Source organism: Elephas maximus, chromosome 3, assembly GCF_024166365.1.
Source record: "Elephas maximus indicus isolate mEleMax1 chromosome 3, mEleMax1 primary haplotype, whole genome shotgun sequence".
Lineage (NCBI taxonomy): Eukaryota > Metazoa > Chordata > Mammalia > Proboscidea > Elephantidae > Elephas > Elephas maximus.
The window spans coordinates 212,879,539-213,023,717 of NC_064821.1; the positions used below are offsets into that span (position 1 = coordinate 212,879,539).

The 144,179-nt window shown below is 42.1% G+C and overlaps 1 protein-coding gene across 5 annotated transcripts; it reads right to left on the bottom strand.

The window, feature by feature from the left end:
- Positions 1–17,709: 17,709 nt before the first annotated feature.
- PRRX1 (paired related homeobox 1) lies at positions 17,710–103,210 on the bottom strand. Of its 5 annotated transcripts, none has more exons than XM_049881260.1 (5): positions 101,827–103,207; positions 43,549–43,739; positions 37,126–37,307; positions 33,241–33,312; positions 27,353–27,439 (listed from the first exon to the last, which is right to left on the bottom strand). In XM_049881260.1, the coding sequence occupies exons 1-4, from the start codon at positions 102,065–102,067 to the stop codon at positions 33,258–33,260; spliced, it is 669 nt and encodes a 222-aa protein (XP_049737217.1). In that variant the 5' UTR covers positions 102,068–103,207; the 3' UTR covers positions 27,353–27,439; positions 33,241–33,257. The 5 variants fall into 5 exon arrangements, with proteins under 5 accessions (XP_049737216.1, XP_049737213.1, XP_049737214.1 ...); XM_049881261.1 differs by having other exon boundaries at positions 43,549–43,724; positions 101,827–103,203; XM_049881259.1 differs by lacking the exons at positions 27,353–27,439; positions 33,241–33,312 and adding an exon at positions 17,710–17,907 and having other exon boundaries at positions 101,827–103,210.
- Positions 103,211–144,179: the final 40,969 nt, after the last annotated feature.

The window sequence follows — 144,179 nt, forward strand, 5'->3', positions numbered from 1 at the left end:
CGGCAGTTCGAATCCACCAGGCACTCCTTGGAAACTGTATAGGGCAGTTCTACTCTGTCCTATAGGGTCGTTATGAGTTGGAATTGAGTTGACAGGAGTGGGTTTGGTTTTGGCTTACATTAAATCAAGTTGAAACACCAGATCTGCCTTGGTATACTGCAGAAGAAAGTATTCAAAGACTTAGGGAAATTAGCATGTTAGAGTAGATTTATCAGGTTAGACCCACATACAGAGTGCCCAGAGGACATCTTTTACTGCAAGAGTGAAGAACAAATTTGTGAAGGGAGTTCCAGCATCCTTGAAGACTGCTGTGATTGCTATTTTATGTAAGTCAGATTCGACAGTGGGAAATGGCCCAGCTGAATTAAGATGCCTTAACTACAATAGGGCTGATTGGACCCCATGGTGGTAGGGGCCGAGCTGTGGCACTCAATCAGCAAAGACTAAGTGGGCATAGTTACTGTGATGGAGAGTAGAGTCAAAGCAGCAATCAGGATAGTCTGATTCATATGGACTTATGGCATTGGCTGCTTAGTTATGGTCTCCCTAGGAGTGAAATAGATAAGAAATCTACTAAATATTTGCTTGATCCATACAAGTGAAAGAATTCTAGGTCAAGCGAACAACAGTCAAATTCGAATTGCCAGAATAGAAAGTCATAACCCATCAATCCATTCCCAAACTTGAGCAAGTTTACAGGCCCATGACCCCTTAATGAAGGAGAGGCTGGGTCCCGTTGAGGAAGAACTCCAACACACTGTCAAAAACTTATTCTGTTAATCTTTCTCCCAGACTTCCCTAAAGGAATCTACAGCCTTTTACAATAGTGACTGTTCAATGGGGAAAAGGAAATAATCACACTTTTCTGGGGTTACTGAATACTGGCTCTGAAATGACACTAACTCCAGGAGACCCAAAATGTCACAGTGGCCTACCAGTCTTAGTGGGAGCATATGGAGGTTAGGTTATTAATGGAGTCTTTGCTCATATCCATCTCACAGTAGGTCCAGTGAGTCCCTCAACCTATCCTGTAGTGATTTCCCCAGTTCCAGAATGCATATTTGGAATAGATACACTCAGCAACCAGCAGAACTCCCACAATGAATTCCTGACTTGTGGAGTAAGGGCTATTATGGTAGAAAACCAAGTGGAAGCCATTAGAACTGCCCTTGCCTAGGAAAATAGTAAACCAAAAACAATACCACATTCCTGGAGGGATTGCAGAGATTACTGCCACCATTAAGGACTTCAAGGATGCAGGGGTGGTGATTCCCACCACACTCCCATTCAACACACCTGTCTGACACATGCAAGAAAAAAAAAAATAGATAGATCTTGGAGAATGACAGTGGATTATCGAAAACTTAACCAGGTGGTGACTCTAATTGCAGCTGCTATTCCAGATTGGTTTCATTGCTTGAGCAAATTAATACATCTCCTGGTACCTGGTATGCAACTGTTAATCTGACTAATGCCTTTTTCTCCATACCTGTTTCAAAGGACCACCAGAGGCAGTTTGTCTTCAGTTGGCAAGGCCAGCAATACACCTTCAGCATACTAACTTAAAAGTATATCAACTCTCCAACCCTATGACATGATTTAGTCTGCAGCGACCTTGAACATCTTTCCCTTCCACAAGACATCACACTGGTCTGTTACATTGATGACATTATGCTGATTGGGCTTAGTAAGTAAGAAGTGTCAATGACTCTGGACTTATTGGTAAAACATTTTTGCGATAGAGGGTGGGAAAATAATCCCACAAAAATTCAGGTGCCTTCTACCTCAGTGAAATTTCTAGGAGTCTAGTTGTGTGGGGCATGTTGAGATATTCCTTCCAAAGTGAAGGATAACTTATTGCATCTGGCTCCTCCCACAAATAAAAAGGAGGCCAATGCCTAGTGGGCCTTTTTGAATTTTGGAGGTAACCTATCCCTCATTTGGGTGTGCTACTCCAGCCTATTTATCAAGTGACTCAAAAAGCTGCTATTTTTGAGCATGGCCCAAAACAAGAGAAGGCTCTACAACAGGTTAAGGCTGCCATGCAAGCAGCTTTGCCACTTCAGCCATATGATTTGGCTGCTCCAATGGAGCTTGAAGTGTCAGTGACAGATTGAGACGTCGTTTAGAGTCTTTGACAGGCACCTATTGGTGAATCACAGCTCGGCCCCTTAGGATTTTGAAGCAAAGCCCTTCCATCCTCTGCAGATAACCACTCTTTTTTTTTTTTTTTTTGAGACAGCATTTGGCTTGTAATTGGGCCTTAGTAAAGACTAAACACTTAACCACGGGCCACCAAGTCACCATGCAGCCTGAGCTGCCCATCATGAACTGGATGTTTTCTGAACCACACAGCCATGAAGTTGGACATGCCCAGCAGCACTCCATCATTAAATGGCAGTGGTATATATGAGATCAGGACCTGAAGGCACAAGTAAGTTGCATGAGGAGGTGGCCTAAATACCTATGGCCTCCACTGCTGTCACATTATCTTCCATCTCTAAGTCTGCACCTGTGGCCTCATGGGGAGTTCCTTATGATCAGTTGACTAAGGAAAAGAAAACTCATGCCTGGTTTACAGATGGTTCTGTGCAATATGTAAGCACAACTCAAAAGTGGACAGTGGCAGCACTACAGTCCCTTTCTGGGACCTCCCTGAAGGACAGTGGTGGAGGGAAATTCTCCCAATGGGCAGAACTTCAAGCAGTGCATCTGGTTGTTCACTTTGCTTGGAAGGAGAAATGGCCAGATGCGTGAGATTGTATCCTGATTCATGGACTTTGCCCAATGGTTTGGCTGAATGGTCAGGGGCTTGGATGGAACATGACTGGAAAATTGGTGACAAGGTATTATGGAGAAGAGGTATATGAATAGACATCTGAGTGGGCCAAAGAGGTGAAGATATTTGTGTCTCATGTGAATGGTTACCAGAGGGTGACCTCAGCAGAGGAGGATTTTAACAATCAAGTGGATAGGATGATGAGCTCTGTGGAAAGCAGTCATCCTCTTTTCCCAGCCACTCTCTTCATTGCCCAGTGGGCTCACGAATAAAGTGGCCATGGTTGTAGGGGTGGAGATTATGCATGGGCTCAGCGACATAGACTGGTACTCGCCAAAGCCGACTTGGCTACAGCCACTGCATGTGTACCCAGTCTGTCAGCAGCAGAAACCAACTTTGAATCCCCAATATGGCATCATTCCTTGCGGTGATCAGCCAGGAACCTAGTGGCAGGTTGACTACATTGGACTACTTCCATCATGGAAAGGGCAGAGTTTTGTTCTTCTTGGAATAGACACTTACTATGGATATGGGTTTACTTTCCCTACATGCAATGCTTCTCCTAAAATTACCATCCATGAACTTACAGAATGCCTTATACAATGTCATGGTATCCAACACAGCATGGCCTCAGATCAAGGGACTCACTTCACAGCAAATGAAGTGTGGCAGTGGGACCCATGATCATGGAATTCACTGGTCTTGCCATGTACCCTGTTATCCTGAAGCAGTCGGCTTGATAGAATGATGGAATGGACTTCTAAAGACACAATTACAGTACCAGCTAAGTGGCAATACTTTGCAAGGTCGGGGCATTATTCCCTGTTGTTGTTGTTGGGTGCTGTTGAGTCAATTCCAACTCATAGTGACCCTACAGGACAGAGTAAAACTGCCCCACAGGGCTTCCAATGAGCGGCTGGTGGATTCAAACTGGTAACCTTTTGGTGAGCAACCTGAGCTCTTAACCACTATGAGGCTGTATATGCTGTAAACCAGCTTCCAATATATGCTGCTGTTTCTCACATAGCCAGGATTCATGTGTCCAGGAATCAAGGGATGGAAATGGGAGTGGCACCACTCACTATTACTCCTAGTGACCCACTCACCAAATTTTTGCTTTCTGTCCCCATCACCATATGCTCTGTAGGTCTAGATGTCTTAGTTCCAAAAGGAAGAATACTCCTACCTGGAGACAAAACAGTGATTCCATTGAACTGGAAATTAAGAATACCACCTGGCCACTTTGGGCTCCTATGTCTTTGGATGAACAGGAAAAGAAGGGAGTTACCATATTGGCTGGTGTGATTGCTACTGATTACCAAGAAGAAATCTGATTGATATTACATAATGGAGGTAAAGAAGAGTATGTATGGAATGCAAGTGATCTCTTAGGGCATCTCTTAATAGTATCATGCCCTGAGATTAAAATCAATGGACAACTACAGCAACCCAATTCCAACATCATTACTAATGGCTGTGACCCTTCTGGAATGAAGGTTTAGGTCATCCCACCAGACAACAAACCACAGCCAGCTGAGGTGCTTACTGAGGGCATAGGGAATATGGAATGAGTGGTGGAAGAGAAGGTAGTTCTAAATACCAGTTATGACCACGTGACTGATTGCAGAAACAAGGACTGTAATAGTTATGAGTATTTCTGCCTTGTATGTGTGTTCATTGTATCTTGTTAAGCACAAGTATGACTTTTATAATTATCTTTATTCAGAGATTATGTATGGTTTAAGGAGATGTGTACAGGTGCCAAGTTGACAAGTGGTGGACTGTTTTGGTTAAGGTTGTGTGTCAACTTGGCTGGACCATGATTCTCAGTGATTTGGCAGTATGATGTATTTTGGCAGTTGTATGATGATGTAATCATTTCGATGATGAGATTTGATATAATGTGATCACCTCTCTGATGGAATCTGCTCCGAGTAACCAGTCATTTGAAAGGGAGTTTCTTTGAGGGTGTGGCCTCCATTCAATATACGTGGACCCTCTGGCAAGACTCCCAGGCTTTTGCTTGCTCTGGATCCTGCAGCTGACTCCTGTTCATGTGACTTCTGGTTTTGGGGACTTGAGCTAGCAGCTTACCTGCCGTATTACCTGCTGATCTTGGGATTCGTCAGTCTTCACAGCCTGTGAGCCAAAGCCCTGCTGTCTGACCTGTTGATCTTGGGGTCACCAGCCCCTGTGTCTACGTGAATCACGAGAAGCCTCCAGCCTGACCCGTAGACTGGGGATGTTCTAGCCTCTACAACCATGTGAGCCATTCCTTGTTGTAAATCTCTCTCTCTCTCTCTGTATATACATATATTTATACACTTTGCCTAAGACAGGCACTTAGTACTGGGGGCCTAGTGCTCCGTTCTTGAATGATGTTTCTTCTAACTTCACCAATAGCTGTTGTTGTTGTTAGATGCCACTGAGTCAGTTCCAACTCATAGTGACCCTATGCACAACAGAACAAAACACTGCCTGGTCCTGCAGCATCCTCACAAATACCCAACAATTGTAAGGATGATGCACCAATAGCTAGTGTTTCCTAATTCCCAACAAATAATAATCTTAGGGATATGGGAATAAGAAATTGGAATTTCTGGGAATTCCCAAGAATCCCTCCAGTGATAAGCTATTCTTAAAATACTTTCAACTATCTTTATACTGTTTACCCCTTACTGTGGATATCTAAAAATTGTTTAATAAATAAGAAATATTAACTTTAGATATAGAGGTAAAGCCAACCTGGCACCCTAGACAACCACACCATGCCATCCCTCTGTGGCAAAGACTGGAAAAACTAAGTAAAACAGATACAAACATCAACCCTGGAACTCTAGGCATCAAACAAAGGGATAAAGAACTAGATAAAACCCCAGATGGAAGAAGAAACTGACAGAAAACAGATCAAGGAGAGATACAGAGTGGAAGTCCCCTGCCAACTAACACAACACAACATCATCATTTTGGAAAACAGCCAGCAACAACCCCAGACAGGGAGTATGGAATGGCAACTTCAAGCAGCTCCCAACAGGAAACAGAGCACCCTATAACCAAAAAAGTATGCTTTCCTACCTCTCACCCTTCTGATAACATCAAGAAAACCTCCACCCCAGCAGCCCCCACCACTGGAGTCCACAATATAAGCCACTCCCATTTTGCATTTTTTTCCCCCTCTATTTCTTCCTTTTCTTTCTCCCTAACAATTAGCCCCTTACACCACCTCCCCACCTTCCCAAAGGCCTCCACCACACCACTGTGGCCAGAGAGCCATGAGCCCACCGTCATCCCATGTCCACCCAGCCCCAACCCTCCGACTCCCACCATGCTGCCGTTTTTATTTATTTTCTTTTTCCCCCTTCTCCCTTTTTTTTCTCCCTCTCACCAACCCTGTTACATTACCTTCCCCCACCTCCCACTGAAAGCCACCAGCTCACCACTGCCTCAGGTCCACTCCACTCCCACTCACTGGCTCCCACCACACCACCATTTTTTTCTTTTATTCATTTTTTATTTTTTCTTTCTCTTCTGTCTTTTCTTTCTCTTCTGTCTTTTCTTTCTCCCTCCCACCTAGCGCTGTACATCACCTCCCCACCCTTCCCACCAGCCCCCATATCTGACCTGCCACCACCTGCTGGCTCCAACCATGCAACAGTTTTTTTGGTTTGTTTGTTTTTTACTGGTTTCTTTTACTCCTTTTTTTCTTTTCCTCCTACCTAGCCCCATACAACACACCCTCCCTTCATGCTGAACCCCTGCTGTACTACTAGAGCTAGAGAGCCATCAACCTGCCACTGCCCCAGGTCTGCCCCCACTCACACAGTTCCATCCCCACTGCTCAGCCATTTATTTATTTTTTATTATTTTGTTAACTTCTTTTTTCTTTTTCTTTCTGTTCTTTCTCCCTGCCACCTATCCCCATACACCACCTCACTCCCCTTCCCTCTGCCCCCCAGGTCCAACCCATCCCCACCCAGCCATGTTTCTGTGGCTAGAGCCTCCCTGGTGCTCAGGCCCACTGCCACACCGCTGGGTCTGCACCACCCCACCCCTCCTGATACTCAACCAATTGCTGAAAGGCAGGATGTGAGTCCATACTCCCCATATGATACCCTGCCCATCTGGCAAGAGGCTGTGAACACTCCCACATGCTGGACCAACATCAGGAGGCAGACAGCACCTGCTCAGTCTGCCCTCAGCCACCTCACTAAACCAGTGAATAGGGAAGTGGGCTTGCCATTCCTGCTGCTGCCCTGCCCACCTGGACAAGGTGGTGAAAGCTATCATGCCCACAGACAAGCAAGCAGCAATGCACACCCAGCCTGCCTGCCCTGACATATCAAAACAAAACAAAAAGCAAGATGAAAAAAAAAAATAACATAAAAAAGAAAAGAATACCTCAATGTCTCAGAGACAGCAGACAACATGAAAACATATCAGAAAGTAGGACAAGATGGCTCCAGCAAATGACCAAAACAAACACTCAGATAACCTTCCGGTAGAAGAAAAGGCAGTGGAACTACCTGATATGAAATTCAGAAGACTGGTAGTTAAGGCTTTCCAAGAGATTAAGAATGAGATCAAGGAAAACACAGGCAAAACCAAGCAAAAAATAGACAAAATCATGTAAAACATAGGCCAAACCAACATATACATAGCCAAGATCAAGGAAAACACAGACAAAGCAATAGAAGAATTTGGGAAAATAATGCAAGAACAAAATGTCAAAATAAAAAACAATTAGAAATCACACAAAAACAGCAACTAGAAATCCAAAAGAGAAACAACAAAATTTCAGAAATGGACTACGCAATAGAAAGTTTTAGGAGAAAACTTGAAACAATGGAAGACAGAGTTAGTGAGATTGAAGAAAAATCATGAATGCCGCTTTGTTAAAGGAAAAATCAGAGAAAAGAATGAAGAAAACCTAAGAATTATGTGGAACACAATCAAGAGCAAAAATTTGTGCATCATTGAAGTTCCAGAACAGGGGGAGAAAATGGAAAACACAGAGAAGATTGTTGAAGATTTGCTGACAGAAAACTTCTCAAATATCATGAAAGATGAAAAGCTGACTATCCAAGAAGATCAATGAACCCCATATAGGGTAGATCTTCCAAAAGAAAGTCACCAAGACACATCATAATCATATTACCAAAATCAAAGAAAGAATCCTGAGAGCAGCTTGAGAAAAACGAAAAGTCACTTACAAAGTGAAAACAAAGAGACTGAACTCTGATTACTTGTTAGAAACTATGCAGGCAAGAAAGCAATGGAATGACATACATAAAATCTTGAAGGGAAAAAATTGCCAACCAAGAAAAATATATCCTGCCATACTGTCTCTCAAATATGATGGCAAAATTAGAACATTTCCAGATAAACAGAAATTAAGGGAAGTCACAAAAACCAAATCAAGCATACAAGAAATATTAAAGGGAGTCCTTCAGTTAGAGAGTCAACATCAGACAAGAACCTGAGTCTAGGACACAGGACAGCATTAGCCAGATACCAACCTAGGTATAGAACTCTCAAAAATAGAGCTAAAAGACTTAAAACAGAGACATCAATCTGTAAATGACCACCACGTTAAAACAATAAAAGGAGGAAAAAAACGGTATAGGTATAGAACTTTCAAATGGAGAAGGCAAGGCGATATCAAGGAATAAAAGACTGGTTCAAACTTAAGAAGAGTAAATTTCAAGGTAACCCCAAAGAAAATTAACAAACCTCCTCATCAAAATAAAGAAGAAAAATATGAAGACTCAGTAAACACAAAATCTATAGTAATGAAAGAAAAGAAAATTCACAACAAAAATAACTCAGCACAGGAAAGAGGAACAAAGAAAATGTCAGCACCACATGACAAAGCACAATAATATGGCAGCAATGAGCTCTTCCCCGACCCAGTGTCGCTGAGTCGATTCCGACTCATAGTGACCCTATCGGACAGAGTAGAACTGCCCCACAGAGTTTCCAAGGAGCTCCTGGCAGATTCAAACTGCCAGCCCTTTGGTTAGCAGCCGTAGCACTTAACCACTATGCCACCAGGGTTTACCTATTGACAATGACACTGAATGTAAGTGGCTTAAATGCACCCATAAAGAGATAGAGTGTGGCAGAATGGATTAAAAAAAAAACAAAAACACAGCCCATCAAGAGACATACCTTAGACACGAAGGCACAAATATATTGAAAGTCAAAGGGTGGAAAAAATTATATCAAACAAACAGTAACCACAAAAGAGCAGGACTGGTAATACTAATCTCAGATAAAACAGACTTAAAGGCTGAATCAACCACAAAAGACAAGGAACAACATTGTATAATGATTAAAGGGACAGTCCTCCAAGAAGACATAAGCCTGATAAATGTCTATGCACCCAATGACAGGGCTCCAAAATACGTAAAACAAACTCTGAAAGCACTGAAAAATTTTGATTGTACCTGCCGCCAAGCTGACTCCAACTCATGGCAACCTCATGCCCAACAGAACAAAATGTTGTCTGGTCCTTCGTCATCCTCAGGATCACCAGTATGTTTCAGTCCATTGTCGTGGCTATTGTGTCAGTCCATTTCACAAGGGTCTCCCATATCCTTTTTGGCCCTCTACTTCAACAAACGTGATGACTTCTAGCAACTGATTGCTCCTGATGATGTATTCAAAGCAAGATGAACAATATAGTCTCTCGTGATTCGTAAGTTTTTCATTGGCTGATTTTTGGAAGTAGTCTGGAAGCTCTGCTGAAACCTGTCCACCATGGGTGACCAGGCTGGTATTTGAAATACCAGTGGCATAGCTTCCAGCATAGCTTCCGACACTCAAGCCACCACAGTAAGACAAACTGACAGATGGGTATTAAATTTAGCTTGTATTAAAAAGAACTATATCCTATAACAAATATCTATATCCTATAACAAATATTCAAGCACTGGGAAACATCAGAAAATCCTATTGGATAATATTTTAATAATGTGACATTCAGACCTTCTAACAAGGTTAATAGCAATACATAGAATCACAAGTCAATATTACCAATTTAAGGACTTACTGTGCTTTCAAAACATGTTATTTCTTGAAACATCATTCATAAAACTTGCATCAAATATACCGTGTGATTAAACTTACTAGTATTTATTAAACTTACAAGAATGACTCACCATTAGCAGCATACGGGGCCATGAGCACACACATACATCATGGCAATAGCTGCAAGCAAGTCTGACTGATTAGGCTGTGATTGCTTCTCTCCTATGCACTCCTGTTCTGGTACCAAAAATGCCACCCTTAGCCTTTCACTTCGAAGAGCACAGGCAGCTCAGTAATTAAGCACTTGGCTGCTAACCAAAAGGTGGGTAGTTTGAACCCACCAGCCACTCTGCAGGAGAAAGATGTGGCAATCTGCTTTCATAAATATTTATAGCCTTGAAAACCCTATGGGGCAATTCTACCCTGTCCTTTAGGGTCACTATGAGTCGGAATCAACTCGTTGACCCCAGATTTAACCTTCTACTTCACATGTCACTGTTTCTTGTGATTCCTTTGACTCAGTAATTATAATGTTTATTAAGTTTAATTTCTCATGAGATGTAATACTTTTTCCCATTTTCCCAATTTCTTAACTGATTTTTCTTGGCATTCAGGATTTAGAAAAGGATTAAAAAAAAAAAAAAAGACTGGGGAAGAATATTTCAGCGGAAACACTACCTAGGACAGGCAACAATCTGGGATATGAGCATTTGGGCAAGCAGTTAGGTCAAATTATTGTGTTCCAAGAGAGAAGGGCAACAACTAAATAAGGTTTTTAACAGCACTTCCTCCTTTTTGAAATAAAGAGCACTTTAAACCTTATGTTAGCTAATGGGTGTTCTACGTGGAATTAAAATCTACTATCTTCCCAGGAAGAACTATTATTTAGGAGTTAATTGCTAGCTGCTTGTTTAGTCTTTCTGTGGCTGTCAGATTATTGCGGAGTGGGGGCCTCATAAACAAGAAGCTTCCTAGCATGTCCTCTGCAGACCAAAAGGACATGTGTTTCCCATTTAAACATTTCATTACCCCAACTGAAAACAAATCAGCTGTGTCTTTGAGTTCTTAAGGGGAGAAGGTTGGGATTTATTCCTGGACAAGCCTGAGGAAAACATTACCCTAATGGATGAAATATGTTTGTACTAAAGACTTCTTAAAAGTGTTGAATTAGTCTTTCCCAACTTGATCTCCTATTCCTTGCAAAGAGAGAAAATGCAAAAAAAAAAAAGTCCACCTGGTTTTAGCCTAGCTTTTTCCTTAATGGAGGAGTAAGGGATAAGCCTTGTTTTGGTTTACAAAAGCATCAAAAGGAATAGTTACTGTCTCTAGAGTTGATTTGCACACCTTCAACAATGTGGTCTAGAAGACCAATTCTCTCTTGGCTGTATACATCAATAGAAACCCACTTCCTGTTTTCTAAAGGCAAATTTCTCCATCAATTCAATTTTTCCCAAGAAGGCTGTCACTGATTTCTCAATGCTCAGTGTGGTCAGAAAGAAAATTGGTTCTGGAAAAAGCATTTGACTTTCTGCGTAGAAAATAACCGTCTCCTCCAGACTGCAAGCCCACTGTGGAGGAACGTTAGCTTATTTTATGTTTTGTACCCTCATGGAGCATAGGAAATAGAAGAGAAATTTTCTTTGGCAGACCTGGGGTACGCTTAGTTTAGCACTTAGACAATTTTTAGAGTCCAAGGTGGGCAGCACAACATGAAGCCACTCCTAAAATTTTGTGTCAGGCTCTCAAGCATAATTAGGAAAATTCATCAACGCTAATGATTTTATTCTGAAATCTACATGATAGGATAGCCCAACAAATAGTATGTTATGTATTTTTCCTTTTTCTTAGTTTAATTTTTGCCATTAAAAAGTTCAGAAACTCAAAGAAATTGAGAGCTGGAAAATACCACAATGTACCCAAAGAATTGCACTGTGCTGGATAACCAGAAGCTGGCATCTTGTTTCTGTTGGAGCCAGGCCACTCAAGCACCAGAAATACATCAGAATCATGTTTTTTGGTTTTTTATTAAGTATTTGATAATTACGCTCATACAGATATTTGATTCAAATTTAGAATGAAATGTAGAAGTCACTTTTCCATCACTTAATTAGGTGCGCCTCCATCTGGAGAGAGTATGATATATAGCTCTTCTTGATTTAAGCTTGCTTCTAGAACCATCTTGAATTTGTGTCTCTTAACAGAGAAAATTTTAACAATCATTAAGCTTCAATTCTGTGATTTTATCTAAATTGTCTTCTGGCTTTATTATTCCATAATCGTGGTATCCTTTTTTTAATTTAAAATTTTTGAGCTAAGTAAGACCCTAAGGTTTTCCTTAGAATTGTCATTCTGTAATGTAGAGTGAGGCTTTGCTGACAAGATAGTTCACATTCATGTGAAATATAAACACATTAGCTCTCTCTGGGAAATAACATTCATTTGTATTTGGTACCAACATTCTCATCTCCATTAAGAGGATGAACTTGAATTTCAGGAAACTTTACTGTAAACACGTACATATATTATTTGCCAAGACAAGTATAAATATAATCAAACATAATGTAATAATTATGATATTATAATTATCGTTACTTCTTTTCAGACTCTAGTCTACATCCTTTAGGTCTTGAGGGTTTTTTGGAATATTATATATTTCAGTTATTTGAACTAACCAAACATAACAAGAGTTTGTTCATTGCTTTCCAGCTGGGCCATTATTAACAACTTTTGTTCCTAGATTCTTTTTTTTTTTAATCCTTTATCCCGGAGCCATTTAGGGAGCTTCTGTTTCTACCACTGCAGATTTTATTGGTCAGGCTCCCGTTTGTTCTTAAAGTTCTACAATCAGGATATTTTTTAAATCAACTTTATTGAAGTACAATTTACATACAATAAAATGTACATATTTTGAGTAAACAATTTAGTGGGCTTTGACAAATATATATAGTCATGTAAGCACCACCTCAGTCAAGATACGGAACTGTTCCATTTCCTCAGAAAGACCCCTCAGGACACTTTGCAGCCATTCCTCTCTGTCTACTCTAGGGGAAGGTCCTTTCTTGTCTCTCCTAGCTTCTGGTAGCCACAGGAGTCTCTTGGCATCTCTTGGCTTGTAGGTGTTGTATGCGGGGTGGCCATGAGTCAGAACCAACTTGATGGCAACTGGCAAAAACAACAGTGATCGTTCTTCTCCCTAATAGTGACTTTTTGCCTTGAAATCTACACATCTGTCATTAGTATGGATACACAAAATTTTTTCCCTAGTATTCATTTTTTTTTATTCATTTTATTTAAATTTTCCCATACTTTTATCTTCAAAATTCTGTGTTCTTTTTCTTTATCTCAACAGCATATTTGCAGCATAATTTTTAATTGTACCTGACCATCAACAATTTATTTGGTGTTGGGGTGAGGTGAGGAAAGAGGTACATGCTTTCCTGGAGAGGGCAAGGCTGAATTAGTATCTAGCGATACAGACAGCAGGGGCATGTGGAGCCTGCCCCAGACATCAATTTCCTGATGCGCAGAGAAGGACAAGTCAGCAGTTGTCCTTGGGCATTCATGGTGACTGCTTTTTTCCTCGCCATTCCCCCAATAGTTATCTTTAAGGAGACCCTTTGAAAACTCACCTGAAATGAGGAGAGGTCAGGTTCGGGGAGCAGGTGGAGTAGAGACTACTGTTTGGGATGATGGAAGTTCTTCATAGATGACCACCATCCCTGATGAGAGGGGCATTTCACAGGAAAGAAATAGCAGGGAGAGGGAATTGAAGTAAACACTTCTATCACTAGTTAACTCTGTGCTCTGCTGCTTTGGGGCTGGGCTCTGGGGTTACTAAGGAGGAAGAAATGTGTCAGAACTCTCTTTAGCTACTGTTCTATAGAATTTCCATTGGGCTGGGAAAGAGCTTTTAAGCTTGAGTGCCACTTTTTACCCAAGCCAAAAGAAAAAGAGAGAGAGAGAGAGAGATTGGCTGGTAACCAGTTCTACTCTGCAACACATGGGGTCGCTATGATTAGAAGTAATCAGGCAGCAGGGAAAACATCTTATGTCTAATTCTGAGAAGAGCAGGACAGTCATACACATTCTATATGTTCTCTCTTTTCTATTCTGCATTCTTTTTCCTCCTATTGCTGCCACACTTTTCTCACCTTTGAATCCCTTCTGCTATAATGCTTTGGAAACCACGGTGGCATAGTGGTTAAGATCTACAGCTGCTAACCAAAAGGTTGGCAGTTTGAATCCACCAGGTGCTGCTTGGAAACTCTATAGGGCAGTTCTACTCTGTCCTACAGGGTCACTATGAGTCAGAATCGACTAGATGTCAATTTTTTTTTAATGATGCTGTACAAAGAGCCTATGCCTCCTGACGTACAGCCCAGTACTCTCTCTGTATCAGATTTTTCCTTGATCATGTGGTAGTAAAAGGAAGCCTACTGTATGATACAGGTCCTATGTTAATTCTTTATGTGTATTGTCTCATTTAATTCTCCCAGTTAACCTATGATGTAGATATGACTTTACAGAAGAAGAAAATGAGACTAGTACAGGGTAAGTAACTTGCCCAAGATGGAACTGAAAATAAGCAGCCAAGCAGGAACTGGAATCAAGGCCTATGCTTTTCCTATTACATCATGCTGTCCCCTGAAACTCCCTCTGTCAAGTTCCCATCAATGTTTGCTATTCTGCAGCAGGACTCCCACACCCACACCCATACTTCTCTTTTGCCCCATTCCATACATCAAACCTAAGTCCTATTCCTTTAAGACCAGGCTGTAGTGATAAAGGCTAGTAGTGACCTCAAGGCATCTAGTGTTTTGCTAAAGCAAAGCCTAGTATTACATAAACACACTGCCCAGCCCACATCTCCCCAGCTGAGGTTGTAAGATATGTGTGCCCCTTCTTTATTCCTACATTAAAATGCTTTGAAATATAACAAACTCAGAGAGAAGTACAGACATTAAGATCATGAACTCTCTGTACTCACCATCCAGCTTTGTCAAATGTTAATATCTCACTATATTTGCTTTTTATCTTTTTTAAGAAATAAATTTGGCCCCCAGACACTCTGTTAACCCAGAACTAAAATCATTCCCGAAGACAGCTCTTCAGACAAAGATTGGACTGGACCATAAAACCTAAAATAATACTCATGAAGAGTGTGCTTCTTAGTTCAAGTAGGTGACGAAGACTGAATGGGTAGCTCCTGTCTGGAGGTGGGATGAGAAGGCAGAAAGGGACAGGAGCTGGTTGAATGGACATGGGAAACCTGGAGTGGAAAGGGGTAGTATGCTGTCACATTACAGGGATTGCAACTAGGGTATATAACGATATGTGTATAAATTTTTGTAGGAGAAATTAACTTCAGCTGTAAACTTACACCTAAAAACAATTAAAAAAATTTTAAAAAAACCAAGCTTATATACACTATTATTACTAGCTGTAAACTTAAATTTTATGTGCATATACCTTTTTTAAAAAGTAAATTGCATTCCCTTCCCATTCCATCCAGAAAAAAAAAAAAAGAAATTATTTCAAACACATTTGAAGCACCAAGCATACCCCTCCCAGCCAATCCCCTTCCTCTCTTCAGAAATGTTTTCTTCTGATACTTTTATGCTGAAATTGATTTTAATTACCAGGCATTTTTAAATATTTTTGCTCTGTGCATATGTTTACAAACAATACATGGATATAGCATATACTTTTAAACTTTACGTAAATAGCGACACGTATCCTTTGGCAACTTGCCTCCCCACCATGTTAGGTTTCTCAAAGGTGTCCAAGTGGATATATGTAGCCATGGTTCATTCATTTTTTATTTCTGAATAGTATTCCATTGTATAAATATATCACAGTTTGTTTATTCTCCCGTTGATGGACAGTTCGTTTGTTTCCAATATTTTGTTATTACAAACCATGAAGCAATGAACATTTCTGTTCATGTCTTCCTGTGCACATGTGTGAGTTTCTCTAGCTGTCCAAGATTGCTAGCCTTATTTTACCTCTGCTTAACTGAGTGACACTAAGCAAATAAATATGTCTCTAAGAAATAGTTTTCAGATGCCTTCAATTTGTAGGTGAGCTGGCTATCTTCGTTTTAGGAATGCTGCCCTTTTATAGCTAGAATAACATTTTGAGATATTTCCCAGGCACATCATTAATTTATTGAAAGTGCTATTTAGTGTATTCATTTACTATAACATTCAATTAATTTTTTTAGGTTGTAAACAAAAGGTCACATGATGTCACAAAATTATACATTATATATTCAAATATCCTGATGTGGAAGAACAATTTCTCCTGATCAATGATAGCAATGAGTCTAAGAGTTATGACAGGGATCCTGAAATACTGAAGGGAAGGAAGGAAGGAAAGGAGGGAGGGAGGGAGGAAGGAAGGAAGGAAAGGAGGCAGTAAGGCAGGAAAGAAGGAAGGAAGGGAGGCAGGGAGGCAGGGAGGGAGGAAGAGAATAAGGAAGGAGGAAAGAAGAAAAAAAAGAGGGAGGTGATATGTAAGTTAGGTCAGGCTAAGCTGCAGTAGCAAATAAGCAGTTGCCCAGGGGCAAATTATCCAATAGGCAAAGTAAGCACGGTGCTTACCTTGCTTACCAGATCATCTGTAGTGAAAAATTTCACATTTTTTTCACCACATCAAAGATTCTGCTTCTAGGTATGGCTGGCATCTGTCTCTCTTCCAACCCCACAGCATCTTCCTACAAAATCAAAGCCTTTTTTCAAATTTACAATCCCTGACAGGGTTGGATGACTCAGTAAAAAAGGTAAGCACTTGTGCTTACTTACTGATCTATAGTGAAAATTTTCACATAAGTTTCTCCATGTGAAATTGTTCAATACAGATGATGTGGCAAGCAAAGTTAGCACCATGTTTACCTTGCCTGCTGGGTAATCCACCCCTGCCAGTTGCTGTTGGGTCAACTCTGATTCATGGCGACCTCAGGTGTGTCAGAGTAGAACTGGACTCCATTGGATATTCAATGGCTGAACTTCAGAATTAGCTCGCCAGACATTTCTTTTGAGGCACTTCTGGGTCAACTTGAACTGCCATCCTTTTCATTAGTTTGCAACACCCAGGGACTCCACAGTAACAAAGAGACCTTGTTATGTCATGCCTCAACAGAATAGAACGTTATTTCACTGTCATATGATGGTTCCACTTCAGTGAGGGTTGCAGCTTAGCTTCCCATGGTCATTTTTCAGGGTTCCAGAATGACGGCTACTTTACTATCTTTAAAGTGTAGTTCCCAAAGTTGATTGGAAGTTGTCATGTCAGTCAGCCAGAAGGAAGAAAGATCAAGGAAGAGTGAAAATGGAAGATATTTTCATTAGCCAGAATTGACATTGGCAAATGCTTCTGCTGACGTTCCATTAGCTAGAAATTAGTGAGGGGCCACATCTAGATGCCAAGGATGCTGGGAAATGAGATCTACCTGTGTGCCCAGAAAGTAGAGTAAATAGACTTTGTTGAAATTCTAGCTCTCTTTTCCACAGGAAAGAGAAAAGGATTTGGTATATTTTTAATTGAAGTATTTGCAACAAATATTTGCCAACATTGGTAAGAAGTAGTTATAATCAATTGATCTGGAAAACAATCTACAATCAAAAGCTTCCTCTCTTCTTCTTGCTCTGGAGGACCAAGCTTTGATTTTTGTCTCCTTACATTTCATTTCCTCCTCCTTCTTCTGGTTACAACAGGTCACCATTACTCAATGCACACGGTTTTGGTGAGGTTGTCCCTGGCAAAAGAGCATAGGGTCTTGTGTTAGCCTGGGACCTCCCACCCCCTCACCCACCACCAAAAAAAAACAGCAGAGTCTGAGGTAAAGGCTGGCATGCAGGTAGTTTATTTGGAAAATGATCCCAGGGAGCAGGAATGAGGGACCAAGGAATGGAATAGTTAAAAAGGAAAAACACATGATGCATTATCAAGGTGGCCAGCATCACTGTGAAGGCTGGTGCTAAATAATTATCCGCCTGTAGATGCAAGTGGGGAGCATTTATCCATTGCTTCAGTTGAGATTCTGTCTGCAAGGCTGGTCAAAATATCCTGGGGGCTGTCCAGTGTAGTAGTGACTGGAGCTGGAGGTGGGACAAGAGGAGTTGCATTGGTGCTCAAGCAATATCTGATAGAAGCAGGCACCCAGGTCTGGCTACTCAGGACACCTCCACCCCAGGGCACAGTGACTGGTTCATGGGTGGGCACAAACCAAGTCAGGCCAATACAGTCCCCTCAGATCTTTCTCCCAGAAGTTGAATGGGTACACATCTGTATCTGCCAGTTGTCATTTTCCCTACTACATAGAAAAACCTTACCTGCAGAGGTGAATCCTGGTAAGATGAGATCTCAGCTCCAGTACCTGAGGTTCTCAGAGTTACCCTGATTTCTGTAGCTTTTCCTTTCATTATATGACCTAACTTTTACCCCTATATTAAATTTCCTAATCAAATCACCATAACTTAATCTGAGTTGTGTTTTTGCCGCTTGAAACTAAAGCAAGGTACCTGAAAATATAGATTTTGATAGGTGAAAATGGAGTGTTATTAATTATAGGCCTTAAAATCTAGAACTATATGACTTAAGATAGTTTGGGGAGCAGAGAATAACCCAACCCAAAGCCAGCTTGCCAAGACTCCTAAGGTCATACAATAGCAAACTCTGCCCAACTGCAAAAGGATTTTCCCTTTTTTAAGCAAAGTAAGAAGTTTGAAACATAGCAGGGTATGAGAGGAGCTAGAGAAATGACTGGAAGTCTCCTTTCTCAATCCCTTCCAAACCTCTCCTTCTTCTCCCACTTCCTCACAGGCCTGCATCACATAATAAATACTACGGCTGCTAATCAAAAGTTCGGCCATTCAAATCCATCAGTTGCTCCTTGGAAACCATATCGGGCAGTTCTACTCTGCCCTATAGTGTCACTATGAGTCAGAATCAATTCAACAGCAATGAATTTTTGCACTGTAAATAACAATCTACTGGAATGTTGTCTGAGAGTAGATGATAGGTTACTGCATCACCCTGTCCCAAGGCAGAAGACTCAACAAGGCTTCTGGCGTTGGTTACTAGCTAATGGAGTCTCCACAAATTAAATCAAAATGCAGCTAAGCTAGGTCTTAAAGGAGATGTATGTCACTCCTCCACTGGGATGTTAGAGCAATGCAGCTTTCAAAAGCCCTCCCCCGACCTGGCCATGGAGGACAACGGTGGAAGGGGATTCTGCCAATGGGCACGAGAGGTGGCAGCCAGATCTACTGGCCAAGCAACTAATTTTATTGCCAAGGAAATGAGTCCTCAACACTTCTGGTGTCGAATGCTACAGACTAGTGACCAGTATATATAATTTTCCCTTCTTATTTCCCCAAATGAGAATTTTTATTGTGGTCAGCCTCTCTTCTCCCTTCCCATTCCCATTGCTGTTGAGTTAATTCTGACTCACGGTGACATCCACTAGAGATGGTTAAAATGATCACTTAGCTATAGACTGTACAATTCTACTGATCTGACTGAAAAGTACATGTGCCTCTAAGTTTCTAAATCAGTACTTTATGGAGTAAGTAAATATGTTTTCAGCATCATGTTAGGCAAAGGCATTTTTGAAATTGTATGAATGGGAAGAAGGTGGTGTTTGTGTGTGCTGAGGAGCCAAGCATGGAATGCACTGGACAGGTATTGTTTTCTGTCAGTCCATTATCTCTTCCCTTCTGGTAATAGTATTTCTCCCTCTTGTAGGAGGCTGTCCCTGCTCCACAACCGTTTCCACATGGTACTAGTGAACTGTCAGGTTATTCCACATGAAGCAGTCTGGCCAATCAGAGCACTCTATCCCCCTGACCACAGTGACCCATTCAGGGATGGCCATATAACCTGAACCAGGCCACTCAGAATCCTTCCTTTGGATCTTTCTGCTTAGAGTCAGCATGGAAGATCCCTTGCCTTTGGAAGCATGTGTATCTAAAGCTGCTACTAGTAGTGTTTTCCATGACAAAGTATGAATAATATTGCAAAGAATGAGAATTACAGAACACTTAATTGTGCTCATGTGGAACATATACACAGACCAAGAGGCAGTCATTCAAACAGATCAAGGGGATATCACGTGGTTTAAAATCAGGAAAGGTGTGCTTCAGGGTTGTGTCCTTTTACCATATTTATTCAATCTATATGCTGAGCAGATAATCCAAGAAGCTGGACTCTATGAAGAAGAATGTGGTATCAGGATTGGTAGAAGGCTCATTAACAACCTGCACTATGTAGATGACACAACTTGCTGAAAGTGAAGTGGATTCAAAGTACTTACTGATGAAGATCGAAGACTACAACCTTCAGTATGGATTACACTTCAACATAAAAAAAAAAACAACCCACTGCTGTCGAGTTGATTCCGACTCATAGCAACCCTAAAGAACAGAGTAGAACTGCCCCATAGAGTTTCCAAGAAGTGCCTGGTGGATTTGAACTGCCGACCTCTTGGCCAGCAGCCATAGCACTTAACCACTACGCTACCAGGGTTTCCGCTTCAACATAAAGAAAAGAAAAATCTTCACAACTAGACCAATAAGCAACATCACAATAAATGGAGAAAAGATTGAAGTTGTCAAGGATTTCATTTTACTTGGATCCACAATCAATGCCCATGGAAGCAGCCAGTCAAAAAATCAAATGATGCATTCCACTGGTCAAATCTGCTGCAAAAGAACTTTAAAAATGTTAAAAAGTAAAGATGTCACCCTGAAGACTAAGGTGTGCCTGACCCAAGCCATGGTGTTTTCAATCACCTCATATACATGGGAAAGTTGGATGAAGACTAAGGAATACTGAAGAATTGATGACTTTAAATTATGGTGTTGGCAAAGAATATTGACTATACCATGCAGTGCCAGAAGAACGAACAAGTCTGTCTTGAAAGAAGTACAGCCAGAGTGCTCCTTGGAAGCAAGGATGGCGAGACTTTGTCTCACGTACTTTGGACGTTTTATCAGGAGGGACCAGTCCCTGGAGAAGGACATCATGCTTCATAAGATAGGGGGTCAGCATAAAAGAGGAAGACCCTTAACAAGGCGGATTGACACAGTGGCTGCAACAATGGGCTCAAAGATGGCACCAATTGTGAGGATGGTACAGTACCCGGCAGTGTTTCATTCTGTTGTACATAGGGTCGCCATGAATTGAAATCAACTCGATGGCACTCAACAAGAACAACAGCTCAAAATCTGATCAGCTGGAACAAACTTAGATAAGCAGAGAAAGTAAGAGGCAAATCCCCCGTCCCCCCCAAAAAAACAAACCCACTGCAGTCAAGTCAATTCTGATTCATAGCGATCCTATAGGACAGAGTAGAACTGCCCCATTGGGTTTCCAAGTCTGTAAGTATTTTTCAAAAGCAGACTGCCACATTCTTCTACCTTGTAGAGGCTGGTGGGTTCAAACCACCAACCTTTTGGTTAGCAGCCAGCACTTAACCTCTGAGCCACCAGGGCTCCTTAGGAAGCAAAAAACAGGTGAAAAAAGAGACTTCTTGACGGTTGAGGCCTCCTCGTCAAGCCCCACACCCAGGGTAAGAGTGCGAATGAAGGTCCACGTATTTATGCCCATGTATTTACATATAAATCAAGCTAACGAATGTTACACAAATTATGTTCTTAACAAATATTCAGAATGACCTAAAAAGCCCGGTTTAAATTTAGAGCCCTCAGACTATTCGGAGTTCCTTTCCAGATCTTGGCACTGTGGGGAGGGTTGGGCCCTAGCCCTCAGGCCCCAGCCTGCAAACTTCCCTTCTAACCCCAGTTCCATCCTGCACAAAAGTAAACACACATCTGTCTCTGACAACTCCAGCGCGCACATTCAAGGTCCATCCACACAAGCCCACTCCCACAAACAGCAGCCCCTTGGCCTCTCCTCAAAAGTATGAACAAGGGGAAAGTGGTATAGGTATGCGTGGTATAGTATGAACCCTGAAAGTGGGTCTGGGCTCATTTGGGAAGGGGATCCTGAATCCCAAGTGCCTGGAGTGTGGTCTAGAACAGAGGGAGAAAGGGAAGGGGGGCAGGCACTTATCTATATCATAACTTGCCAAAGTTAGTCTTCTTCCTCTAACACTCTAGTAAACTGCACTCTTGAAAGTCCAGTGGCTTTTTCTTGATCCCCAGTTGGCTGGTCTACTCTACAGTATTTGAGTATATTAAACATTCCCTTCTTTTTGAAAACTTCTCTTTTCTTAACTGCTGGGATAAAAAACAAGCATGATTTTCCTCCAAACTTTCCAGACAGCTCTTTTTAAATTGCCTCTTATAGCCCTGTCCCAAACTGTAGATGTTCTTCAAGGTCCAATCTTCCTCCCTGGACTGAAACTATTTCCAAAAGCCATTTATCAAAATTATTATTTTGAGTCACAATGACACTTTCATTTCAAAGAACAAACTCATTCTTATAGACCTTAAGGTGTTACCTCCTTAAAGATTAATCCCAGATTTATATAAGTGGCCCCTGACTTTACCATGGTCCCATTCTGATGACTCTCTTGTTAAGTGGGTTCTGATGTAAGTTGAGTTATCTCTTTTTTTTCCTCATTATTATTGCCTTCTATTATCAGTATCTTTATAAATCTGATCTTTATTTGTCTTTGGGGGTTGGAAATAGTGCTTATAAACTTACAGATATGATGACATCAGTAAATTAGACATTGCAACATTATATGTAGTACATATTACTAACAATAAGGTGCAAAAAAAAGGACCACCATAAGAGCCAAACCCATTGCCATGGAATCAATTACGACTCATAGCAACCCTACAGGACAGAGTAGAACTGCCCTATAGGGTTTCCAAGGAGCCACTGGTGGATTTGAACTGCTGACTTTTTGGTTGGCAGCTGAGCTTTTAACCACCACACCACCAGGGCTAGTATCTTGAATGCATCGTAAGTTGAGGTTTGAGTGTATCTTCAGTCTTGATCTCGGTACTAAACCTAACTTTCATATCTTCATGCACTGAACATTTATATTTGAGTTTTCAAATTCAATACTACATCTAAATTGAACTGAAACGATCTTCTCCTGAATTGAGGTTACTCCCTTGGTTTTTTGTTTGTTTGGTTGGTTTTTTGTTTGGCTGGTTTGTCAGTTTTTGTTCATTTTGTCCATGATTTTTTCTCTCAGTCTTCAAGTTTCAAAAGTGTTATCTTTGATTCTGTTTACCATGAAATTCTATCACTTTCTCCCCTTGCAAGATGTTTCCTATTCATCCTTTCTTTATTGGTTCTCATTGCAACAAGCTCAATATGATCTCCTGCTTCCAGCTCTTGTTCTGCTCCAGTTTATCTTCATTCTCTTACCAAAATAATCCTGCTGAAGTAGCATTTTTTGAGTGGCATTATTATTATTGTTATTTTCCCGGCTTGAAAACCATCAGTGGATTTCTATGGCCTGAGGAAAAGTCCAAATTCCTTTATCTGATACTTAGGGCCTTGCAAGAGGAAGGCTCATGAATCTCTAATCTTTTCTTCCACTCTGCTTCAAGATAAACTCTCCATCCTGTCCAGGACCCTTCTGCCACAGTTCCTGAAGACAGATTTCTCTTCCCTGTATCCACCAACTCTTCACCAAATCCTTGCTGGTGAGACTCGAGTCCCGGCTCCTCCATGAAATCCTCTCCCTTTCCAGAGTGCAGTGTATTCTTTCTTCCTCTTCTGAATTCCTTCTGCCTGCTCTGTTTGTTTGACACTTGAATTAATTCATTGTCTTAAACTGAATTTGTTCATGCTACACTTGCCTTTTAAAGCAGATTTTAACTTGTGTAGAAACAGAACCCTTGTCTCACAATTTGTTTTATCTGTTTTCCCCATTACCACACACCCAACAATATACTCAATTAAAAAAAAAACTCAATAGGTGCCTAAAAAAAACTTAGTTTGCTACTTCTTTGTTTTAAAATTAAAGGCTGTGCTTTATGTGAATTATTTTTTGTTTTATGGTACCTGGTATTGTGGATGCTAAAGATGTTGGTAAATATCTGCTAAACTCTTTCATGAAATTCCATTCCACACTTACCCATTATACTAATAAATGTTCCCTCTTTTTTCCCACAATTAGATTTGCTTTTGAATAACAAGTTATTTTTCTCTTTTATAGAACATGTCAGACTCTGGGGAAAAAAAAAAACCACTCATGTTTTCACACTTTTCTGAATGTCGTCTCAGATCCTAGCAGATCTGTGTTTTCAAAATTCAGAAAGAGAAGAATCAACACTCAAATATATAACAGAAGACATAGTAGTATCCTTCTTTCTTTTTATTGAAAAGGAATAATTTCTATTCTAGCGCAAATAATGTATATTTTACATCATAAAGCAAGATATAATTTACATATTACATTTCTTATGAGATCTTTATACCCTAAATGTCATTCCCTTTTTTATTCCCTCATCTTTTTTGGTTTGATTGAAACTGCCAAGTACCTTAGGAATCAGCGTCTTGTTGGGGAAGGATTAGGAACGCAGAGAGATTGTTTGCATGTATTCACCTGTTCTCCATATATCGGTGATGGTGAGGAGCAGGGACGTACCTTGAACTTCATGGCCCTGAGGACCTCCTCGACATCTGGTTTAGGGGCCAGAAGACTACTCCTCCAAATCATGTATAAAAATTTGTATCATTAAAAAAATAATAAACAGAAATGAGTGCTTGCACCGCATGTATGTTTCTTGATCAAGTGCTTAGATAATAGAAGCCTGGGGTATGGGATCGCTAGCAATGGAAGCTCCTATGGCTGACCAGTACTGGCTATGCTATGTATGATGCTCCCAGATACCGCCTGGCCAAGCATTGGCCAGTGTCACCTAGCATTTGGGTTATGATGGTTCAGGCTCTTTCTGTTCTCCACTGAAAACGAATGTCAAGATACAAATGTTAAGTGATTTTGTTTCATGTGACCCACTATCTCTCCACCTCCTCTCAGATAGTCTCCCTTCTCCATGTATAATTTCAGTTCCCTGCACTGTAATCCCAGCCCTCTTTTCACAGTTCTCCCCAAGCTCCAAGTCCTACAAATCTACTAATTTCTTGGATTGCACTCACTTCACAAATCAAAGAACGTTTCAGTCTGTTAGGATACACTACTGGCTGGAATTTGATAATCCGCAGTGGCCAGTAAGATAAAAGAATGAGTGTTCAGGAAGTGTTCAGCCAACCTGCATGATCCATTCAGTGAGAAATGTTTTCAAAGTGGGTTAAAAGAAGGAGGAATCAGTTGATGAAATCATCAGATGGGCTTCCTTCTTGTTGTTCTCAGAAGTACTTCTGTAACATTTAGAATACATTTTCAGATTGGTGGCCGTTAGATTTAAAAATACCATTTGTTCAGTCTGATATGCCAAGGGAAATACAAGTTTGCACTGAAAGTGTACCTTAAAACCAAAATTCCTTGCCTGCCGCTCACAATACAAAGTTAGCACATTTGGCCAGAGTCAGAGTAAAGCTTTTTAATCACTAATAATTAAAATTATTAGCACCAAGCTGGTCAGACGAGAATATAAGTGAAAAAAAAAAATGTTTGTTGCATGTGGCTTAAATTACTCTTTGGTCAAATGAAGTGATGTTTGAGAGATCTGGAAATATAAATCTATTTTTCATTTCCAAGTACAAGGTTTTAACTATTTACAGCAAGGTAGCAATTCCTTGCCAGAAAACAAGGCTACCAGGTACCGTATCATTCTGCTAATATTCTACACTGTTACCACCCCTTCCCTCCCATGGCTACAAAGTGCTGGACTTACAGGACATACAGGAAAGAAGGAAGGAGCAAATGAATAGAGCCTCACAACACCCCTGTGAGGTAGGTAAGTATTGTTAAACCCATTTTACAGACAGGCAAACTGAGGCACAGCATGGTAATGCAGTTTGGTCAAGTCCACTTGGGAAGTTTCAAAAGCCCGGCTGGGAACAGAGAGAAAGAAACAAAGAACGATCAGTCCTGGCTCCCAGCCCTAGACACTAAACTATTTCAAAATGTTAAAAAAAAAAAAAAAAAGCCCACAATGGCCTTTTAAATATTTGGAATTTAGACAAACCTTTAAGTATTCCACTTAAACATGTGTCTTTCAATTTCCTGTTGAATGGAGAAAAGGCAAATGGCTAAACGGCTTTCCCTTCTCTCTAAGTGCAATCCCCATGCAATCCCCATGGTAGATGGAAGCATACCATCGTTCCACTGGAGCTTGGGCTCCAAACGAAAGGACTTTTTTTTTTTTTTTTTTTTGATAGCCTCAAATGCTTTCTAATTCATCTAAAGCCATAATGTGAAGATGAGGCCTGTTGTCAAAGAGCTGACCTATCAACTCCTTATGGCCTTAATGAGAATTTTGCGTAGACAAAGAAAAGAAGCAGGGTTCCAAATTAATAAGTCTCATCACTGTGGAAATAAGGACAGCAGTAATAGTGTGGAATTTGCTTTCTGTAGTGTTTGAGAAACTGTAAACTCAAGCTTGAAAGAATATTTTATATATATATAAAATATATAAATATATACAGTATATATATAAGTGTGCATATGACTAGTCTTTACCCAGGGCACCAAAGACACGTAGACAATGCCCTTCTCAGCCCAGTCTTTGTTTCCCTAGAGAAATTTATCTTTATCCCATCCAATAGACTGTGACCACAAATCATTCAAAAGCAACGAATATTTTAAAACTTACAACGGTTGACTGGATGGGGTGAGGGATGGTGGTGATGATGATATTTTAATCTACAGCTTAGAATTTAAATCTAGAGCTTATACCTAGAGCCTAGATCTATAGCTTGGAGTTTAGAATCAGCCAGACACAGCCAATCACATTGGACCAGATAGGCCAGTGACCAGATATTCTACACAATTTTTTTTTTTTTTTTTCCCCAGCAGCTGATTCAAAAACCTTACCATGACCAACAGAGATGGAGACAATGAGAAAGGGAATCATGTCTGGCACAGATTTTTCAGAAAGACTTTGGATTTTCAAAAGCTCCTAGAGCTTGTATGACGAGAATTGGGAAGAAAGACAGGGGAAGCCACTGAGGTTCAAACAGGCCCACGAGTAGACTATAGGCACTTATTCTGAGTATATATATATATATGGCATCTTTGGTTGCTGTGGGTTTTTTTTTTTTAATCTCATACAACCAAGGGGGTGGGTGGGCTGGACCTAACTGAAAAAGCTTGGAGAATATTAAGCAAAGCATGAATGGAAGGAAAACAAAATAAACACACAGAGAAACAAGTGGTGGCGGTATCCCAGAGGGAGGAGGAACATTTGTTAACTAATTTTCGTTTTGCTCCTCTCCTGCTTTTCTCTGCCATGGTCCCAATATTTTAGTTCTGTTTTTTGTTTGTTTTTTCCCAGCAGATGAAGAAATGACAGAGCAGGATAGGTGTCTTATGGTTTTTGATTTCTTCTTAGGCCTGTTTTTTGGTTTTTGTTTTTTTGGTTTTTGTTTATTTTTCCTCAGTTGACTGTTGGCACCTGGTTCCTCTGTAAACTATATTCCTTGGCCTTCAGTCTCAGGTTGGCAATGCTGTTGGCCATGTTGAGGCCCTGTGCAGGGCTATTGTTGGCACATGTGGCAGAATAAGTAGCCATGGCGCTGTAGGGACAAAGGAGAGAGCAGGGAGAAGAACAGGCATTAGTTTCACAAAGCGGAAGTCTGTGGCCCACGATGGAGGCAGGGTCAGGATGGGGCAGGTGGCTTGGACTAGATGTTTCTTTCTCTTTGCTCCCTTTTGGCCCAGCGCTCCATCAGTCTAAGGCACTTGGAGAAGTGCAGCAGTGTTGTAATGGGCTGGGGAAAATGATGGGGGATGGAACCAGGACAGGGAAGGTATTTGCTGTGCTGGACACAGTGAGTAATGATTTATTTCTGAGGTGAAAAGAAATCTGCTTATGTGGAGTAGCAGGTGCTTCATCAGCTGACTAATGGAGTTTCATCTCTCTTCCTGCCTACATGGCCAGCCTGTTGGCACAATGAAGAAGAGGAGTAGGCATCTGAAGATAAATGAAAGAGAATTTTGCCTTCCTCACTCTTACTCATCATTTCTAGGTAGCTGGCCTTCATTCTAACACATTTGAGAGAATCAATAAATACCATATTAAATAGCATGCTTGGAGAACCAGCTAAACAACCCAAGAAAACTTCTCTGTGATTCTTGACTCATGTGGTTGATAGTGCCGAGTATGGCTGAATTAAGATAGTCCCATCCCGACGGCCCTGACTCTATAACCTCTCTTCAAAAGTACTTGTATCTCATGCTGCCTTTTGGGTAAGTTATTTTAAATCTCCTAAATAAACTAACAAAAGCTGCAGTTTCAGGATTCCCGGCCTCACAGGTAATTGCTTCTCACCATCTTTATTGCTTAGAAAAACCTGAAGTTGTTTTTCATTGTCAGAGATTGTAATTAAGACCTAGAAACACCGCTTGCAGAAATTTGTAATTGGCGGTTTTCTGCTAGTTGCATCTAAACATTTGTTTTAAATGAGAAAGAAAAAAAAATTTTTTTTTAGACTTGGATGCAAATTATCCATTACTTATACCAGATGGTTGAAAAGGGATTCATTTTAATGAAATGAAAATGTTTTCTAATTATTTCTTAAAACCAGAAAACCAAACCCACTGCCATTGAGTCGATTCTGACTCATAGTGACCCTATAGAACAGAGTAGAACTGCCCCATAGAGTTCCCAAGGAGCACCTGGCAGACTCAAACTGCTGAACTCTTGGTTAGCAGCCATAGCACTTAACCACTATGCCACCAGGGTTTCCAATTGTTTCTTAAGCTTAGCAAAATCTCTTTCAATTGCAGGGCTGGAATGAGATAGATTTATAAATGGACTAGCACGTGCTTTTCCTTTGCCTGCATTCCAGTGGAATTCTGTCAGCCACACAGGAGTTTGTGGTTCTGAGGATCAGGTGACAAGACCAGGGAAAGAGAAAAAATAAAGCTACTCTACAAATATACAGAATATATCATTAATGCTTATTTGGAACACCACATAGTCAAGACTTCACAGTCAAGACCATGGTCAAAACTCACAATAGTCCATTTCTGCTCAGCTACTAGCAATTAACACAAAATTAAAAAATATATAGTCCTTATCACTAGGTCTTTCCAGAAAAACACATCCTTAATTCAAAATCCTTATAACACTGATACGTGTGTGTGTGTGCATGTAATAAAGAAAGACTTAGAAGGTTACAAAAAGAATCCTAATTTCTTCTATTTCATCTTTGCTTGCTCCACTCATTCGTCATGTCTAGTAGATGATCTTCACCCTCTAGACAACGTAGGTTCTCCTATAACATCTTGTACTTTTCATTTCAGCACTTATTTCATTGTTGATTACTGATAATTTGTTTAATATTTATCTCTTTCCTCAACTATAAACTCCATAAATCAGAGACCACGTCTGCCTTGTTCTCCATTATAGCCTCAGGTAACTCTAACACCATACCTGGCACGTATTTGGTGTCCAAGAAGGTGTCTAATGAATAAATAAATGAGAAATGTCTAGATAGATTATGATTACACTGGGTCCTGCTCAATGTCATCAATCTCTTCCATTCTGAGTAATGATTTCTAAAAAAACAAAATCATCAACATGCTTCAGAGCTACTGCTTATTAAACTTGCTGTTTTAATACAAAAAGCAAAATCAGGAGGGAAATGACTAAAGTAGGGGCCGATGATCCCATATTCTTGGATCGATCAAAAAATATCTTTTCACAATAAAGGGTGTACAAATATCAGTACAGGCTAGACTTTATTATAGAATAGACTATTACTTCTACCACTCTCTACCAAAGGACAGAAGCAGAGGAGTCCCCAGTTAAGGTAGGTTTCAATTAAGATGGGTCAAGTTTTTCACCATGTACCAAGAAAGGTCATTTATTTTCAAAACCTGTATACATATCATCATTTAATTCCTATATGAGTTACATGCTTCCATTTGAGACCTTACCAGGAATGTATACAAATTCATAAAACCTATACTCCAGAAGTTTCTAGGATATACCAAGGACCCAAAGATCAAGGTAGCTAAGAAAAGAGACAACTGGATTTGGGAAATGTATCTAGTTATGGGTTATGATGACATCAATCAAATCAACCTTTCTTAACTAGGCTTCTGTGAGAGAATTAAGGCCCAAAGATAGTACATGATTTGTACCATTTTAAATACACAGGAAAGAAGCCTGAAATGCAAGTTATCTGTATTATTTGCAAAGTACTGAGAATACACTTGAATGGCTCTGAAAACTTCATGCAAAAGCATAAAATGAAAAACTCTCTGATGGTAAATTACAGATTATCATGGAGTATTGTACTTTTAAGTACTTGGACTAATTTTCTGAGGGATATTTTTTCTATCCTTTGAGTTTTGCTCCCCACCCCCCCCCCAATTGGATTCAAAATCCCTTCTTAAATGAGTAAGGGTTCGGTCCATTTCCTTAACAGGCAAAGGGAATCAGAACCTTGGAGGATCATGCTGGTGTACTGAAGATGCCATTAGTGTCTTCTCAAAATGTCTGCTGTAGTAGAGATTTCACTGCTACCTATTATATAACCATTTTTGTCATCTGATATTTTAGTCTGAGGACTCAGCATGGTAACTCATTTCTTGGAAATAGTGAGGCTCTCTCTCTTCATAATGCAGGCCGAATAGTAACATCCAAATCCATGAGCTGAATGTTGACCCACTTTCTATCTCAAAATCAGATTAATGAAAATTAGAATTATATTTTGAGTAGGATATTGGACTGTCACCAGGACATGGCCACTTCATGCTGTCTGATGTTTCCAGAGTGGAGAGCAGCAGCCTTGTCTGATGGTTGCTGTTACGAGGATACCACTGTGTTAGTGAGTCTGTGACAATGCCCTATGGGTAGCAGTCAGATTAGCAGGTGTGAGCATAACAAAGCAACTGATGTTAACAAAAGAGTTTCAGAATTCCCTAGGAGCTCCATGAGTGATAGCATTTTTACTTGGTAAATGTTTAGAAAAGTTATAAAATTTCAAAAATTGATGTAACTTGTTCCAGCTTTTCACAGCCATAAAAGTAGAGTTTAAAAAAAAAAAAAAGGACATTTTCATTAACAGACTCTTAACAAACGTTTAGAACCTATGACACCACAAGCAGGAACTCCAGTGACATGTTGTGCACATAGTAAAGAATTACAAGAGTCCCTTTTCCCTCCAATGCTTTGACATGGGCCTAGATTCTCAACCTGGGCTAGAAGTGCTGTCTAGGCAAGCAGTGAGCAGCCTTTGGACACAGCAGTGCCAAGCAACACTTGTTAGAGGTCATAAAGGACAGAACTAATGAGTGGGTCATCTAAGAGTAGCTTAGTCATGCTATAAAAATGGCGATCGAAGGTGGGAGGACCTTCTCCCTAAAATGACAACAGATGCAAGAGGGCCTTAAGCAGCTGCCAATCTGACAGATTGTCCCTGACCACTTGTTCTCCACGTCATCAAAGCTTCTAAAGCTCTGTCTTTTGGAAAAGAGAGCCCTGAAATGTTCTTTCACAAGGCAGGAAGCGGAGAGGGCAAGTAGCTATTCAACTCATGTTATAGGACCATTCAAACCATGTAAAATGAACACTCCTTCTCCTATGGGAATAAACTTCCTGGGATAAGAAGGTGAGATTGAAGCTAAGTCATTTGTATAGATTAAGCACATGATAACCACCAAAAGCCGGCTTACCAGCACCCTGAGATCCCACCTGTTGGAGTAGCTCTAGGTGAGCACCATCGTATTTCTCTCAGCAGTACACAGACACTGATATGTCCAAGTCCTGAGACTGGGTTTACGGGTTTTGGCTAACACACCTTTTCTAGTTAGCTTTTAAGAACATAAAGTTTTGTCTATTACCAAGAATCTATATAGCCAAATAAAGGGCATTGAGGGATTGGAGATGAGAAAGGAGTGCTTGTATCACATCAGTTCATTCAGCAAGCCTGCACTGGGACTTGCAAGATTGAAATTTTCCCATCTCCATATCTGGAGATTTCTAGCAGATGTAGCTCAGCCAGAGACAGGACGGTGCTAACCACTAGTGGGGTTAGAATTCTGTTTCCACTGGGGACAAATCATTTCTGACCATTTCAACCTTCCCTGAAAAGCTGTCTGTCATGAGGAAGAATGTATTAACCTGACTTCCAAACACCAAGGAAGAATGGGAAATATTACACATGGTATGATTTTAAGGCCAGGAAACGTATGGACATCTGCCCCTCTTCTTTCTAACCACCCAGAGTGTAAAAGTCCTACAAATCACAAGACAATTGGGGATACCTTGGAGAAGAATACCAGGCTCAGTTTTCAACTCTAATTTTGTTTTCCATTTGGCTCTCTTGGACAAATGATGGCGTGCTGTTTAAAATTTTACCCCAATGACAAATCTGTCAGCCCAAGAAGTCTGGGAGTCTTCCTGAAATCCAAGGCTTTCACCAGCTCAGGGTTTTTTAAAGGCTATAGAGCCTGCGGTTCTTTGCATTTCTTGACTCAGCCTGTGATGTGTGGAAATTGAAGGTCGTCTCTTGGTTCATCCTTTGGTCAGAGCAAGAACAATGGAGGTCCATTGTTTTTCCAGGGAAATTTACTTCTAAGGGGGAGATCCCATACACCCTTTTGGAAGTGATTTTGGTGACTTAATCATTTCTAACTTCTGTTTTTAAAATTCAGGATTTGACTTTTTAAATGCAATTTAGCTCTTTAAACTGAACACACATGGACTTCATTTCATTAGTAAGGCTTCAGTTTGCACTGCATATTGTGTTCCTTCTGCTACTTTTAACTTTTCTGATAGAATGTTTTACTATATAAAGCAACTTGCATTTTTTATTGTTTCAAGGGTTTTTGCTTTTTTTTTTTTTATAGGTCTCAAACATCCTGCAGTGTATATAATAGGGAAACTCTTGCTAGCTCCATTTGAGATACAAAGGCTACATAAGAGATCAGTGACTCAACTAGCCTGGGTGCAATGGGAGCCAGGACAAGCACATAGTTCTTCCAACCCCTGCTCTATACTCTACAGTCCCCTGAAGCCTCACTACTCAAAGTATGTACCAAGTGTCAACAGCATCGCCATCACCTGGGAGGGATTTGACATTCAAAATCTCAGGCCCTGCCCCAGACCCACTGAATCAGAGTCTGTGCTGTAACAAGGTCCCAGGTGATTCCTAAGCACAGTCCTCTTTGAGGAACTCTGTTCTGGACTACCCTTAAGTGTAGGGACACATTTTCCTGTAGCTCCAGTTTCCAGTTGTATTTCTCACTCAAGGATCTCACTGCTTACATTTCTAAGACGGCAAATCCCACTTTCTTGAACACACTTACTTCCCACTTAAACCCTACCCCCAACAACCCCCCTCTTCCCCCTCTGACAAGTTACCTTTTCAGTGTCTTCCGTTAGAATCCGTTATGAAGCCCCTCGTGTAAACAACATCTTGGGAGGGACGAGGATCTATTTTTGAAAGTGTGAAAGGGAGAAATGAGCCAAATGCGTTCAGCAGATGTCAGGCAGCACGTGACCACGATCGGATGAGGGGAGGAGGATGGGGAAGGGAAGCCGCGGACAGGGATAGAGATGCCTGCTATGACTTGTCATTAGTTTTTGGTTTTTTTGGCTTTTTTTTTTTTTTTTAAGCCCAGCCCTCCCTCTGGAAATAGCACTGTAGACCAACATTGCAAAGCCCGGATATTCTCTATCTACCTCTCACAGGAGAGAATTTCTCTGGGGAAAGGTTTCTTGGCCACTTCATTTCAAATAACCATTAGAAGTCCAGGGCTAGGTTAACCACTGCTACCCAAGAGGCACAGCACTGCAAGAGGAGTAAGTCTTATAACTCGGGTGCTTGGCTGTGCTTTTATCCCCACGATTTGCCTAAGGAAAATCGTTCTGAGCCAAGCAGTGGGGTCTGTGCCAAAAACAAGCTTTCTTCAACCGACCGTGGGTAGATACAGAAGACACCTGCCAGGACAGTAGTGTTAATTCCTTGCTCCCTCTGGTGACTCAGTTGCCTGCCTAACATTCTCAGTAGTGCTCTGGTAATGATCCAGGTCATGCCGTGCTATAAATAGAGTGAGTCATATGTTCCAGTTTGCCAGTGACAAGCTCAGCTTATGCCTGTTGTCCCCCTGCAATTATTAATGGCATTCCCTTTTCACTCTCAAAGTGCCCCAGTTTGGATGATAAATTATACAGCCACTCTGGATATAAATGACACCCAGAAAAAAAAATGCACTGGCTATTTCCCAGTCCTGGATGCTGACAACATGCTAACGATTGCTTTAGAGCCTTGGTTTGCTCCTCTCTTCTTCAAGGGGAGAGCTGTCAAAGTCAGCAGCCGTCCTCTCTTGCACAGCTGCCTGCTCACTGTGCCTGGGTTGCAAGACCCAGCCACATGGGTCGCCCCGGTGTGATGATGCCCACACACCCCAGAACGTGGACCTCAGCTGAAGGCACGCTTCTCTGATCGGAGAACAGGCCCTGAATCAAAAGGGGATGTTTTGATATTTTTCCAACTGTGTATGTTTTACCACTTTCAGCGCAGTGTAAGGTTTATGGTCATGTGGCCTAATATGTTGAACAGAAGCAGGCACCACAAGCACCGATCCTAATTCTGCCGAAGATTTAAACTTGGGCAAGTGTTCCGTTTCGTCTTCTTTGGAACTGGAGCAAGGACAGGGCTACCGCAGAGCAGTGTTCCAAGGATTAACCAAGAGACAAGCCTTTTAATGAATGTCACATGTGAGATAACTAACTTGACATAATGGCACCAACAGGGAGAACGAGTTACTTTTCTAGAGCACAAAAGGCCTAAAATGTCCTTTACTTCTTGTCACTTGTTTTCCTTTTATATGTCCTTACCAATAGCTGTATTTCCTAGCAAGCTTCAAAACGTGAATGAAATAATAATGCAGTTTGGTTCTAAACATCACAGAAAAATCTCTAAGTAACAGAACAGCTATTTACTGCTTTTAGTAATTAACCAAAATATAAACACTTGAGTCGACATTGGGCCAAAAGCATTATTACAGATTAAATTACTGCTTTAATCCATCAGTCCTCGACTTATATCTGGAGATTACTTTATTCTTCACACAGAACAGGAACGACCAGGTTCTATGATATTATTTTAATTAATTTTTACAAGCTGCATCTAAGAGAGAAACGATATAAAAGTATATACCATGAAATGAGTAAGTACTAGGCTATACGATGTCATGTAAAAAGAGCAAAATACAAAATAATATGTACACTAAGACTCTACCTATAGAAGATATTGAACAAACTAGTTATGTCGGGATCGTGGAAATATGGGTAATTTTTTAAATTTATCTAGTCTTCCTATATAATCTTTTCACTTAAAATAGAATATTTCCCAAAAGGGCACATGGCCATGTTAATACTTGCAGTTAGGTGTTCATATACAGAATACATATGATGCAGACACCAGGACTTGAGCTTCTGATGAGTCCAGCAATCTAATCCAATCATAATCCGGGAGGATTTCAACCCCTCTCTCACGCAGTATTCTGCCCTCAGCCTCTCCCTGGCAAGGACCACATGACCGCCATCTCGACTGTTTACGGCTACTGCGAAAGTTCCTAACTAGGACCCAAGCAGGAAAAGGAGCAATGCTTCCTGGTTGTGACCAAATTCAAACCAGAGACCTGGAAACATCAGGCTTTGAACCACACCCACTTCCCAACCCATTTAGTGGGTCTGCCATTAACTACTAATATTTATAAGAGAAACAAGTCAGCCTTCCAATATCAAAGACTGTGATTTTAGAACGCACCTCACAATGTTCTTAGAGTAAACATATAGTAAACATCCCTGTGGGAAAGGAGTCTAAATTTTAGGTATGAGTCGTCTCTCAAAATCAACAAGGCACAGTGTCTGAGAGCAATGGGGGCCCAGATTAAGACTTTCCTAGGCAAGAGGCCTCTAGGTACTAAGACCAAAGTAATTCTGGCTAATTTCACGTGGGAAGATACAAAAGAAATGTTCAAATGCATTTATGCTGTTTCTCTCAAGGAACTGAGCTGGAACAAAAAGCGCATCGGGAAGGACTTTTGCTTTGATTAGGGTCATCAGCCTTTGAAAGGCATCTGCATTTCACAAGCGCGGCATTTCAAATCAGGAGCTCAACTTCAGCTGGGAGATAATCTATAATCAATCTAAATCACTCCTCAAACCAAAAATTAACTTTAACAATAAAAATGGTAAACAAAAGCATAATAAATGAATTTGTGAATACTTCTGCCTCCACCGAAACTGACCAGCCTGGATGGTCAGCCTTGATCTGGCTTCTCAGAGTACTCAGGTTTATGTTCCGTGAAAGGCACTCTAGGCTAATCACAACGTGTTAGGCACCTGTGTCTGTATGCTCCCTATAGCATTTGGACAGCATAATAAAGGGGGGTCAAAAGCCTCTCCATGAGACTGAAATACACTTTGTTATTTTCTTTGAAAATTTTCACCTTCGTAATATAAAAGCTTAGGTTTGGGTTTTGGAGCGTAACTTTTACATTCTTTTTATACTAAAAAAAAAACACACACGTACAAACTGACCCCCAAAGAGACCTTTAGACAAGTAGATAAGAATTGGCAATAGAATAGGAAGGCATTTTGGATAAGACATCCCCACGTACAAATGAAGAACTATGGCCAGGAAAGTGATCAGAAGGAACTTGGGTTTTCTTTCTTTCTTACTTTCGTTCATTCTTTCATCCTTTCTTTTCCTTTCCTTCCTCCCTCCCTTCTTTCTTTCTTCCTCCTCTCCCTCTCTCTCCCCTTCTTCCTCCCTTTATCCTTTCTTCCTTTTATTAGAAACCAAGTTTACTATGACTTTTGCCTTCAGTACCACACTCAGAGCCTCACAAGTCAAGTTCCCACTTAAGCATAATAACAACAACTCTGTCTTAAGTTGGGATATGGGGTAAAGCTTTGTTCCAGAAAGGTTGCAAGCGGGACACTGGGTACAGCTTAATGATCTTTACTTTCAGATTCTTTCCCATCTTTGAAACCTTTGCAAGAGTTCCTGAGTCCAAAGGAGACGGCTGAGGGCCTGCCCTCTCTCTTCTGCCCCAAACCCTGTTCCTGGGGCAACTAGGAATCTCCTGTGAAATCTGGGGATGTCAGCAAGTTCAATGTCTCTGAAGAGGTTAACCCAGTAAGAAACGTCAGCCAGCTGCACAGGCAGCTTTGAACACGCCCCACGCTGAGAAGCGCGCAAGTGGAGCAAGGGAGAGCGGGCCGGTCATTCACCTGTACGGAGAGGCCGTCCCCCACGAGAGGTAATCGGTGGGTCTCGGAGCAGGACGAGGGACGATGGGCTGCTCCACGGCAGTCACCTCCCCTGAGTAGGATTTAAGGAGGGAAGCGTTTTTATTGGCCAGCATGGCTCTCTCATTCCTGCGGAATTTAGCTCTTCGGTTCTGAAACCACACCTGGAAGATTGCAGGGAGGCGAGAAGGGCAGGTGGAGGGAGAGAAAAAAGAAAAGAAGAAGTTACACGAGTGAAGTTCTGGTTCATTTTACCATATAAGGCTTTCCACGGATGATATCTCATGGGTCCGGAATTTCCCCGAGAACAGCAGAAATATGCCATTATCCTCTCCTAGTGGGCCACGTTGTAGAGCTATTAAGGGTTAAGACTATTGTAACAGGACGATGAAGTACTTCCAATAATCAAGCCTCCAGAGATGGGATCCATGACTGAGCCACGTGATGTGAAAACGTAGGTTATGGACCCTGCTGTAATCAACAATCAAGAAGAAGAAGAAAAATCTCATTAGACTTCGGCCGCAGGTAACAATACCATTTCTAAAAGTTGTTTTTTGTTGTTGTTCAAAATTCTCCAAAACGTGAAAATTTCACCTGCTACTTTTTCATGATAATTATTAGATATTTAAAGAAAATTCCAGATTCCCCCAAAAGTAGATCCTGAGGCAAGTATTTAAGAAGTAAATGGTTAATTTGGGAAGTGTACTGAACATCAGTAGGGGACAGGAGGACTGTAGAGAAGAAAAGGCGGCCACCGAAGGGGCACTATTCGCAGCCCCTACTATTCGCAGCCCCTAGGTGGTGCAAATGTAAGAGCTCGGCTGCTAACTAAAAGTTAGAGGTTCGAGTCCACCCGGAGGTGCTTCAGAAGAAAGGCCTGGTGATCTCCTTCTGAAAAATGAGTACTGAACACCCTGTGGAGCCCAGTTCTACACTGACATAGGTCACCAAGGGTCAGGGTCGACTCTATGGCAACTTTATTTTTTTATTTTTAAACTAAGCCAGCTATCTCTGTGGCCGATTGGAGCTCGCTCCCACAGGGACTCTGAAGACTCATGTAGGTCACATTCTTGGGAGTTAGCCACCCGAAGTTTGAGAAGCTGGGTATTTTGACACCAGCTCCCATCAGTCAGTGCTGTTGACGTTCCAGCGCTCCTGGCATGCTGAATGCAAGCAGCATAGTCCCTGCAGGTCTAGCAAGAACCTTCTGGCTTGGAAATGCAGATGCTAAAGGTTGGAAGTCGGCTGGAGTACCTTCAATTGTAGGGTTTGTGTGAGCAACACTGACAGCATGTGCCGTGGCTAAAAGCAGACCTACCATTTAGTAAGTGCCGGGACAGCTAAGAGCTGATAGGGGCACATTACATGGTTTCCAGTCACCCTGACAATTCCACATATTCGTTTTTTTTATTTATATTTTTAGAGTTGAGCCAACAGAGGTTCCATGAGATTAAGTCATCTGTTCAAGAGCACTCAAGTAAATGGCAGAGATTGTTAACTCCAGAATGCCCAACTCATGATCACACAATCATCTTAAACTGCCGTGAAAGTATTTCATTCATTTACTCATTCAAGACCTGTTTCTGGAGTACCTGCTGGGTCCCAGTCCCTGTGCCAAACCCTGGGAGGACAGAGTAGAAAAAGGCCAATTCTCTCCTTGGTCACTTGCTCACTCTTTCTCATTTTTAGCTTGAGATACAATTATACCAAAACAAAAATAGTGCTTAATTCCATGTGATGAAAATCAATTCACCAGAGGAAATAGAAATAAAAAATTCACATGTGAAATGATAATCAATCATGAACATTACAGTAATGTAAATGGTAAATAAAATAATGAGATATTATCTCCCAACATAGTTAACTTTTTAAAAAATTCTAATAATCAAGGTGCTCATAGGAAGGGGGAGTGTATACTGGCATGTTCCTTGCTGGGCAGTAATTTGGCAAGACGTATAAAGATCCTTTTAAAATGCTCATGACAATTATGCATAAAAAATTCCAAACATTATACAAAAAGTTATATAGTTATAGAATTATACAAGAAGTTAACCATCTTAACATCTGAGTCTTGGGATTTTGGGTGATATGTGTATTCTCTGCCCTTAAACAGCTCATAAACTATTAAAGGAAGGGAAGCATGCGAATTTGAAAACCACAAAACAAGAATTACAGGCACAGTTACAGAAACACAGGACAAGGTGTGGGAGGAGGACATCCTATGGTGTGGAGCAGGGCAGCTGCACAGCGTAGGGGACACGAGTCCCGTGAACTGTTATGTCACCGGTGCTTTGTGGAGTTTTGCAGCATGAAGGCCCTGGGTGGGAATCAGTAAAGCTGGAATCTGGACATCTCGTCCTCGACTTCCCAGCCACCTGCTCTTCTGCTTCTAATGTGCCCTTTACGTTGCTATTGTTGTTCGTTGCCATGAGCTGGCTTCAACTCATGGTGACCTGAAGTAGAACAGAACCAGATGTTGCCAGTTCTATCCCATCCTCATGATCACTGGTACGTCTGAGTCCATTGCTGCAGCCAGTGTGTATGCTGAGCGCCTTCCAGCCTAGCGGCTCATCTTCCAGCACTGTACCGGACAATATTCTGTTGTGGTCCACAGGGCTTTCACGGACTAATTTTCAGAAGTACCTCATCACCAGGCCTTTCTTCCTAACCCATCCTAGTCTGGAAGTCCACTGAAACCTGGTCACCATGGGAGACCCTACTGGTATTTGAAATGTTGGTAGCATCATAGAAACATGTAAGCTACCACACTGTGACAAACTGACAGATAGTTGGTGGATATTGCTATTAGGGTTATCATTTTAAATGCAAATATAATCACATAAGCACCCTGCTTTATACCATCCATGGCTCCCCATCACTCCCAGAATGGAATCAAAACTTCTTACCATGGAACAAAAGGCTCCTCAGGAACTAGCTATTTGTCCACCAATCCAGCCACACTGTGCATCACTCAGACCTCATGACTGGCCCTGTATCATTCCACCTCACACTTGGAACTCATGACAACCTGCAGACTCGGCCTGTATGTGTTAGGCTAGTTCCCTTCATATACTCATGCCAGTGCTGCCTCTGTCTGTAAGTCTTCCTCTCTTTGTCCAGCTGTTAAAACCCATGTGGGTTTCAAGATTCAACTTTAATGTTACCTCCTCTGTAAACTGTTTCAGTGGAAAGAACATGAACTTTAAAGTGTGCCTAACAGAGTTGGATAAAAATACTGTTCCATTACTTTAAAGATTTGTCCTTGGATGAGCTATGTAATTTATCTGATCCTTTGCCTCCCAATCAATAAAATGGAGATAACAACACTCTCAAGTCTGCTTTGAGAGTTGGCACATAAAGAGAGCTCAACCAAAAACCAAATCCAATGCTGTTGAGTCAATTCTGACTCACGGTGACCCTACAGGACAGAGTAGAACTGCTCCATAGGGTTTCCAAGGAGTGACTGGTGGATTCAAACTGCTGACCTTTCAGTTAGCAGCCAAACACTTAACCACTGTGCCACCAGGGTTCCAAAGAGTGCTTACCAACCAAAAAAAAACCAAACCCAGTGCCGTCGAGTTGATTCCGACTGATAGCGATGGTGCTTGGTAAATGTTTATTCTCTCCCTCTTTCTCCAGGCAGGTTCAATCATTCCTTCCTCTGGGCTATCACTAATTCTTGTGCATCCCTTTAGTGTCGGAATTATGTCACCACATTACATGAGCGTGGTTTGTACATCTATATTCTCGGCTCCCAGTCCATAACATCCTTGAGGGAAGGAACTTGTCCATTTGTCCCCAACACCAAAACAGTTCCAAGTATATAATAGGTGCTCAATAAATGTTTGAGGGGAAAAAAGGAGAAGGAAATGAGGGAAGGAGGAAGAAATGAATTTTGCAAGACTCTTCTGGGTGTTATGGGACTTACAAAGATGAATTAGCCATAGCCTCCATCCAAAAGGAGCTTGCTATGTAGCAGGGGAAATTGACCCACAGACAAGATAATACCCATCAGGTTATGGTAAATGCCATGAGTATATAAGCAAAGAAGCCCAGCGTCAGAAGGGACTGGTTTAAACTGGGAAAGAGTAAGACTTCACGAGCGAGGGGGGAGAAACTTCTGTCCCACTCATTTAGGAAAAGGTCACAGCTCTGACAGCCATTAGGACATAGTGCGGGGGGAATGGAGGAAAAGAACATCATTTTAACATATAAGAAAAGCATTTGTCTGTTGCTTGATGGGGGCAAAATAGTCCCCCAACCAAAAATCCCTCTCTCATATTTCTTTTTTTAATTTCCAGCATCAACCAGCCCAGTGTTATCCTCTTCAGGTTTCCTTCTTTAATATTCAAATCTGTGGGGCAAAAGGGTGTTTCCAGGTACATCGGGCCATTGCTCTAAAATTATTCATTACACCACTGCAGGCCAAGCTCTGGGCAAAAGACATAGGGTTTGCAAGAGAAAGGAAGGGATTTAAGTGCAGAAGTAGAGAGCTATGGTAAGTGCCACGGGGGAGAAACGTAGGAAAACTAACCTCACAGTTCTGCTTGGATGGTGGATGGAAGAGCCAGATTGAGTTTTGTTCCTCTGGCTTACGCTGACCTGAGTCCTGAGGGATTGTGAACCAGTAACGTATACACCTTCATCCATTCTTTCTTCTAGCCTGTCCTCTGGTAGCCTCACAGGGCCCAGACAACTTCCCCTTTTGTTACTGACATTTTCCTTCAGTCTCTTGGGTACTGCTTTTAGGTGAGGTCTCTGCCTTCCGGTGCAGAAACACTTGATAATTTCTCCTCAGGCTGCAGGGACCTCTAGGACCCTCTCCCTCAGCCCAACAACTATCTGTCACACTTTGCTGTGCCTCAGGGTGGAGACATGTTTCCAACCCTCAAGGCCTTTCAGTCTAGCTGAGGTCTGTTAGTGAAGAGGGTTATCATTTGCAGAAAGAACGCCCTCAAACTCAGACTAAACATAGCTATACAAACAATAATCTCTTTAAGGAGAAAGACAGATTTGGCCCACCCCTCATCAAAACAGCAGCTGACCACTGCAGCATGGAAGACAACATAGCCCCTGTAATCTGACTTCAGCACAGATTGCAAAGCACTCCTCAAAAATGCATTTAGCCATTCAAAGTTCATTGTAGTGGTTAAAAACATGAGCTCTGGGTCTGCGTATCTGTGTTCAAATTCTAGTTCAGCCGCTTCTGAGCTGTGTGGCTTTGGCAAAATACCTTAACCTCTCTGTGCCTCAGTTTCCTCAGTTGCAAGGTGAAGAACAGTATCCATCTCATCGAATTGTTATATTCAACAGATTAGTTTATATAAAGGACTTACAACACTACTTGGCAAATCAGGGCTCAAGGATTACTAGTTATTGTATTATTATCATTATCATTTTTCCTAACTACAGATTAAATCATTTTCTAACGACACCTGTCTGTCAGTTTGTTGCACTGTGCTGGCTTGTGTGTTGCTGAAAGCTAAGCCACCAGTATTTCAAATACCAGCAGGGTCACTCATGGTGGACAGGTTTCAGTGAAGCTCCCAGACTAAGACAGACTAGGAAGAAAGGTCTGGAGATCTATTTCCAAAAATTAGCCAATGAAACTGTATGGAACACAACACAATATTGTCCTATATAATAATGCAAGGTGAGTGCCCTAGGTTGAAAGGCACTGCACGAAAACCACAATGATGGACTCAAACATGCCGATGATCATGAAGACGGAGCAGGAATGGAGCCAAACCAATGGCAACTAATAACAACATCATTTTATAAATGTCTGGCTTGCAGTTGATGTGCCATAGCATTAATGTTGGAAAAAATTGATATTATCTCTTTACCCAGTTTTCCCTGCCCTTATCCTTCCTCACTTTACAGAGAGGCCGTGAGGATAAATGAAATCATCCCCTGAATCTGCTCTCAAGGCAGTTCCTGAGTACAGAGTCTTTAATGTATTCATGTCTCACTCCCACCGGTGTCTGTCATCGTGTGTCATGAGTGTCTTGAAGATCTTCACGTCCACAAAGGCTGGGAGGAAAGCCAAAGGAGGACAGAGAGTTCATCTCTTTGGCCACCTTAGAGCTTATCTTGAAAGCTGGGGCAGCGAAGTGAAATGCTCAGAGGGATGGTGTTGGTGTCATGAATCTGGGAAGGTGGGAAATGACAGGGAGGAGGAGGGACTGTAGCAAGGACAATCCCATCCTACCTAAAAGCATTCTATTCAATTCTTTAAAATACTTGGCTACCCAAAGAAACAGCTAGAAACTGGATTCTGCTTTCATGCAGCCACTTTTGAGTACCAGCCCAGCCTGAAACCTAAAATTGGGGTTTAGGCGGTCTTCATAGATGTGCCCGTGGGAAGGAGGCTCTGCAGTGCCAGCCTCCCACAGTGTGAATTACCTGCACTCTTGCCTCAGTGAGGTTCACCCTGCGGGCCAGGTCTTCTCTCACAAAAGCATCCGGGTAGTGTGTCCGCTCGAAGACGCGCTCCAGAGCCTGCAGCTGGCTGCTGTTGAACGTGGTCCTGTTCCTCCTCTGCTTTCTCTTCTTCTTCTCTTCTGAGTTCAGCTGGTCATCTGGAATTGAAGAGACTGAGGATAAGGAGCCAAAATCACTTTGGGGATCCAGGTGACCCTTCTTTACTATATACCTACAGTAAGATATTGCTTCATTTCCTCACTCCCGTCTACAGCCAAATGCCACTGTCAGTGGGCAAATGTGGGAACTGGTGTTTGCGAGTTTATATGTCAAGAACTCCTAGAAGTTCTGAGGCTTGCTTTTTCTTCTAAATCTCGGCCCAGACCTGATCTGTCAGAGGGACATTTCACGCATTCTCCTTCAAGCCCGTTTTGTCAAAGAGGGTTAAAGGAAAACCTGGTCCTGCCCATGTTCTCTGAACTTCTCCAGAGATGGGAGAATTATATATTGCTTTTAGTTTATTTTTCTTAGACAATATATATTCATTCATTTAGTTTCATAATCCAAGTAGACCGCCTGTTCCCTGGTTCCTTCTCTCCCAACATATATATGCAGGGACCCAAATTCAGAGTAGGAAAGGCGAAACCATTTGCAAACCAAATTAGAAGGGTTTCTGTCTTACCCCGCACCCTCCTGGAAGCTGTAACTCATGACTGCATTCCTTCAAGGCTCCACGCTGTTGCTAAGGGGGTTTCTGGTCCTCAGCCTAGATCAAGGCTAGTGCCGCAACACCATCTGCCCAAGCTGCCATTAGCCTGGGATTCATTCGCCCTTTGAGGTCCCAAGAACAGGGAGCCACATTGAAAGATCCCTGAAGCTCTTTTACCCAAAAGTGAGTTTGGGGCCTTATTTAGGAACTGTTGGAGAATCACGTCCCCAAGTTTTGCCTATCAAGACCCCTCCTCGGTTTTCCGAGTTCCCTGGAAGCTAATCATGCAGCCTGCCCATGGCAGTTAGGGAATGGTGTACTCCCATCCCACCCCCTCCCATTCCACCCCTGTCAGGAGTGATGGATGTGTGAAGCTGAGCAGAATTCCAGCTGTGCTAACACGGCCATCAAACTATCACCCTGAGGCCCAAGCCGCTGCAGAGCCTGTGCGTCTTTCAGAGATTTACAGCACGGAGCTGTCAGGGTCCATGTCACATGCTCATTCTGGTGAACTGCACTTGTATTTCCAATAGTCAGCTCAGCCCAAAGAAACATACAAGGAGTGAGAGTGAGGGTGGAAGGAAGGAGGCCTTGGCCACTTGCTCACATTCTACAGAGAGTAGTTCTCAGCCTCTTTTTTTGCAGTGTGCGAAGTCTCCTAATCCTGTTTGAGTATAAACACTCAACACGAACACTCAACAAAACTGTGAGCACGAATCATGCTATCCTCCCTTAGCTATAATATTATTCTTATTGCAAACTGAGGGCATGTTCTACATTTGGTGTGAAATCAAGGTGTAAAGAGAGGGGCTCCTAGCCCAGGTCTCTCAAAGGCTGATGAGTGAGGCCTCTAAGTCTTGCTGCCTTGCCAGTGGAGATGCCCTCCTCCACAAGGCTGCCTCACCAGGAATGCCCTTAGAGCTCAGAACAGCGTCGCCACATTTCCTCTGGATACTGAAAGCACCCAGGCATAGAAAGCGCTTGCTGAATTTGTTTTCAGGGAAAAGTGAAACTTCTTGTGTCCTTAGCAAACTGTTCCTGTAGCAGAAAATCAGATGATCTCAACCAAATTTCTCCATCCAAGAAGCTGCTGTCACCCATTCTCTCTGCTTCATGGTAGAGCTGAATTTGATCTCATTTTTCTCATTTGTGGTATCTCAGCTAGGAGCCTGCTTTGATGGCACTTCTGTGACATTCAGTAAAAATGTCAGATCGGTGGCATCTTAAGAATGGAGCCAATTCAGCTTTCATGATTTCTGGGATCTGTCAAGGCCTGGAATATTCTAACCAACATCACCGATTATACCACTGTTCTTGGTAGTTGCCATTAAGTGGGCTCCAACTCGTGGCAATGTTATGTATAACAGAACTCAGTGCTGCCTGGTCCTGTGCCATCTTCATGATCATTGGTATGTTTGAGTCCACTGTTGTGGCTATCATGTCAACCCATCTCATTGAGGGTTTCTCTCATTTTTGCTGACCCTGTATAAGCAAAATTAGTTTACAATAATGTCAATAGTAGAATTCAACATCTAGGAGCAAATACCTTTCAGTAGTTTTCTTGCATTTGTACTCTCATTCCTTTTTAACAATTTGGAGACATTGTTGTTGTCCCCAGTATCGTTCCCAAGTCCTTCTGTCCAGGGTTCTATGTGTCTTGCACATCAAGTCTCTCTAGGCCATCCAAGCCTTTGTGACAGCACCGAGATCTGAATCCCACGCCTCAGTTAGATAGAACTCTGCAAAATCTCCTTAGCTTCCATACCTACCCCAAACTGGGACCAATTACAGAGATCTTAGGCTATTATTTTTCATCACATAAAGGAAATCCCTTATTAAACCGATCCTGTGATTTGTTTTCTTCCTTCGAAGAAAATTCTTTCTCAGCTATAACCACAAATCCTAAATCCTTTATGCTATTTTGTAAGCCTGTTTCTTCTGGTACTGCCAAAGTATGATCAAGACCCAGGATATTTTATGTTTTGTTCTTAGTACCACAACCTGCTACATAATCTCTCAGTAGTTCTCTGAGATCTTCCACTCTTCACTCAAATCCCACTGACTGTCCACCATAAACCACTGACTCCCCTGACGTGGGAGTAAGGGAAATGGAGAATTATCGTTTATGACAGGGAATAAATAGCTATGATGACCTGAAATGACGCCAGCAAAAGTTTCCCAGTGAATGTTCTTGTTGTTTTTAACAAATGAAAACACCAGTCCAGAACATGTTGAAGGTGAGAAAAGACATACAAATAAAAAGGATCTGGGGAGTCTGGATCTGGGAAATGTCCTTCAAAGCACAAGGATAATGGAAAGAGACAATGAGCGGGCAACTGAGACAGCTTGAGCGGCAGCCCTGCGGCCCGTCTGTCTTTGCTCACTAATCACTAGCTGTGAGCTCCCTGCTTTCCTCCAATTTCCTCCAAGAGCACAGGAGAGCAGAAGCCAACACAGGATCTTCAGCAGCACCACCAGAGGAAACGTAAACATTGCAGAGGCTTACAAATGTGGGCCATGTGAAGGACCTGGGACAAATACTTTTATCAGATTCTGTGCTCTGGTTGAATATCGGGATGGGGAGAAAACTGTATTTTTATCATTGCAAGAGGATCATCTTACTCGTAAAAACAGCCTTTACAAAGGTTGATTTTAAAGCATGCTAGCCAAGAATGTTGTCGTTGTTATTGTTAGGTGCTGTTGAGTCGATTTTGGCTCACAGCAGTCCCACATGACAGAGTAGAACTTTGTCATAAGGTTTTCTAGGCTGTTTTTTTTTTTTTTTTTTAATATTTATGGGAGCAGATCACCAGGTTTTACTTCATGGAGCTGCTGGTGGGTTCAAACAGCCAACCTTTCTGTTATGAGCTGAGCATTTAACCATTGGTCCACCAGGGCTCCTTTTTTTATCCAAGGGTACTGATGACCAGTTGAACATCAGGAAGCATCTCATTCTTTGGAATGAGGTTTTACCAACTGAATTGGGTAGGGTTGGGTAGGTTCACCAAGCTGCAGAATACCACAGGGGACGTGGATGTATTCTTATCAAAATCATAATGTTTCAAATCCAAGACAGTTGTGGATTTTATAATTTTTTTGATGATTGAGTCAACTGCAAGTATGACCTATTGCTACTCTTTCTAATAAAAACAAGCAACGTGACCTTATGAACACGTGTATTCTCGCTTAGAACCATGAGTCATTAAATATGAGCACCAAATAAAACTAAAGATACTGTCTAATACGCCCCCTTTATTTTACAGATAAGGTAAATGAAACCTAGAAGATTAAGGCCCCGAAGATTAAGCAAACATTGCTGAACACCGTAATGCAAGTTCATGACTGCGCCACAGCTACAATCTGGGGCTCCTAGTTCCATTCCACTCTTCACTGCAAATGACTATGTAAGAGAGGAAGGAACAAAGAAGCACCAGAGATATAAATAGAAACCACAACCCAGGGAAAATATTTACGGGAAAGATAGGGTTTTCCATACGAGCTATTATAAAGAAGGTCTCAGAAAGGTCCATGTGCATCACCTATTGTCATTCTTACCAGAATAGCTATAAAAAATACGCAACGGTTCTCATCTAGAATAGTGATTTTGATCCAAGTGTTTTGCTTTTTTTTTTTTTCATTGGCCCCCGTAAGTCCTTGCTTCATGAACTAAATATGTGCAGGGTTATTTTAGCACAGTAGTATACCTCCATCAAGGAGCCCTGGTGGTGCAATTAACCACTCAGCTGCTAACAGAAAGGTTGGCCATTCAAACTCACTTAACAACTGCAGGGGAGAAAGCCCTGGCGTTCTGCTTCCCTAAAGATTACAGCCTAGAAAACCCTATGTGGCAGGTCTACTCTGTCACATGGGGTTGCTATGAGTTGAAAGCAGCTCGATGGCGCCCAACAACAACATACCCCCATCTTCTCCCTATAACCATGTCAGTAGTTCTCTTTCATTTTAGGACACAGCTCAGAATCTCCGTTTTCTAAGACACGTCTCAAGTTTTACCCCTCTATAAAACCTTCCTGATGTGAGTCCATCTTTAGCTCTCTGTTTTCTCAATTCCTATAGAGTATATTTTAGTATGGGGCCCCTGGATGGTGCAAATAGTTAAATGTGCTCTGCGGCTAGCCGAAAGGTTGGAGGCTTGAGTTCACCCAGAAGCACCTCAGAAGAAAGTCCTGATAATCTACTTGTGAAAAATGAGTCATTGAAAACACCGTGGAGCACAGTTCCACTCGGACACGGATGAGGCCACACGTGGGGCCACCACGAGTCCAAGTTAACTTGATGGCAACTAGTGTTATTTCAGTATACAAATCAAATGCTTTTTATAAATGATGGTCTAATGCTCTCTATGGAAATATTTTGTCACCTCAATATGTTTAACTATTTCTCTAAAAAGAGATAAGAGCCCCTTGATAAATTAAATGACAATAAAATCTGAAAGAGTTTGAATAGTGGTATGGAATGGAAGCAGCTCTAGAAAGTTAGACCTTCGATGATCTATCCAAAGTTCTCAAGGGCCGAGTAATTTCTGATTCTAATCATTCTTAACAGTGCATAGTGAATAATTAGGTTAGTATGATCTCTTATCTCTGGGTAGTTTTACTTGTAGTGTAAAATATCCTTTCCATGTTTCTTTTGCAAACAGGTTAGTCATGATGTTAGAGGTGGAAGAAGCACCGCAGTTCTGATTCCTTTGTAAATGTGGGAATTAGTCCTTCATTTCTATTCCTTCCTAGAGAAGCAGCTCCAGGATAAATAGATGCTTTAAACAAACAGGAACACACACTAGAAGAAAATCTGTGCTGCTAGAGACACGGTGTTTCCAACGGATCGAGGTGCTAGAACACAGATGAAGCATTTCTGAAGAAAGAAACCCATGAGCACAAGGTAGGATACCCCTGTGCATTCGAACGTGAGTTAAGAGAACGATAGCTCTGCCTTCAGCTCTAGCAGGAAATTCACTCCAGACTTCTCATCTGGCTGCTGAAATTGCCCTGGAAGAAGGGTGGAGAAAACCGTGCGAAGTGCCATCCCCAAATGTGAGGACCAGGTAGTGTGTGGTGATCCGTACTCATTAAGTCCCTCCACTCAAGCTTGGCTGCTAACTAAAAGGTCAGCAGTTCAAATCCACGAGCTGCTCCTTGGGTACCCTGTGGGGCAGCTCTACTATGTCTTATAGGGTCGCCATGAGTTGGCATTGACTCCACAGCAACAGGGTTGGTTTTATGATACTCGCCATGCAAGTTCCAGTCAGCTCCCAAAGTCCCTGACCGGCTTCTGCTTTCCATCCCGGGGGGGTCCTTGGAGATACCCAAATCAATGCTAGGCCAAACATAATTTAAAGGTATAGCAAAAACATATTTTAGGAATAAAATCTGAAGAAAAACGTGTTTGGTATGCCTGAGTCACATCAATTTGGGGAGAAATCTGATGCAAGAAGATAAAACGCCAGCTTCAGTAGCAGAGACCGACCACCACATCAAAGCTTGTCATCTGCCTTTTGGTGGAAACAGGGCAGGCAAGCGGATCTGAAGCGTAGCCTGCCGATCGTTTTATGGGCATTGAAGAATGTTTTCAGAGGAACTTGTATTGCACAACAGCTACTTACGTTAATGGGATTTGTGTGGTTCAGGCCCTGTAACCTTTGGAAAATTGAAGGGAAGTATAATTGCAAAAGCCACTAAAAACTGTTTAGCTTTTATTGCAAGGCCTATGAAAAGCAGTGAAATACAGCTGTGGCATTTATTTGAGTCTCTTTGGTTACACCGAGCTCCAACTGCAATTAGGACGGCATCCTTCTAGTCCTGTTATCATCGGTGAGCCTTGATAAATGGAACACGGTTCACTTAACCAGGATGACCATCCTAGCACCGCCCAAGCTTAGTTCATCGCAGTGACCCAGACCAAGGTGAGCAGCACACCCACACCTTCTCAACAGCAGACCTGGTCTCCTCTGCCATGGAAGCCCAGCAACTGTCGAGAGTGGCCAGGTCTCTGCCAGTACAAACACCCAGCTATGCTGCCATCGTTCCCCTTAGGCTGCGTTACCAGATCCTGAACTTGTATGATGGTCTTCGATGTGTGTATTTTTTCCTTTACTGTCCACATGGCGTAAAGGCATAAAAAAAAAAAAAAAAAAAGGCATAGGCATGGTTTATTTTTAGTCAAGTGTTAGTCTGAACCTTAGTAGATAACATTCAAATGCATTAAATGTAATTTGGGGGAAGACATGTTATTAAAGAATCAAATGCTCTAAAAGGTGTGGAATTGCATTATTTTGAATAGGTCTGACCAAAGAGTCAGTGGCTCTGTGTAAGCCACAATTATTCTTTGTAGACACATATCAAGGTTTAGCTTTCTCAGTATAGCCAATTCTCCTGTGGAACAGAAAACACTGAGGAATTTGAGGTACCGTAATGTGATTTGTACTTCTTTCCGCTTCTTCACTGCAGCTTTCCTTCCCCTATCAATCAATGTATGTTCAGAGCCAAAGATGTGAACACAGTTCCCATCACCTTCTCTGTTTTAATTCTCTCAATAATTTTTCTTAAAGGACTCCTGATTAGAAGCCCCGGGTATACCCAACTTCAAGCAAAGCTTTCTGTGTAATCCTATATTAGAACATTTTGTTGATGCTTTCCGCTGGGCTGGCATTTCCCAGGTAACTGGGAGTCGATTTGAGACTACGGATCCAGAGCGACTGTTTGTGCTTGCATTTAACTGAGGCTCTTATCAATTCTCGGTAAATACAAATTAGTAATCAGACATGAGATACATGTATTCGCATATTTTAGAAATGTTACTGCAGGAGCTGAGTTACTGAACAGACCCCTTCTCTTAGATAAAGGGAAAAATTCTGGCTTCAGACACAGAAACGCTCCCAGATTTCTTGGGTGGACACAGTGGCTGCAACAATGGGCTCAAGCATGGCAACGATCTCAAGGATGGCGCAGGACCGGGCCATCTTTCCTTCTGTTGTGCGTGGGCTTGCTATGAGTTGGAACTGACTCGAGGGCACCTAGCAAGAGCAGATTTCTCTATGGAGAAGTCACTGATTTACTCATTTATTAACCTATTTCAGGATGCCAAAAAAAGTGGAAAATACGAATCTTTGCCCCAGACTCAATCAACCGTCATCGGGCGGGGGCGCAGTGAAGCGGAGTGGAAACTCGACTGGGTTGGGATCAGAAGCACCTGTGTTCTCCTGCAGGCCTTGCCACTCACTAGCTGAGCCTCAGTTTCCAAAATAATAAAACGGGAGGAAGACTGCCTATTCCCAAGGTCATTTGAGGATTAAAGAACAAGGATCTGGCACAAAGAAGGCAACTGGCAAGTGGTGGGCTTTGCTGCTACTGCAGCAGCAGCCAATTTCTCCTCCTCAGAAACTTCTGCTGGTGTTCCTTTTTCCTTCTGTTCCCTGTTTGTGGGTATTTGTCTCTTTGACAAGACTTTTATCAGGGAATAAATGGGGAGAGAGTGAGAAAGCCATTCAGAAGTATTGATATGGCTTTGCCTGGTTTGATGGACAGCATAATTGTGATCTAGGAAGCTGGAAGAAGGAATAAAACCTTTAAAAATCAGCAAAAGCTGAGTCATGGTGGTAGAACGAAAATTGTACAAAGAAATCACACATAGACATTTCTACAAAAAGCACCCTTTGAGACACTTTTCTGCTGTTAGTCAATTCTTGTCTTTCTAACAAGCTTATTTTCCTTTCGAAATGCAAATTTTAAAAAGAAACATTCAGAACACAAGCAGATTTTAGTATTTAAAGACAGATAAGTACTTGGTACCCTTATTAAGTAAGCTCACCAGAAATGAGTTTTTTTAAAGAAAAAAAAGGAGACAGGAGAAAAAAGGAGAGGGCGAAGGACTAAAGTCAGGCTATGCAATTTCAATTATTTCCCGGCCAGTGATCCTCAAGTTGGCTAATTTGGTTGCCACATGTCTAAAAACACAAAAGTTGGGTCATATTACTCAATTTTGCTTGGGGACTTTTTTTAAATGCCTGGGCACTTTGGTAAATTCCAAAGGGATAAAAAGAAACCCAGGAAGGCGAAGTTCTGGGGAAAGGGTGAGCTCTGACAGAGATTTTAAAAGCTTTTTGAACTTGCGATATTCCAGGTGTGTGGTCCCATTGGCAGTGCCTCTTGACTAGGATTACAGAGCTCTAGATGAGGTCTGCGCTCCTGCCTCCTCCTGAGGGTGCTTTTCCTTTGTAGTGAGAGTGGCATCGCTTTGTAAAATACACAGCCACCTGAGCAACCTCCACGTGTATTTTTTTTTTTTTTTTTAGTGATTTATATTTTGTGGAATACTTTGTAATGCCCTAAAGAAAAATCTGGCAAAACAACAGGTTTCTAAAAAATGCCTACTGGAAGTGGACAGCAATGGAGGACATGTACACAATTAACGAGTAAGCACAGCTCCTGGAAGGAAAGGAGTGGTGGAACACGAATCTTCTGCTGATAAAGACACAGACAATTAGGAGGCATTTGAACTCTTGAGCAAGACGCATGACTTGCATATCCTTATAATTAAAAAGATATCTATAGCAGAGAAAGCCACAGGAAACAAAGAAGTAGCTTGTCATCACAAAAGAAAGGAGACAGAGATAATTGTACAGCAGTAGATAGAGTAAGGAAACCCTGGTGGCGTAGTGGTTAAGAGCTACAGCTGCTAACCAAAAGGTCCACAGTTTGAATCCTTGGAAACTCTATGGGGTGGTGCAAATGATTATTAACACACACAGCTATTAACCAAAAGGTTAGAGGCTCAAATCCACTCAGGTGGGGCCCTGGAAGAAAGGCCTGTTGATCTACTTCTGAAAAATCAACCATTGAAAACCCTATGGAGCACAGTTCTACTCTGACACGTATGGGGTCACCAAGAGTTGGAATCAACTTGATGGCAGCTGGTCTTAAAGGAGAAATTAAGGCTCCTCTTGGGCGTTACTCTGGTTTTTGACACTAAATTAATCTGAAGACCAAAATGTGATAAACGACCAATGTAAGAAAACTTGGTGTTTTAAAACACTGTTTAAGGGAAAGAAAATTAAAGTTCTCCCTTAAGAACAAGAAAAGCCAAAATGTAAGCAGTAGTTCAAATTTTGACATTTTTTGAGTGAAGTGCCATATTGTAAGATCCCTGCATTTCACTTTTCCCATTTGTAAAATGGGTTTCTCTCCGATATAAATAAAATATGCATTTAAAATGATACCAAATTTAACAACTAACTAGAACATTTCCATGTATTTTGTTTAAATTTTAGTACAGAGAAATTGCGGGAAGGGCTTTGGATTGGGAATTAGGCAGCTCCTATTCTCATCTGGAAGGGTCACTGCTAAGTCTCTGCTGTTAGGCCTCACTGTCCTTACTGACAAAATTATAGGTTGGGTTAGGTGACTAAGCAAAAAAAAAAAAACACCCAAACTCTCTCAAATGCAGCATTCAGGGATCGTAGAATTGTCTTTTTATATTTTCAATATCTGGCCCAAAAGAAAATTTTCAGCAAGTGTTCATTTAAGGTGATGATCGCATTTTGCCCTTTTTGTTATTGTTGTTGCTGCTATTGGTTTTTGTGTGTTTGGGCTTTTTTGTTTGTTTGTTAGTGTTGTAGAAAACCTTGGGCTGGATGAGGCTGACGTTAATTATCCAGGCCTGGGGAAAGCTTGGGTGATTGATCTATTCCTCCATGCCCATTTGTACTCTCCAAATAGATATCAGTCTAAATCTTTATTTTAAAAGAAATTAGTTCACCTATAACCACAGTGGAAACCCTGGTGGTGTAGTAGTTTAGTCCTATGCCTTTTAACCAAGAGGTTGGCAGTTCAAATCCAACAGCCTCTCCTTGGAAACCCTATGGGGCAGTTCTATGCTGTCCTATAGGGTCGCTATGAGTCAGAATGAACTCAATGGCATTATATATATATAACCACAGTACAGAATAAAAGAAAGCCTGAAAGTTTTCTGAGATGTTATTTTTATCCTCTAAATTTACTAACAAAAAATGAGAATAACTTCAGCCTTTTCATTCTCTACCAGCCTTGCTGCGAACACTGCTTATGTCAGCCGCCTGAGGCTAATCTCCAAACTGCTGCCTCCACCAACAGCCAGGCTTGATCCTGAGCTGCACACCCTCTTGCTAGCACCTGATTCATTCACTTGAACAAATATTTATTGAGCACTTGCTGCATGCCAGGCAAGTAGGTGCTTTGAGGAATGGAGAGAAATATTACATGGAGTCTGCCCTAAGGGGCTTCATAACTGATTTGAGGATAGACATCACCAGCACATGAAAAGCAAAGTAACAGTAGGAAAAAAAGTATCTCAGCAGGCCTGGCGTCCATCAGAGCCCGCAGTGGGCTGGGAAGAGCACAGAGCCACTGAAGCAGGTGATAAGACACCGTCAGCATAGGCTCTGTCTATCAGGCTTGGAGTTCAACAGCCCTGTCTCAATTGCACCCATTCACCCCACTCGAGTTGTGCTGCCGATGGTGACTAACACTTGTCTGTCATTTAGAGTTCTCTATGATCTTGACTCTCTTTGTCTAACAAAACATGCTAGCCCTTGCCCCTATCCACTGACTATATTGATGGCTTTTTCACCCCCAGGCCTCAGTTTACTTGTCAGCTCCTCACAAGGACCTTCTCTGACCACTGACCACAAGTAGCCCTTCTCTCATTATTCTCTGTCCCAGCATCCTAACCATCTGCTTTATAGCACTTACTTTATCTGTAATTATTTATTCTGATTGCCTCACATGCTAGAATGTGAGCTTTGTTTGACTTGTTAACTGCGGTGGCCCAGCATCTGGTAGCAGCGCCTGCCATACTACAGGCATTCTCCTTAGAATGAGTGGATGAACTGCGCTTGGGGAGAATTCTGCACACCCTGGCCAACTCACACTCGGCCCCCGAGGCTGATCGTCCTTGCAGGGATGAGCTTTTGTCAGAAGATCTTGTCATGCAAGCTCTCCTGCTCTGAAGGCTCACCTCATTCTCTGCAGGGCGTGTGAATTTCAGGAGCGGGTGTTATCCAGCCGTCAGGCACCTTCTCTGCAGGGTTTCTCATCTTCAGTTAGACTGCGAGCCTTGAAGGCAGGCACATGAGTGAAGTGTGTGGAACAGAGTCCTGTACGTCTTAGTAACCAAACCAGTTGCTGTTCAGTCGATTTCAAGTTCTGGCAATCCCATGTGTTGCAGAGTAGAACTGTGCTCCATAGGGTTTTCAAGGCTGTGATCTTTCAGAAGCAGATCACCCGGCCTTTCTTCTGAGGATCCTCTGGGTGGATTCCAACCACCAACCTTTTGGTTAGTAGTCGAGCACTTGACCATTTCCACCACCCAGGGGCTCAACATACATCTTAGTTGTGCTCCCTACTAAGTTTGATAGTGATGAAACATAAGGAAATATTGACCAGCTTTGGCCCCAGCAAAGACAAAGAAAATGCAAAAGATGTGTCCCGGTACAGCTATTTCTATGCTCCCCAAAATACGTAAGTTTAGCTCTAGGTTGTATTCCCTTACAGTTAGTCGTTTCCAGTCACTGTGTTTCCTGTTCCCCTTCACTGGCAAAGGGGCCTGGGCAACAGCCTGACTAATTCGTTCTCCAACATACAGGACCATTACTGCCTGTCAACCACACCTAAGCCTTAATTACGTGGTGATTTCCTCTTCAGGGATATGTGACTATTTTAACTAGTAAGGACACTCATGCACTAAGGTCATAGAGAAAAAGGAGTCTAATTTGGACAAAACATCCAAAAATCCACGTGGAATAATCTTATTCCACTGAATCATGTCCTTTGTCGCTGGACAGCCCTAAAGAGCTGTTGTTGGACAGCCCTAATAGGTGATTCTGTCTGCCAGGAGTGGAAACCTGTGAGTAATCTGTGTGTCACTGTGACTCATGTCACAGCCACCACTTCCAAATCTCCACCATCTGCAAGTTGGCAAGAAGAGCTCAGGCTGCTCAGCTCATAACAGGAAGAAGCCACATGGAGAAAAGACCTAATAAAAAGTTTTACTGATGAAAAATAAAGTGATAACTTGAATGATAACCAAGGATAAAGGCAACAACTTTTCAGTTGTATTGTTGGTCACTCTCTGGCATCTGTTTCCAACGTGTCTTCAACGCCAATCCAGACATTCTTCCTTCCAAATCCTAGGGCCCTTTTTAAAGTTTCCCACATTTTAAGAATTTTTCATATTTTAAATTGCTCTTTAAGAAGGGACTTGATAGTCCCATGTTGAACCAGCAGCAAGGACAAACCGGGACAAGCTAATATTTAATTCCACTATATCACCCATCTCTAGTCATTGATAGAGCATTTATTTCTCTGTCCCTCTACAATTTCAATTAAAATGTCCCAGGATTTACTCAGTGGTTAACTTTCTTGGAAATCAGCACTTTTAAAATAAAGCATCTTAGGAGAAAACGTTAAGGTTCTATGGACTCGGGACACTTAAAGGGATTTTAGAAAATCAGATTTTTATAAACATAGTGTTTCCCATAAACCAGTTAAAGAAACTATGCGTTTAGTAACTGATTTGGTGGAGTATCCTAGGGTGCAGTTTTAAAAATTATTATCTAGCCAAAGAGGAAGGACCCCAGTGGTGCAATAGTTTAGCTCTTGGCTGTTAACCAAAAGGTTGGCAGTTCAAACCTACCCAGTGGCTCTACAAGGGTAAGACCTGGCAATCTGCTTCTGTAAAGACTGTAGCCAAGAAAACCCTGTGGGGCAGTTCTATTCCATCACATGGGGTCGCTATGACTCAGAACTGACTCAATGGCACCCAACAACAACAGCCAAAGCGAAGGTTATTTACAAGGAAATCTGCCCCTTTCTTGCTATTCGAATGTGTTCTGTGGACCCCTGCTGGACTACTTCATTTTGTTCTATTTGGTTGATTCTATTCTAAGGTTTTATAGGGGTAGCGGTCGTGTCTTCCTTGATAACATCGTTAAGCCTCTTCCTTAATACAGATCTGTTTGCTTTGGGGGTACACTCCTTGGCTAGAAAGATGATCATAATTCCCTTTCCTAGAGACTTCCACTTTTAGCACCAGCCCTAGGTCTTCCCAAGGCCAAGTGGTATTGAGCCTTTCTGAGCATTAAGCCAATATGGCTACAGATTTATTGCCTCTCCTGGTCACCAAGAGTTATCATATAGCTAACTTCTTGATCTGAAAGAGCCCATTTTTAATATCAAAGCTTACCTTGAGTTAGTCATAGCCCTGGACAAAATTTACACAATAGTGATTTTATACTCTTCCTCACATTTTCAGCAATCTGATATTGGTAAAATGTTTTCCATAGAATTTTTATCAGAAAGACAACTTCATGTAATGAAACTCCAGTGATTAGAAGTCATATAACCTGGGTTCTCACCCTGGGTCTAGCCCTAAAAAGTCATGTGATCTTAAGAATGTCACTTTGCTAACATGGGTTTGCAGTTCTATTGTCAAACAAGGGCATGGTAACAGATCATTTTTAATATCTCTTCTTGATTTAAAATTAAAAATTCCTCTTCAAATACTTGACCAATGGACAAGTCTGTGCCCTCAAAGAGATACATAGTAAATAATATATTTATTTACTGAGTATCTCCGGTCTGGGAATCTGTGAACTTAACGATGGGTTAACTAGATATGACGTAATTCCACGGATGTATATTTTGTAGTCAAATCTTCAGTGCCCTTGATATTTTAAACACATTATTGATGATCTTTGTGGATACCAGGGTTATTTCAATAGTTCATGGATGCTTATTTTCTATTAAATGCTTTCTAAAGAAAACATTTAGGTTTAGCAGGTATTCAAACATTTGAGAAGGGAACAAAGGTGAAAAGCTTTTTTAAGTTCTGAAAATTTTAAATATTTCCAACATTGAAAGACAGGGGCTGAATTTCTGATAAAATGTGTGTTTGTGTGTACGTGTGTGTGTGTGCATCAGCTCGGAGAACTCTCAGATGAAATGGTAACAACAGTGTTATAAACATGAGAGCTAGAAGCATATCCAATTTCCCACAGTGGAAAGGACCAACCTGTTGTATTGTGAACAGTTTACTGTTTGGGCTGTCTGCATAGCCCACTAAAACTGCTGAGAACTATCATCATTACCTAGCCCAATACCACCTATGTCTGGCAACTCACTTTGACATATTAGGTTCTAGGTAGGGGCTCCCAGACAACGACTCATGTGATGCCACTGCCAGCTGGACTAAGCTGCAAATAAAAATTGTATTTTAAATAGATAATTTATATGTTTAAAATTTAAGTAAACTGGCATCAACAAGGCAGAGTCTGTAAGATCCAAGTGAAGTCAATTGCCAAGTTGTGCTGATCAGTGCAATCAAGTACTCCATCAATGGGATCTTAAATGGCTGCATAATGCAGACATGGAGAAAGAAGGAAAGGGCCAAAAAAATGAATGGAGCACATTAAACATCAATCATTAAGGATAGGTATTTTTCTTCCATTAAACTTTAAAAGTTTATACGTTGAGACCATCCCACTAGGACCCAAGTAATATGTGAGCCTTTGGAACCATTCACAGTACTCGTTTCAAAGTCCAGAGCAAAGCCACTAGGTAAGTTTTATGGGTCCCTCCAGAATCACAGTTTCTTGTCAGAGCTGGAAAAATAATGGCACAAAGGATCCAGTAACAACAGAACCCAGGCCTGTTAGTTAGATTGCTAGCTGATGATTCTTCCAAAGGAGAGCATCCAGAAAAACAACTTATTCCCCAGACTTTGAGTGAAAATCTAATATTTAAGATTAAGAAAGGTTTGGTGTGTAGCTTGTTTACAGAAGGAAGGTGAAGGGCGCATATCTGTTGCAGCAACCCTGCTGAGCATTGTATATGTTTCAACCAAGGCTATTTATTGTGAAGGTGGTTTCTGCAACAACACCACCGGTGGGGCTCAGCAGAGGAGACAGGAAGACGTATGTCACTGGATCTCCAAAGCATATCTTACTTCTCAAGGTCCCTTTAAGACTATAGTCCAGTTCAAAAGGCAAGTTTGCGTAAGTCCCATACGATGACTGCAGTGACCAATGGCTAATAAATCAATTACGTCTTGTGTACTCTACTTAACCTTTGGATAGAATGGATACTTGGAGTGTGTTTTTTGTGGTCTCAAGCCAAATGTTAACCACAGCCTAAAGATTTGAAACCTCAGGAAAAAAAACTGGAAGTCCCCACTTTACTCTCAGTGCAGCTGGAGAGAAGAGAATTCCATTAGAAAGAGACCATGTAATTGTGTTCATAATTTCTGAGGATTGCAAGGTGGCATTTATATGGTGCCTTTTTTCCAAAGAGCATAAAACACCTCACATATGTTATTTCATCCATATTACAAATGCCTTATGGTATAATAGAAGGGCAGTTAATACGATTTTAGCAAAAATTATACTAATAATAATTTAATATCATTCAGTGAAACCGAGCAATGTAACATTTACCTAAATAATATGCAAGGGGAACCAATATTTAATAATAATTCAGAATAAAAAAACGGCCACTGAGTGATTCCATTGTTTTTACCTTTAATTGAGATTTTTGTTTTACTCTTCTCGACTCCTCTAAGCCATAATAACTATTCTCCTTTCTTAACTCTAATTGAAGCACCGAGTGCTTGAGTCGCGTCATTTAGCACGTTGTTATTACGCTGTCAGTGTGTGTTCTTTGTTTTCTGTGTATTTTAGTCTCCCCTCCAGACTCAGAGTGAGGGACTGCCGGGTATTGGAAATGACACGAACTGGAAGACAGAGGCCCTGAATTTCAGTTCTGACTCTGTCTCTCGCCGTCTTTGAGCAAATTCATTCTTCCCGAGTTCCGGTTCTTAACTAACAAATGGAAAAAGAAAAAAAGTCCCCAAAACCCTAAAGCCCTTAAACAACTTAAAGGGTTGTTATCAGGCTCAAATAAGATGATTTATCTAGCAACACTGTAAGTTAGCCATTCTTATTACAAACTCTGTGAAGGTAGAGGAAATATGCTTTTCTTATATACTTTTCAGGATCTAAATGTTATGTTGGGCCAGTATGACTTCCAAAGTAAGGACTTAAAATGTCTCTGAGTAACAATTACTGAGTATCTACTGTTTGCCAGAAACTACTGTTAAGGGCTTCCCACGGATTCTTTCAATTAGTCTTTACAGCAACTCTATGAGGCAGTACTATTACTATCTGCATATTGCAGATGAGGAAACCGAGGCACAGAGAGCCAAGAGCAAGGGCACAACGCTGATGCTTGATACCTGGTAGTTTGGTGCCAGAGCCCCAGTTCTGGAATGCTCTGTTCTACTTGACATCATAGAAGCAGTGATCTTGAAAGAATTCTTTGGTGTGGCAGAGGTTATGAAATTTCCTTCCTAAAAACTTTTAAGAAATGGAAAAACTTTCAAGAAGTGGAGAGGAACTTGTGAGAATGTGGTGAGTATAATGTTAATTAACCCAGAAATTGAGATAAATAGACCAACTACTTTATGGGTTACCATCACGATTTTTACAAAAGGTGTTTTCTCTAGAGAAAGACTTCTGGGCCTTTGATTTGGCAAACGTTGAGAACTGAAGTTCCAGTCTGCAAGATATTTCTAGTCTTCTCTCCAATCGACTAGTTACATACCCCTCCCAGCATCGTGGGAGCATAAATCTGATCATGTAGGAGCCCAACGGGAACAAGATAATTGCATAGATCTAGTACCCAGCCATTACGCTCGACATCATAAATCACCCAACTGCCACAACCTCAGCTTTCTGGAATCTCCAACTTGTTTAAAATACTCTGCTCTTGCCATTTATGGGAGAGCCATAGTATACTGTCTTTGCCTTAAGTACTATAAAAATAAAATTAAAAATTCTAGTGCTTGCCCTTCAGAGGGTGCTCCTTTGATAGAAGAATGGGAAATATGAGATAACAAGCCAAAAATCGATTATGTTCTAACGTGAACATGGGACTGCACTTCAGTCTAAGGGACTGAGTAGCAAAAAGTTTATAAACAGATACTGGTGATGGGTGCACAACATGATAAATGTAATTAACGTCACTGAGTCCCACGGGTAAAAAATGTTGAAATGGCAAATGTTTTGTTATACATACGCTCAGCACAAACTTTTTTTTTTTTTAAGTTGGAAAGTTCCTTTTATTTAAATCCCTGGGTGGCACAAATGATTAAGTGCTCAGCTACTAACCAAAAGGTTGGTGGCTCGAATCCACCCAGAGGCACCTGGGAATATAGGCAGGTGATCTGCTTCCTAAAGGTCACAGCCTTAAAAGCCCTCTGGAGCAGCTGTGCTCTACACTATCTGGTTGCCATGAGTTGGAATCAACTCCACAATGGAAACTAAAAACTGAACAGTTACCTTTTCAGTCTTTTTGTGATGGAAATCACATCTGTTGGCAGAAATGTAGGTCTGCTTTTCTCTGCAAGCCCCACAGGAAGGAGCCTGATAAATGTGTACTCCTTGAGCAAAACCAAGCACTTGGCTTGAGCAGAGGTGCAATGATCAGGTGCCCACAAACTAAATTGAGTTCATTCCGAAGGCTTACATGAACCTTTAAACCACAGGACTCGAATTAAGTTACAATGATAACTTAGATTTCCTATCCTGTATTTTCTTTCCATGCATTGGAACATATATTTCTCCAACACCAACTGGCTGGTGGGTATGTAAGATCTGTGGTCCTCACCCCCGCAAGGAGCTCACAGTTTAGTGAAAAGAACAGATACATAAATAACTTCAAAAATGCATTAATTTAAGTAACGTCATGGAGCGGTATACACTGTAACTTTGTTACACAAAAGAGAGATCAACTGTACTTTAATAAAGCCAATTGCCATCATGGTGACCCCATGTGTGCCAGAGTAGAACTGTGTTCCACAGGGTTTCCCATGGCTGTTATTTTTGAAGTAGATCACCAGGCCTTCCTTTCAAGGTGCCTCTGGGTGGACTCGAACCTCTAACCTTTTGGTTAGCAGCCAAGCATGTTAACCTTTTGCACCACCCAGGGACTCCAGAGTCACAGAAAATGAGAAACTATTTGCACTGAATTTGGAAGGAAAAATATTCATTTTGACCAATAATAAAAAAAAAAAAAAATAGAAAAAGACTATTTGCAATGCCCAGAACACAGTTATTAAAGGTGGTATTACTAAATCCTAACAGTAGATTTTCACCTCTTCCATTCCTCACAACAGGACTATGAAGACGCAGGCTGAGAAAAGCAGTCTTCTCAAGAACGCCCAGCTGGTAAGCGGTACAACCATGACTTTCTGGGGTTTCTGCAGCAGAGCATGTAGGAGTGTTAAAGAGACAAGAAAGATGGAGCTGTAGGGCAAGCAGAGTCAGAGGGTGAAGAGCCTCTTACAAAACACGAAGGAGTTTGGACTTCACCCTCTAGGGCAGGGAAGTCAGGAACAGCTTTCAGCTGGGAAATGGATGACAAGGGCAATTTTGCATTTCAGAAAGCATCCTAGTAATTGCATAGAGCTTGGTTTGGGGCTGGATGTGAGACAAACATTGATGCCTTATAGATTCAGAAGGTCAGTACTAATAATATGGCCCTGTCCTGACACTTTTCATGGTCAGGGCTCTCCTTGAGGCCTCTCTGACTCCTCAACTTCCATGGCATGCCGTTTTCTGCCCTGTCTGGGCCCCTCTTTAACGCTTCTTCTTGTTTTCTTTAAATCTATGAAGTGTATGTGTATCCAAGTTACTAAAGAAGCAAAGTATGAATTCAAAAAGTGAGGGTGTGCAATTATTTTAATGCATGGGAGAGCTCAGAAGGACTTTCCAAATGGTCCAAACATATATCCTAACCATCCACTCACCCCTCTGTTAGGAACCTGAACTAACACAATCCCTCTCTACCAACTGGGTATGAATCTACCCTCTAACATTTCACCTGAGAACTACTGGAGCTTTCTGGGCTCCTGGGGAGCCTCCCTTTAAGCAACCCGATTTATGAAAAATCAAGATTTCCAAAAACATAAAATCATAGAAATGTATTTGTTTAAAAAATTGACCATACACTGCTTTTAATCACTAACTCCACTGGTACATTTGAAATGTGATTAAATTTATATGGAAGACCCAGAAATCCATCCATTTGTACTCTGAGGCATACTGGTATTTCTCAGTGTATTTTTGTGTTGCTTTGTTTCATGTTTAAAGATAGTAATCTCAACTCAGTTCCAAGCAAGCTTGCCTCCTTTGAGCCCAAAGGAAACCTCGCTACTCTCCTCTTTGCCATTCTCCAGCCCCTTTTACTATGTTGTTGTTGATAAGTCAACTCTGATATGCAGCCACCCCATAGGACAGAATAGAATTGTCCCATATGGTTTCCTAGGCTGTAACCTTCATGGGAGCAGATAGCCAGGTCTTTTTTCCAGAGGAGCAGCTAGTGGGTTCAAACTACCAGCCTTTTGGTTAGCAGCCGAGTGCTTAACCATTGTACCACCAGGGCGTCTTCCTTTTACTATAACTTTCCCTTTAGTCTTGAGATAGGCAGATCCCTTGAGAACCTCTTTCCCAAGCCTGTTGCCCATAAAACAGTCTTCTGTGAACTGACTAGATAGTTACCTTCTTGCCACTTCTCCGGAGAAGCTGTGTGCACACTGGAGCAGACAAAGAAGTGAGACACATTTACATATGCAAAGAGTCCCATTTATTTCACGGAACCAAACATTTACTGCTCTGAATGGATTTTGTAAAAGAATAAAAATAAAAGGTAAAAAAAAAAAAAAAACCTTATGAACCTTTTCTGGAGAAGGAGAAAAGTATTTTCCACAAGAAAAGTCCTTTCTCTACTAAAATTGGCAGCCAGACTGCCTGAGCGTTTATCTCCTACATAGAGAGTGCTCTGTCAGGCAGGCTGTGACTAACAATAAGCTGAAAAGCACGCCACAGACTTCCACTGTAGTTTATTTGGCAGGGAGGAACGACTCCTCAGCACAAAGTATTTGCAACTGGCATCGGTTAAACAAGAAATTACAACCTTTAAAAGCCCTATTTATCATTAGCTGCAAAAGTGCAGACTTCACCATCAATTACTCTGACAAAGGATTACAGATCGTCAACACCGCACACAGGGTAACAACAGCCTTGGGGCCCAACAGGCCTCGCTGAAGGGAGGGTTAGAAAGTTAACAGCCAGGGGCGCCTGCTCCATAACACCCCTCACCTTCCTCACCCACCCCTCCCTCATCACACTCACCTTCCTCACCCATCCCTCCCTCATCACACTCACCTTCCTCACCCACCCCTCCCTCATCACACTCACCTTCCTCACCCACCCCTTCCTCATCACAGACTGGCTCTCCAGTCTCTAGCACTCTCTTCTCTCCCATCGGGTAGCAGAGGGTGGCAGACAGTCATGAAACAGTTATTTTTCAAAAATTATCCGGCAAAGCAAATCAGCAACAACTTTACTCCAGTTCTGCCCTGAATGCGTCCTGCTGATAAGAATGGAATTTACAAGATTAATCTCTGAAAACTAAAGAAATAATATGGTTTTATTCCTGTGAGCTGCTTCAAGAGGCTAGTCAGAAAAATAATGGATATTTCAACAAGCAAAATCTCCACTGCGATTCTAAGGCCACCTCCCAGACCCTTTCGGAAGAAGCCATTTTGTATTTTGCTGAGGCATTAACCCATCCTTAAATGATTTCACAGAAATGCTTTGTTTTCCAGTCTTTAAATTATTTTTCTTTTTCTCAAGTGGTGAGAATATATATGGTAAGAGACCTCTCTCAAAAAACATAGTTATGTATACCTATTAAGCTTTAACTTCCCAGTGAAGTATGAGGGTAAGTCAAAAAGTATTGCTACACAATCATAAAAACCTTTATTAAGTGAAAATATCAAAATGTGAAACTGTTGTTTCTTGACATACTCACCATCTGGGTCTATAACCTTCTGAAGGTGGGGTTTCCATCTCCCTAACCCTTCCCGGAAGAATTCTGGGCTCTTTGATTTACACCACGTCAGAACATCAGTTTTAGTGTCCTTTAGAGACTCAAATTGTGTTCCTTTTAAATATTCTTTGAGTTTGGGGAACAAAAAGAAGTCTGCAAGGGGCAAGATCAGGGCTGTAGGATGGATAGGATAAGGACTCCCAATGAGATTCTCATAGGACAGCCCTTGCTACCCTCAAAGAATGAGCAGGTGCATTGTTGCAATGGAAAAAAATTCCTCAACGCAAATTTCCTGGCCTTTTTCTCACTAATGCAGTTTTCAGTTTTCTTATCTTAAAATTTCTTCATAACAAGCCCCCATGATTGTCCTGTGTCCTTCAAGAAAATCTATCAGTATTACCCCTTTGTTGCTGTTGACATTAGGTACTGTTGAGTCGGTTCTGACTCATAGTGACCTTGTGTGCCACAGAACAAAACACTGCCCGGTCCTGCGCCGTGCTCACGATTATTGTTATGCTTGAGCCCGTCGTCACAGCCACTGTGTCAGGCCATCTTATTGAGGGTCTTCCTCTTTTCTGCTGCCCTTGTACTTTACCAAGCATGATGTCCTTCTCCAGGGACTGATCCTTCCTGACAACATGCCCAAAGTATGTAAGATGCGGCCCTGCCATCCATGCTTCTAAGGAGCATTCTGTTGTACTTCTTCCAAGACAGATTTGTTCGTTCTTTTGGCAGTCCATGGTATATTCAATATTCTTTGCCAACACCACAGTTCGAAGGTATCAGTTCTTTTTCAATCTTCCTTATTCACTTTTTTTTTTTTTATTCACTGTCCAGCTTTCGCATGCCTGTGAGGCTATTGAAAACACCATGGCTTGTGTCAGACACATCTTAGTCCTCAAGGTGACATTTTTGCTTTTTAACACTTTAAAGAGGTCTCTTGCAGCCGATTTGCTCAATGCATTTCATCTTTTAATTTCTTGACTCCTGCTTCCATGGGTGTTGACTGTGGGTCTAAGTAAAATGAAATCCTTGACAATCTCATTTTTCCCACTTTATCATGATGTTGCTTATTGGTCCAGTAGTGAGGATTTTTGTTTTCTTTATGTTGAGGTGTAATCCAGTCTGAAGGCTGTGGTCTTTGCTCTTCATCAGCAAGTGTTTTGGAATCCCAAAAAACAGTCACCATAACATTTTGAGCAGTCTTCCCTTTCTTGGCTTATCTTTTTTTTTTTTTTTAATTAATTTTTATTGTGCTTTAAGTGGAAGTTTACAAATCAGGTCAGTCTCTCATACAAAAATTTACATACACCTTACTATCCACTCCTAATTGCTCCCCCTCTAATAAGATAGCAAGCACAGTTCTTGCCTCCACTCTGCCTCGTCGTGTCCATTTGGGCAGCTTCTGGCCCCCTCTGCCCTCTCATCTCCCCTCCAGGCAGGAGGTGCCAACATAGTCTCATGTGTCTACTTGATCCAAGAAGCTCGTTCTTCACCAGTATCATTTCCCATCCCATATTCCAGTCCAATCCCTGTCTGAAGAGTAGGCTTTGGGCATGGTTCCAGTCTTGGGCTAACAGAAGGTCTGTAGACCATAGCCTCCAGGGTCCTTCTCGTCCCAGTCTGACCATTAATTTTGGTCTTTTTATGAGAATTTGGGGTCTGCATCCCACTGCTCTTCTGCTCCCTCAGGGGCTCTCTGTTGTGTTCCCTGTCAGGGCAGTCATCGGTTGTGGCTGGGCACCATCTAGTTCTTCTGGTCTCAGGCTGGTGTAGTCCCTGGTTTATGTGGTCCTTTCCGTCTCTTAGGTTCAGAATTACCTTGTGTCTTTGGTGTTCTTCATTCTTCCTTGCTCCAGGTGGGTTGAGACCAATTGATGCATCCTACATGGCCGCTTGCTAGTGTTTAAGACCCGAGACACCACTCTCCAAAGTGGGATGCAGAATGTTTTCTTAATAGATTTTATTATGCCAATTACTTAGATATCCCTTGAAACCATGGTCCTCAAACTCCCGCCCCTGCTATGCTGGTCTTGGCTCATCTTTGAGGTCTTCCCGACCTTCCTTAAAATGCTTGATCCATCTAAAAACTGTTGTGTTATATGGGGCAGCATTCCCATAAACTTGTTGCAAAGCTTCAATGATTTGGGAAGATGTTCACTTGAGTTTTGTTAAAAAAATTGATATTAGCCCTGACCTCAAAATCATTTTTTTCCATGTCACTGAAAGTATCCTTTTTTCAAAGGCACCCTAATAAGACTAAGACAAATATATTACTGAGAGAACTTGTCTGCAGCCATGCACTGATCACAGAGACATGTTTGAACATGTTTTGTTTGGAATTACTGGAACCCTAGTAGCAATACTTTTTGACTTACCCTCATATAAGGTTATCATCAGTATTACTGAAAATGCTTCCAGGTAGGTTAATTTAAATGGTCCCAGAGTTTCTCTCAGAGGCAAAGCTTAAGGTTAATGTTATTATTCTCTTCAATATTTTTGTTTCTTACTGGCTGCATTTGTCTCAGTATATAAATATTAATAATTCATGAGAATGAAGTAAGAAAACAATATTATATGTAAACCACTTATGTAGTGCCTGGCATAGCGTGGTCAATAAATGATAATGGTGGTGGTGGTGACAATGGCACTATGGCAATGATGAGGGATAAAGATGAAGATGATGATGATGGGGAGGGGAAGAGGCAGTATTAAAAGTTATGTTAACAAAGCCTTTTTAAAGATATAAAAGATACATATTTGTAATACATATTTTTTAAAAAAGATGCCAGTTACATATATGCTATATTCTTAATCATATTCAAAAAATTCATTAAAAAAAAAAAGACTGGAAGGAAATAAGTCAAAATGTTAAGAGCAGTCGGCTCTGAATGGGGCAATAATGGATAATTTTTTCCTTACTTTCTTTTCTATACTTCCTTTTAGCTTTCTGTGGTAAAACTGTATTACATTTTTATTAGAAAAAAACAGAAAAAGTGAATACAGGCAAGCGAAAAATCAGAAAGACAATATTACATTGTCATATATCATGATGATTATGAATTTATGAACTATTTTCACTTATAATGTTATAACCTTTCAAGGCAGATAATGATTCTCATTTTACAATAAAGAAACTAGAGTTCCAAGAGAGTAAGTGCTTTGCCCGGTGGAAATCAGTTCAATGTCACAACCAAAACCACGACACAGATGATTGTGTTCACAGCCATATCTTTTCCTGTTACTGTACGTGTAAAATAGAGGCCCATTCGTGTATGAGGTCCCTAATCTCTCCAGATTAGAAACACTTCTTTCACATTCATAAAAACGATCGCAATGCTATCACTTGTAGACATCCTCCTCCAAAAATCGCAGGAGTTTGGATAGCTTTATTTAGCTCTATTAAGTTCAAAGAATGTGCCAGGCAGATTCTCAGTCCAAAAATAATCTCCTTTTATTGGCGCTCTAAATTAACTCATGGAGGAGTGAGCTGAGCTAAATTAAAGCTTTCATACAGCAAGGCCCGGGGATTTTTACTGAGTGGTAAACGGTTTCTCGCTCTGTGAGAACTTTACTGTTTCCTTCCTCTAAGAGAGGCTGTGCTTAGATGCAGAAAAAGTAGCTCCAAGCAGATCTGAGAGAACTCATTTTATTTGACAAAGACTTTTAGTTGAAGCCCCCAGTGAGGAGCATTTAAAACTTTACAGGTTTTCCTAGCTTTTAAAGTGATTTGCATGTAAATAAAGGATATCCATCTCTAGCACAAATGGCAAAATGTACTCTTTGCCTTTTAACTGGAAAATTGGACTCTGTAAGTGTCATTGGGTTATTTTTACTTATAAACCACTTCCAATAGCTTGACGAATCATAACCACATCCTTTCTGGACCCCCGGCTGCAGCTTGTGTTATCTTTTCATAACTACTGGAAGACTGGTACATTCCCCTGAGAGCCGCAAACTAGGGAACAGGCAGTGCTAGGGCGTAACATATGATGCTGAGATTCATGGTGGCCTCTTTTGCTCTAATACAGACATGTCACTGCTACTCACAGCTGATGGTGTGTTTACCACCATTCCTGCAGTGGGGGGTAACACCCACTGAGTTTTCAAATAGCCACAGCCAAGCACGCCTGGCTTTCCCATTGCCATCTGGCCCTGGGATTTTCATGTGTCACTGTCTCCTGCGCTCCTGTCTACCTTGCACCTTCAGCGAGTGACCACTGCAGGTGTGAGGCACGTATTGATCCTCTCTGACTCTCTACTGGTTTTGGACATGCACACCGCTATAGACAGAGGACGCTGAACTAAAGTGCCAAAGCCTTTTATATTGAAGTCTGGAGAAGATTAGGGGTCTGGATGGTTGAGGGGAAAGATGCAAGTTCATCCTTGACACACAAAGAGATGTAAGAAAGAGAGAGAGAAAGGGAGAATGTGTATGGAGATGGGGGAAGAGAGAGCCAGAGAGAGATGTGTTATAGATGTCTTGACTGGAGAAGTGGTTTAAACTAACGAAAGTGGTTTGAACCACTAATAGGACTAGGAGTTGATATTTGTGAATGGAAAAATCCCAAGGCTGGCATATAAAGGTTTTTGGTCCTGACTTTCTGAAGAAGAAAATACTCTCTTCTAGCCATAGTGGAAGATCTTACTCATGTATGTATTCCCAGCAGAAAAGACTGGCCCTTGGATCCCAGGACACTCACTCCTTCTGCTGAGCTTATAAGAACAGATGCATACACTAGCATCAAATGTTTTCTACAAAGGCTTTGGTAAAGGAAAAAAAGAATAACTGATTAATTGTTAAAGTGTGTAGTACTTATATAGCATCTTATGTTGAGTGGCTATAATCATATTGCAACCAGGGAAAGCCATTGGTGGAACATAAAAAAAATAATAACATTGAGTTGATGCCAATTCATGGTGACCCCATGTGTGTAGAGTAGAACTGCATTCCATAGAGTTTTCAAAGCTGTGACCTTTTGGAAGCAGATTGCCAGGCACTTCTGGGTGGGTCAAACTGCCAATCTTTCCATTAGTAGTTGAGCACTTAACCGTTTGCACCACCCAAAGTTTCCAAGGAATGTAACGAGCATTAAGCAGAGTCTCGGGTTCTACACACAGTTCTGTATCTACTTGGCTGACCTTGTGCAAGTCACCCCAGTTTCCTCCTTTTGCAAATTAGGAATTTGGAAGGACACCCTCTCTGGAGCCCTCCAGCCCTGACAAAACCTGCAGTACAGCTATCTCACATGTCCATACTAACGCCAGGTATCCTGCAGATCAGGCCTCCAAAGGCATCCCAGAGAGCCTTCCCCTGCGGCTACCAGCATAGCCAGGTTGCCCAGCATCTCTCCCTGTGCAGTGGACAGTTAGGCTCACCAGCTTCATAATTTATTACACCAAGAGGCTGAATGACCAGTTCCAAGAATCGATGCCTTTAGCCTCCTCTTAATCTCTAAGTCTATTGTTATTCTAACAGCAAAAAATATCCCTAGATATTATCACGCTTTTAATTTTTATCTACAGGAACACTTCAAGCACAGCTGTTACTCATTAGACACTAGTGGCTAAAAGCATTTGGTTGCTACAGGAAAAGGCAAAAAGAAAATCAGTGAAGTTTTATTTACAGTCCACTTTCATTGTGAAATAGTAGAAGTCCCTGAATCAATAAAAAGAAGTGGTTGGTACTAAAAGCATAAATATGCTTTCTGAAAACACCAATAAATACTGCGAGCTTGTTTCCCCGATTTTTAAAACCACTATCCCAGTTTTATCTTGTTTTTCCTATAAGTATGCTTATACTTCTTGTTATGGATTGAATTGTGTCCCCCAAAAATATGTGTTGTAAATCCTAACCCCTATACCTGTGGATATAATCCCTTTTGAGAATAGGGTTTTCTTTGTGCTAATGAGGCCATAGTGTAGGGCGTCCCTTAAACCGATCACTTTTGAGATACAGAAGGAGCAGATTAGACACAGGAACAAGCAAGCACCAATGCCGGAAGGATAGATGCCTTATGTAGATCTCCAAGGAGCTCTGAGAAGAATCCTAGAGAAGCTGAGACAAGGATTCTCCCCCAGAGCAAACAGAGAGCCTTCCCCTCAAGCCGGTACCCCGATTTTGGACTTCTAGCCTCCTAAACTGTGAGAAAATAAATTTCTGTTCTTTAAAATCACTCACTTCACTTGTGGTATTTTTGTCACAGCAGCTCTAAGAAACTAAGACACTTCTCAACCCATCTGACTGGTTTTGGAAGAAGAAGATGCTATTACATAGGAAATGTATGTTTTCTAAACAGGTATGTACATTATGCATGCAGATAGACACACATGCACGCACATACAGAGACTTTCACGTAAACGTTATAAAGAAAATTCTACCCCTAGAAAGGAAACAGCTGTTCTGTGAGACAGCACGCTCCCTATCTTTGAAAATCTTTAAGCAAGACTGAATGCCGTCTGCCAGGAACACCAGAGAAGGAATTTCAACTCCCGGAATAAATTTGATTCGGTTACTTATAAGATCTCTTTCAACTCGGAATTCGATGATTCTGTTAAGTTACTGCTTTTTCCTAAATTCATTTTTAAAAATGGACCTATGCCTTCTACTGAGTTTCGTGTGTTGGCAGGTATGATAACAAACACAAGCTATAAACTGAGGCCTTGTGGTGCTGAATTTTGGAAGCGTTTGTACCTGGGGTTTGGGTATCCTTGCACCTGGAAACCGAAGTATGTGGTAATAAAGTCCTTCACGGCAGCAACTTTCCTCCAAGAAAACCGCAAGGTGCTGTAGAAACCAACACTGTATTTTCTTCATGAACCCTGTGTGGTAAACCGTCCTGGTCCCACTTCTCACAGGCAGAAAATATATGAAAAGCTGGAATCAAATGTGTGTAAATAAGATGAAATTATTGCTCCCAACCATTTTACTTTATGGGCACAAAACTCACCTGAATTTTATACTGTTGTTGTTAGTTGTCTTCGAGTCAATTCTGACTCACGTGGTGACCCCATGTGTCAGGGCGGAACTGCTCCATAGAGTTTTCAAGGCTGTAACATTTCTGAATCAGATCGCCAGGCCTGTCTACTGAGGCACCTCTGAGTAGGTTCAAAACACCAACCTTTCAGCTAGTAGTTGAGTGTTTAACCTTTTGCGCCACCCAGGGACACCGAGCTTTATATGATATAGACTTGTTGTCTTGACACTACATTTTACCTTCCCCAATCAGATCAGATTCTCATGGAAGACATTTCCCTTCCTCCAGTTTCAGCATGTACATTTAGTCGGATTCAAGGTCTGAGTTTCTCATATTTTTATTCAGTTTCCAAAGAAGTTACAAGTAATACATGCCACATCTACCCCATGGCCTCTCCGCCCCTCCCCCCATACTATTCATACTGTCAAACTTCTTATTCCTAAAAGTTGTCATTTTTAGAGTCTGGCTGAGCGAGTTTTACTGAGCAACAGATATTTTCAAATTATTTACAATGGTTAATTGTTGAGTTTAGTAGGGGTGGGGAATAGGGGAAGAGGGGGATCACAGCCCAGCAAGAAAGTCAACTGTTGTTCTTTCCTGGTCCCCTTCATAAGGGAGGCAGTACTGCCGTATCAAATATCCTGTTTCCTGAAAGCCTGCCTCTGAGGTTGGTATGTGCAGGAAATTACATCATACATAGCAGAATTCAGTCACACGGACCCTAAGTGCACCCATATTCCAGCATTTACCCTCTGACCCCATCTCCTTAATCACATTTGCATGCTGTCTCTGCTCTTTATAGCAATATTCAGAACTTTCCTATGGCATTTTCTATTTTGCAAGTCATTTATCAAGGCTAATTCATCTCTTCTCACCCTCATTTCTTTGAGGTAGAGCTCTGTGATTACCAATAATAACACAACCATGGTATTTGGCTTTTCTAAATCTTCTGTCTCCTGAAAGCTCCACAGACATTAACACAACGCATGGCCGTCCCTCGGAAGGGCTCAGGTCACAGGAGGAATGAAGAAGAATGCTATGACTAGCCTCAGGGGAACAAAATTGAAGGTTGGGTTGGAACTGAATCAAGGTGCTGGTGTTAACATGCCCCACTATTTAGGAACATTTCCAGGATCACTTCATGATGAAAAGCAATGAGACTGTTAAAATGTGCCTGGAATATATATAAGATCAGGCTAAAAAAGATCAGGCTAGCTCCTAAAATTTCCCAAGGTACCTCTGGGTCAATGGTTTTCTGCCAAAGGTAAGCCTTTTTGATGATGTAAAAATTCCAGAAGTCCCAGTTTCATAAAAGTTTAAGAAACATGTATGTATGTGTATGAGAGAGGAAGAGTTAATTAGTGTTATGGATTTAATTGTGTCCCTCCCAAAATATGTGTTGAATTCCTGGTCCTTGTACCTGTGGATATGATCTTTGTTTGGAAATAAGGTTTTTATTTTGTTGTGTTATTGAGGTCATACCAGTGTAAGGTTGACCCTAAACCTAATCACTCCTCAGTTCCAGAATGACCAGAATAGGCACCAGACACACACAGGGGAAGACAGACACCAAGGAACCCCAAGGAACGCCGGCAGACACCGGAAACTAACAGAGGCTTACAGAAGGAACTGATCCAGCCAACAGCTTGGTTTGGATGTTCAGCCTCCAGAACTGTGAGAAAATAAATTTCTGTTCTTTAAAGCCACCCACTTGTGGTAATTTTGTTACGGCAGTACTGGGTAATAAAGATAGTTAGTTAGTTGTTTCCTTTTTCTCACTTCCACCAAGGTTCTCTGTTGAACCCATTTCAACCCTCAGTATTTATAGACTATCACTTCTTATCCTGGAAAAAAAATTCTACTTCGAGGACAGATCTAAATCTTAAGTAATAAAATAACTTAATTGCCTGAAATAAAAACAGCTTTAATTCTTTATCAAACAAATTCAGCAACTGAATCACAATGTAAGGTGATTTTTTAAGAAGCCCTGGTGGTGCAGTGGTTAAGCGCTCGGCTGCGAGCTGAAAGGGCAGCTGTTCAAACCCACCAGCTGCTCTGCAGCAGAAAGATGTGACAGTCTGCCTCCATAAAGATTTCAGCCTTGGAAACCCTATGGGCAGTTCTACTCCGTCCTGCGGGGTCGCTATGAGTCAGAATCAACTGGACGGCAACAGGTGGGTAAGGTGATTCTTTAACTAAAGTTAGCAACATTCTAAAAAAACAATTTAAAGTGAACCAAGGAGGAACGTTCCAGCAGACTCAATAACCCCATTTATTGGGACTTTTAGGTTCTTCTCCTGGGCTAAACCATTTAAATTAAGACTTAATTAAAAGTGTGAAAATTATGGGAAAAATAAGAAATTGGACTCTTAACATGTAAGAATTTATGTCTGTTATCAGGAAGGACTTCCTGATCCTGAACAACTGTTAATATAATAAACACACATTCTTTCCTGGAAATGTAGATCTAAATAAACTCTACTGCAATGTTAGACCGTCTAGATAAGAACAACTCCTATATTACGTCGTTTGTTCCTCTCTCAGAGTATCGCTTTCCGCTTGATGCTATACTCATTTGTGTACGTATCAAATCGAGTCTAGATTCTGGATAGACCCACACTCTTAAGTTTCTTGAAGGACGAGGGACTCTGTATCCCTCAGAGTGCTTAGCGTAGTGCCTTGTACACAGTAGGTGTGCCTTCAATGTTCCTTGAATAAATGTAATAAACCAGCCTTAGAGAAGACTCAAAACTCATTGCCATCGAGTTGATTCCAACTCATAGCAACCGTATAGGACAGTGTCAAACTGCCTCATGGGTTTTCCAAAGTTGTAATCTTTACGGAAGCATCTTTCTCCCATGGAGCAGCTGGTAGGTTCAAGCTGCCAACCTTTTGGTTAGCAGCTGAGTGCTTAACCGCTGTGCCACCAGGGCTCGTTCTGGAGAAGACTAGAAAAAAAAAAATACTTCCCCAAAATTCTACATAAAGGACTTATAGTTTCCTGAACCTACTGCTGGAATTCTGTCAACCACCCAGAGCACAAGGGTTAATATTTTCCCACTTCACATTAAATCCTTAGGACCATGATCCTTTGGAAACAATGGTGGCATAACGGTTAAGAGCTATAGCTGCCAACCAAAAGGTTGGCAGTTCAAATCCACCAGGCGCTCCTTGGAAACTCTATGGGGCAGTTCTACTCTGCCCTGTAGGATCATTATGAGTCAGAATCAACTTAACAGCAATGGGCTTATGCTCCTTTGTTTCATTTATTTTCAATATTATCTTTGTCACAACATGCAAGAGTAGGGAAAAAGGAGGAGAAACAGGAGAAAGAAGGAGAAGAGGGGAGGGAAGGGGGAAGGTGGAGAATAGTGGAGAATAAGAGAAAGAAATGGTAGAGAAGGAGGGGGAGAAAAAGAAGAAAAGGGAGGGAAAAGGAGTGGAGGGAAGGGAGGAAGAAAAAAGGAGGGAGGGAAGGAAAAAAATCTCTTCTCAGTGATACCAGAATCCATTTGAGCCGCAATTCTACTTTTTTTTTTTTTTGCCTGTCTGTAGCTCTCTCTGAAACACATACATACAGTATCAAATCTGACCAATTTGCTCTTCAGATCTCTACATGTTTCATCTTTAACTATGACATAATCCAACGTCTGGGCCCCATGCACCCCACACCTCACCCTATATTGCCACCTGGCGTCCAAAAGAAAGAAAAATACCTAAGAAATGAAGACTATTATTTTTTTAACTGATAAATATCAGGTCCTGGAACCATATACTGAAAGCTTTAAAAAAAAAAAAAAAATTACCTGCTTCTTGGCATGGACTTCTGGTCATAAATATTAAAAAGTAAATGTACAACATACCTAAAAACACAGTCTTGTCTCCACTCACATCTTCACAAAATGTATAATGAATGTTCTCAATCTTTTCAGCCCCACAAACCCCCTACCCGCAAAGACTCCATGTTTTAAAAACCTTCTCTATCAAGTAAACTGCATTTTATCGTTTGCATTAAGTAAACTGAAAATCGCCAGTAGGAGGTACCGTCTATCTAGCCTGTGACAGCCAGGAATATCATCCACACATTCATTTGTTCAACTCCTTAATGAGTCCCAACTGTGTTGCAAGAACTGTGCAGGGCTCCACAGAAAGTCACACTAAACTGATATTAATCCAATCAAAATTAAAAATCTTGAGTTTTTTTTGTATGTAAAGAGTAAACATACATGTTGTTATTGTGTGCCATTGAGTCGATTCCAACTCTTAGCGACCCTACAGGACAGAGTAGAACTGCCCCATAGGGAGCCGGCTGCTACATTTTTCTCCTGCAGAACAGGTGGTGGGCTCAAACCACCGACCTGTTGGTTAGCAGCAGAGAACTTAACCATTCACCCACCAGAGCTACTTGTAAACATACACAGGCTTCTTGAAATAATTGAAAATAAGGAAAGATCCCCTATTATACCTCCCCCCCAAAACTGGGGAATCTGAGATTGGCAACTACTAAATTAGGGAAAAGTGTATCAAATAGATTAAGCACAATTCGAATCAATAATTCCTGAAGAAAATGTCTCAAACATCTACTTTTAGCTCAGATTATCTTTCACTCAAGTCTTAAATGTGCTATTGATTGTGTTAATGCATATTGATGATAATAACTTTGTTGTCACAGAACTAAAAACCAAAATATGTGTAGGTAAATAATATGAATTTTACTTGAACGTGAGTTTCAGATGAGTTTCAATAATAAAATCAGTGATTATATAGTGAAGAAATAGGAAGCAAAAGGGAATATCTCAATCAGTGATTCCCAGTCGACAGTCCTCAGAACAATGAGAAAGTTTTCAAGGTTTCACAGTAAAATGGGAAGAAATAAATACAATACAGTAAGTTTTTTTTCATAAGCTAAATGTATCTATTTTATTTTGAGATTATAGTCATTTTATTATTTGGATGCTATAATGTCTCTTCTTTTCTGAAATGATATCATCAGCCGATGGTAGGAGGTTGATTAGCTTACGTGGCTAAATAAGTAAGGATGCTCATTTTTTAAATAAATTTCTACTGGTAAATACATTTCTAAAGTCTGGCTAACCCTGAGTGTGAATATGAAATTATTTTTAAAGGACTAAAACTTGAAACAAGCCTGACTTTATGGTAGGTTTAAGAGCAATCCAATTACTTTTCCAAATGGATTGGTTAAATAAAGGCAAGTTTAAAGAATAGGAAAAAACCGTACCTTAATTTCCTGCCACAAGTATGGCCCGATTCCAGACATATACATTGGCAACATATTACATTTTTCTGACCCACTCTGTGATTTAAGTGTTAATAACTCCATAAGCAATTATTTTATTCCACTTTTGTGTCCACAGTCAAGAGGTTTTTATTTTAACTCCTAAAACCTCTAAGTTAATAGATACAATAATAATAGGAAATTAGAGAAATGTATTTAGTCACACAGCAAGCACATGGGTAGATAGCCTAGACACTTTGGCTACTAAATCACTAGATTAAGCAACGTGTTGTTTCTCCGTAGAAATATTCTTGATGCTTAGCTTTAAGCAAAATCTGTTTTACTCTCCCATCTCTTCTTTTTCTCCCTCTCTTTTTCCCCTTTCACCACATAGCTTTCTGGATTGAGTAGAAGTATTCGGTCACTTGCTCTTTGACCCTAGAGTCTCCTGGGACTCTATATTCACTTTAAGAATGAGTCCCTTTAGTTACCTAAAGTGTCCTCAGACTAAATCGTTTCCAGATGTTTACAAATATTCCAAGGAAATATCCACCCAGTTTTTATGGCTGAGTGATAAAGGACTCCACAATGTCTGCTGAGTTGTAAAATAGGGATCAAGCCCTTATTAGAGATTAACTTCCACTAGGCAAATACCTACTATGTGCCAGGGACAGAGCTAAGTACGTTCAATCATTATCTTATCTAATGCCCACAGAAACCCTATAAGGGAGGTATTACTACCCTCATTTTGAGAAAAAGAAAGTGATACTCAGAGAGTAACTTCACAGAATTTCATGGGAGTGACGGAGCTCAGATGCCACACCACGTCTACGCTCTCAGTCCGTATGTCCGGCTGCTCTCAGTGCACAGCTCTTCTAACTGTTGGCTTCAGACAGAAAAGAAATGAAAGAATTTTCAAAAGGGGTGTGCATTCTTGCACAGCCAAAGAGATTGCTTTTGAGAGGCTAGAGAATGAGGCTGGTAGACCGAGAGCCCTTCTTTAGTTTCGACAAGCACCTCCAATGGACTTTTTCACAGAGTACAATTTCAGGAGATTGCAAGTATAGATGCCAAAATTTTCTCATTATTTAAAAACCAGCTGTCTCATAAGCAGTTCTGAAATTTGCTTGTTTGCTGTTTATATAGTTCTTAACTCACAATATTCTGACTCGTAAAAAAAAAAAAAATTCTAAATGGTCGAGGTGACCTTTATTTAAAACAGTCTTATAACCCATAAAACACTCTTATTATCATGGAAATCATGCGTTTTGTTTAACCATGTAGTACCCTGAAAAGGAGTGACTATTAGTAGGAAAATGTCCCTGGGTAGTGCAGATGGTTTTTTCTCTACCGCTAACCGAAAAGTGCACAGTCCTAACCCACACAGCGGCACCACAGAAGAAATGGACCTGGCGATCTGCTCCCATAAAAATTAAAAAAACAAAAACAAAAACAATTGCTGTCAAGTCGATTCTGACTCATAGCGACCCTATAGGACAGAGTAGAACTGCCCCATAGGGTTTCCAGGGAGCACCTGGTGGATTCGAACTGCTAACCTTTTGGTCAGCAACAGTAGCTTTTAACCACTACACCACCAGGGTTTCCCTCGTAAAGATTACAGCCAAGAAAATCCTATGGAGGTCGCCATGAGTTGGAATTGATGATAATTGGTTTGGTTTTTTATTTTATTAGCAGGAGAACCTAAATGGGTTGGGGGTGGGGAAATGTCCAAATAATTCTTGATTATTCTAAGTAATGGAAAGAACCAAGGTATAACCATTTTACACAGCACCTAAGAAAAGTTAGTTCCAACCCCTAAAACAAAAAATCATCAAAAAGCCTTCTGTACTTATGTTTGAAAAATATATAGTTTCTATGTTTTTATTTTCCCAGCACATGTCTATTTCTACTGAGTTTTGTATAGGTTTAGTTTCCAAATTGGCTTAAAATCAGGAATGATGTATGTCAGAGTTGTATCCTTTCACCATACTTATTTAATCTGTATGCTCAGCAAATAATCCAAGAAGCTGGACTATATGCAAAAGAACGAAGAACATGGCATCAGGATTGGTGGAAGAAGGCTCATTAACAATCTGTGATATGCAAAAGACCCAACCTTGCTTACTGAAAGCTAAGCGGACTTGAAGCACTTACTGATGAAAGTTAGACTACAAAGACTACACCCTTCAGTATGGATTACACCTTAACACAAAGAAAACAAAAATCCTCACAATTGGACTAGTAAGCAACATCGTGATAAACTGAGAAAATATTAAAGCTGTCAAGGATTTCTATTTCACTTGGATCCACAATCAACACCCTTGGAAGCAGCAGTCAAGGAATCAAAGGAAGTATTGCATTGGGCAAATGTGCCGCAAAACACCTCTTTAAAGTGTTAAAAAGCAAAGATGTCACTTTGAGGACTAAGGTACACCTGGCCCAAGCCATGGTATTTTCAACCGCCTCATATGCACGCAAAATCTGCCCGATGAATAAGGAAGACCGAAGAAGAATTGATGCCTTTGAATTATGGTGTTGGCAAACAATGCTGAATATACCGTGGACTGTTAGAAAAACTAACACATCTGTCTTGGAATAAGTACAGCCAGAATGCTCCTTGGAAGCAAGGATGGGGAGACTTCATCTCACATACTTTAGACATGTCATCAGGAGGGACCAGTCCCTGGAGGACACCATGCTTGGTAAAGTAGAAGGTCAGTGAAAGAGAGGAAGACTCTCAGCGAGATAGATTGACACGTGGCTGCAACAATGGGCTCAAACATATTAAGGATCGTGAGGGTGGAGCATGACCAGGCAGTGTTTCATTTTGTTATACATAGAGTCACTATGAGTTGCAACCAACTCGACGGCACCTAACAACAATTTCCAAATGACTTTGGTTTCTCAAAGTGTAGACTCTGATAATGAAGTGAAGTAACTCTGGAGTGTGCAAGTTAGAGTGACGTGTCAATTGTAGATTTTAAAGGAATCCACCAAGTGGGAAATCCATGTGCAGGCAATTAAGAGGTGACGCTGTTTGTTCTGGGAATGTCTCTCATGGAATTGACTACACAAGCTGCTACAGCCGCCTGTCTCCCACCGATGTTAAATGTCATCTATTCAAGCCACCTTGGTTCTCATCAAATAGCTACTCCCTAAGGCTAGAATTTGAATCGGTGTCAGAAATCGCTGACCTTGGCAAGTCACGTTTTCCTATGTCCCCTTCCCCAAGGTACCACAGAACTCTCAGGCTTTTGACCTTGCTGAAAACCACAGGATTATCTGAATGAGACATTCTCTTCCATGCTGCTCACTTCCCTTTCTGCTTTCCCCCTCTCCAGCAGTGCCATAGCTCCTTTGAAAGAAAAGCTGGGTTGTAGGCTGCAGAGCTGCCTACAACCCAGCCTGTTAAGTTTCTGCTCCTCGAAGCCAGCATTTTTTCCAAGCTGCTATTCTCCACTCACCAGACCATATTTTTTAAAAATATCTGGAACACAAACAGAAACTTGTTTTTCTGTACCCTTGACTAAAAGTCTAGCAGTCTTTTTTTTTTTTTAATGTAATGTTGTTTCAGATCATTTTCTGAGTAAGTTTCATGCTGGTGAAAGGTTCCAGATTGACAGCCTCGGAGGCGGAGGGGCTGTGCTTTTAACTATGAGAGGGTGGAGCAATGTCGGCTACTGCCAAGGAAACCCACAGGCCTCACTCTTGAGCCCTGGGAGAGTTCTTGTGAGATTGAACAGGATACGTCCAAGAGAGTACACTCCAGGTCCAGTCAAATGCTGCCTCTTCCATGAAGCCTTTCTTCAAGCATCCCTGCTAGATATGACAAATCTGACCTCTGAAGCCCTAGCAGCTTGTCCCGTCTTATCATACAGACCGCAAACCATCCTACATTGTGCACCTCAAGGCCCCATAATAAAAAATTCAGGCAGGCACTATCATTTCCATTTTCAGGTACCTGATAGAGCCAAACACTGCAAACTTCTGCAGCAGCAAGGAAAGGACTGAAACCTAGATTTCCTGATTCCAAATTCAAAATTCTTTTAGTCTCTGTCTATCAAAACTTTTTAAACTTCCAGGGCTGTATGAAAGCACTTTAATTCCCAAATCATTGTCCCTGTAAATGTGTCTCACAGATTGCTGTAATAAGCCCCCTGGCTTCCAGTCAGCCTTCTGACGGCTGCTGAGTCGTTCACTAGTCAGCCGCCAGTCCAGACCTGAGTCACTCTTTGACAAGACTCACCAAGCCCGAGTGACTCTGCTGGCCTTCCCAGGCTGCAGGCCTTACCCACCTCGCACTGTCCCCTGGGCATCCCAGACTAGGAGCTCTGCATGATTGATGGTCCTAGCCACAATGGGTGTGGACTCACATGTCCCAACACAATTTCCTCTGCTCCTTTTTTCAGCTCATTAACGAAGACATCAGTAGAGGCTCAGAGGAAGGGATAAATCTAATAAAACCACACACACATACAAAAGCCCTGATTAAATTCCCTGTATGAAGAACTTAATAAATTGATTGGCTCTAAATTGTGGCTTTGAAGTCAGGTGGCTGTCATTTTGTTCCAAGGTTCAATTTATATAAAGTCTAGTTTTTCCTTCTATACAGTGAATTTCCTTGTGTGGCTTCCTTAATAAACTGCCAAACTATTTTGAAAAATCCTAAGAAGTGTTGGGAGGTTCAGAATGCTGAGGAAGAGACAGTGAGGCATTTCTTAACTCTCTTCCATGGTGCTATGAGCTGCCCAAAGCCTAAAATATTTGGGGTCCAACGTCTTCATTAAAAGCAAGATGTATCTATTCAAACAGATTCTTCTGATAGTTTTTCAACTAGTGGTTTCTAACAGGTTCAAAATTCCTACAGTCTAGAATCACTTCAAGCTCATAGAAAATTCCATCTGTAAGGAACTACAAGAACAGACCTGATCAAGCCCTTGGGAGATAAAATGTGTGCCCTGGAAAAGAGAGGGCAGACCTGAGAAACAGGCATGTGGAATGAAAAACAGGAGGGACTGGGGTTGCCATTGAAGTTTTGAGCTGGAGTCCCCCAGAGACTGAGATTCCATTGAGTAACAGAGAAAAGAGAAAGGGTAGGTTTGGAAGAACAATGATCTTAGGACTGAACATGTTAAAATTACACTGAATGTAAGTTACGTGGGTCACAATGTTAGATTCATCTTGCCAATTAAATGGTTGGCTCTTTTGGCCTGAAGACATGCCATACACTTCTTTAGCATTATCCGAAGTGCTTGGCATGGTGCCGAACACAACAAATAGTTGTTAGCTGAATGACTGGTCTTAGCTCGTGATTTCAGCTTACCTGGAATGTGATTAATATTTCACTGGTTGGAGAAAAGAGCTGACCTATTTTTGTTCTTCACTCCATTAATGTACATGCACAAAAAGGAGTGGACTCAGGCCTAGGAATTACAAGTAAGTACTGAAGTCATTTCAGTTACACAAGTCTTCACATATCTGAATTGTGGTCTTCAGTCGTGCTGCCTTCTAATGTTCTGCTAAATTACAAAGAGGCTGCTTTCCAGAACATAAGACAAAACCCTTCCTTTCTTGCAAAATCACAGGTGGTACCTGAATTACAGGCTCTAACTTTCAAATAACAAACTCAAAAAATTGCTTCCATTTCACACCCAACCAATCCCTCTCCTCTGTTAACTTCTTCCATTGAGCCCACCGTTAAAAGCCTTGAGATTTTGCAGAAAACCTGGGTATAGAAACTGAGAAAAGGTGAGCTAAGAAAAGTGAGTATCCTAAGTAAGTCCTCCGGGCAAAACACAGACTCCGAAGAGCAATGCCTCCCCTTTCATCTACTAAGCTCAGCTGGTTCTGTTCAGCCTCCTGCACAGATAGCCATAGTAAACACAGCCTGTGTGTGCGCACCACACTGCTCAGCTCCTCACCCACACAGCTGGTTCAAAACACCACCATCTTTCATCCGGACCAGTGAGATAAGCTCCTAAAACTGCTTCTCCTTCCTCGAAAATCCATTCTCTATATACCAGCCTGTCTGGGCTTTAACCGGAAACCCGTTGCCATGAAGTCAACTCCAAATTATGGTGACCCCACGTGTGTCAGAGTAGAACTGGACTCCACAGGGTTTTCAACGACTGCGTTTTTGGAAGTAGATCACCACATCTTTCTTCTGGAGAGTTTCTGGTTGGACCCCAAACTCCAAACTTTCCATTAGCAGCCAAGTACATGAACCGTTTGTACCACCCAGGGACTCCGCTTGTTCTTTACAATATATAAATAGATTAGCACACTCCCCAATTTAAATCTCTCCAATGACTTCCCAATGCCATCGCACTTAGAAGGTAAGCCCAGCTTTTCACTGTGGCCTGTAAGGTCCCTACCACCTGACCCCTACGCGCTTTCCTGAACTCACGCTCTATCAAACTCGCATCACTTGCTATCTTCCCATCACATTGACCTTTTTTCTTTCCTTGGATACACCAAGCTTGTTCCTTGGGCCTTGCTGTCCTCTCTGCCTGGGAGGCTTTTCACAGGGTCAGCTCCTTCTTTTCACTCAAATCCCTGCTCAAATTAGCCTGTTTCCTTTACAGAACTTATTGTTATTCATCCTTGAATTATTGATCTAATTGTTTTATTAATTATTTATTTCTCGGTGAAAATACACACAGTAAAAGTTACACTATTTCAACAATTTCTATATATGCTATTCTGTGACATTAATTATTTGTTTACTTGTTGATTGTTTCTCTTCCCCAGAAGAATGAAGCTGCCTGAGAGGAAGCAATGTTCCTTGAGTTCACTGCTGTTATCTCAAGCATCTAGTGACTGGCACACAGCCCCTAATCAATATGTATTTGTTGAATGTAGGAAAGAATGAGTGAGTGAAGGAGAAAGAGAGTGGAATGGGAGACTATTTTGCAAACATAACAAGCTAACCCTAGGCTTCCCACTTTGTTTTAGCAATGAATCCCAGAAGATGCGGGTATGGGGTATTTAGATTTATTGGCTGTTGGCCCAAACAATGATAATTCAGGACATTATTTCCCACTTGGCTGCTGCCCTATGTGTTTATCTTCCTCAACAGGGAACTAGAGAAGAGGGATGAGTAGATAATTCGGTCACCAAATCCACCACTGCCAGCATTTCTAAGAACCGATGTACTACATCAAAGCTCTAAAAGATGGCGTGAGAGCACATGGGAGGAGCTCCTAACTTAGACATGGGGCACATGTTGGAGAAGGCTGCTCAGAGGAGAGCTTCATCGAGCTCTAAATTTTGCCCAGTACTGTTCCTATACCAGTAAAGTAAAGAAGGCAGGCTACCGCTTTCCTTTTCACCATTGTGCCTCATGACGGTGTCCTCCCAGGATGCAACACTCTGGCCACTTCCCTCATCGCTACCGTTCATCTGCATCATAAATTTACTAGTTGTTTGGAGACTAGCCTGGGAGCCTAGTCACTGTTTATAACATTGCATCTGGACAAATAAATTTCTAGTTCTAAACAACCAAATTAGAAATGACTGAACTTTTTTTATAAAATCTTATTCTTAAATCCGAAGTAATAATAATAATCATTTCCATATCAGGAAAGAACACAACTATAAAAGCAGAAATTTTAGACCTGTCACTTTTTTTTTTTTTTCAGAGTTTTACAATTCACTATTAGACCTGACACAAGTTAGGAGCTTGGTGCCACCTGTGAAGTAAGGTAGCCCCATCTCCACCTGATTTAATCTTCAATAGCCTTGCCAAGAAGACATTGCTGCTATTCTTTTTCATAGGATTAGGGCTCAGAAGGGCTAGGTGGCATGCTCAAGGCCATCCTGTCAGCAAGGGCCGCAGTCAGAATCAACTCCTTGCCCTCAGGTAAACTTCCCGACTCACTCCATTTTCTTCTCGAGTACTATCTTTCAATACAGTTCTTCATTCATATTCCCAGAGCCCCATAATTAGCCTTCTCAACTGTCAATAAGGTGGCCAGTGCCATCAGGGGCTTTCTTTGCAGAGAGGTAATTTCTGAAGGGTTATTTGTACTGGAGGTAGAGGGGCTCTGTGTTTCCATGAGTAAATGCCACAGAAAAACCGTTCAACTCAAGCGTCTGTTTCCAGTTGTCTAGCCATTGGAGGAAAGTGACAGAATAAAGGAATATGATGTACCGAGGCCTCAACACAAGCTCTGGCTCCATCACTAACTACCCCTGTAGCTTTGGGGAAGTCGATAAGTCCCTTTGAGTCTCACAGCTCTATTTGTAAACCGAGGGTGACAATATCTACGACTAAGCATTGCTGTGAACAATTTTAAGGCATAAGTTAACATAAATTATCCAGCACAGTACTTGGGCCATGACGAGTGATCTTAATTTCTTTCTTTTTAGCTCCGTCCTACCATGGAGAGACCCACAGCCAAGGGATGATTTCTGAGCCACGGGGTTAAACACAAAGAAATACGGAGACTAATCCCAAATTCTCCTTGTTTTCCCAGAAAACTCTGTTTTCTCTTTGATACCTTTTCTATCCTCCTGGGTTCATAGGCAGAGGCACATTTTACAGTTGCATTACAGAAGTCAGCGTCACCTGGAGATTCTCTTGCTGTGGAAACATTATCCTGCTGCTCAGAAAGCTACGTTGCAACCAGGAAGCCCAGCTGTGTGTGGTAACTGGTCCCCAAAAGGAAAACTCACTGAGAAGGTGAGTCAGTCAGGACAACTTTCAGGACAATCACAACCCAGACCAGCATCTGCACGGCCTGAAATACGGGATGTTATGCCACTTGGTGAATTACTTCTGACGTACTTAATTATGCAACAGCCAGATTTGCAGGAGCATAACCACATAGCTCCCCTGCGTATGCTGCCAGTGCGCTCCACAAATGATTAAATAGAAAATAAACAACAGCTGACCATGAATTATGAAGTTGTAATTCCACCAAGGGGGCTCCAGTGATGTCATAAACCACTAGAGCAAAGCTCATGTCACCAAAGGGTCCCAGATGGGCTTAGAGGCCTGCAGCTCAGCAGCGGTCTCTGCTGCAGACTACGGCTCCAGGGGTGATTTCCCCTCCCCTCCCGTGTGCCCCTTCCTGCCTCTATAAGGGTCCTCCTTTCTTGTTTCCTGCCTCTGAGCTTTCTAAAAATCACGCCAATCATGCTTTTCTAAACGTACTTCCTTTTTAAGTACTTAAATAATCTCTCATTTAGGAGGTTATTTCCCACCCCCACAGCCTAACCTCCACTTTGGGTAGCAATCTATGAATTACGTATACTTCATTAGAAAAAATTAATTCTGATACTTAGTAGAAAATCTATTTAGGGCAAGAGCCTTGGAGCACGCCTTAAGAAGGGATATTTGAGATATAACTTTAGTATGTGCCGAGCCTGTTGTGTGCCATCGAGTGGATGCTGACTCATGGTAACCCTTTAGGACAGAGTAGAATTGTCCCATAGGGTTTCCAAGGCGTGGCTGGTGGATTCGAACCACGAACTTTTTTGTTGTTGTCGTTTGGCAGCTGAACTCCTAACCGCTGCTCCACCAGGGCTCCTAGTAGGAAGATTGTCAGTGTTTTAGCAACCATCTGAAAGTAAAGCCATTTAAGGAAAGAAGATACAAAAAGCTATAACTTCCTAAATGTCGCACAGTTTCATTTAAAAGCTTACTTACACTTAAAGCTAAAGTTAAATTACAAACATTAGGATTTGCAAGCTAGGTTGTCACATCTTTGAAATGTGCTTTTCTCCTAAAAAAAAAAAAAAAAAAAAGGAACTGAGAAAGCAATCACCTAAAATTAGTCTTAGCGTGGTTACATTTTCCAAGAGTTGCCTTAAACTGCTTCCTCTTTGCTTTATGTAAAGTGCTTAGAACAGTGCCAGGCATCCAGTACACACTGTATTCTTACTACCTCTGGGCTTTTTGGTTCCTCACTTGTTAGTTCATGGATTCTTTTATTCAGTGATGGTGGATCAAGCCACCTGCACTGTGAAAAGCACCATGATGAGTACTTTGAGGTATAAAAAGTCTGCCTGTGTCTTCAAAACTGTATACACCTGGCTGAGGAGGTAAGGCTGACGCTCACAAAGTGTTAAGTAACAATGGAATACACAAGACACAGTGACTGTCACTCAATATCAAATTACTTTGGGAGAAAGTGGCCTACAGCCGTGTTGTCAAACGTCAAGGGATGTAACAATCACCTGGGACATTTAAAATGTGCGTATTTGAAGGAGTCTGGGTTACTGGGATATGGGTGGGGCCTTGGATTCTGCATTTTTCAGAAGCTTTAGTTCATTCTGATGCAGTTACAAGCATCACACTTTGGTATATACAGGACTAGGCTGTAAGCAGTTAGAGAAAGAATCATATCGTTGTTTATTATTTCTCTTTATCCTTTTCCCTAAATCTTTAGAAACAAACTGCATATGGAATATAAACAGCAGAAAAAAGAAATGAAGAAAACAAGATCCAAAAGAAACGTCCTAGATGAAGGACCCCATGCTCCCTAAAGGAGAACAGTAGCCCAGAGTCATCTACCCAGCTGGAGACTCTGCACCATATCATAAAGCCACACACCATTGTCAGCAAACACACACACACACACACACACACACACACACACGTTTCCCTATGTCAGAACGGATGTCCCCAACTGAGCTGTGCTCCTGATCTCTGGCTAACACCTGCAGAGCGTGGTTAGGAGGTGACCTGCCCCTCTCTTGCATAAGGCACAGAAGTTCTGCTCCCTTAGACCACTAGCACGCTAGTCTCGCAATAAACTTGTCCAAGTGCCCCACCCACAGTGACCCATATTCTCCACATGTACTACGGCTCTTAGCCATGCTGGCCTATTACCTAAGAATGCCAGGGAGATATAATTTTTAATTACTTGGCCAAATAAATAAATAAATAAAAGCCCTGGTACTTCATGATATAGAAATGCAGTCTGCATGTCTTCCAGTCTTACCAGATTTCAAAGCAATATATATGAAAGCAGATCACATACCAAACTGGGGACAGGATTTTCATCATACTCAACTGGTTCGGAAATCTAAGTTGGCAAAAGAAGGCAACTTTATGTACAATCACCATTAATGCAGTTCATTTCATTCACATACAAAAAATTAAGTGAACCCCACAGAGGTTAAGTAGCAAGATTGTGCTGTGTTGAAGACATTGTACAACAGAGAGAATTCAGCATGATTGGGCTCCTGGAAACTTACTATGCCAGGTTTGGAATAAGAAGTCTTGATATCTGGTCTGTTGACCATATGTCATATATTCACCATAAAATCCAGTCATTAAATTATAAGAGAAGAATTTATCTTCAGTCACAGTAGAGTCTGTGGTGATGAATGAAGCAAGTGGCTGATGCCATCTAAAGGTTAACCACAAAGATTTATGTTACTGTTTCATACTAAAGAAAGGAAGGGCAGTCCTCAGGGCATGACTATAGTCAGAAACTTCTGAGCAAACTCCTGGCTCTGCCAGAGACTCGGGGTGTTGCTGCGTGAGTGGCACTACAAAATCATAAGGCATGAATTTCTAGCTGTAGGTAGAAAACAAACTTCTACTTAGTCACTGAACAGGTATGGTCCTAATTTCAGTGGCATTAAATGGCTTCCAACATGGCTTGGGAAACCACACTGAATATGTATCCAAGACTGGAGTAAGTCAGCAACGTTGTGGAAGTTGGGAGTAGGAAAAGGGCAAGCATCTATTGAGTGTCTTCATTGGGTAGAGTCAGGAACTGGGCACTTTGCCTACATTATCTCATTATTCCAAACCACCAGGTTGTATGGTAGCTATTAATGTGTAACCTTTACAGATGAAGAAATTGAAGCCCAGAGATTTGTCTAAGGTCAAGCAGAAAGTAAATGGTGGACCCATAATTTAACCCACGGAACTCTGGTTCCGGTGTTAAACTCTTGGAAACTCCTAATATCCCTATCGAAACTAAAGATTGTCACTTTATGATGAAATAAGTCATCAATTTATGTAAGTAACAGGGAAAAAGAAGTCAATAAACCAGCAGTTTGATTATATTAAGTCAGTTAAAATGATTGTCTTCTAAGGCCTACGGGAACACAGCTTGAATTTCCTGGAGTCCAAGGCAGCCTTGAATCTCCAAACCAGAATAAATAAATAAATAATGCAAAACAGAGATTCTCACCAACCTGAGAAAGGAGGATGTTGGAGTAAAGAATAAAAATTCAACTACAGCAGTCCATATATTCTGAGTAAAAATGATCACACCCAGAAAAATCTCCTCTTCCCGGAGGGGAGCTGGAAACAGACCATACCAGCCCAAACACGCAGTGATATTATTTTCTGTTTCTCTTGTCAAAAGGGATTCAGTCTTTGAAATATGTCTGCAGATTTTAGTTTCGTGATTAATGAACTAAACCACGTTTTATGTCTTAAATGCATTGAGGATTCATCCTGTGGTCTTCCCAGATCTTGATGATTAAAGCTGCTGAACAGCACATCTGGTTATGGGCAAAGAGCTCTCTGGGTGGCTCTTTCTTTCCTCCCTTAGAAACAGGCATATGGGGGAACTGTAGAGACGTTTATTGAGCAAGTGTGGTTTCTTGTCTTCAAAAACGGTGATTTCTTTCTCTTCCCCTTCTCGTGAGTAAAAAGACTAATTATTAAGATATATTTTAAAATTTTTATTCAACAAGTGATTTCATATCACTCGTTAACACTTCCCCTAAATAAGATATATGTACTATATCAAATGAATGTTGTAACATCAACTTGTCTGGGAGTGATTTTAAATATACCTTACAATAATAATTCCAATTTTCTCTGTAATTATCACTTGAAGTAATGGGCTGGGATACTGTAGGCTCTCACATCTGGATTAATGCATTATCTTTCATTTTTATCAGTGTTTTTCCCTTTATCAAAACACACTACCATGTGCAAATATGTCCTTATCCTACCTGATCATCCTTCTACAATGTAGGGAAACAAATGTCACCTGTCCTTCTTTTACTACAAAAGCACGTCTGAGTCTTAAAACATTTAATAAAAGGCAATTCAAGATCCAGGGATCCACAATAATAGAAAATTTTCAGTCCCCTACAATATTCTTCTCCCTCACTCATTTTACTGAGCTCTTCCTCACAAAACCACATAAAAATTAAATTCTTGAGCAGTAGTTTTCTAACTGTGGTCTGGGAAAGTCCATTAGGTACTGCGCAGACTTTTCCAAATTTCAAAAAGGAGACATGTGCTCATGTCTAGGGAAGGTTCCCGGCTAGAACAAGAAAAAAAGGAAAGAGAAACTATTCAGGCTGAAGCGTTTTTGCTGCTGGAAACATGTCCACTGGAACTGGAGCTGCTGGGAGGTGACCACAATGCTACAGCCCTCCTAGTCCTCGGGGACCTTTTGTTTGCTGTTTGTGCGTTTGATTTTCCTGAGGAGAGCAAGTGGGGTAAATGTTTCTGTGTTTCTGTTGGGGAAATACAATTTTGGAAATGGGATTAAAAATTCCTCCCTTGATTGAAAAAAAAATTAGAAATCAAGAATGTTAATACAATAGAATCCAATAATGTGTAAAAAAGAAAATAATTTAACACTAAAATATAACTCAGAGTGGTGAAATATGGCTGAATTTACATTGTCATTTAATTATTTACTGTAAAATAATGCATTTTCTAAAATAAGTAGGAATTGCTCGTTAGTGTTGCTCTTATAATTTAAAAAATTGCTTGCAGATAGAGATGGCAAAACAGTAATATCACAATACAAAAAAATTATTTGTTAAATGCAGCTGTGCACTGCACAATATACCAAAAAGTTTTTAAAACTTTAAAGTCTCTAAAGAAACAGCAGCCCTGGTGGTGCAGTGGTTAAAATGCTCAACTGCTTACTGAAAGGACGACAGTTGGAACCCACCAGCCGCTCAGTGGCTCTGCGGGAGAAAGATGTGGCAGTCTGCTTCCGCAAAGATTTACAGCCTTGGAAAACCTATGGGGCACTTCTGCTTTGTCCTATATGGTTCCTGAGTCGGAATCGGCTCGACAGCAGTGAGTTTTGGTTTTTGGTTTAATCTTAAGAAAAAATTGAAAGTGAGGTAACAAGCATAAAATACTTAGGAAATAATTAAGCAGTACTTTGTGGAGGCATTGCTTATTTCTAGAGTAAGCATTGAAAAAAGAGGTTTGTTTGGTCTGGAGTGAAGCAGTAGGGGAAGGTGGTATGATAGGAACAGAATCTTGTAAACTATCCAGGGTAGGTTTCCAAAAAGAGGCATGAAGCAAGGACATTTCAGATACAAGTTAGAGAAGAAGAACTGAGAACAGAGCACCTGGGGAATATACCAACCTAACTAGCGTCCTGGGGAGCAGGAGGGAAGCAGCTGGGATCTGAACCCTGTGTGTTGTTGGAGCAGGGGTGGGAATGCAGACAATAAATGTGATTAAAAAAAAAGAAAAAGAAAAACAGGATAAGTAATTTGGTCTGGATGTAGAAAAAAAATAAAAAGCAATTGTGAGTTCTAAAGAAAAAGAACTTTTTTAAAAAAAGAATTGTTTGTAGAAGAATATACTAGCATTCATCATTCATTCATTCAACAAGTAATCTTTGAGGATCTATTAGAGTAGGCACTGTTCCCGTCACCTGCACACAGAGGGGGACAAGCAGAGATGCAGAGAGACCCAACTGGCTGGTACAGCAGTGCACATGACATATCGTGGAGATTTAAGAAGTGGACAGGTTCAAGTGATTTTAGAAAGTAAATTTGTTGGGACTTGAAGATGGATGGGACAGTGGCGTAAAGGAAGAAGTCAGGATGAGTCTGAAATCTCTGGGTTTTGCAGTTAGATGTTGTTATGCAGGAAAACAAAGAATCAAGGAGCCCCATGGCACAACGGTTAAGCACTGGGCTGCTAACAGAAAGGCTGGCGATTCAAACCCAGCCAGAGGCTCAGCAGAAGTCCTGGTGATCTGCTCCCATAAATATTACCACCTAGAAAACCCTCTAAGGCAGCTCTCCTCTGTCACATGGGGTCACTATGGGGAAAATCAATCGACTGGATAGCACTTAACAAATGAAAGGATAGGACTGGGAGAGGGGAGCTCATTGTTTCCATGTTTTGTCTCTTTTGATGTTGAAGCTCAAATGGAAATGTCAAATAGGTAGTTGCATATACGGATCTACAACTCTAAGGGGGGCCTTGAAACTATAAGGGAGGCATTAGTACGTAGACAGCTACCGAAATGCTACACCCAGATGAGATCCTGGATGCCATCTCCCAGGCACAGGGTATAAAGTGTGCAGGGGAAGGGAGGGGCCTAGTTCCTAGGCTGGATTGAAAGGGGGATCGACTACAGATGGACCTTTCACCCTGCCACTTAATAAGCATTTACTGAGCTCAGCAGCAGTTCAGCAGCTTTCCCAGTGGTCTGACTGCTGCAGTCCAGCCCAGTATTCAGGAAAGCAGGGCTGCTGGAAAATGGAAAAGGACACAATGTACATCATTATTTAACGCCACTTCCCAGTCTAATGACGATATATGTTAATCCCCAGGTGTAAAGTTTAGATTTAATACCTATTTCTACTGGAACCTTTAGCTTCATATAGTTACGAGCAACAGAATGGTAACCATTTCCCCAAACCTCCATCTCCAAGAAGCCTCAAACTGGGCCGTTATGCAATGAATTAGCAGAAAGGAAAAATATATGAAGATACCTCTACCTGAGACGTTAGATGTCATTGAGCTCAACAGCCCTTTCTTTTTTCTGAGGATTCTGAAAACAGCATTTAGGGGTCTCTGTGGCTTCCAGGTCCCAGATTTCTCTGTGTAGATCTTGGACAGCTAGCTGGGACCGAGAAAGTACAAAGAAGAAAAGGATGGTAGACAGGACAAGAGGCTGAAATACTAATTCACCCATGTCTCACCAGCTCTAGCCAATCCCAGAAAGCCTTTGGCAGACCAGCACTGAATTTATGTGCATATGTACAATGGAAATCTGAGAAAATGTGGTTCTCTGTAAGTATCTCAAGTACTGGCTAGGCCTTATACTTTGCCCCTAGTCAAGCTGATTGAATTTAGCATATCCTGGCTCAAATTTTGATTGAGTTGGGCCCCTCGGCCTTTAAGCTGTATATCTGAATCCTCTTTGAAAAGGTTTGGCTTTACCATATACATTTAGAATGCTGGGAAAACACCCATCTGTTTTCATGCTTATTTATAACTATAACACCTTCCAGCGCTGTGAGGTCCTTTAAAATATAATGACATGACTGATGATGAGAAATTAAGTGAATGGGGTGGATGTTCTTACTTTTAGACAAACGTTTGTGGGAAAGCAATTTCCCTTACAGTTCTGGCCTCATGCTTCTGTTTCCAGTGGTCACCCAAGCTCAGATTCTCTTGGAAGGCATGTATAACCACCACCTGAGTTAAGAAGGGGGTCCCTGACAGGTACAAACAGTTAACATGCTTGGCTGCTAACCAAAAGGTGGAGGTTCAAGTCCCTTTAGAGGTGCCTCAAAAGAAAGGCCTGGAAGCCTACTTCTGAAAAACAAGCCATTGAAAACCCTATGGAGCCCAGTTCTGCTCTGACACACGTGGGGTCACCGTGGGTCAGAGTCGACTCTGTGGCAACTGGCTTTATGCTAAAAAGACAAACCATTCGTTCTGCCAGTTTGTTGCTCTCAGTGTCACCTTGCCTTGTTAACCTCCAATGCCAGGGCGTGGTAAGGAGTAAAGTAGGAAATTCCAAGATTTAAGGATGGGGGGGGGGCAGAGGCTAAGAATATATCCTCTTCTGTTGTGTGTGTCTGTGGAAACCCCTGACCATAAAGGGAGAATCAGAGGAGGCCAGGAAGCAGCTTGGGGGATTGGCAAGGGCTTTAGACACCCAAGTAGCAGGCACATACCAGGCTTGGCGCAGCTGTTGTCCTTCCTTTGGGAGAAAGAGGGTTACCCTAATTCCAGGGTCTAACTCTAGAGTGGCTAGTTTTCTGCATCAGCTGAGGACTCCATGCACTCTGAGGATTTCTGTGGCAGTTTTGTAGCATCTCACTAATAACAGCTGGGTCTCTGTCTCACAAATCTGCCCCCTCTTTCTTTAAATACACACAGTTCCAAAGAGTCACACCCATCTCTACAGGGACAGACTCTCCTTCCTCAGGCAATCCGGGCACTGTCACCAGCACCCACTGACCCCAGGGCTGTCTGGTCCCACAGTCCTCCTGCCCCTTCATGCTCGCCCTGGGATCCTGGCCATCCTCACTTCAAGGAGGCAAGGAAGAAGTGGAGGGCAGCCCTCCATCAGCCATCTCCACTTCTCCCTGAACTGCGATGCACATGTGTAGCATATATACACACAGGCCCTCAAGTGTCTTCATGCTCTTGGCATTTCCACCTTCAGTAGGGGGTCTCAGACTACATCTCATGACGGAGTCCAAGGGTTTCTGAGAGCAAGGTGGGTCCCTGTCCCCGCCTGAGAGGAAAGCGCCCCCTTTGGGCAGGAGAAGGTGCGGAACCGCTCGTCTGCTGGGGCTCGAGGGCACGTTTCACCCGCAGAGCCCAGGGCCCCAGCGCCCTTAGAACCTGGCGGAAAGGGCGGGATGGGTGGGGACGTTTGCAGCTTTGCCCCAGCGAAGATCCAAAAGTTAAAACTCTTCGCTGAATTAATTCCTCCTCACTCTGCCGCGCCCTCCTCCCCCCCAAAAAGTGGAAATTCAAAGAGCCTGTCTTTCAGCCCCAGTGAGAGCGAGTACAGTCTCTCATCGGTTGAGAAAATTACCAATGGCTTGCAAATAACCCAGAGACAGCAGACAGTTTTGGAAGCAAAGGACCCAGCCTTACCCTTTCACAGGACGCTATCTTGAGGACTGCAATTAATACACGTTTTTCAAATGTATTCCTCGTTTAGAGCTGAGCGTGGGGAACCAATACTGCTAAATACATATATGTAAGCCCCAGAGTTCTTGGGGATAAGTTCCTCCATGACCGGGTGCAGAGAAGGGGCTGGGACACGCGGCACCAGAGGAAGGGAGGTATTCCTGACGGAGCTCAGGCGCCCATTCCTGTATTTGAAAGCCGAGGAGACAGCAGAATCCTTGAGATTCCGATTGTCCTGAAACTCTTCTGAGAAATCACTTGCTTATGAGATTGATTTGTTCTGACAAGCTTTCTTTTTTCTTTTATAAAATTCCTTTCACTAACCACCATTTGCGCCTCCCACTCCCCAATTCTAAAACGAGCATCGCTCCTTTAATAGGCTTGCCAGCTAGTATTTTTTTCACCAAGAAAAGCGGCTCCAGAGCAAGTGAAAATGTATTTTTTTTCAGTCTATAGTGTATAATTCTTTGTGCGATTAATTCCTGGAGGCCACCGCACTCAAATAGACAAATGACGCCAACACGCTACAAACATCCAGACCACAGTGGAGACTCCCACCCGTGGAAGGAGAGTCCGCCGACCCGGAAACCCCCACGACCTGCTGCCCCTCCGCCGCGTTCTCCGCCACCAATCGCCACACTGACTGATTTAATAAGAAACAGAATTCAGAGAAAAGGGGGTTGCAGCAATGTGTTGGTGTTATTATCACTGTTACCAGGTGGTTGGTTTTTAATCTGATTGCTCACCAAGCTCTTTGATTTTACAAGAATCCAAATACGTGTGGATACATAACAATGCTAACAGATGCATCTTCTTGATTGTTGAGAAGGGAGTTAAAGGACACCAGAGCGGTAGAAGTGGTCCTGGGCCCCCGCAACAAACTAAAACAACGCGACAGGGAGCGCCCTACGGGGTTGCAATGCCTTGGCTCACAGGTAGTTTTGTAAATGTTTGGACACGAAATGGCCACAGGGAGTTGCCCCTTATCCAAATATTTCCTGTGAACCTCTAATCTCTAGCTGCGAGGGATTCTTGGAGAACAGGGTCCTGCTGATTAAGTTTACAAGTGGCATGGAGAATGCTAAGACCCTACTCTTGTTCTTATTTTGGGATGGGGAGGACTTTCCTAACTCTTCCAACCCCTGCAAAAATGAAGAAACAAAACTCAAAGTTTTTCTTCTCTACAAACACACTCTCCCGATTTCTTAAAGCGTGGCCTCCAAAGAGTGAAAAGTAAATATGTATTCCCAGGTGGTTGAAAGTCAGGGGCCAGAGACGCAGGGGAGTCGCCGGCACCGAGAGGCGCGCAGACGTTGACAGTAGCCCTAGACCCGCGGGCCTGGCTCCTCCGCCAAGAGCTTTGGGTGTGCTTCGAGCGCGAGGGGAAGGAGGATGGGGGAGAGGGTAAACAGGGCGGAGGAGAGGAATCGTAAAGAAAACACACCTCTTAAAAATGAAATTCATCTATGAATCCTCCTAGGTGAAAATCTACAGCTGCCATTTAGTGGGAAAAGGCCCCGGAGTTGGCTGCTAGCGGGGAAAGTTGGCCAAAGCCCGGATGCGAACGAATCTCGAAGTGGAGTAAGAAGGCATCGCTGCTTCTGAAGTTGCTGGGCATTTTTTTTTTTTTTTTGCGCGGGGGAGGGTGACATCTCGGTTTAGGGTTGATTTATACACTCCTGTTGTAAAATCTAAAACGAAGCCCCCGAGAAGACGAAAGAACTACTGGGACCATTGTGAACCACCGCTGGCCGCCTGACGCCCAGGCGCTCTGATCTGAGCGAGCCAGGGAAAGGTCCCAGAGCCAGAGCTCTGGTGGCACAGAGGTTGAGTTAACCAAAAGACCTCGAGTTCAATCCACCAGCCGCTCCTCGGAAACTATGGGGAAGTTCTACTCTGTCCTATAGGGTCACTATGAGTGGGAATCCACTCCACCGCGACAAGTTTGAGTTTGACCGCCTAAGGCACGCGAGAGGGTTTCACCCGGGAAATGAGAGATGGGGCCAGTGACGCACCATGTCCTAGGACTGAGGGATCTGGCGCCCCGGGGAGGTTTGGCAGCCTGGAGCCTCCGACTTTACAGGCCTATCTCATTGACTTCTCTAACTCGAAGCTGTCCTTGGCCCTAAAGCGAGCAGGAGTCACTGGACTGTCCATTTCTGCAAAATATTGGAGGCCACCCAGCCTCCTGGCCCTGCATGTAAAATAAGCAGATTCACAGCCTCTTCTCTGGCCTTGACGTTGGACCTTGGGGGCTCAGTGACAGCGCCAGGTCCTGGATTTCACCGCCCTTTCTAAAGAGAAAAAGTTACAGGCTGCCCTGCGATTTTGGCTCTCCTCTTAAGTGGAAATAATTGGGGTATAAATTCAGGGGTGTCAGCACGGGCTCCAAGAGTCCCAGGGTGGTGCCACAGAAAAAAATTCTGGCGCCATCCCTGGTAGAAACGCTGGGACTTTAGGAGAATATTATCCTGGAAGGAGCCCTGGTGGCGCAGTGGTTAAAGAGAGCTGGGCTCTCTAAGAGAAAGGTCGCAGCAATTCGAACCCACGAGCTGCTCTGGGAGAAATTTGTGGCAGTCTGATTCCATAACGATTACAGCCTTGGAAACCCTATGGGGCAGTTCTTTGTCCTGTAGGGTCACTATGAGTCGAAATAGACTCCATGGCAAGGGGTATGGTTTGGTTTTTTACATTATTCTGATGCGAATTCCCAACTGGAGAGCGCCCTGAAGACTGTTCCCGCTCCACTGGGCGTCTCTCTGGCGAAGAAAACTTGTCGAAGCTGGGCTACGCAGAGTGTGGTGGGCGGTTTGGGCGAGCGAGTCCTTCCCGCCGCGTTTACACCTCTGCCTTTGTGACAAATCGATTTCCCGCGCCGCTGTTCTGCGTTTGCGTCCCGCCGCGGCCCGGGGCCCAGCTGCGCCCGGTGTACACTTAGCACTGGCTTGTGAGTGTGTGCGTGTGTGCGTGTGTGCGCGCGTGTCTAATTGACTTTCCGTCTACCTTTTTATGACTACATGTGTTTCCAACAAAAGGTCTTATTAGGACAATCTGGTTTCACTAATTTAGAAGCCGGGAACGTGGAAGGCAGGAGTCTTTTTTTTTTTTTTTTAAGCGCTTGCAGAAGTTCAGATTAAGAAATGACAGCGGGATCCCCAGTCCTTCTCTGAGCTAGTCTGCCTTTTTTATGACCTGTTCCTCCTTCCTCTCCCTGACTACCTCAGTTCCACTCCTCCCCCGCCCGCCCCCCCCCCATTCACACTCCACACTACCCCATTAACCTCTGGAGTGCAAATAGTGTTTTTTTTTAAAAAAAAAAGAAAAAACATAACTTTTCTTTCAAAACTTAAGGTATTTGAACCCAGAAGTTTGATAAATTTACTGGGCTGGAAGAATCAGTAAAAGGGGAAAGAAAATATCCTATAAGGAAAAAACATACAAAAACAAAGTGGAGTGAATATCAACCGAGGAGGTAAACAGTTTCTGGGGATGGAGAGGGGTGTGCAGCTGGAAGTTCTCCCTTTGGACGACTCTTAAGTCTTCTTTGCTAAACTGGGCCCAGGCCATAATTCAAAAATTCTGCAAAATTAAGATCTAATACTAAGGGTGTAGGTGGAGTCTGACTTACCAATTTCAATCAAAAAGGAAATTTCAGAAGAACAAGGATAAAAAATGTTCCTAAATAGATGGAGAAGTAAACAGTCTTTTAAAAGTTCCCCCATAGTGTACCCTTCTGGAGTGGAATCCAAGAGGGCTGCAGGGATCCCCCCAAGCCCTAGCTCAGCTCCTCTGTCCATTGCAGGCAGGAGCCTGTGCTAGCCCTCCTGTGCCCCGAGACTGAGACTCCCCACTTGGCCTAATTGAGTGCGAGCCTCACCAGCCACGACAGGCTAGAGGCACAGCTCGGCCCCACGGGTCCTGACTTTCTAGTATCTCAGGAATCTTCCTTCCTCCTCACCTCTTGGTGGTGGCCCCAGAACTAAGGTCGCTTGCTGTTTATTGCAAGGGACTTATCAGACCTTCCTATTCTTATCCCTAACAACAAATCAGAAGATTAGACCATGGCTGTTTCACCGGGAAGAAAGTCTTCCTGGTGCGTGAGAGAAAGAGGCCGGTCACTTTTCTCTGTCACACCGATCTCCTTCCCGGAGCTGTCTGAAGGCCATCCTTCGGCAGCCCATCCTCTCCCAGACTGGCCCTAGGGGTGGCCAGAGGCTCCCCAGCTTCAGTTGGCTTCCGGGTCCTCTCTCCCTCTGGGTCTCACTACTCCTTTTAACTGTGAGATGTGCTAGAGTTGCGGACTCGGCCGGTTCCCAGAGTCTCATCCCTTTCCATTGAGATGCAGAGTCCCCAACTCCTCTCGCAGCCCTGACTGTGTCCTTGCTGCGCCGGCGGGGGCCACGTGCGCAGCGGCCTGGATCTCGCAGGATCCATCCCCCAGCCCTGGGTGGCCTCTCTGCCACACGCGCGACCTCTGCCTCTCCTCCGGGTCTCTCCTACAGCCGGCCTCCTCGGCCCAGCCTCTCTGCCTGCCCACAACGTGGCCAAAACAAGGTCCGCGCTCCCTTCTGCTTACATCCACTAAGAGCTAAACGACCGGGGTTGTCTGCGATTCTTCAGTCCTGCAACACTCGGCGCCCACTGTGGCCGCCCTGGGCCCTGGGCAGGCTGTGGCCTCGGACCTTGAGCCTGTTTTTCCCACCCCTCAGCCTGTTCTGGGGGTCTCTCCGGCCCCGCCCTCGTCTTCTACCCAGCAGTTTCTTTGGGACTGTTTTCTGCCGAGGGTCCAGCCTCCAGTTCTCCGAGGGGTGACCGACGCTGCGATTCATCATCAGCCTTGGGAAATGAGAACCGCTGGGTGGGCAGAGTTGATGGAGCTGAGTGCTAGGAATATGGGTCGCGGAACACTAGTCTCCCTATCTTTTTATGTTTTAAAATTTCCCTAGTAAAAAGTTTAAAAATGATCGTAGTATTTCGCAGTGCGTTTTGTTAGTGCTCAAGGCTCCTAGCAAACACTCAACTCCAGCTGCCGGAGCGTGCAACAGGAGTAGCCACGCCTGCGCTGATGGCCTAAACAGGACACCTACGCCTCAGAGCGAGCTCTTACCCAGGACTTGAGGTCTGCCGGTCTTCATTCCTCAGAGGTGGCCAACTCTCCCCAGGGAAAGGCCAGGCCTGACCCCCTCAGCCAGCGCCCGTCGCCCTTGGTGTGTGAGTAGGTAGAGTGGATCAGCCCCAGGTCGCTTTTGGCTAAAAACACAGAGAGGCGCCCCAGGCCTGGACCAAGGAAGCAGGGCAGGGAAAGGCACCCTGCTGGAGAAAGGGTTCTGCCCGTGGCCGGTGTTAGCTTGACCCTCCCAGCTCCCACCACTTTGCCCGGGCCCTGTTTTCAGCTGTTTCTGCGTCCGGTTTGTTTTGTATGTCCATTTACTGAGAGTCTGAGATTGACCCTGTGATTTGGAAATAATAGAATCCCGGTGGAGCCCCTAGTTCCACAAGTTCCAAAGCTGAAGACAAAACAGCAGTTAGCAAAGCATGACATGGAAAGCTGTCAGTCTTGGAACTTCCGGACAAGTTCAGACTTACAACCTCCAGGAGAGGAGGGAATGTCTGTATTTATCCTGTCCCAGGTCACCTGAAATGAGCCAGGTGACAGGTCTGTTACAGGCTGGGGGATATATCGGCACAACTGAAGTCATCTTTTAAAGCATGGGTAGTACTGAGAGGCGAGATCGAGACTGTGCTTGGACTTTCCTGGAAGTCTAGGGGCCAGAAGGAGAGCTCTTCCTAATCTGACACCAGGATTCCGCGTTCGTTCGAGCAAGCGCTTCCCCTGCGCACCTACAAAGGTGCGGTATCAGTCGGGGCTGTAGCTCGGGTTTCACCCCTAAAGAACACTCCCTTTGCTTGGGATGAGTCTTCCCAAGTCAGCCAAGCCTTTGGCTCTGCGGAGGTCTCTCGAACCCACTGCAGGTGGAGGCATCAGCCGAGGCCAGAGAGCAGCTCGGGCGGCTCCAGCGCTCTCAAGCGCTCTGCCTTCCTGGCCCTGGCCGGGTGCGCAACCAAAGCCGCCCGACGCGCTCCCTTTGCCCGGTGCCCGCCGCCTGTGTGCCCCAGACCCGGCACACGCGACCTCCCGACCAGACTCCGCATCTTTAACCAGCTGCTTCCCAAACAGGGCGGGCTTCCCGAATTTGCGCCCCTCCAGGGCCAGTTTCCCAGCCCAATCTGTCGCGCAGCGAGCGAGGCGAGAAGGCAGCCGCGTTCGCCCGGGACGGAGAGGGGGTCCTGTTGGCCTCAGTGAAACCATCCGCGGTCGGAGTCCACGACCCTGACCACAGGGCGGCGAAGCGGCGCCTGGAGCCTCCGAGCCTCCCTCCGGCGTCCGCCTCGGCCGAGCCCCGGTCTTCTCCCCCGCCTGCGGCCGGCCTTTCCTCCGGGAACCGTCACCACTATTCCTTGCCCCCCAACTTTCCCCCCTGACCCGGACGGGCTCTCGGGCCTCGGTCCCGGCACACCTCCCCCACCTCCTCGGGCCTGCGCCCCTCACTCACTGTCCTGCTGCGGGGTGTCGCTGCCGCTGGTGAGTCCCGGCGACTCCAGCAGGCTCCGGCCCGCCTCGCCCACGCTGTCGTCCGCCTGCGCCGCCACCATGTCTCCGGCCTCCTCCAGGTCTAGCAGGTGACTGACGGAGAAGTTCTTTTTCGCCTGCAGGGTGTCGAGGTTGCCGGGGCTGTCCAAGCGGCCGCCCAGCGCCGGCTGCCGCTCCAGAACGTGCCCGTAGCTGGAGGTCATGGTCTCCCCCTCCGATCCCACCCACCCCCCTCTTCCCGCTCGAATCAACACTAAACGCTGTGGGCGCGAGGGGGGAGAGGAACCGAGTGGGGAAGAGAGAGGGGGAGTGGAGAGAGAGAGAAGGAGAGAGAGAGAGAAAAGGAGGGGAAGACCAAAAAAAAAAAAAAAAAAGTGGAAAAGAGGGCGGGGGACCCCCTTCCGAAGAGGAGAGCGTTCTGCACCAGCAGCCTCGGCTGTTTTCCTGAGGCCAAGTCCGGCGCGGTCCAAAGAGATAATCCACACCAAAAAAATAGAATTAAGAAGTCACCCTGTGTTCAAGTCAGGAGAAAAAAATCCGTTCCAGCTCTCCAAAGGCGTCCACACGCACACACTAAAAATAATAATAAGGGGGAGAGAGGAGAGGGGAGGCCAGCAGGGCGGGGGAGTTAGGCAAACGGAAGAAGAGAGAAGGGGTGGGAGAGAAGAATCAAAGTGGGTTTTTCTTAAAAAGGTTAAAAAAGTTATTCCCAGGCAAGAGTTCAAGCACCAACAGAAGAAGGCTTGTTCCAGCTTTAAAACATCTTCAAGAAAACGTGTTCCCCCCTTCTGCACTCCTGTGGATTCTCAGGAGTGACTAAGGTTTCAGGAGGAGAGGGTGATGTCTTGCAGATGTATTGGAGAGAAGGATTCTCACTTTACTTTTCGTAAGGAGTAAAAAAAAAAAAAAAATTAGGGCTTCAAGAGTTCGAAAGAGGGTGGTGGTGGGTTTCCCCCTTTCCCTTCTTCTCTCTCCCCCTCTTCTTGCTGAGCTCCTTTTTCCTTCTCAGTTGGATCAAGAAGCTCTCTGGCACTTCAAAAGGCACAAACTGGCATGCAAAAGAGGCTTTGTAGGGAATACAAGAAAATTGGAGACCCCTGGGAGGGCAGATCTCGACTTAATAGGAGCCTGTAATTACGTGGCAAAGCCTTTGTGCAGTGCCTGACGTTTTACAGACCCCTTTTCTCCATCACAATCTCCTTCTTCCTCCTTTCCCTCGGACCAAAAAAACAGTCTGATTAAGAAAACCCCCTTTGCCAACTTCGGAGCCAGAGAGAAAGGGAGAGGGAGGGAGCAAGAGAGCCGAGAGAGGGAGGGGGAGAGAAGAGGGAGGGAGGCGAGAGCAGAGAGCCCCTTTGGATTTTGTAAGTAAAGGTCTAATTATCATTCCCCTGCAATAGTATCACAGGGAGCAAAGACAAACTGAAACCCACAGTCACTTCAAACGGGCTGATTATTTGGCTTCCGCATTAACTCCTCCAGATTTGGTTCAGATTCTGTTGGAAAATCTCATTTGCATGTTTTGATAACAGCTGCGGGGAAACTTGTTGGAAAAAATCCACAGCTATCGCAATCAAAATTTTTTTTTTTTTTTTTTTTTAGCGTTTCCTGCTGTTCTAAAAGTTTCTTTGGGTGGGGGCAGGGGGGGAGCCGAGAGAACGAGTGAGAGGGCAAGCAAGCATTGAAGGTTACGTTTGGCTTTGTAGAGATAGCCTATTAAATAATGTAATGAAGTAAGAGCGATGGGGATGGGAGGCTCTCCCACGCGTTTCCCGCAGACTAAAGGCAAGTTGGGGCGATCCGAGAGGCACGAATCGATTCAAAGCTTTACCGCCAAAAAGAATCCAAAAGGGCAGTAAGAAATTTACATATTTTTTTAGCCGGAGGAAGGACTCTAGGAGAACGCCCTAATTGTTCCCACCCATCCCCAGCCCCTCCACACAGGTATACCCTCCAATTTCCTAGCCTCTGTGGTGCGACCAAAGTCGATGTTCCCCAAGCGACGACGCTAAACGGAGAGGCTCCCACTGCCCAGATGCGGCTTCGGCAGGGGCCTTCGGAGGGCCAGCGGTGGGGCGAGGCTCCAGCGTGGTTGGTGGCTAGTCTTGGTGCAGGGTGTGCGGAGATGAGGGAGGACCCAAAAGACACACAGCTAAATCCACCGACAACGCTCGGTCGTCCGCTCTGCCTATCCCCAACCTGACAAAGGGCAGAGAGGTGCTGAGCGGTATTTTCATGACCTGCTGGAATTTGGTAACAGCTTTAATAGTCTTATTAGAAATGAGTTACTATATGACAAGTAAGTAAAATATTAAGTGCTTATTTGTGGCGTTTTATGTTCTTGAAACAGCCACACTCCTTCACTCCCTGGAGTGCGAGACTTTTTTTTTCCTCCCCCCGTAGCCAAGAGGCTGGAGAGAAAGAAGGGTCCGAGTGTGTGTGAATGGTTTCTGAGCTCCAAAGGGCCATAGTTAGCCCAGAACTTCCAGCCCCGGTCTGGGAAAAGAACATCTGATGCCATCAAAGGGCTGCAGATTGAAACCAGATGTGCGAGCCTCGGTTCTTTCCATGCATTTAATTAAGGAGCCGGGATGGAGACTTTTTCATCATTAGTCCACCCACTCCCCCTCCTCTTTCTACCCCCTCGCCCCCCACCCCGGCCCGCTAGCACCCCGACCGGGAGCACAGAGCCCGGCCAGCGCCTAGCTGTGTGCCTCGCGCGTTGCTCCCTCTCCCCCGCGGTCCTGGCTCTAAGCATTCAACATCTGTCGGCGCCTGGGCCCGGCGAGCGGAACGCGCGTAGGGGGCGGCGGTGCAGCCGGGTGGGCCCGCGCCGAGTCGGGAGTTTGGGGGGGTGCCTGCCGCGGGAAGCTCCACCGCAGCTGGGGCGAAGAGTGCTGCACGTGCCGATGCCACCGGCTCCAGTGGACGCTACTCAAATTGCAGGGATGTTTCCCCCGGGCGCCTGCTGGATGGTCTTAGGTGAAAGGGCCGATTTCTCCCGTTCCCCTGCACCCCCCTCCCCACCCCCCGCCACGCCGCGCGGGGCACTGCCGGGTTTGTCCCGGCTTTCAGTGAGCCTCCTCCAGTCTCCCCAGAGCTGGAGTAGCCCCTCGTCTCTTCCCGCCCCCCACCCCCACTCCCGATTCTCCACCCTCATTTACACAGCTGCATTATAAGATTTCTTTTCATCCCTGACACCTACCGAACTGCCCTTTATGACAAAAGTCTGGAGGAGAGCGGTCAGGGGCTTCTGGAACCCCCTGGACGTGCTGCTTCCGCTGAAGACCCAGCGACCTTCTGACAGCTGGAGGGAGATGGCCCTTCGGAGGAAGTTGCCTTGCCCCGAGTGCAGTCTGCATGGTTGGTGACCAAGAGGTAGCGACAGGGATAAGAGGTCAGAGATGGCCAGAGATGGGCAGCTGGAAGCATGGTCGAACGTCTCCACTTGTATCTTGAGAGGTTCTCCAGGAGGGATCCGGAGCTCCCCTAAAATCACCCTCTGGTCATTCCTGTTAATAAATAGCATCAACAGATCTTACTAGACCAACTAGGATGCGTAAGGGTTCAACGAAAATACTGGACACCAAATATGTTTATATGTATATAATGTACATAATATATAATATGTATTATGTATTTCATCTATATTAATTTCTGCGGGCAGCGTGTTCTCAGCCTGTCCCTTGGACTGCGAGCTCAAACACCGCCGGACTGTGCCTGTCGGGTTCAGCCCCGGCAGCTTTGCTCCTACATCCGGAAAGGCTCAAGGCCCGACAGTCGCGCCTTCTTTAGGAATGGGGGTAACCTTTGAAGACTGCCCAGGACAGAGTGTCCGCAGAGCCCAAAGCTGAAACTCGAGGACAGAGTCCCAGGATTTCCAGGGAAGCGACAGGAACCGGCGTCGGGAACCTGGTCGCTGCCCCAGGGAAAGACGAGGCAGGCGGCAAGGTTCTCTGTCTTAGCGCAGCGAGCTTTCCTCCAAAACCTCCCGAGGCTGCCTGTCGCAGCGCGAAAGGCTGATGGGTCTCTTCACCACCGCTGGGCAGCAGGTCCTTCCCGGGGTATACTGTAGGCTTCATCTGCAAAGGATCAGGCCCCGGCGTTCTCGGGGGCCTAACATCCGCAGTATTAGGGGTGGCGGGGAGGGCTGGGGAGACGCGTTTGGAGAGTCCCTAAGGAAGCAAATCCTCGAGGCAAAGACCCTGCTCGATTTGGTCCTTGTGCATTTTTTTTCTATTAACAATTACAAATGGTTTGGATCCACACGATAATTATGTTTACATTCAACATTTGTAATTTTTTGTGATTCTGGATTGTAATTAAAAATCATAAGAATTTAAGACAGGTCAACGCGTGCGTTCACCCGGTAAACTGCGAAGGTTTCCTCTCAGCGGGCGGGGTGGGGAACGCGCTCCCGAGTCCTCGGAGCAGGCGCAGACTCTGCGCCCAAGGCCCCCAGCGGCGGGCCGAGGAGCCACTTCCTGGCGCTCAGGGGCTACCTAGGCGCCAGGCTCGGCTTGTTGGAGGGGTGGAGCGCGGGGAAAATTGGTGGACCGAAGTTGTCTCGGCTCAGGTTGCAGGAACCAGGAGGGCCAAGCACCTTCAGAAGAAGGACCATCTGGCAAAAAGATGTGGAGAGGAGATTGGGGAGAAGCTGCAGCTAATCTCCCGAGCTGGCTGCAGGCCTGGCCTGGGAGCTCAGAAGGCCCCAGAGGAGAGTGCTCTGCTATAGCCGGTTTTGTCCCTTAATCACCACTTGGCTTTCCCTTTGCAGCTTCCTTTTGGGGAGAGTTGGAAGGCTAGCATTTCTAACTCAAAATTTCTAAGCATATGTAGGCCTTTCCTTGGCTTTGGCTTTGACTTCCACACATCAATCAATATTTATTAAAATTTTGAATCCCTGGATGACATAACTAACCAGAATTCTCTTCCTCTTGACCCTTTCAACACTAAGAGTGGCCTTAGGATTCCTCTATCTGCCCCACTGTCTTTAAAAGAACTCCTAGTTTTGGATCCCCCACCTCCAAGTATGCAGGGGCAAAGCCGGGACTAGCAGAGAACTTGCCAAGAGATCAGACCAAGGTAGGAAGGAAGCTTCGTTCCAAGCCATGCAAGCTTTAGTCCTATTCATAGTTAGGTTTGGTATTGATTATTGTCAGGATTTCCTTGGCATTGGAAGCTGGCAAAACTCTGCTCATCTGGTTAGCAGAATGTCCCCCACCCTAAGCAATTTCCCTTCTGAGGTAGAAGCCAGGAGTTGCATTTTGTGACATGTTAATCAGCTGACATGATAATCACATGGCAGGTCACAGATCCCATGACACATAAACAAGACAATACCACCCTCATGCAAATAACATGCTTGTTGGGAGGGGGGGTGATCATGGCTGACAATCTAGTATGTATTCATTAACAACGAAATAGGGGAAAAAGAATAAAATACAAGATGTGTTTTGCAGAGTTTCCATATTTTAATGTTTCTGAGACAGACTTTATGCCAGACCTGAAAGAAACTTTTCTTTGCTCTTCGAGTTCTGCTTCTTGTAATCATAAATGGCATTTCAGGAACATTCCTCCCCTGCATGGGTGAATGCTCACCACCACCCATCCAGTAGTTCTACTGAATTATTTTGAAATTTTCCAATAATCAAAAAAAGTAGAATGAAACACATATTTCCAGGTAGTGAGATGATAATGGATTCATCCTGTTATAAGCTGAGAGGCCCAGCATATTTGGCTGGGACCTAGTACAGTTTCCCTGGGCCCATCTATTCCTTAAACCAGTGGACACTGACATTTGCATACCCCTGTGCTGTGCCAGCTTTACCTAAAGACACAGTGAGTTTCACAATGGCAAATGCAATGAATACTTCTCAGACCTTACCCTGCTAAATGTCTCTGCTATAATTGACAGTGTTGACTACTCTTTGTTTACATTTCTTCTCCTGTTCCCCTATTTCTCTAACTACTTCTTGGTCTTCAGGGAGTACTCCTTTTCCTCTGCTCACTCCTTAAATATTGATATTCTCTAGCATTCCATCCTTCATCCTCACTGTCCTTCCCAATAAAAAGGTTCTTTTTAGAAGATGTCAAACATTTTCATGGGCTGACAACCACCTGTTTGTCGATGAGCCCGAAATTTAGATCTTAAGCTGTGTCACTTATCATCATTTTGGGCAACCTGGACAAGTAACTTACCTCTCTAAGCCTCAGTTCACACATCTTTCAAATAAGGATGACCATGGTGCCTATCACATGTATTTATGAAGATTAAATGAGGATGATGTGAGCATTTAGCACAGTGCTAGCCTGTAGTAAGCACTGAGAAAACACGACACTTTTCTTCTTGCTGGGCATGAATGGTCACTGAGAAACCTTAAATTCAGCATGCCCAAAACTGAATTCACCATCTTCTCCACATACTACTCTTTCCCTGGCAAGAAACACAGCAAGTACCGCAAATTCCCTTCTCTCTGACACCCCCTCCATCTTGTCCAATGGCTCACTAAGGCCTGCCTGTTTTATCTAGCTAGCACCACTCTGTCACACACACAAAAAAAAAAGCCCGTAAATGCTTGTTGAATTGGAACCAAAGATTAAGTAATATTGGAGCATGTGAATAATCAACAAAATAAATATTAATTACTCGTTTAGTCAAATAAGTTATGGGTAATTTAGTAGCATTACATGTGGGTCTGTAGGTATAATGTGTCCATATTACCTAAGCATAAGAACAATTAGTAGTTAAGGTGTCTTGCCAACTTGAGTGTGGCAGAGGAAATTTGAGTGTGCAGGGGCCATCCCTGCTCTGTTCTGAGGAACTCCAAGCCTTACTCCCCAGAAAGATTCAAATCTACCACAATGGCTATCGTGGGAATTAAGAGAGAAAAGAAGAGAAAAGTGCCTAACCATAGGCAATATTCAACAAATGTTGATTCCTTTCTTCTCTGATTTTCCTTACATTCAGATGGTCCAGGTTATAGGTTACTCTGGGCTACATAGGAAAATAGACTCAGTTCATGCTATCTCCATATTTTAGAAAAATTCTATAAGGATGGGCATACGCATGTGAATAAGAGGCGTAAAACTGGGAATAGTTCCAAGCAAGCAGCAGCACACAGAACTGCCAGGGAAACCGTTGCTGACCCTTCAGTCGTTTGCTGGAAGAGCTCAAGCCTGGTGGATTTTTGTGTCTCACTGTGAGAACTGAGAACCCGTAGGCTCACTGGATTCTTGGCCCTGCATGGACATCTGAGCTGAGGTCTAGGCTGGCTTGCTGCCTCTGCAAGCTCCCAACTCTTGGGCCCTGGAGCTGTTTCTAGGAGCCGAAGTGAGGTATAATCTTACAGGATAGGTACAAAATGCTTTGGACCAGGGTAATTTTGGCTGATTTGAAACCCAGAAGATTCTTCGGCTGACTTTAGTGCTTATTTATAGCTTACCCAGTGGGCACGCCACTTTGGATAACCTTCCATTGCTTGCTGCTTCCACAAATCTGGAGGCAAGTATAGCCCACTTCTCCATCTGCTTTCTTCCCCGAAATCCTTCATATTCTAAATAGGTCACTCTCTTCTCTTCACCCAGCTCTCCACCTTTCCTATACTGCTAGCTCACAGGGAAGCAACTAAGCTGGTTGTGTTTTCCATTGTCTAGTAACACTTGTTAGATTAGGTATGTATTCTTACCCTTCTTTTCTTCTGTTTTCATCTTGTTAAATGTGCCAGCATCTGCCTTACCTCAAATTTTGCTGTACAGTAAATAATAGGGACAGAAAATCAGAGGCATTTTTTTTTCTCATCTGCTTCATGGATCTGCTCTAAGACAATGTGTATGTGGAGAGCTCGGTGTAGAAGGCATGACTGTGTACCAGACATGCTGCAGTTGTCATTGCCTCCAGTTGTCGTCTTTCCTGCCACGCTTGTCTTGCCTCTCATCACTACAGAGAAGAAGGAAGGATTTACACAGTGGAGTTTAGAAATCTGATTTTTAAAAAGTCTGAAATAATGTGTCATTTCAACACTTTTCAGATCATGAACCTATTACTTCAACACTTTGTTAAGCAAGTGTTCACCTCTTTTATACAATATGTACCTTTGCCTTTCACAGACCTGTTACCCAGCTCTGCCTCTAAAGCACCAGACCACAGTCCTCCTCCAAAACACACACATTAAAAGTTTGGGGTTTTTTTTTCCTTTGGCCACTCGTCCTTTTATCCTTTCCTCTTTCCCAAATTGTTCCTTTTAGTCTCTTCTACCCCTTTAAGTCAGAAGTCTGAATTATTTCCTTCAAAATTTGAAGTGTGAGATTTACTGCTCTTTCTAACATTCGTTACTGTTGGGTGTCTTAGTTTCACCATTAAAAATGGAGATCTCAGATGTCAACATATACATTCTATTTTGTACATAAAGTAGGGGTTCCCCACAATCTTTTACCATTAACAGGTATCCTATTATGTCCCATGTTGAGGCTAGTATGATGGAAAGAACACAGGGGTCAGAGGCCTTGGGAGTGTATTCCTTGGCTCCACCTCTCGTAAGCAACCTTGAGCAAGTTAGTTCGTCCCTCGGAGCCTCACTATATGAGCATTAGTATCCCAAAGTACTGCTGAAGAAAATGTAAGATAACATAGGTAAAACCTGACACAGGACCTGGAAAATAATAAATATTCAATAAAAGTTAATTCAGAATTTTTAATTTTACCTGTGATGGAGTAGCTTGTAGTAGCTAGTTGCACCAAGAGCAGTGAGAAAGCCTGAAATGTATTGATTCTTCCTTCCCCCAAATATCAGAGGATTGCCAAGCTACCTACTGCTTGAGCAGCCATGTTCCAGAAAAGGAAGCCCTTTCAGGTGGACCAAACTTTTATTCCTCCTTTATCTTTGAGTTACCTGACCAAGTTTGGCATCGACAAAGGGACTGCAAAGGACAAAGTACTTGCTAAGAAGCAGATAACCCAGCAGAGCTTTAAGCAATTGTGAGGCCCTAGAGGAAGAAAAATTAGAGTTAGATGTTCTGAGATTTCATAAAGAAGGGAGGCAGAGAGAAATGAAACTAACATTCACTCCAGTTTTCCCCTTAAGGTATTTGCCAATTAAGTTGCATAAGATAAAAGCCTAAGAAGCAGAGCATAATGGGATTAAAAAGCAGATCAGAGTTTCTGACAAACTGAACATACCAGGGAGACCAAAATTAAAGTTCATAACCTACCAAGGAGGAGAATCTATAAGAAAACTTCAGGCTGTCTGTTAGGAGACTTAGAAAGCTACACCCTAGGAATGCCAGCAAGTTAGATACAGACTGAACCTTAGAAAGGCTGAGCTCAGTTCCAGACCGAACTGGCCCTTTTTCCTCTCTGCTGTGTTTCAAAACAGCTCGAATCCTCTCTGGAAGAATATAACATCTAGAATCACTAATTTTTCCTACCAAAAGTCACAGCATTCAATAAAAAATAACCAGTCTTAATAAGAAAGAAGACCAAGAGGACACATAACACACAGCGGAATATGGAACAGAAGTAGGTAAAGGTAGTAGACATGGACTTAAAAATAACCATAATTAATATAATCATAGTAATAAGTGATAAAACGGACAGTTTTACCAGAAAACTTGAACCTATAAGAATCAAATAAAATTTCTAGAACTGAAAAAGATAACACCTGAGCTTAATAACACAATTGATGAGTTTAAATAAATAATAGACACAGCAAGAATTAGTGACCTGAAACCAGGTTAGAAGAAAATTCCCAGGTTGGAACTTGGAGAGCAAGAAAGGTGGGAGGTTTAGAAAAAGGAAGATGAGACATATGATACACAGTAACAACCCCTGATACACAGGAAATTGAATTCTCAGGAGAATAAGAACGAGGGGATAGGGAAGAAACAAATTTGAACTAATTAGAGTGAATGAAATTTATCCAAAGCTGACGAAAGATGATTCAAGAAGCTTTATAAACAACAAGGCTAATAACACAAAGAAAAGAAAAACATACTTAAGCATATCATAGTAAAACTGGTGAGAAGCAAAGAAAGAAAATAAAACAACATCAACAAGGAAAATCTTAAAAAAATAGCCAGAGGAAAAAAAAATACATAACCTACAAAGCAACAAAAATAAGACTTACAACTGATGACAGAAACAACAAAAGCCAGAAGACAAAGGAATAACATCTTTAAAATGCTAGTAAGAAATAACTGCCCTCCTGAAATATTTACTAGTGAAAATACCTTTGTTAAAGCAAAATAAAGATAATGCTAGATGAATAAAAACTGAGATAATTTGCTGCCAGTAAACTCACAGTAAAAGCAGTTCTTTAATGATCCAATATCAAAACATAAAAATTCAAGAATAGATAATGTATAAAATAAATTACAAATATGAGGGCAAGTCTGAATAAATATTATTGATTGTAAAAACAACAATAATGTCTTGTGGGGCTATATACATATACATACAGTTAAAATGCAACACCCCCCCTAAAAAAAATGGTGGGGAGAGAGGAATGGAGTGGAAATGCTGTAAAGTCTTTGCATTACGGGGAAGTTGTAAAAGTGCTAATTTATATTATATTCTAATAAGTGACAAATGCATATTGTAATAATAAGGAGGGTCATGAAAAGAAAAGAAAAAATAAAAAAAACTATGTTATAGAAGGAAAATGCAATATTAAAAAAAATACTCGATTAAGAAAAGGCAAGGAATACAGAATGTATGAGATAAATAAAAAATAGTAAGATGGTATATATAAATTCAAATGTATTCATAATATTAAATGTAAATGGTCTAAATAAACCAATTAAAAGGCAAGAATTGTCATACAGTTACATGCTGCTGAAACAGACCGTAGTTAAATATAAAAACAAACAAAATTGAAAGCACAAAGATGGAAAATTCATTTCAAGCAAGTATTATTAGCAAAAAGATACAGATGTTAATACTAGACAAGATAGGCTTAAAATCCAGAAGCTTTTTTTGAGATGTAGAAGGATATTTAATAAGGACAAAAAAATCACTACTACAGTAAGATACAACAATTTAAATTTGTATGCATCTATTTCTAAAAAGACAATGCAGAAAGTGGCTGAACTAAGAAGACAAATGTATATATATCTATAATCACGGGTTCAGTATGTCTCTCAGTAACTGACAGAAAAAGTAAACAAAAAAAATCTTTAAAAAGAGAGATCTGAAAAGCACTTGAACTGATTGACACGTGTAAAATACTGCAGTCAGCAATGACATACTATATACTCCGTCCAAGTGCACATCAGATATTAACCAAAATTGACTGAGGTTTTGAAACGTCTCAAAATTATTCAAAACACAAAAACTGGTTAATTAAGTAATCAAATGGGAAATAAGTGAAATTAAGGTACAAATCAATAAGGAGGTAATAAAAAAACTCAAGAATGTTTCAAAATTCAACTGCCCAATTCCACAAAACCACTGGTCAAAGAAGAAATTCAAGTGGAAATCGGAAACACTTTAGGCTACATGGCAATGAAAACCCTATATATCCAGTATATGAAATGCAGCGAAGGACGTGCTTAAAGGAAATTTTATAGTCTTAAGAATATACTAGGGATAAAGAAAGACTGAAAAAGAACAACCTAAGTATCTATCTCAAAAAAAGTAAATTAGCTGCAGATTAAACCCTAGGAAAGTAGAAAAAAGGAAACACTAAAAAATAAGAGTTAAAATTAATAAAGATTTTAAAAAGTTGAAATAATTTTTTAAATTAATAAAATTAATTTTTAAAAATTAATAATTAAAATGTTAAAAATAAATTTGCTAAAGATTAAACCCTAGGAAAGTAGAAAAAAGAAAACACTAAAAATAAGAGTTAAAATTAATAAAATTTTTAAAAAGGTGCAATAGAGAAAATTAAAACTAACAGCAGAGACTTTGAAAGACTATAAATCAAAACCTTTGGCAAGCCTGAGGAAGAATAAAAAAAGAACAGATCAACAATATTAAGGATTAAAAAAAAAAAAAAGGAAATCACACAGATCTTCTAGATGTTAAATAAATCATAAAAGAGTTTTGTGAACATTTTTATGCCAATAAATTAGAAAATTTCAGAAGAAATGTACTTACTCCTAGAAAAACACAACTTACCAAAATCGTTGTTGGTTGAGACTCATAGTGACCCTATGTAGAGCAGAACAAAACGCCGCCTGGTCCTGCGCCATCCTTACAACCGTCGCTATGTTTGAACGCATTGTTGCAGCCACTGTGTCAATCCATTTCCTTGAGGATCTTCCTCTTTTTTGTTGACCCTCTACTTTACCAAGCACGATGTCCTTCTCCAGGGATTGGTCCCTCCTGATAACATGTCCAAAGTATGTGGGATGAAGTCTCGCGATCCTCACTTCTAAGGAGCATTCGGGCTGTACTTTTTCTAAAACAGATTTGTTCTTCTGGCAGTCCATGGTATGTGCAATGTTCTTCACTAACACTGTGATTCAAAGGCGTCAGTTCTTCTTTGCTCTTCCTTAGTCATTGTCCACAAGGTTTAACTGACCAACTTTTTCAGAAGTAGGTTGCCAGGTCCTTCTTCCTAGTCTGTCTTAGTCCGGAAGCTTTGCTGAAACATGTCCACAATGGGTGACCTTGCTGGTATTTGAAATACCGGTGGCATAGCTTCTAGCATTGCAGCAAAACACAAGCCACCGCAGTACGACAAAATTAACATAAGAATATTTAGAAAATCTAAGAAATTATACATCTTTCAAAGAAATTGAATGTGTAATACAAAGAAATCTTCAGGTCCAGATGGCATTAATGGTCAATTCTCCCAATAACTTAAAGAAGAAATAGTGTCAATATTACAAAAACATTTCCGAAAAATAGAGTGGGAGCAACTTGTTTTACGAGGCCAGCATAATCCTGACAAGAAAACGAAAATGGGACATTACAAGGAAATAAAATCAGAAAAAAGGAAAAACTATGGGTCAATTTCTTACACGAATAAATGCACTGAACTCATAAAGAAATTATTAGCAAAGCAAATCAAGTGGCATATAAAAAGCACAATACTTCAAACCAGGTCGAGTTTATTCCAAGAATACAAGGTTGGTTTAATACTCAAAAATCAATCAGTGTAACTCATCGGTTTAACAGAAAAAAAGGTTCTAAAAAAACGCTTATCTCAATGATGAAGAAAAAGCATTTGATAAAATTCCACATTTATAGTAAAAAAAATAAACTCTTAACAAAGTAGGAATAGAAAGGAATTTCCTCAGTCTGATAAAGGGCATCAGTGAAAAACCTACTGACACATCATACTTAATGATAAATTAGTCAAAGTTCTCCCTCTGAGATTTGGAAGGAGACAAGGATGCCCACTAACACTACCTCTCTTCAACGTTGTTTGAAGACCCAAGCAGCAGAGTAAGAAAGAAGAAAATAAATAAATGAATAAAACCTTATTCATGTGCAAAAGGGAGCCCTGGTGGCACTGTGGTTAAGAGCTCAGCTGCTAACCAGAAGGGCAACAGTTGGAATCCACTAGCAGCTCCTTGGAAACCCTATGGGGCAGTTCTACTCTGTCCTATAGTGTCGCTACAAGTCAGAATCAACTTGACTGCAACGGGTTTGGTTTTTGGTTTTGGGTATGTACAAAGGACATGTCACGTACGCCATCTAAAGCCATGTTAAGACACCTCTTTCCACTCACCGGAACGGTTAAGTGAAATAGGCAGTGATTTGGGGGATTTATAACAATTGGAACACTACACTCATACACTGGGACATTTATACATGGTTGTAAATTGGTACAACTAACTGGAACTCTCGTGCACCGCTGATAGGACCACATCTTTGGGAAACGGGAAGTAGTTTCTAAAGCAAAATACATGCTTATGCTATGACCCGGCCATTCGCTCTCTCTCTATATATATACGTATATAACCTGCTGCTACATGCGACAGTATGGATGAATCTCAAAAAGATAACGGAGAAAGTTGAGTAAAAAATAACAGACTCTAAAGAGTACATTTTATACACTTCATTTATTAAATTAAAAAAAAAAATTCCCTCCATATTCTATTCTACCTCCCAAGCTAAACACATCCCATATTATGTTTCTCACAGAAACTATAATTCAAGGAGGAATTCTTGCCATTCATCCACCCCAGAAAATGTCTACAAAGATGAACAGAACCATGTGAATAGATGCTTCAAACAGAACGCAAATTGGTCTAACAAGTACCAATACTTTCACAAATTGCTGCCTGACATGTAGCAGGGTTTTAGCTATGTTTTGTGTCCCCAATTAAATGATATATTAAGCATATAGCACTGCACACAGACACCTGAAATATATAAGGCATGATAATTTTTACCCAGATACACAGCTGCTCATTCTGACCTCTATGTCATTACACCACTGCAGTGTAATGATAGTAATAATTGCTATACTTTGATAAGTATTTCCTATGTGACAGGTACTGTGCTAAGTGTTTTATATTCATTATCTCATTCAATTTTCACAAAAACTCCATAAGGTAGGTTTGACTTTCTCCTGTTACGGTTAAGGAGATCAATGCCAAGTGACTCAGGCTTGTGCTCTTAACCACCTTGCTAGATGATGTTACATGATTTAAAGGAATTCCAATTCAATGGTCTGAAACTCTAAATGTAAGATTTAGAGTAAATTGAGCCCTGAGCAGCCCTCTGTTTCCCTTCCATTGGATTCTACTTTACCTTTACTTGATCTCTTGAGTCACGTACACTATAGTGGCAATTGAAAAATGAGAAATATCATGAGAAAGAAGACAACATTCATCTCTTTGCTTTTTCCACCAAAGGGATCATACCTAAGAATGAGATCACCATCGGGTTATTTTAGATGACCCTCTCTAGTCTTTGGCTCCTTCTCTCTGAGGATGAATAACATCAACATTTAGACCTACTATCTTTTCTTGGTAGAACACTGGAAAAGAAAGAACTATAAAATGAAGGCTCAGACAGCATAGAAGTCAGAAGATGCTTGTATTTATAATTTTTCTCTTTATTAATTTTTCACCTCCTTCTTGAGAATCTTTGTGTCTATATCCATGAGGGATTTTAGTCTGTAATTTTCCTTTTTTTTTTTTTTTTTTTGTGGTGTTTTGCCTGGCTTTGGTATCAAGGTTGTGTTGGCTTCATAAATGAATTAGGGAATATTCCATTCTTTACTCTGTTCTGGAATAGTTTGAGTAGAATTAGTGTCAACTCTTCTCTGAATGTGTGGTAGGATCTCCAGTGAATCCGTCTGGCCTGGGGCTGTTTATTTTTGGAGGGGTGGATTTTTTTTTTAATAATATCTTCAATTTATTCTTTTGTGTGGGTCTGTTCAGATTTACTGCCTCTATTTGTGTTAGTTTAGGTAGATAGTGTATTTCTACCTAGTGTTTAGGTAGAAATTTGCTCATGTGGAAGCTATACATAGACCAAAAGGCAGCTGTTCAAATAGAGCAAGGGGGTACTGCATGCTTTAAAATCAGGAAAAGTGTGTATCAGGGTTGTATCCTTTCACCATACTTATTCAATCTCTAGGCTGAGCAAATAATCTGAGAAGCTGGCCTATATGAAGAACGTGGCATCAGGAAAGGAAGACGACTCATTAACAACCTGAGATATGCAGATGACACAACGTTGCTTGCTGAAAGCAAAGAGGACTTGAAGCACTTACTGATGAACATCAAAGACTACAGCTTTTGGTATGAATTACACTTCAATATAAGGAAAACAAAAATCCTCACAATTGGACCAATAAGCAACATCACAATAAATGGAGAAAAGATTGAAGTTGTCAAGGATTTCATTTTACTTAGATCCACAATCAACACTGATGGAAACAACAGTCAAGAAATCAAACGATGTATAGCATTGGTCAAATCTCCTGCAAAAGACCTCTTGGAAGTGTTAAGTTAAAAGTCTTAAGAAGTCACTTTGAAGACTACAGTGTACTTGGCCTCGGCCATGGTATTTTCAGTCACCTCATATGCATGCTAAAGATGGACAACGAATAAGGAAGGCCAAAGAAGAGTAGCTGCCTTTGAATTATGGTGTTGGCAAAGAATATTGAATATAAAACAGTCTGCCAGAAGAACAAATCTGTCTTGGAAGAAGTACAGCCAGAATGCTCCTTAGAATGAAGGATGGTAAGACTTTGCCTCAAGTACTTTGGACATGCTTGGTAAGGTAGAGGGTCAGTGTAATAGAGGAAGATCCTCAATGAGATGGATTGACACAGTGGTTGCAACAATCAACTCAAGCACAACAATCGTTGTGAGGATGACACAGGTGGTATTTCGTTTTGCTCTATGTAGGGTCACTATGAGTCAGAAGCAACTGGACAGCACCTAACAACAAAAAGAATTTGTTGAATATATTTTCAAGCTCTGTCACTGAGTGCATATTTATTATTGTTACGTCTTATCGGTCAATTGACCATTTATCATTATATAATGCCCTTCTTTGTCTCTTATAATGGATTTTGACTTAAAGTCTATTTTATCAGGGATTATTATTGCTACTTCTGCTCTCTTTTGGTTCCTGTTTGCTTGAAGTATTTTTTCCATCCTTTGATTTTTGACCTATGTCTTTGCGGCTAAGATGTTTTGCTTGTAGGCAACTTATTGATCGGTCATTTTTTTTTTTTTAATTCATTCTGCCACTCTCAGTTTCTTGACTGGTGCACTAATCCATTACGTTCTGCATGATTATTGATAAGTATGAATTCACTGTTGCCATTTTGTTATGCTTTTTTTTTTGTGGTCTTAACAGTTTCTTTCTTGCACTTAATTTTCTGTGCTGAGTTCTTTTTGTATATGGATTTTCTTTTCACATCCTCCGTTGTTGTTTTCGTGTTTGTTCTTTCTTATTTTCTTCTTCTTTATTTTGATAAGTAGATTTATTAATTTCCCTTGTGGTAACTCTGGAATTTATCTTTATCTTTCTAAGTTTAAAACAGTCCATTATATCTCGATATCATCTTGACTTTCTCTCCATATGGAAGTTCTGTAACTACACCATTTGCTCCCCCTTTTTGTTTTGAAGTTGTCATCATTTACAGCTTAACATCTCTGGTTCCCTGGTGTCAGTTTTGCAGCTTTATTTTACTACAGTCTTTATCTGGGTTGGCATCTGGGTGATGCTGTCATCTGTGTTTATTTCAGGTTGTGGTCTGATGTCACTGGTTCTCTGTCTGAAGGACTCCTTTTAATATTTCTTGTAAGGCTGGTCTGGTGTTTACAAATTACCTCAATTTCTGCTTATCTAGGAATGTCCTAGTTTTGCCACCATTTTTGAAAGACACTTTTGCTGGATATATGATTCTTGGTTGGAAATTCTTTTCTTTCAGGATTTTATATATGTCATCCCATTCCTTTTTTGCCTGTGTAGTTTTTGCTGAGAAATCAGCACTTAGTCTTATTTGTGCCCCCTTTTAAGTGATATTTTAGTTTTCTCAAGTTGCTTTCAGTATTCTTTCTTTGTCTTTGGTTTTGGAAAGTTTGATTATGATATGTCTTGGTGAATTTCTTTTGGTGTCTATCCTGTATGGGGTTCATTGAGCTTCTTGGATGGAAACCTTGTTATCTTTGGGAAATTTTCTGCCTATCTTCGAGAATTCTCTCTGCAATTTTTTCTCCTCCCTTCTTGGAATTCCTAATTATGCATAAATTATTCCTCTTGATAGTATCCCACATAACTCTTTGGCTTTCTTCATTCTTTGTTTCTGATTGTGGTATGTTAAAGTCTCCTACTGTTAATTAGCATTAAGGGCTCTGTCCTCTGTTTCACTGATTTTTTCTTCCATTTTTTCAATCCTACTTCTTTGTCCTTCCATTGATATTTCTGATTTTTTTTTTTGTTGTTGTTGTTAATTTTCTGGATTTCTGGTTGTTTTTTGTATAGTTTCTAGTTGTCTATTTAATTTGTCTTTTTGTTACTGTATTATTTTCCTGAATTCTAGGGTTTTGTCTATAGTTTCCTTGATCTGTTTGAGGGGCCTAAATATGTCTTTTGAATTCCCTATCAGGTAGCTCTATCACTATTTCTTTGTCAGGAAGGTTTCCTGTCCCTTTATTTTGATCACTTGTTCAAGCCATCTTAGCACATTTTTTCATATCATTTGTTATTGTCTGCTGTCTCTGAGGCATTAACGTGTTTATTTATTTATATATTTCTTTACTGATTGTACGTTTGTTTGTTTTGTCCCGATCTGTTTGTTTTGTTTTAATATATCAAGAACTTTGTTTCTTCTTGTGTGATTTTGGTGGTGTCAGTTGACTGAATGTGATTTCCTTTCGCTAGTGGGTATGGAGAGTCATACCCACATGTGAGTCCTCTGTAGTTAGGCTTGTATGTCTTCCCTTACAGGATTAAGTGGAGATGGGACAGCAGGTTCTTTTTCCTGCTATTGGATGACAAGTGTTGGGTGTTCAAGGTTCCTCACAGCCCTTGTGGAACCATGCGGTCTTTCTGGGTTGGTGCTAGCAGTTAGTGTATCTTCTGGAGGTTATAGCAGAACATCTTCATAGCCGCTGTGAGGGAGTGAGGAGCTAGCCAAATGAGTGGGATAGGCCCTCAGTGTATGCCTAAACTGGCATCTCGATAGGTGGTGGGGGGTCCAGGGGTTTCAGTGCATGTGCAGTTGGCCTGAAGGAACTGTCTGGGTGTGAGATGTGTGATGTTGCAGCCAGGTGACTATTGGATGAGGGCTGCTTGTCATTTGGCAGAGGTGCAGATGGTGCCTATCAGAATGTAACAAGCATTGCTGATGAGGTGATGCACTTATCCAGCTGGTCAGCAGGTGTGACTGCAGGGAGTGCTCTCACTGGTTGCTAGGTTGTGGGTGCTGTGGGTGTGCCAGTTGCTGGGTGGTCAGGGTGGGGCTGCGGGGCTCACCAGTCCCTGGGCTGGTGGCACATGAACTCTCTTCACCAGTTGCTAGGTGTCACCCCGTTGTTGAATGCTGCCAATTCTTTGTTTATAATGAAATTCTCCTTTGCCATGTCCACTGGGATGCATATAGTCATCACCATGTTTCTCCACTACCAGGAACCAACCTGCTGTTCTCACACAATGGGAATGATTTGTTATCAAGACTCTGCCTTTAGACTGTGTTGGTGAACTATGTTCTTTCTGGACATAACAGATATCCATTGAAAAATGAATCTGTACTTACCCAGGTCGAAGAAGAATTTCAGCTACTGCACCCTGCTGCAGCAAGAGGACTAATAAAAACCTTGAGCCCATTACTCACGTATGAGAACAAAGGGAGATTTATTGAAGATCACATAAAAAATATAAATACTGAGTCAGACAGCACATGAAGTGAGGATTCCAACATTCTTTGTGGCCCATATTGTTTTTAACAGCATCTGAGGTTAAAGGTCAAGTGGAATTCAACACAATGACCCTTGTAAGTCTTGATTTTCTATATTTGCAGATTCTAACTATTCACCTCTCCACCCAGAACTTCACTTCTCAACAAGATGTCTGACTTCATTGTGCTTTTCATGTCTGGTTATCTCAAATCCTAACCAGAAAAATGTGTGTTTCTTTTAAAAGCCTTCAGGCCTTTCTGCATTATCACTCACTCACTGAACACATGTTAAGTGTCTACTAACCCTGAGGATTAAAAAAAAAAAAAATCTGGCATGCCCACAGTATGTTCACTGTCTAAGAGAGCAGATAAACAAAACCAATATTTTATAAAATGATTTGTCTGACAGGGTTAATGGTTGAACACACTATTTCTCAAATCTAAAACAACAAAAAGGTAATTTTTTTTTATTCCTGTAACTGATATACGCCCCCAGCCCTTCATTCAGCATGGTGAAAACAAAAACTTAAATTCAATAATTAGTGGTATCTCAGACTTCTGGGAATTGAATAGCTTCTTAAAGCTAACTCAGTCTATTTTGGGACGTTACTGCTCAGTGTTTCAGCTTGCTTTTCCTTCCCCTACCGTGTTGTGCTGGCGCTGTCCAGTCGATTGCAACTCATAGTGATCCCATGTGACAGAGTAGAACTGCCCCATAGGGTTTTCTAGGCTGTAATCTCCTGGGGAAAAGATTACAGTCTAGAAAACCTTATGGAACAACACTACTCTGTCACTTGGCATCACTGAGTCAAAATCTACTCAATAGCACCTAACAACAATGATCTTTATGGAACCAGATCACCAGGTCTTTCTCCTGTAGAGCTGTTGGATAAGTTAAAACTGCCAACTTTTCAATTAGCAGTCAAACTTAGCAACCAAATGTTTAACTACTGTGCCACCAGGCCTCTTCCCCTAGATTTCCTCTAAGATGACATCTGGGAGTATATTGAGGGGTTTCAAGTCTCATAGAAGCTGAGTAGAGAGAGCCTTAGATCCACAAATAAAAGGCCTGTAATGACTTTTAGATTCTCTATGACAAGGAGCACAGTGGTTAAGTGCTCGGCTACTAACCGAAATGTTGGTGGCTTGAACCCACCAGCCGTTCCACAGGAGAGAGATGTGGCAGCCTGCTTCTGTAAATATTACAACCTCGAAAACCTTATGGGTAAATTCTACTCTGTCCTACAGGGTTGCTGTGAGTTGGAATCCACTCAATGGCAGTGGTTGACAAGGAGGCTGGTCTAGACCAGTTCCTGGGCTCTCTTTTGCTCCCTTTTCCCTTTCATTGGCGAAATGTGTTTTTTTCTCTTATCTGACCAGGCCCCCTGGTCCTCCCTGGCTCTTACAATTCAATTCTGTCTGGCACTCTATACCCCTCTCAGTCTCAGCCATCCAGTCCTGGGTTCAGCTTCCTTGTGGTGAGCCCTCTCTTCTCTTGCTACAACAACCCCATATAGGTCCACTGTCTCAACTCAATTATCTTCCTTATCCCTGATCAGTCTGCGCCAGGGAGTGTACAGAAACTTCTGGGTCCCTTCAATATTCTAGAGGAGATATGAGCATCTCTGGAGCACTAACAGGATTCTAAGTAAGCCAAGCCTTTTTGTCATTTATTTTGATGTGGAATTGTACCCTTTGAGGCCGTCTCTCTCCACAGCTCCAAATAAGAAGTCAGGAGAAAAGCTCTTGGAGTTGTTGAGGGATGGGGTGAGGAGATTGGTAGTGAGGATGCCTTAGCAAATGAACCTGACTGTTTGCCTCCTTCTATATCTTGTCCTTGCCACCATCCACTAGGCTGGAAGGGGCAGGGTTTCTCTGTTTCCTGTGTGGAAAGGACTTAAGTCTTCTGAATTCTCTCTACTCTTGGGAACTTGATGTTCAGGTTCTTGGTATTTTTAAGGGAGTAAAAAAAAAAAAATAGAAACTTATTTTCTCTCTCCACAATCCTTGGCTTCTAAGAATATTGTCATAAAATGATTCAAAAATCCTACTTTTTGTAGTCAGTAGTCAAATATCAACTACTTTCATTTCCATTCCTATTTGCCATTTCCAGGTGGGTAGATACCTCTGAATAACTAAAGAATTATACACATGGAAATATAAAAAGAGAAAAGTATGTATTTTAATAGTCACTGTATATTACAACATACTTATATTAAGGAACCCTGGTGGTACTATGGTTAAGCACTTGGCTGCTAACCGAAAGGTTGCTGGTTCAAACCCACTCAGCTACTCTGTGGAGAAAGACCTAGCGATCTGCTCTCATTAAGATTATAGGCTAGAAAGCCCTATGGGGCAGCTCTACTCTGTCACATGGAGTCACTGTGAGTTCAGAATCAACTCGACAGCACCTAACAACAGCATAAATATATTACATACTCATACTTTTTCATAATGCAATGTAATATATGCCATTATATAATATTTAAAACATGTTGTCTTCATTTTGAAGCATAATTTATAATGAAAACTCCAAGAAGGATCTATACATAACTTTGTAGATCATTAGGATATAGAAATATTGATTAAAACCAGATAGAGTTTTAATTAAATTTCTAGAATTGGCTGCCACTTGGGAAACTGGAGCAAAAGGTTTAATAGGGTTTCTTGCTGTTATTATCTCTCAACATTTTCACTGATCAAGCACAGATTTCTCTAGCACACTGGCTAAAGTGCAGTGTCTATTCCAATAAGCCATTAAGACTGAAGGAAAACCAGGCAGGGACTATAATGCAATTTATTAATTTGATTAATGGGTAATCTTTGGGGCCTATAAGATAAAGCTGCTTTAGCATTTCCAAATAAATTCAAATCAAATAGCATTACTAACATTGGATACTTTGGAATATACTTTGGGAGCACAAAGAAAAAAGGCCTAGGGGAGTAGGGTTAAAAAAACCCAAAAACCAAACCCAGTGCCCCTGAGTTGATTCCAACTCATAGCGACCCTATAGGACAGAGTAGAACTGCCCCATAGACTTTCCAAGGAGCGCCTGACAGATTCGAGCTGCCGACCCTTTGGTTAGCAGCTGTAGCACTTAACCACTATGCCACCAGGGATTAGGGTTACAGACTGATATTCCAGGTAGGGCCTCGTGATTCATTCAGTCATTGATACCTTGTACATCTCACCCTATGCCCCACTGAGACTATTCTCCCTTTTCCCATGAAACCAATAACCTAACTCTGCTAATCTACAGGTTGCTGAAAGAAGTTTGGCTAAGGAAGTTGTATGGTGAAGCGCTGTTGCATTAAAAAAAGGCAGGTTACAATTCTCAATTCTCTTCAGTGCTAATGATGACACTATTTCAGAAAGAGACATACCATTGACAGGCAGACACTATGCAGCCTAATACTATATCTCAAGTTTGATGATCTCTGTATCTCAAGTTAACAGTGAACTAACCTGTTATTGAGTGTATAGCATTCTGTTAGCAGAAGACAGATAAATCTTAGTCAGAGAATGTTCATTCCATTGGCTTCTGTGATAGGTTGACCAAAGATTAGTTGTACTGGTTGTGGTTATCACAGTCAGGTGCCATTTATTACTACAAATGGCCACCAAAAAGCAGAAATAATTCAGGGTTTCTCTGACAATAAGCCAGTAAAATTAGTCAATGGACTCAAACATGCAAGTAATCGTGAAGATGGAGCAGGATGGGACAACACTTCATATTGCTGTACAGAAGCTTGCCATGAGTCAGAGCCAGCTCAGCAGCAGCTAACAACAACAAATCTCTACCATAATTGCTTCTCCCTGTTTTCTCTGTGCCATCATTCTGAAATTTCTCTTAAGAATATATTGGGATTGTATCCTCTGCCTTTTTTTTTTTTTCCTGAACATTTTATTGTGGTTTGGGTGAAAGTTTACAGAGCAAATTAGTTTCCCGTTCAACAGTTTGTACACATTTTGTTTCATAACATTAGTTGCAATCCCCTCAATGTGGCAGCACTCTACCCCCTTCCTCCCTGGTCCCCCATTTCCATTTGCCCACCTTTCCTGCCCCTTCCTGTCTTCTGAAATTTGTTTTTGGGCAAATGCTGCCCTTTCGGTCTGCTGTTTGACCGTTCTGAGGAGCACATTCGTCATGACTGTTATTGTTCACTTCACAGGCCTGTCTACTGTTTGGCTGAAAGGTGGATCTCTGGGAATGCTTCAGTTCCAGGTTTGAACAGAGTCTAAAGGCCATAGTCTTGAGGGTTCCACCAGTCTCTATCAGACCAGTAAATTTGGTCTTTTTTTAATGAATTTGAGTTTTGTTCTACATTTTTTTCCCACTCTGTCCAGTACCTTCCACCGTGATCCCGCTCAGAGCAGTCAATAGTGGTAACCAGGCACCATCTAGGTCTTCTGGTCGTAGGCTAGTGGAGGCTGTGGTTCATGTGGCCCATTAGTCCTTTGGACTGATTGTTTCCTTGAGACTTTGATTTCCTTCATTTTTCTTTGATCCGTATGGGAAGAGACCAAGGGTTGTATTTTAGATGGCTGCTTTTTAAGACCCCAGTCACTATTCACCGAAGTAGGATGTAGAACATTGTATTTATGGACTATGTTATGACAATTGATCTAGATGTTCACTGAGACTATAGTCTTAAGCCCTCAAGCGCAGTGACTCAGTCCCTCAAGGTGTTTGGTTACGGCTAAGAAGTTTTCATAACTGTGCCCCCTGGGTGCTCTACTATATACATCGATATAATTGCAGTGCATACAAATACTTATGTAGAAATAAAAAAAAAAAAAGAAATAGCCTCTGCCAAATCTACAGATGCTCATGGGTGTACTCCCATACACCATCCTACACCTGTTGAGTTTACATATCTACCTATGTATCCACTTGTAAATTATAGTTTCTTTTTACTGTTATTGCAGGAGTGTGCATGTAATAGTATTTGTCATTGTTGCCTTTTACTCTTGTATACCTTTCAATGTCTTCCTTTGCCTTGGTTATGTTGTACTGACTTACCGGTTTACCCAAGTTAATACATGTCTACTGTCTAGCTAATGATTTTCCCTCCTACCCCCTTGCCAGCCTGGTAACCATCAAAGAATGTTTCTTTCTGTGTATAAACTTTTTCTTGACTTTTTATAATAGTGGTCTCATACAATATTTGTCCTTTTGTGGTTGACTGATTTCAGTCAGCATATTGTCCTTCAGGTTCATCCATGTTGTGAGACGTTTTGCAGATTCATCAATATTCTTTAACCTTGCATGGTATTCCATTGTGTGTATGTAGAACAGTTTGTTTATCAATTCATCGGTTGATGGACATTATTGTGAATAATGCTGCAATGTACATGGGTGTGCATATATCTGTTCATGTCATGGCTCTACTTTTTCTTTCATGATCTTCATAGTTTTAGGTTTTACATTTAGGTCTTTGATCCATCTTGAGTTAGTTTTTGTGTATAGTGTGAGGTATGAATCCTGTTTCATTTTTCTGCAAATGAATATCCAGTTGAGCCAGCACCATTTTTCAAAGAGACTATCTCTTCCCCATTTAATGGGTTTCAGCCCTTTGTCAAAGATCAGCTGTCCACATGGTTTCAGGGGACATCTAACTCAATTGGCATAATAAAATCTATTAAGAAAACATTCTGCATCCCACTTTGAAGAGCGGCATTTGGGGTTTTAAATGCTAGCAAGCAGCCATCTAAGATGCACCAATTGGTCTCAACCCACCTGGATCAAAGAAGAGTGAAGAACACCAAGGACACAAGGCAATTACGAGCCCAAGAGACAGAAAGGGCCACATGAACCAGAGACTACATCATCCTGAGACCAGAAGAGCTAGATGGTGCCTGGCTACAACTGATGGCTGCCCTGACAGGGAACACAACAGAGAACCCCTGGGGGAGCAGGAGAGCAGTGGGATGCAGACCCCAAATTCTCATAAGACCAGACTTAATGGTCTGACTGAGACTAGAAGGACCCCGGTGGTCATGGCCCAGGACAGGAACCATTCCCGAAGCCAACTCTTCAGACAGGGATTGGACTGGACAATGGGTTGGAGAGGGATGCTGGTGAGGAGTGAGTTTCTTGGATCAGGTGGACACTTGAGACTATGTTGGCAACTCCTGCCTGGAGGGGAGGTGAGAGGGTGGAGGGGGTTAGAAGCTGGCGAAATGGACACGAAAAGAGAGAGTGGAGGGAGAGAGTGGGCTGTCTCATCAGGGGGAGAGTAATTGGGAGCGTGTAGCAAGGTGTATATGGGTTTTTGTGTGAGAGACTGACTTGATCTGTAAACTTTCACTTAAAGCACAATAAAAAATGAAAAAAAAAAAAAGATCAGCTGTCCATAGATGCATGGATTTATTTCAGCGTTTTCAATTCTGTTCCATTGGTCTATGTGTCTGTCAACATACCAGTATCAGGCTGTTTTGAGTGCCATTGCTGTAGAGTAGGTTCTCAGATAAGGAAGTGTGAGGCCTCCTACTTTGTACTTCTGTAGTGCTTCGGTTACCCAGTGTTGAAGTTTTCCATAAATTTCTATAAATTTTAGAGATTAGATCCTTGCCAGATACGTCATTGCCAATTTTTTTTCCCCAGTCTGTAGGTTCTCTTTTTACTCTTTTGGTGACACCTTTTGATGAGCGTAAATGTTTAATTTTTAGGAGGTCCCAGTTGTGTAGTTTATATTCTGCTGTTTGTGCATTTTTAGTTATGTTTGGTAGTTCATTTATGCCAATTGACCTATATGTCCCCTGAAACCATGGTCCGCAGACCCCCGTCCCTGCTATTCTGGCCTTCAAAGCTTTTGGTTGTATTCAGGAAACTTCTTTGCTTTTGGTTTAGTCTAATTGTACTGACTGCCCTTGTGTTATGTGTTGCCCTTTCCTTCACCTAAAATAATTTTTTGTCTACTGTCTAGTTAGTGAATATCCCTCTCCCTCCTGCTCATCCTCATAACCATCAGAGAATATTTTCTTCTGTGTTTAAACTTTATCTAGAGTTCTTATAATAGCAGTCTCATACAAAATTTGTCCTTTTGCAACTGACTAATTTCACTCAGCATAGTGTCTTCCAGATTCCTCCCTGTTAAGAAATGTTTCACAGGTTCATCATTGTTCTTAATTGTGTGACTATACTATAATTTATCCACCCATCCATTGACAGGCATCTTGGTTGCTTCCATCTTTTTGAGGAAGCAAAAATTTTGTGAATATATTTCTAGGGGTAATAGTAAGTGTAGTTACTCCTGTTTCAACTCTTGATTCCCGGAACCATGAATCCTGGCTACGGGAGAAACAACACCGTATATTGTCGTAATCGTGTCTGTTTCAGAATGATGGGGAACATAGAAAAACCAGTGAATTCCATAAGCATGGGCTCATTGTGGCACTTCATTTGCTGTGAAGTAAGTTCATTCATCCTAGGTAATGCTGCATGGGGTACCGTGATGGTGGATAAGGCATTCTTTGGGTCCAAGGATGGTGATTTTGGTGGAAGCATAGCATGTATGGAAGGTAAATCTGTATACAGAGTATGTGTCTATCACAGTAAGAACAAAATTCTACCCTTTCTGTGATGGAAGAGGTCCAATGTAATCAACCTGTCACCAGGTTGATGGCTGATCACCTCAAGGAGTGGTGCCATATTAGGGACTCAGTGTTGATCTCTACTGCTGGCAGACTGGGCACTCAGCAGTGGCTGTGGCCAAATTGGTCTTGGTGAGTGAAAGTCCATGTTGCTCAGCCCATGTATAACCTACCTCCCTGCCACCATGGCCTACTTTGTTCATGAGCCCACTGGACAATAACAGGAGTAGCTGGGGAAAGAGAATAACTGATTTCTACAGCACATGTCATCCTATCCTCTTGATTGTTAAAATCCTCCTCTGCTTGTGTCACCCTTTAGTGAGCATTTACATAAGATACAAATATCTTCACTTCTTTGGACCATTCAGAGAGGTATATCCATATATCTCTTCCATGAACTTCCTTGTCACCATTTTCCAATCATGTTCTTTCCAAGGCCCTGACCATCCAGCCAAACCATTGGCCACAGCCCATGAATCAGTATACAATTGCACTTCTGGCCATTTCTCCTTCTAAACAAAGTGAACAACCAGGTGCACTATTTGAAATTCTGTCCATTGGGGACAATTCCCTTCATCACTGTCCTGCAAGGAGGTACCAGAAAGGGGCTATAGTGCTGTTCCTGCATAATGTGCAGAACCATTTATAAACCAGGAACGAGTTTTCTCTTCCTCAGTTAACTGATCATAAGTGACTCCCCATGAGGCCGTAGGTGCAGACTGGGAGATGGAAGGTAATGTGACTAGGAGTGGAGACCATGGGCATTTGGGCCACTTCCTCCCGCAACTTACTTGTGCCTTCAGGTCCTGCTTGGGCCCAGTCTCATATATATCACTTCCATTTAATGATGGAGTGCTGCTGTGCACGTCCAACTTTATCACTCTGTGGGTCAGACAACACCCAGTTCATGATGGGCAGCTCAGGCTGTATGGTGACTTGGTGTCCCATGGTTAAGTGTTCAGTCTCTGCTAAGGCCCAAATACAAGCCAAATGCTGCTTCTCAAAAAAAAAAAGGTAGTTATCTGCAGGTAGTTATCTGCAGAGGATGGCAAGGCTTTGCTTAAACTTCCTAAGGGTTGGCAAGACCAAGATGGTGAAGTAGTCAGACATTTCCTGTGGTCCCTCTTAGAACAAAGGCCCCCCCCAAAAAGTGAATTGATTATATATGACAATATAGGAGCCCTGAACATCAAATACAAAGTTGAGGAGTCAGACTGCATGGCACAGGGAGGGAGAGACAGTTTGGATGCAGCAAGAATATGTCAGACCTGACCTGGATGGCACCCTGCAGGTGAGACTGGCTGGCCTGCAGAGGCTGAGGAAAGCAGTAGCACTTGGGATGCAATTTCCACACCAGTAGAAACCAAGTGCAGAGAGTCTGCTCAAGCTTCCAGTACCAAGGGGAAGTGGTACTCGATCAGCAAAATATAAGTACAAGTGTCTAAACTACCATGTGGGTCAAAAAAACCTTACCCCTTCAGGAAGTACCTCTCTCACATTTACCTGCCCCCTCCTCACTCTGCTCCAGGTCTTGGTTCAGCTTCAGCAATTCCTGCACCTGTTGGGCTGGAAGTAGGACCTGCCACACACCCTGAGCCGTTGTCCCAGCTTTGGAGAGGGAAAGAATTAAGAAACAGGAAAAAATAACCTGCAAGCTCCTCTAAGCCAGAAACTCAGGGCAGGCACAGCCCCTTTGCCTAAGCACAGGTATAAAGGGTTCACGGACTTTGAATGCCTTTCACCCCTGTGAGGACCCATTTCAAAATAGGCCCTCATTAGCACAGTACAAGGGAGTATATACCTGAAGACTGTTTTCAACTGCAACAGCTATAAGAGAGAGTGGCAGATTTGTGACATTTAACACCACCAAGTCCATTAAGCAGCCCTCACCTACTCATCTCAGGGGCTTGAGGACTGGTGACTCCATCCACTCCACCTAGCCACCTGTGACAGGGGTCCAAGAATAAGTGGTCCCTCCCAGTCCTGATAGACAACAGCATTGGGTGCCCAAAGTCCAAATGCAAAACCCACCCACCTACACGCTCTAGGGAACAGGGACAAGCCTTTCAGCCAGACACTCAAGGGCAGCAGTCAGCCTCCTGCCTTGCTCAGTACATGACCCCTACTGCAGCCAGACACCTGTGCCTACTCCAATCACCTCTACCCATCTAGGACTGTAGGTGAGAACCTGCACCACACACTTGGTGACTGACTGCCTGGACACCTGAGCTAAATCCACACAAGAAAAGTAAATGGACTCCTGGGATTACATACTTAGGAACAGCTCTAACCACCTGGTGACAGGGCATGACAGCTTCAAAGACGCCAATAATCAAAGTAGCTCACACGACCAACCAATTTGGGCATGTCAAAACAAAACAAAACAAGAAGCCAGGACACAGTAAGCAAGTTAAATAAATAAATATAATAACTTATTGATGGTTTGGAGACAACGGTCAATATCAAATCACATACAGAGGCAGACCGTGATGGCTTCAGCAAGCTCGCAAAATAAAGAACCAAGAAACTTCCCAGAGGACGAGAATTTCTTGGAATTACTGGAGGTAGAATTCAAAAGGTTAATATACAGAGCTTTTCAAGAGATCAGGAAGGAGACCTGGCAAAATGCCAGATAAGAGAAAGAACACACAGACAAAACAACAGACGAACTTAAGAAGGTTATACAAGAGCATAATGACAAATTAAAAAAGGCTGAAAGGATCCATAGAGAGACAGCAAACAAAAATCAAAAGATAAACAATAAAATTTCAGAATTAGACAATCAATAGTCATAGGAGAATTGAGGCAATGGAAGTCAGAATTAGTGAGATTGAAGATAAAGCATTTGACAACAACATATTTGAGGAAAAATAAGAAAAAACAACTAAAAAAAATGAAGAAACCCTAAGAATCATGTGGGAGTCTATCAAGAGGAAAAACCTACAAGTGAATGGAGTACAAGAACAAGGGGGATAACAGTAAATACAGAGAGAATTGTTGAAGATTTGTTGGCAGAAAACTTCCCTGATATCGTGAAAGATGAGAAGATATCTTTCCAAGATGTTCATAAAACCCCACACAAGGTAGATCTCAAAAGAAAGTCACCAAGACATATTATAATCAAACTTGCCAAAACTAAAGATAGAGAATTTTAAGAGCAGCTACCGATAAATGAAAAGTCTTCTACAAAGGAGAGTCAATAAGACTAAGTTGGGACTACTTTGCTGAAACAAAAAATCAGCTAGATTCCTCTACACCAACAAAAACAACATCGAAGAGGAAATCATCAAATCAATACTATTTACAATAGTCCCCAAGAAGATGAAATAATTAGGAATAAATCTAACCAGAGACATAAAAGACCTATACAAAGAAAACTACAAGGCACCACTGCAAGAAATCAGGAGACCTATGTATGTGGGAAAACGTACCTTGCTCATGGATAGGAAGACTAAACATTGTGAAAATGTCTATTCTACCCAAAGTGATCTATAGATAAAATGCAATTCCGATCGAAATTCCAACAGCATTTTTTAATGAAATGGAGAAACAAATCACCAACTTCATACAGAAAGAGAAGAGACCCCAGATAAGTAAAGCATTATTGAAGAAGAAGAATAAAGTGGGAGGCTTCACACTACCTGATTTTAGAACCTATTATATGGCCACGGTAGTCAAAACAGACTGGTACTGGTACAACAACAGATACATAGACAGAATTGAGAATCCAGAGGTAAATTCATCCACCTTTGAGAAGCTGATATTTGTCAAAGTCCCAAAATCCATTAATTGGGGAAAAGACAGTCTCTTTAACAAATGGTGCTGGCATAACTGGATATCCTATGCAAAAAAATGAAACAAGACCCATACCTCACTCCATGCACAAAAACTAACTCAAAATGGATCAAAGACCTAAATATAAAATCTAAAATGATTAAAACCATGGAAGAAAAAATGGGAACAATGCTAGGAGCCCTGATACATGGCATAAACAGTATACAAAACATAACTAACAATGCACAAACACCAGAAGAGAAACTAGGTACGTGGGAGCTCCTAAAAGTCAAACACTTAGGCTCATCCAAAGACTTCATCAAAAGAATAAAAAGATGAACTAGAGATTGGGAAAAAATTTTTGGCTCTGACAAATCTGATCAATGTCTAACCTCTAAAATCTACAAGATATTGCAAAACCTCAACAATGAAAAGAGAAATCACTCAATTAAAAAATGGGCAAAGAATGTGAACAGGTCCTTCACCAAAGAAGGCATTCAGGTGGCTATCAGATACGTGAGGAAATGCTCACAATCATTAGCCATCAGAGAAATGCAGACCAAAACTTCAGTGAGATACCATCTCACCCCAACAAGGCTAGCACTAATCCAAAAGTCACAAAATAATAAATGTTGGAGAGGTTGTGGAGAGACTGGAACACTTCTACACTGCTGGTGGGAATGTAAAATAGTACAACTACTTAGGAAATCGATTTGGCACTTCCTTAAAAAGCTAGAAATAGAACTACCATAGGATCCAGCAATCCTGCTCCTTGGAATATATGCTAGAAAAATAAGAGCCCTCACACGAATAGATATATGCACACCCATGTTCGGGTTTTTTTTATGTTCTTTGCAGCACTGTTCACAACAGCAAAAGGATGGGAACAACCTAGGTGCCCATCAACAGATGACTGGATAAACAAATTATGGTATAGTCACACAATGAAATACTATAAAGAACTAAGATGAATCTATGAAACATCTCATAACATGGGTGAATCTGGAAGGCATTATGCTGAGTGAAATTAGTTAATCACAAAAGGACAAATATTGTATGAGACCACTACTGTAAGGACTCAAGAAAAGGTATAAACACAGAAGAACACATTCTTTGATGGCTAAGAGGGTGGGGAGGGAGGGAGAGGGTAATTCACTAACTAGATAAAAGACAAGAATTATTTTAGGTGAAAAGAAGGACAACACACAATACAGGAGAAGTCAGCACAGCTTGCTTAAACCAAAAGCTAAAAAGTCACCTGAACACAACCAAACACTTCAAGGTACAAAGTAGCAGTGGCAGGGGTCTGGGGACCATGGTTTAAGGGGACACCTAGGTCAACTGACCTAACAATGTTTATTAAGAATATGTTCTGCATCCCACTTTCGTTAGCAGCATCTGGGTTCTTAAAAGCTTGGGAGCTGCCATCTGAGATGCATCGATTGGCCCCAACCCACCTGGAGCAAAAGAGAATGAACAACACCAAATACAGAAGGAAAATATGAGTCCAAGAGAAAGAAAGATCCACGTAAATCAAAGACTCCATCAGCCTGAGGCCAGAAAAACTAGATGGTACCCAGCTAACACCAATGACCACCCTGACAGGGAACACAGCAGAGAGTCCCTGACTGAACAGGAGAAAAGTGGGGTGCAGAACACAAATTCCAGTAAAAAGACCAGACTTAATGACCTGACTGGCCCCCAGACTCTCTGTTAACCAAAAATTAAAACCATTCCCTAAGCCATCTCTTCAGACAAAGATTAGACTGGACTATAAAACATAAGATAATACTCATGAAGAGTGTGCTTCTTAGTTCAAGTAGATATACGAGAAGTGAGATGAGAAAACAGAAAGGGATAGGAGCTGGTTGAATGGACACGGGATTTCAGGTGTGGAAAGGGGTAGTGTGCTGTGACATTATAGGGTTAAGAACTAGGGTCACATAACAATGTGTGTATAGATTTTTGTATGAGAAACTAACTTGAGCTGTAAACTTTCACCTAAAGCACACACACTCATACAAAACTTCTAAGGTTCTGTGCTATGATTCACTGAGGTATACCGAAGACTCCCAATAGCCTTTCTATCTTCCACTGACACTTCAAGCACCATTGGATTAGCTGGATTATATGGCACAACCGTCAGAGTGGCTTGCATTACACCTTGAACTTGTTGCACAGCTTTCTTTTTCTGGGCCCCTACTCAAAACTAGCAGCTTTTTGAGTCACTTGATAAATAGACCAGAGTAGCACATTCAAACGAGGGATATGTTGCCTCCAAAATCCAAAGAGATTCACCAAGCATTGTGCCTCCTTTTTGTTGTATGAGGGGCAGTTAACCTTCACTTTAGAAGGAGTATCTCAACATACCCCACAGCACTGAACTCCTAGAGATTTCACTGAGGGGAAAGGTCTCTGAATTTTTGTAGGATTAATTTCCCACCCTCTAGCATGCAAATGGAGCCTTGGTGGCCCACTGATTGTTTTACCAATAGTTCCGGAGTCATTGACACTCCTTCCTTACTAGGTCCAATCAGCACAATGGAATCAACTTAATGGACCAGTGTGATGTCTTGTCAAGAGAAAAGGCAATCAAGTTCCCTGTGGGCTAAATTATGACATAGGGCTGGAGAGTTTTATACCTCTGAGGTAGGGCAGTGAGGGTGTATTGCTAGTCTTGCCATCTGAAGGCAAACGGCTTCTGTTGGCTCTTCGAAACTGAAATCAAGCAAAGGCATTGGCCAGATCAATATCTGCCTACCAGGTACCAGGAGATGTATTAATTTGCTCAAGCAATGACACCACATCTGGAACAATAGCTGCAACTGGAGTCACCACCTGGTTAAGTGTTCGATAATCCACTGTCATTCTCCAAGATCCATCTGTTTTTTGCACAGGCCAAATAGAAGAGTTGAGTGGTGATATGGTGGGAATCACCATCCCTGCACATCCTTCAAGTTCTTTATGGTGGCAGTAATCTCTGCAGTCCCTCCAGGAATGTAGTATTGCTTTTGGTTTACTATTTTCCTAGGTAGGGGCAGTTCTAATGGCTTCCACTTGGCTTTTCCTACCGTAATAACCCTTACACCATTTGCCAGGGATCCAATGTGGGGGTTCTGCCAGTTGCTGAGTATATGTTTCCAATTATGCACTCTGGAACTGGGGAAATCACTACAGGATGGGTTAAGGGATCCACCGGACCTACTGTGAGACGGAATGGGTTAAGACTCCATTAATAACCTGACCTACATATGTCCCCACTGGCTGGCGGGCCACAGTGAAGTTTTGGGTCTCCTGGAATTAATGTCAGTTCAGAGCCAGTATGCAGTAATCCCTGAAAAGTCTGATTACTTCGTTTCCCACAATGAACAGTCTTTCTCATAAATGTCTGTAGATCCCTTTGGGGAAGGCTGGGAGTAAGATAATATAAGTTTTTGGCAGTGTAGTGGAGTCCTTCCTCAAGGGACCCAGACGCCTCTTCATTCAAGGGATTGTGGGCCTGTAAACTCACTCAAGTCTGGGATTTGTTTGAGGGCCCATGACTATTCTGGCAACTCAAGTTAGACTGCTATTCACTTGACCTAGAATCCCTCCACTTATACAAATGAATATTCAGTAGATTTTTCATCTATTCCACTCTTAGGAACACCATGACTAATAGTCTCTGCCATAAATTCATACAAGTCAAATTATTCTGATTACTGCTTTGAATCCACTGTCCATTTGAATCCACACCCACTTCATCTTTATCCATTGAATATTGCCACTTGGTCCCACCACCATGGTTTCCAATGAGCCCCACTGTAGTTATATGTCTTAATTCAGTTAGGGCAGTTCCCCCTGTCAAATCTGACTTACATAAAATAACAATCACATCAGTCTTCAAAGATGTTGGGGTTCACTTCGCAAATTTGTTTCTCACCGTTGTGGTAAAAGGTGTGTCTATGGGCACTGCATGTGTGGGTCTGTGGGTTTAACCTGATAAATCAAATCTAACATGCCCATTTCCCTAAACCTTTTGATACCTTCTTCTACAGTATACCAAGGCAGATCTGGTACTTCAACTTGATTTTGTGTAAGCCACCACCTAATCCATGCTTCAATGACCTAACCAAATAAACTGTTAAATGCTTTCTTAACTTCTTAAGCTGACACACTGAATGAAGGCTTTGTGCTTAGAAGGCCCATATCAATAATCTTAGACTGATCCAACTTTGTTCCTTGCACCGTTATCCCATGCACCAAAAGCCATTCCCACACATATTCCTGGATTTTGTTTGTATATATTAGAAAGCAGTTCTTTTGGAGTGTAGTGTGCCTCCTCCTGGGTCACACTTTGTACTTTACCTTTTGGGCTTTGTTGTGACTTAAGTCTAATTATAGGTCTAGAAGCAATGTGTGTGGGGGGGTCGGTCCTGGGAACATTTAGCAATGTCTTGTAAGTCTTCTACCCCTGGTGATGCCCCAGGCAATGACTCAGATGCTGTTCTAGGCGACGTCTCAGACAAACACTCTTCAGACACAGTTGGATTAATCTCATAAGATAAGGGTAGAGAGGAAAATAGTTTTCCTGGGAAGGGTGGCTTAGTAGACAAAAATGGAATAAACTCTTTAGATGGGAGTAAGAAGACTGGTTTTGTTGGCAGGAGTGACTCAACAGAATTTAGGGCTCAATGTCCCCAACTTCCTGGTTATCTGCTAAATGTCCCCATCCAAGTTTCAGGATTCCATTTCCTCCCAACCAATGACCTCACTTTAAATTCGGACACCATCTGAGGTTGGCACTTGAGTTGACATTGTAATTCAGTCACTCTTACAATAAGACTGGATTTTGCTTTCGACAATATCAGCTCTGTTACTACAAGAAATAAGGCTTTCTTTCAAGGCATTAAGTGGCAGATTTGAGGTCTTTTATGTGATGCTTAAGCTGTGACTCTGAAGCCTTGAGCTCATGTCTTTCTTTCACCATTTTGTCTAGTGAAAGTTGGACCAACCAACTAGCTTCCCTATACTTCTCATTCTGACAAAATTATTAAAAGTATCAAACATGGAGGTACCAATACTTGGTCTATTGGTGGTGATATTTTGCGTATGACTATTGCCACCTCATGCCTGGATTAGTAGCACCTCTTTACTCCTGGAGGCAGAATCATTAGCACCCTTAAAACTAGTCAGAAATAAGAACCAACTTAGAAAATTCATCCTTACAATTTTGTTTCTTTAGAATCACCTGGTAACAAATGTCTTAGCTGGGTTCGTAAGAGAAGTGAAACCAGTGAAGCATATATATATATATATATATATATATATATATATATATATCCACCGCCATCAAGTCAGTTCCAACTTCTAGTGACCCTGTAGGACATAGTAGAACAGCCCCATAAGGTTTCCAAGGAGTGGCTGGTGAATTTGAACTGCTGACCTTTTGGTTAGCAGCCAAATGCTTAACCACATATATATATATATACACACATACATAGAGAGAGAGATTTATCTCAAAGAAATGGCTCATGTAGTTGTAGAGGCTGGCAAGCCCCAAGTCTGTGGGTCAGGCATCAGGCTGGAGGCTTCTTCTGACTCATGTAGTTGCAGGGCCTGACGAATCCAAGATCAGCAGGTAAGACGGCAGGCTGCTGGCTCACAGGCTGTGGAGGCTGACAAATCCCAAGGTTGGCAGGCAATATGGCAGGCCACTGGCTCAAGTCCCAAGACCCAGAGGGCAGATGATGATGCGACCGATGCAGAATCCAGAGCAAGCAAGGGAGCTTTGCCAGAATGTCCATATAAATATGCTGGATGCAGGTCACTCCCTCAAGGAAACTTCCTTTACAACCGATTGGCTGATCTCATCAGATCACATCATGGAGGATGGCTGCATGATTACACAACTGCCAAACCACTGAAAATCAAGGCCTAGCCAAGTTCACACACAGCCTTAACCATCACAGTCCTCTCAAATTTTCTTTTAAATATTTTATAAAATGCAAACATGATAATGTTTGCGTTTTAGCATTAATACAGTGATTCCTTTTTGCCTAGAAGATAGAGAATAAACACTTTAGTTTAATGATGGCATGCACTTCCTTCTCTAACCTTACCTCCCTTTCATTAAACTTACCTCTGTCCTCTTCACATACCGAGGCCTTTGCCCATGCTGTTCCCTTGTCTTCCACAGTCATCCCACCGATATTGCTTAGGATTAGCTTTTGTTCATTCTCTAGGTGTCAGCGTAAAAGTCACCTCTCACAAGAGCATTTCTTGGATTTAAAAGGAAATTTCCCTCCCTCCTCATTTTCTTTGCCTATTCTCTATTTCAAGGAGTCCTGGTGGCAAAATGGCTAAATGCTTGGCTGCCAGCCAAAAGATTGGCAGTTTGAACCCACCAGCCGCTCTGCAGGACTTTCATAAAGAATTACTGCTTTGGCTGGACAGGACAGGAGCTGGTTGAATGGACACGGGAAATACCGGGTGGAGAGGAGAAGCATGCTTTCACCTTGTAGGGTGAGCAAATACGGTCACATAACAATGTGTGTATAAGTTTTTGTATGAGAAGCTGACTTGAATTGTAAACTTTCACTTAAAGCACGCACACACATACACACACACACACACACAAAAGATTTACAGCCTTGGAAACCCTATGGGGCAGTTCTACTTTGTCCTAAAGGGTCTTTATGAGTCAGAATCAATTTGAGTGCAATTTTTTTTTTAAATTAGTCCTCACTTTTTTTTCTTTTTAAGTACTTATAATTATCTTATTTATTTCTTTACATAGTATTTTTCAAAATCTGCCCTCATCACTATAAAGTAGTCTTCATACAGACACGGACTGAATACATTTTGTGCACTGTTGTATTCCCAGCATCTTCTTAAATGATTGAACATATGAATGCTCCCTTGTTCCAAATGAAGGTAGCTTCAGCTCTCTCTCAGTGTGTCAGACTAGTTTAGCCTCTGCCTTCTTTCTTCAGTTTTCTCTTCTGGACAGTCTGGTGAGAGCCTGGCCCTTTTTCATGATTCATGTCAGACATTACCTCCTCCAGAAAGCCCAGTGGACTTCACCACTCTCATCTTTGAGCCCCACTAAACCATAGTTCACCCTCTTATCAGAGGTTTTATTGTACTTTATTGCTTTTATTGGTTCATATTCTGTTTCCCCTGTGTTAGTCATCTAGTGCTGCTATAACAGAAATACCACAAGTGGATGGCTTTAACAAAAAGAAATTTATTCTCTTACAGTCTAGTAGGCTAGAAATCCAAATTCAGGGCAGCAGCTCCAGGAAAAGGCTATATCTCCCTGTCAGCTCTGGAGGAAGGTCAGTGTCATCAATCTTCCCTTGGTTGAGGAGCTTCTCTGCATAGGAACCTTGGGTCCAAGGGACACGCTCTGCTCTTGGTGCTGCTTTCTTGGTGGTATGAGGTCCCTATGTCCCTCTGCTTGCTTCTGTCTTTTATATCTCAAAAGAGAGTGGCTTAAGACATCATCTAAACTTGTAGATGTCCTTAATAAAACTGCCACTAATCCATCTCATTACATCATAGTGACAGGATTTACAACACATAGGGAAATCAAATCAGATGACAAGGTGGTAGACAATCATACAACACTGGGAATCATGACCTAGCCAAGTTGACAGATATTTCTTGGGGACACAATTCAATCCATGATGCCCTGCTATAATGTAAGCTCCTCCTGGGCAGAAATTGGCTCTTACTCATCTCTGTTCTCCCAGTGTTTAGCACAACATATAGGTAAACCTTGGTGATCAATTGGAATTTGTTGGATGAATGAATAAATTAGTGTTTCTCTGAAATACTTCATAGTACTTGTGATTGATATCCTCCTTTCATGCCAAATGCCTCATATATAAAAAAAAAAAAAATCACCGCAAGATTATTTAATTTATAGTAGGAAGAAAAGACAAGAGCTTTACAGGAGAGACTTACAAGGATACCCTGGATAACCAATGGATTTGACAAAATACCAGCCAAAGGGACGTTCTTCATATATCACTTTGTCCTTGCCCAATACCACCAATAACCACAATAAGAAATAATAGTCAAAAGAAAGGTCAAGTTCATTGACATCACCAACCTCAGCCAAGCACCACAATGTATTGCAGCTGCATGGCCCTTTGAAAAGATTTAAACTGAGTATGTCCAGAATTTCCAAATCCTTTGTCGGTATTTCATTCAAAAAAACTGCACTGAGTTCGTCTCGGCTCACACCTCTGAACTGGAGGCACTTTTGGCCTTGATGGGACCAAGCCTTGGGAAACTGGCTCTACTCCAGAGGAAATGGAAGCTTTACTTTTTTGATTTGGGAGTCCCCGAGTGGTGGAAACAGTGCACTTGGCTAATAACCAAAAAGTTGGAGGTCCAAGGCCACCTAGAGGTGCCTCAGAAGAAAGGCCTGGTGATCTTCTTCCAAAAAATCAGCTATTGAAAACAGTCCTACTCTGACACACATGGGGTCACCACAAATCAGGGCCAACTTCATGGCAACTGGTTTGGTTTTTGGTTTTTATTTTGCTTCCTAGCTGCAGGCCACAGTAGTCACAGTAGTGATGCTACTTCCTCAGCTTCATACTCATGCAGTTATGCAAGGACATTGAACATGAAACAGCTATTCTTGCAGGCGCACAGACGCATTTATAATGAATTACTGCCTCCTTACTGCGGAGCAGGAGAGATCTGCTGCGTTGATCGCTTTTTAGTTATTAGGCCATGTCTGAAGGCACCCAAGATTTCCGTCCAAACGTACCATTTTCTGGAGCAGAAAGCAAGTGCTAAAACAGCTGTGAGTATTTGTTCTCTTTGGAGAAAGACAGAGGCCAAAGAAACCACAAAAATGTCTCAATCATGGCTCCTCCTTCGCTTACATAAGGATTACAGAAGTAGGTACACGGTGTTTGTCTCTTCTGGATGTACGGTAAGGCCTCTGAGATCTCATATTAATAATTTATAAGCAACGTGTCGTTACTTGCAGATGCACAGTGAGAGTGGTGTCTTAGTTATGCTGTGGAAGTGCTTTCAAAGATGCACCTGATGGGTGCCACTGCCTGAATTCCTGACTCCTGTCAGCATCACCATCCTTACTCTCACTTTGGGGGCCCACAAAGCGAAGTGTCACAGCTACACAGTGTGGCTATGGGGTGAGGAAGGTCTCATTCTAAATTCCAAGGAGCCAAATATATGATGTTTTAGGGATATTTTTCACTCCATTCTGCCCTGGGTAGTTCACTAATGCGAAGAGGAGTCTGTTTCAGAAAGGCCCATGTGTTGAAGCTTCTCAAGACTGAGACTTGCCTTCTTTCTGTCACTGAGACACTCCAAGTTTGTACCTACCCTAAGGGACATGGAAATCGCTTGGTTATTGTGCATTTGTCATTTTTATAGACATTGCCAAACTCTGAAACACTGAATTTCAAAAGATGTTTCTCGCATGAGATTTTAGGTAGAGAAATGGATGAGGTGGTGAATGCTAGCAACAAGACTGGTATCTACTAGTAAATGTGGCAGTGAATTACGTGTGTTGAAAGAGACTAATCATAATTATTGCCAGAAGATGGGTGTGAAGCAGCATGGCTTGTGAAGCCCAAGGATGGCCATCCAGTTTCCATCCCTGAGAAGTCAGGAGTAAGGAGGAATCTATGGTTTTGCTGCTGGGTTTCAGGCGGTGGGGACGTCCTGTCTTTGGTTTCTGTGGCTGGAGCCAAGGAGCAATTATCAGAAGGAGCACCCTAAGGTGATGTCAGGGGATGATCCAGATGGTCTGAGTTTAGGTCACCAGCAGATGTGAAAGCCAAGATTCAAAGGCAAAGCAGACTATAGATTTAGGAGAGCCAATTCACAAGGTGCTTCGAATAGCCCAGAATGATTAGAAACTTGGAATAATTCCTGGGCTGAAATGTAGAGGATTGTAGCAACTTTTTAGGTGATGCCGATAGCAGCTGTCATGTTTGGGTCAAGAGCGTCTGAATGAGCAGAAACTGTAGACAAGAGGAGGAATGGTAGCCACAACGATATGAAACAAGGCCAAGTTGTGACATCGTTCATGGTGAGGGGATCATATTTATTGTTCAATATTGGCATGTCTGATCCTTTGAGTTCTTTATTTGTTGTTGTTTTTATTTCTTCTTGATCCTTGTGAGTGCCTGTAGCTGTACGTTGCATTCATTAAGGCTAGGTTTAATCCTGTGTTTTTTATAGCAGTAAAGTTGATCTTGTTCAGCACTTCTGTGTTCTATGTCTTTTTTTTTTTTTTCTGGAGAGGGTGAATCCTATTAAATGAGAGCTAGAGAAGCAATTTTCTGAAATAATTTGACTTCTAGAAGTGTACCCTGTGTTTTAAAGGACAAGAGCATGATGATCTAATGAAAGTTTGGGCACACCTACAAATTTAGGTCAGAAAGAAATGTTGCCACCCTCCTCCCCCCTCCTCCCCATCCCCCCTTAAATCAAATTACCTTTAGCCCCCAACCCACGAGGTAGAAAACACAGCATCGGTCCTCCCTGGATTTCTCCATCCTGGGTTATAACACAGTTATAAGGCCTTACATAGTGGAAAACTATGGGGGGGGGCATATTTTGTCTTCAATCTTTATGTCACGTTGATAGCCACCGAATGTCTGCTGCCTGTATGACTCCTCCAATACCAACAGCTTCCTACCACTTCCATGGAAGTTTGGGGCAGAGAACGTTTTCTTGGCCAGATTGGCTGTGTATCCATCTGCCAGAGCACTCTTCGCCATTTCCCCTTGTAGGTCTCAGCGCATTCACCCAGGTGCTACAGAGAAGCAGGTCACAGGTGCCTCCTGCTCATGACTCACAAATCTCTATCCCAACCCCCGAGCTCAAAGTGAGGGAAGAAGAGCTGATTTTCAGTCTGATGGGAATCTTTTTCCATTTTTGTCATGCGATTGGCTTTCTTTCTTTCTACCAACTCAGAAAAGTCTACAGCCAGTCAATTCTCCTAAAGCTTGGGCTTTTAGAGAGCAATCAGCAGGAAGAATTCCTTTGCTTCCTTTCCACCCCTGTATCTCTCCTGCAGTCGTGACCACAGGGTTTGTGATCTACCTGAATGCAGAGATGGGCAGGTGAAAAATAGAGGGAGAAAAAGGTAAGTAAATTTCACAAATTACTATCTCAGGCACACAAGTAAGGCACAAGGGGTTCTCTAACCTGTCCCATCCTCATACACATTGACCAGCAGCCAAGACTACAGAGCAGTACCCACGTCCAGAGTGAGCCAACAGCTTCTTCCTTGTCTTGCTGGGGGAAGAACTTTATGAAATATGTCCCAGTTAAAACTTATCAGTAGCTGCCCTCATTCTTCTGAGAATAGCACTAACGATGCCCCTTTAGTTAGAATTTCTGTTGCCTCTGGAATTTTCCAATGCTTCATTGTGACCTTGCTCTCTGGAATCCAGATGTAGCGCGTATGTCACTGACATACCAACCATAGCATCAGCAAAGGATGGACCAGTGAAAAACTCGGGGATGCTCCCATTGTATCAAAACATCAGATTATAAGATTAAGAGAGAAAAATAAATTCAAAATTGCAGTTGCCTTCCAGAAACCTGGATGCTTAGTCTGCATCCTATTTACCCATAAAAGAT

What these genes read in the sequence shown, in the direction of transcription:
- PRRX1 (XM_049881256.1), bottom strand. Translation starts at nt 102,067, where the DNA reads ATGACCTCCAGCTACGGGCACGTTCTGGAGCGGCAGCCGGCGCTGGGC. An exon ending in CGACACCCCGCAGCAGGACA is followed by an intron (nt 43,740 to 101,826) that starts GTGAGTGAGGGG and finishes CCTTATCCTCAG; the next exon opens with TCTCTTCAATTCCAGATGAC. An exon ending in GGGACGGCCTCTCCGTACAG is followed by an intron (nt 27,440 to 37,125) that starts GTGAATGACCGG and finishes TTGTCCCTACAG; the next exon opens with CGCCATGGCTACTTATTCTG.